The 139,685-nt window shown below is 51.7% G+C and overlaps 1 protein-coding gene and 1 long non-coding RNA gene across 2 annotated transcripts; one reads left to right on the top strand and one right to left on the bottom strand.

Moving 5' to 3' along the window:
• Nucleotides 1-44,926: 44,926 nt before the first annotated feature.
• TBX5 (T-box transcription factor 5) lies at nt 44,927-83,806 on the bottom strand. Its single transcript, XM_039561383.1, has 9 exons — nt 83,199-83,806; nt 80,639-80,814; nt 79,075-79,169; nt 76,423-76,542; nt 75,612-75,759; nt 73,460-73,612; nt 65,206-65,297; nt 54,511-54,737; nt 44,927-46,094 (listed from the first exon to the last, which is right to left on the bottom strand). The coding sequence occupies exons 1-9, from the start codon at nt 83,236-83,238 to the stop codon at nt 45,517-45,519; spliced, it is 1,629 nt and encodes a 542-aa protein (XP_039417317.1). The 5' UTR covers nt 83,239-83,806; the 3' UTR covers nt 44,927-45,516.
• Nucleotides 83,807-84,842: 1,036 nt separating this feature from the next.
• On the top strand, nt 84,843-90,213 carry LOC120410824. Its single transcript, XR_005603152.1, has 4 exons — nt 84,843-84,932; nt 86,950-87,041; nt 87,821-87,943; nt 89,918-90,213. It is a non-coding gene; the product is annotated as an uncharacterized LOC120410824 (long non-coding RNA).
• Nucleotides 90,214-139,685: the final 49,472 nt, after the last annotated feature.

The following is a 139,685-nucleotide window of genomic DNA, read 5'->3' as shown; positions in this document are numbered from 1 at the left end:
AACAGCTTCAAACAAGCGCGGGCAGCAGATAAAGGCTCAGAGAGGTCACTCTCACTGCCTCCTACCTGCGAGCAGCACCATCACACCCCGCCTGAATTTCGTCCTTTGGATGTCTGAGAATGAGTCTTTAATAAACCCCATCCTTCCCCTGCTTTTTCCCTCCTCCTTTTATCTCATTCTGAGTCACCACCGTGTCTCAGGGCAGAGGTCCCTGTGCTCCCCTCTCCCTCGATAACCCAGCCCTGCTCTGCTCCGTGGCTAAGCAGTAACTTGCTCCTAGAAGAGTGTTTACATTTGAAAATAAGTCCAATTACACCAGCCCATCTAATAGTCCTCTCTGTATATGTTACTGAGTACTTAGGGCCATTTTTCTCAAAGCCATTATGCTCATGTGATTTTCCTCAAAGCCTTTCGAGGGGATTTTGTTTTGACAGCAGGGCATTAAGGGGGTGAAACTGATAGCATAAGTACCACTTACAGACTTTGATCAGCTTGCCTCATAATTCTCTTGGAGAAAGTCTTGTATATATTAGAGAAGGAAATTAATTTTATTGCCGCCGTGGCTTTTTTTTCCCTGCCAGTTACATCCAAGCACTTGTGCTCAGATTTTTTTTTTTCTTTCTTTTTTTTTTTTTGTTCTTTTTTTGGCAAGCCCCTCGTGTTCATAGCTGGAGCACAGATTGGGCTGTCCTCCTCCCAGGAGAGAGCCAGCATGGCTTGGGCCCTCATCCCCCTTCCCAGGAGGATGTTCCCTCTGATATGATCCCAACCAGGTAATGAGAGACTTTCAGACCTCCTCCATCCCATGCACTGGGTCTCAATGTTGTACAGATAAATTGCAGCAAGAATATACAAATTTTGGTCTGTAAATACAAAAAAATAAGCAGATGACTGGGCTCCTCTCTTCATTCAATATCATGAAATCATAGGATAATTTGGGTTGGAAGGGACCTCACAAATCATCCCATTCCACCCCTGCCATGGTCAGGGGCACTTTCCACTATCCCAGGCTGCTCCAGCCCCCATCCAACCTGGGATATCGGCTTTTCCCCAATTCAGAAAAGGAAAAAAACCAACCTTTCATTTGTTTCTCTTGAGTCAAAGATCCATTCTTCCTCCCAGCCAGGCCCCTGCCATCCTCACACCCAAATTTCTCTTCTTGCTCATCCTGGAGTGACTGTTCCCTGCATTTTCAGCTCTAGCACTAGCTTTATTCTGGGTTTTCTTCTCCCTTGGACACTTCCAGAGATCCAGGGGTAGCCGCAGCTTCTCTGCGCCAGGGCCTCCCCACCCTCACAGGGAACAATTCCTTCCCCATATCCAACCTAAACCAACTCTCTGCCAGTTTGAAGCCATTCCCCCTCGTCCTGTCACTCCAGGCCCCTGGAAATGAGTCTCTGTCCAAACAGGGATCCAGGAACTGCATCAGAAATAAGAAAAAGCCCACAGAAATCGGTGAGGAAGACCTGTAACTCAGCAGAGGCCTAACCAGGCCCTGTCTCTGGATCAGCTGCCCAGCCCAAACCCAGCTCCCAGGTGAGCCTTTCATAGCAATGTTTAATGTTTAATCCCTGCCCAGGTCGGCCAGGCCAGCAAAGAGAGGGAGCCTTGGAATGTCCCTGGAATCAGGACGCTTCCAGCCATCCTGGGCCCTGTGACAGGGTGACACATCTCTGACAGGGCCTGAAAGGAATCCCCCTCTCCATCCTTGCCCTGCTCCCTGCCAAATCCCCGTTGGAATCGAGAGCGGAAATGTTTGTGTGGAGCGAGCAGAGCTGGTTGGAAAATTTTTTGTCAAAACAGATTTCCATCACAAAGTGACACCCTGGTGGCTTTGGCAAATTTCTGTTCAGGAGCAAAGTGGAGAGAGAAAAAAATGTAAATGTCAGCGTGGCCTTTTGACATTTTCCCCAACGCAAAGGATGGGCTTTCTTGCTTGGGAGTGACTTTTCCTTGACATTCATTTTCTACATTCAGCTCAAAACAAATCAGCCTCGCTACCAAAATGGAATTTGTTGACTACTCTAAGAGGCTTTTTCCTTTTGGAATTGAATATGCAGAATTTCACGGAATGGTTTGGGTTGGAAGGAACCTCAGAGATCATCTCGTTCCCACTCCCTGTCGTGGGCAGGGACACCTTCCACTATGCCGGGCTGCTCCAGCCCCCATCCAACCTGGGATATCAGCTTTTCCCCAGTTCAGAAAAGGAAGAAAAACCAACCTTTCATTTGTTTCTCTTGAGTCAAAGATCCATTCTTCCTCCCAGCCAAGCTCCCGCCATCCTCACACCCAAATTTCTCTTCTTGCTCATCCTGGAGTGACTGTTCCCTGCATTTTCAGCTCTAGCACTAGCTTTATTCTGGGTTTTCTTCTCCCAGTCCTGAGTTAGCATCAGACCCCTCAGAAAAAACCCCAAACAAACCAAAAGCAACTTGGGCACCACACGTACACCTGGAATCCAGCAGGTGTGAAGTGTGTACCTTGAGATCACTGCTGATCTCTGTATTCCCAGGATTTCTCCCAGGGCACTCAGCAGCAGGAATTCTCTGTGCCGGCCATAAGTGACCATCTCCTGCCATCCTGCCTCCACCCACACTCCCTTTCTCCAGCAAGGATTCATCTACCAGGATTTCTCTCTCCCTCTCCTGCAAAAAAAAAAAAAAAAAAAAAAAAAAAGTCTGGAGAAAAATCAACTGTGCCTTCTATAAAACCAGCTCCAGTTGTTCAGCACGGGCATTGTCTGGTGAAACATGATCCACTTTTTCCTCTCTGAAATAGGTTCCCAAAGCAATTGGGAATTTCATTCAGGAGACTGTAATGTAGCTGCATTTTGCTTAAGCTTAACCAGCTGCAGGGAAGTGTCTCCTCCACGCCAGCTGTGTGGCCGTGTCCTGCTGCCAACAGGCCGTGGATCCGCAGGGATTGATCCCCACCACATAGCTCCAGGGGCTAGAAAGGGCACTTGGATGTCTGTCCTGGAGAGCTGCAGCTTGCTGAGGCACATGGCACATCATTTCTTTCCTTGGAGTGCAGAGCTGGACTCACCCCAGCTCTGGAAAACGGGGAGCTGGGACGCGGCTCTGTCACCGCAATATTTCCCGGCCTCTTTGCTGTAATGGAAAAGGCTCAAATCCACTCCTGTGTGAGCTCAGCAATACAGCTCCAACACTGAGTGTTGGCACTGCAAGTCAATTCTGGAATGAGCCTGGAAAACGAGCCGCTCTCAACAAAACCTCCCCAGCCTCAGCTTTTTTAGACACCAAGTGCCAGCAGACACAGAGCATCATGGCACAGGCAGAGCTGTGGCCTTCACTGTGCCACCCTGCACAGCCAAGTTCTCAGCCCACAATGATCAAATGCTCCCAGAGCTGTGGAGGATCCATGAGAGATAACCAGGGAAGGCAAGTCTGGAATCAGGAGCTTCAAATCCCTGTGCAGGTCTCACGAGGAATTCCAGGGGGACTCAGCGGCTCAGACAAAGATTGCGAACAGCCAGGCAAAACCTTGATTCTTTACCCAGCCAAAGCTGATGAAACCTCTGCCTCCTCATCCCCACATCTCGCCCACGTGCACTAAATTCATCTTGCTAGAAACTACCTAAATGTTCCCACAGGGACTTTCCGGGCAGCTCTGCTCTCCAGCACACAAAGCCAAGCCGTGCTCAGGTCCTGCCTTGCCCAGGAGCACCGGAGGTTTGAAGCTGGTGCCAAGGATTTCCCTTGGCTTTGCAGCTGATTCCAGGTTAGGGCCAAACTCCAGCTGTGTTTCACCACAGGCAAGACCCAGGATCATTGCCTTCCATCTTGGGGGAATTACACCACGAAATAACATCTCAACACCAAGGTTTGGGGAAGAGAACTCAGTGCTTAGACCCAAAAAGTGACATTTTGTGGCCCTCTGGGTGTATCCTGGGAGCAGTGGGATTTACCAGGGGGTTACAGGCTGCTGGCCCTCCCTGGTGTGATGAAAATCAGCTGCTGAGGGCAGCAGAAAGCACTTTAGATAAGAGGTCAGCAGAGGGGAAAGAGGAGCAAGGCTGGGGGATATTTGATGCTGTCAATCGCGGATCTCACAGGGCCCTGTGGAAAAGGCTGGAATTCAGCGAGCTGGGAGCATCCCAGCGCTGTCCCTGCAGGCAGGACAGCCGTGCTCTCAGCTCAGGTGGCCCTGCTGCACTTCAGGAGCCTCCCAGGGGAAGGTGCCCGAAGCCCACAGCCAGTGACCCTCACAGAGAAATCCAGGCTGCCAATTTATTGATAACATCAACCAACACCTGAGCACTGCCTGACACGGGTGGGGGCAGCAGGGGATGCTTCCCAAAGTCCCACCTGGCCTCACACTTCCCTCGCTGCCACTTCCAGGTGCTTTCAGCAAGGACAATCGATGTGTCCCAGCTCTCCCTCCCTTTGCTGACAAATGAGAACTTCAGAGCTTCGCCTGGGGTCAAGAGCAGGGGCTGTGCTGACAGGGCAGGGAGGAGGAGAGGGCCCAGGCTTCCTGCTCATAGGAGCCTTTCAGCAGTGACTTTCTTGGGTAAAAAAGCAAAAAGAGGGGGGACGGAGCTGAAGAGGTAATTAAACAAACACACTCAGTAGAGCAAATTGTTGGAGCCCAGCAGAGCAGCATTGGAGCTAACAGAGAATCCAGCACTAAACACCAGTCAGGATATCTAATGGGATCATTTGTTCCCCAGAAAAGCATCACTGTCAGGACGTTCAGAGTGCAGAATCCCAGTCCTTGGGAAGGGAAAGCTGATGCCAGGAATTTGTGCGGCCCATACTGAACACCTCCAAGGAAAGGCACACAACTGTGGAGCAGGAAACCCCTGCACAGGTTTGATGACAGGGCAAGCACAGGGAAAGGAGGGAAAGGAGCAATTCTATCCCTCCAGGACACCAGAAAAGTTACTCACAGGGCTGAGGTTCATGCAGGAGGGAGGCTGGAGACAAACTGCCCACAGCACACAATGCAGGGCACAAATTCCCTGCAGCACATCCAGAGTCCATCCAGGAGAGCAGGGACATCCCAAACACAGCCCAGGCCAGGGGCAAAGGCTCAGAGCTGCCTTTCAACAGAGCTCCAGGGCTGGGGGAAGAGGACAGATGGGTGGAGGCCACAGGTGAGCCTCATCAGGTTAATTAAGGGCAATTAATGCCTCAGGATGACAACTTGCACCTGCTCCTGCTGTGGTGTCTGTGACAGAGCAGAGCCTCTGGGGGGAAATCCATCTGAGGAAACACCTCCCAAGGGCAACAGGGAGCTGGGCTCACCCCACTGCCAGGGCTGCTCAGGCTGGTGGGGCCAGCAGAGGGACCTGCTGGGGTGGCACAGGGGACAGGCGGGGAACGCCACAGTGAAAGTCACTTCTCGCTGTCCCACACGGACCTGGGAGTGTGGAGGATGCTGCACCTGCACTTTTCCCAGATGAAAGCCTTCCCTTGGAGCTCTCCTTCCCAACCCACACTCTCCCAAAGCTGGGTGACTCTCCTGGGCACCAAGCCAGCTCCATTCCCAAGCTCACAAGGCTCAGCTCTGGGCACCTATGCAACAGAAAGGAGAAAAATTTAGGAGAAGCCAAAATTTAGGATAACTCCCAAACACAAGTTTTGGAGCACGACCGGACTTTGAAGGGGCACAGATTTGTGCAGCCTTAGATTTAAATCAGTGCTCTGTGTCATGTTCAGGGAACTGCAAATCAGACGTGGTTTGGGGCCTCAAAGATAATTTCAGCTCCACCAGGATAGCAAACAGGCAGGGGAGGAGGGAGCTCCGAGCACTATCTGCTGATTCCTGCACTTTCCAAGAGCACCTCGAGGTATTGTACAGCAGAGGGAGGCCTTCGGAGCCGCCTTTGACTGCGCGCCAGGCCTGGGCCGTGGGCTGCTTTGTATTAATTTGTGTAACTTCAGGAATAAACTGTGCTTGGCTTGTCTATGAATTTTAAACGAATTGTTAACACGTTTTTATGAATGGAGGAGGAGGTGCTGGCCGGGGAGGGTGCCTGCTTGTTGTTTCAAGCAGAGGAAATCAATCATGGTTTTTCGCAAAATAAAACTTTATTGAGCTGTAATAAACAGATACTTCCAAAAAACACTTCAAACCACAGAACCCAGGGGAAGGTGCTTCAGTGCTTCAGCACAAAGTGCAGGTCAGTGAAGGAATCTCTAGATTAAAGCTCCTTTTAATCCCTCCTAACATCAGGAAAGAAGATGTGTAAGTGTGCTGGGGGGTGGCTGGATGGCGGGTGGGAGATGAGCCCACAGCCGATGTCTGGGCTTAGCAAGAGACCCCACAGAGCTGCTGCCTGGCGCCAGCTCGGAGATGCTTCCATGCAAAAAGGACTTGATGATCTTCGTAGTCTTTTCCAACTTAGCAATTCTGAGATGCTCTGCAGGGCCAAAGGCTGCCTGGGACTGTGACACAGGAGTAGCACTGCCTGTGCTCTCTGCTCCCACCCACCCTCTCCCGGCCTTTCCAGAGGTTTTCACTCATGGGGGGGTTGGGAAACACAACCTCCCACATCTATTTCTCCATCCCCTTTTAGCAAAGGGGCTTCTCCCTGAGGTTGTTGCTGGGGAATAGGGAAAACGGGAGGTTTTTCCTGTGCAAATCTGAATTAAGTCAGCTTTAATTGAGAGCAGAGGAGCAGCTCTCACTTTGGTGAGTCCCTCTCCCTTCTGTTACCCACTGCCAGCTGCTTTTGGGAAAATGGGGACACAGAGCTGCAGATAAGACCCCTGTGCTAAGGGGAGGCCATTTCAGGCCTTTCAGCAATTTCAGATTGCTCCTCTCCCTCTGTTCCACAGCCTCAAGGATGAAAAGCTTCCGATGGCTGTGATGAGAGAGAAAAGAAAGGTGAGAGACAGAGACCTGCAGGTGTCCAGGGTCTCCAAGGCTTTGGCTTCTCCTGGTGTGGAATGAAGGCAACTTCCTGTCCATGTAACAGAAGTTGAAATAATAGGGAACAAAAAGGAGATCCAGGCCAAGAGAAACCCCGAGGTGAGGAAGTTCACAGCGCTGCCTGTTCCCGCAGGCTGAGCTCTTCAAAGCCAAACTCTCCCAGCCAGGAGACAAACCAGTCCTGCTCCTTTCCCTCCCAAAAACCCCGGCCGTTCATCTTGGAATGGGAAACTGGGACTGGAAAACCAAGGGGCTGGCTCTTGGTGCTTCCATTAGGTTTGTGTTATGGAGTTGTTCATCAGAGGTCCTGCAGGCTGAATGACCAGTCCCTGGATTGCTTCCAAGGATTATTTCAGCTTTTCCATATTTTCTAGGCCTCGGTTTGAACGTGTGACTTGGGCCAGCGCGCTGATGGATGTTGCTAAAAATGCACGCTGCCCCCCCCGACTCCTCTGGAAAAAATGTGTTTTGGAATGTCTCTGGATTACTTTTCATCAGGAGCTTCTGGAGATCGACGGGGTTTGTTGCTAAAATCAACCTCCAAGGCAATTCCCTGCCCCCCGTCCGCGCGTGTTGGCTGCGTTTTTGTGCTGCTTGAGGGCAGGAGATGAATTTTCAGAGCTCATGAACAGAACAAGGCAAACACAACCTTGTTCCTTCGCCTGGTTTTCTGTGCCTTTGTGTCTCCAGGCCCTGATGGGGAGTGGCCTGGGGTGGGATCGTTTTTGTGGCATCTCCGTCCTGATGCTGCTGGGTGGGATCCTCATCCCCAGGTAACACCATTTCCCCAGGGTTATCCCAGCAGAAAATGAGCTTTTCCATCTCACCTGGTGCTGAACACCGAAGCGGGGGGGACACAGCAAACCTGTCCTGAGCTGCTCAGAATAAAGGAGGGATGGCCACTCTTGTCCCATGTGGTTCATCCGTCCCACCCGAGGCAGGGATGGACTGAATTCCCCAAGGAATCACAAAATCCAGAGCCAAATTTGTGCTGTCCAGGGCTGCACAGAGCCCAAGACACCTTAAAGCCAAAAAGCACAAGGTTTATTTGTGAATTTTACAGTCAGAACCAGGTGCTCGAAGCCAATGGACCTGAGACGTCAGCAGCACCAAGGCACCAAGCCTCAGATCATTTCAACATTGCAAGACTCGAGGCAGAGAAAGACAATTTCCAACAACCCCAGTCTGCAAGAAAATTCATTAAAAAATATGACAGGAAAGAAAAAAAATCTAAAAAAGAAGGAATAAAGGTGGGGTTTTCACTCTGTGGCTCCTGAGCTTGTAGGAGGTCACATTTTCCGGTGATTCTCTGCGAGTGTCAGAAATTGGCTTTATTTAAAGAAAATGAAAGTTCAAGTAATTACAGGGCTGCAGGAGCCAAGACTCTAAGAAAAACACGGAGTATTTTGAGAGCTGGCAGCGCTGCCTGTGGAAAAGGAGTGAGTCACAGCGTCCTTTTGGACTCGTGCGTGGGGGAAGGAGACCAGCAGGGCTCGTGTGGCTGGAGCCCACTGGCCACCTCCCCAGCACGGCTCCGACACAATCCATGGGTGCTGGAGTGGCCGGGAGCAGGGATGCAGAGCCCAGGGTGCCCTCAGCCACCTGCCTGAGGGGCAGGAGGGACAGAAATGTGGCAATCTGGGGGAGAAGGAGATGGGGAGGGGGAGTCCCTGGAGGGATTCGCTGTGAACCAGAAGCTCTGAGCCCTGCAGGGAGGAAAAATCCCTCTTTTTCTGGGCAAAGACTTGGAAATAGCTGGTCCTGCTTGTTCCTTTTCCTGCCTGGTGCCAGCAGAAAAGGGTAGAGGGAGGATCAAGCCCTCAGGCCCAGGTGGCCCAGTGGGAGCGAGGACATGTTCAGCGTTGCTGGAAGAATCCGGAGGGTATTTCAGCAGTCACAAAGCTGGTTTGTTGTTTCCCTTGTAGCCAATGTCCTTCCAGGCTGCCACCTCGTCCCTGGCAGCTTTGTCCTGCCTGTGTCCCTGGGCTCAGAGCATTTGAGTTAAACTGATTTTCCAAAGGGAGTCCCTGAGAGTCAGAGAAACTCCTCTGCTGTTCCGTGTTGGAACAGGGAAGGGCATCTCAGGAGCTGGGTTGTGTCTGGAGGAAGAACCAGCCCCTGTCTCACTGCAACATCTGTCCAGGTGTCCCAGGGCACGCACAGCTGGATCAGGAGGCCTCAGGAGCTCTTGCTGAGGTGGCAGAGGAGTCAGGGAAAAGCCCCTGGCTGGTGGTGCAGTGTGTGGGAAGAGGACAAACAGAGCCAGGCAGGGAGCCGGGGGGTGGGATGGCCTGGGAGAGCAGCTGAGCACTCCCTGAGCATCCAGCTCCCCAAATCCGTGCTGCAATCCATCCCAGGGGAATGGGGCAGCCCATGCCGGGGGGTGTTCCAGCTGCACAGGCAGTCAGCTCCCCGCTGATACCCCTCTGCCCTCCTTCCCAGCAGAGGGAGTTTGGGATTGATCCTGCCTTGATCCAACCTGTTGTGTCCAGACCGGGGTTGTTGCCTGATGAAACTCACATTAAATACGGATTTAAAAATTCAGATGCTGCTTTCAGATGTGCTGCAGCTCCCAAGGAGCTGTCACCGGCATCATGGCAAAGGAAGGATTCCCTTTTATTTCCTTTCCCGTGCCAGCCCAGGGAGCAGGGGGACAGCTCTGCCTCAGCTCTGCTTCACACCGCTGGTGCTGATCAGGGCAGCCGTGAGTGCACAGTTAATTACCTGCAGAGAACAGTGCGGCCAAGGTCCCTGCACCGGGGCAGGACGAGCCTGGAGAATCCCAACGCTCTCTTTGTGCTGGGTTTGTGCTGGGTTTGTGGCTGTAGTGGAGGGTGTTGGGCTCAGGAGCTCAGGGCTGGGGACATGGTGACAGCAGCCGTGACGGGGCTGAGGCTCCCCTGGGACACCAGAGAGGAGCCCAGGGAGTCCTGGAGATTCCAGCAGCTCCCTGTGGCTGGGGAAGGTCTGAGGAACGAGCTGTCCTGCCAGAGGCTGGGTGATTTCACTGCAGTCCTATGAAGGCCACCCTCAAAGTCACGTAACTCAGTCGCTTTTGTACCCAGACTGAGCTCGTTTTCCCCCTCACTGCTGTTTAATTGGCTCCACAGGACCGAGAGCTCCCGTTCTGTCTTGCAGCACTGAAGACACCAATGATTCCATCTAATTACAGCCATCCTGGCTCTGGGACTGGCGGATCCTCTGGCATTATTTATGTCACCTGCTTTGCTCCACACGGGGCTCCAGCCAGCTCCACTTGCTTTTTTTAGCAAGGCACATTTCATTTTTCACTCCCCACTGTCATCCCCTTCCCTCTCTCATTCAGAAACTTCACCCACTCCTGTCCCAGCCTGTCTCTCCCTGCTGCCCTGCACCATAAATCAGCATTAATTATGCTGCTAAAATCCTCTCCATCACTCATTGTCCTCATCATTATTATTTATCCCACCTGGAGGTGGCACAGGCAAACTCAAGCTCCTCCTCAATCCTAGGAAGGATTTTAATGGGTTTATGGGCTTGGCAACCCAACTGCAACACCTGAGGCAGAGTTTCCTAATGGGGCTGCAGCTGCCGGGTTCTGCATCATGGAATTGCGGAAGGGTTTGGGTGGGAAGGGACTCTAGAGCTCATCTTGTTCCACCCCCCTGCTTGTGGGCAAGGACATCTTTCAGTACACCAGGTTGCTCCAAGTCCTGTCCAGCCTGGCCTTGGACACTTCCAGGGATGGGACATCCCTCAGGCTGGGTCTGTTGGTCCCTTCAGGATGATTCCCAGCCTGCTCCAACTGTCCCTTCATGGGTGGGGTCAGGATGAGACACTCAGACTCACATTTCCCTTGCCTTGGGATCACTGTTCCCAAGGCTGTGTGTTGGAGTCACCTAATTCAAACCTGCATCCTCACCTGTGTCTGCAAAAACACCTCACAGACAAATCCAGTCTGGGATTTTCAGGCTGGTTAAGGTGCCAAGCGTTCATCATTGTTGCCCTCTCAGTTATCCCATAAACGGAAGGGGTTGAAGCTCAGTGATTCTGGACAGTGCAGCAAAAGCAGTGCGTGTAAATAAACAAACCATGCAGCTTTCCCTCCTCTGCCTCCCCCGGGCAGGACAAACAAATGTAAGAACTGAACTGAAGCTGAAGGTGTTGGAAGCCCTCTCTCCTTCCTGGAACAAACCCAGCTCCAGCAAGGTGGCAGCTCCTGCTTTGGAGAAGGTCCCCAAATTGCCACTGTGCTGAAATTCCAGCTCCCCCTTCCCTGGTGTCACACCTCTCCCCTCACACCTTCTGGATTTTCCACTCCACCTCTCCTGTGCAGCAGAGATGGAACAAGCTGAGCCCAGCCCCCAGGAGTGACAATGCCCGGGAATATCGATCCTCACACTTCTCACTCCGCATGGACACGGCACCACTGGATCCCCGACCTTCAGCTGTGCCTGGAGCCTGTGAGCTCCCACCCTGGAGCCTGAGAGCTCCCACCCTGTCCTGCAGGCCGGGAACACCGTGTCCAACAGCCTGGGAGCAGGAGAACAGCCCGGCCCTAGAAAAGCCACGGGAATGCTGCTGGCAGCGCCCTGGCGTGCCTGCCTGCTTCCTTCCCTGTTCCCTGCTTCCTTCCCTGTTCCCTGCTTCCTTCCCTGTTCCCTGCCTGCTCCACCCCCAAAGCTGCCAGCAGCTCCAGCTGAACACCAAAAGGACCCCGCATCCAGCAACAAGAGCAGGGAAAGCAGCCATTGCCCACTTGCTGGATTCAAGGCCCACTTCCCCTAAAAAACAAAGAGGATGAAGCTCTTTGGGGTGGGATGCATGGGAAGAGAAGGATTCTCGGCTCATTTCCAAGCGTGCAGAGAGCAAGGGCCTGATTGTCGCCTTTCTGCACTGGAGAATTATTTGTGAGCATGAATATTTTGATATGAGATCAGGAATGAATTTATGGTTTCTTTGTTTCAGGGAAAATCATGCGGAGGAAGGTAGGTAACAAACTCCAAGTGGTTTAGGAAATTCCCCAAAATGTTCTGACAACATCATATAATCCTAGAATGCTTTGGGTTGGAAGGGAACCACGGGCAGGGACCCCTCCCACTGTCCCAGGCTGCTCCAAGCCCCAATGTCCAGCCTGGCCCTGGGCACTGCCAGGGATCCAGGGGCAGCCCCAGCTGCTCTGGGCACCCTGTGCCAGGGCCTGCCCACCCTCCCAGGGAACAATTCCTGCCCAATATCCCATCCATCCCTGCCCTCCAACAGTGTGACCCCATCCTCCCTTGCCCTGTCACTCCACATGTTGCAGGAAGTCCCTCTCCATCCCAAACCGGTCCTGAATTATTTCAACAAAGACACGACCCCGCCCCAGCTGGGTCCTGCCTGGAACTCGTTTCTTCAGTCCTTCCCAAGGAATTGCACCATCTGTGGAGGTCACCTGGCTCCCTCCAGGAGTGACTTTGGAAACCCGTGGGTCCAGCTCAGCCAACTCAAATGCAAAAAGCCCCAGAAGCATCAGGAGTAGGCTCAGCTTGATGGCTGGAGAGAGGGGGAACCCTGAATTCCTGGGAGCAGGAGCCCAGCAAGGCTGTAGATGCTGGAAAAGGCACATGGGAGAGAGCTCTTCCAAAGGCACCGGGATCAGGAAATGCTTCAAGCAGAGCTCCCACTTTATTTGGCACCTGCTGATCCAGCCCAGGGACATGGGGCCACGGGAAACCAAGCTCCATAAGCCCTGAGCCTCATGGATCAACTTCAACTTAAAAAAACTTTAAAATACGAGGAAAAACCTTTCATAAGGCAGGGAATTCTGGAGTCTTCGTGACATAAAGAGGATTGGGATTGGGATTGGGGGGAAATGCCAACACTGTTGCTAAAACAGGGACACTGAAAGACAACAAAGAGTATTTCCATCCAGCCCTAGGGAGGGTTGTAGGTGCCAAAATACTCTCCAACGACACTGAAGAGCTAAAAATTTTTTAATAACTCTACCTCCTCGAAGACAGCCTGGTTTTAATATCTGTTCTTGCCCAGATTTGGTTTCATTCTGGTTTTATCCTATTCCTATGAAAGTTGTTACAAGAGCAATAAAAAGACCTCGTTACAAGACCTTGAGTTCACATCAAACCCCATTTCTCTGACTGGAGAAGATTCCCTTTGCTCGTGTGCAAGCTCCAAACCAGTAGCAAACGAGGTTTGATTAACTGGATCTTGATTAGAGCTAAAGGACTTTTTATTGGCCACAGTTGTATTTTGAAGCCAAATAAGTAGAAATCCAGTCAGAGCAAACAGCTCTGGAATAGATTTTTTAAACACAAATAATTTGGCAAAGCTCAGCGAGGAGGGAAACTCCAACACTTTGTTTGATTATTTTAAAGCAAATCGTTTAATTACAGACCACTTCAAGCTAAAAATGTCTGTTTACATCAAAAGTAACTCTCAAGTTTTCTTGAGTACAAAATGATGTTCTTTTCAAATTGACTAGAAGAGGGGTTTTTGGCAGAAGAATATTGCTGCTTGTTATCTAATTCATCAACATAAAATGTGGCTGTGCTGCTGTTCATTGTCCTACGAACTGAACTGACACCATTTCTTTCTGAGCATTAAAGAACTCAAAGCCACAGGCTAAAATCCAGTCTTTTTCTCTGGGGGGTTTGACATTCAGCCTTAAATGCTATTTTTCCTCTAGATTTCAGGCATGTGTGGGAATATTTTTTAATGAGGTTGGGGAATCCAGCCCAGCCCAGCATTTCCATTGAACACATCACTAATCTGAGGAGGCTTCAGAGTCCTGAGCTGTCCCCTCCTCTTTCACTGCAAGTCCCAGCCTTCCCCAGCCAGGAATTCCCTCTGATTTCCTCCTCAAACCACTTGATTCCTCCTGCTTCCTTTACTATTCCCTTTAACCATCCCTGACATGCTTTTGGCAGCCTCCTGCGAGATAATCAGGTTGTAGCGCTTGAGAGCAGCCCCGCTGCGATAAAGCAAAACTGAGTGATAAAAACCAGTGATGTATTTGCAGATCAGAGGCAGAGCAGGCTGGGCTGGGGACTTTTGATCAGCACAGCACACACGTTCCTCATTGGTGCTGTAATCCAGCAGCCACTGGATTTGTCTGGCTCAGTTGTCAGGCTGGGGTTGGGGCTGGAGCCTGGAGTTCTGTCTGCAGAACTCAGCTCCTTCCCCAGGGGACTGGACACGGCTCCTATTTTCTACCCTCCCAGATATTTCTCAGCACAAACTCTGCCAAATGCTCCGTGTGTCCTAATGGACCTCAGCTCTCTGGCAGCCGCCCTTCAAATCTTGGTCTGGTCGAGGCTTAAACCTGAAAAACTTACAAGGGAACTGAAAACTTCGATGGAAGTGAGGGGGGGAAAAAACCCAGCAGCAACAATGACCCACAAAAAACGAACCCGAAACAAGCCCAAAGCACGCAGCTGTTGGCCCTGCAAAGATCTGCACCCCAGCACTATTGATTCTGTGACACCCCTGCTGCCTGACCCTTTAGACACGGCTCACTGGCAAGGTGTCAGACATTCCAGTGGCACCTTGTTACACCCTCGGGCATCTCCGGTGTCCGGAGGTGTTGGACACCCCCTCAGCTTTTAAATTCCCTTGGTTTAGCAGCAAATTCCCGTCAAGCTCCAGGTGAGAGGAGTTTGTTCATAACCCAGTTCGTAGGAGCTCCTCCCAGGCTGTGCCGTGACTCCCCTGGGGTGATGCTGGTTGGCGTCATTGACCCAGCTCAGCCACCAAAGGTCACTTCTGCAATATGGGAAGGGACTGACACCTCAAAGCTCTTTCCTTCCCCCTACAAACAGCAGCTGGTTTGAAAAATGATGCCCATCACCTTCCACGGACTGTGGCTGGAGTCTGGACAACTGGAAATCTGCTTTGGAGATGTGGAGAGTTCCCTGAGGAGGATCCCTCTCCTCCACCTCACGTCCCTCAGTGCTGGGTTCCAGACACGCTCCCAAAATTTATTGGGGCACACCGTGGGGTCACGACACAGCCTTTCCTCACAGAGCAAAGCCTCACAGGAAGGTCCTTTCCAGGGAAACCAGGGATCGATTTTTCTCAGAGCTGTTTTCCCTTTCCTTACCCAGGTGCTCTGGGTTGTCCCTTTTCCCAGGATACTGGGCAAGAAGGTGGCTGGCCAAACATGGGAGAGACAAAAGGAAGGACACAGGGAAAAGCCCAGTGATCGCTGAAGCCACTGACGTTCCCAGGTGTCCGGCTTCCTCCACTCCCTGCAGCAGGAGCAGCAAGGAATGCTCCTGGATCAGGGCAAAAATACCAAAAGTTCTGCAGATCAGCAGCGAGAGACTGAGGCAGCAGCAAAGCCTGACTGGCACAGGTCTGGCCTAAGTTAAGCCCTGCCTTTTTATGCAGCGTTGACACAAAACCAAACACAATTCCGGTGTCCTGGATGCTCCAAGGGCGCACTTGGTGCTGTGGGGAAAATTTCACCAGGGAAAACTCTTCCACATGGGAAAGCCCTTCAGAAAGAGCTGACCCAGCCCTTCCAGTGGGAGAAATGCTCTGACTTTCCCAGTTCTCTTCCCAAGCCTCTCTGCATTTCCAGCGTGCTGTGCCTTTTCCTGGAAGAGGACCCAGTGCTTTTCCATGTAGGGGACAATTCATCCTCGTGGGTCAACGCACAGGATTTGATCTCAGTTCTGAGCTCCCATCAGCTCTGTCTGTCTGCAGAGGATGTGCCTGTGCTGGGGTTTCAGCTTGATCCCACGTTTTACCCAAAGTCAGCTGTAGCCACCACTGAAAAACAGAGGGGATTGATCCTGTGGGAATGACTCTGTCCTCTCTGGTGCTGGAAAACCGCAGGATCTGGCTTGTTGATTTTGGTTGAAAAATAACCACCGACAAAACCTAAATTTCTATTAATTTCAAAGAAAAATTTCAATTGAGGACACTTTAAGAACTGAAATACTCCAGGAATCCATGTGCATCTCCCAGGCAATCCCTGCAGAGGAGCAACAAGGGTGTTTGATTTGATTCCTTGGGCAGCAGAGGATAAAAAACACATTACAGAAACTGCTTAGCAGCCCCTTGGCAGGAGCAGCTTTTTCCAGGCAGATCTTGGATATTTCCTTGTTGTCCCCTCTCCTTGGAAAGTCTTGTGTGGAGCTTCCATTGCGAGTCTTCCCCAAACCCGAGGAACAGCAAAACTTTTGGCTGCAAAGCTGTGCTGAGATTTTGGGTGCAGCTGAGCACGGCTCAGCACTTGACCCGCTCGACGTGGGCAGTTCCACGACACCTGCTGGAGTGCACCCCGGCGCGCTGCCGAAGAGACGCGGGAGGAATTCTTCGGATGCGTTTCCCTCAGACCACAATATATTCCATATGCTCCCGCTGTGGAGGAGAAGGGAGCCGGGTACGTGGAGTTACCTCTGGAAAATCCATCATTCCCAGCTGGGGGGACAGCAAGGGCTTATCAGCGTTTTCCTGGACTTTCCAGCTGGAAGGAATTTCCAGCCCAAGGCACGCTGGTGGTGCAAAGGAGGGATAAGCCCTCCCCAGCCGTGCTTACAAGCCACAGTTGTTATCAGAGGATCAGGGGGCTTTGGAGCCCCTTTACTGCTGCCCACCAAGGGCTCCTCGGGACCCCGCTCCCTGCAGATTCCATCGGAGGAGCTGTCCCAGCGAGGGGCTGCGATGCTGCTGTTCCAGCAGCCATCCCCTTGGAAAGCACCTCCACGAGATCTGCATCAGCTGGGAGTCTGCCTCCTCCCGGAGGTGCTGACACAACAGGTTTTGTCCCCTCTCTTCAAGCTCCGTCCTGGGGAATCCCATCCCACACCTCTCTTGCCTGCACTCCAGATCCACTTTGTCCTGGAGAATTTTCCAGAGTCTCCTCCTGCTGCAGGAGGTTGGGTGGGTTCTTCTTTGCACATCCTGAAAACAAAAGGTGGCTGGAACCCGAATGTCCGCTTGGTTCGTGACTTCTCTGGGTTCTCAGCTGGGCAGGGAGAATTTTATGTCCGAAATCCATCTGCTTGTGGCAAACTGGCAGCAGTTGGGTACCCAGCTACGATTTTAGGATTTGAAGAGTTGATAAGCATTTCATGGGTTTTTTTAACATGCAATTTTATAGGCTTTTAAATTACTTATCTTTCAGCAGCTGGCCTTGATCTCCAGGTTTTAAAACCACTGCTGAGCTCTTCCAGTCTCACATCCTCCCATGGAAAGGGTGAACTTGGCAGAGGGAGCCCTGCTCAGGTCACTGAGGATGAATGTGTTGGGAAATGGGGCCTCAGGGAGATAATTAATTGTTATCTAAACAATCGACTTGTTTACAATCACTTTTTATAATGAACTTAATTGTCCTAATTAACATTGATTGTTTCTATTTAAGTGGTCATTATCTAAATTGTCATCTGAACTACAGGCAGGTTAGGCTGGGCTTAAAACGTCTGTGTCTTTGCAACTGATTTCTGCTTTTAAATATAGGAGTATTTATTAAAACTTCCATAAATCAGAGAAAAAAAAAAGTTCAGTATTTCAAACATGCTGGTTTGCCTTCAGAAGTAATTTTTCTGCCTTTGATTTTTTTCCAGCTCCATAAAAATACCTTGTTGCTGGCTTCCCTCTGGAATAACGAATCAGTGCACGTGGCCCACGATTCCCAAAAAAACCCTGTTTATCATTAACCCAGGCTTTGCAAAGTGAAAGCCAAGCATGAAAACAAAGTGTGTTCATCACAGAAGGCAAGAAAATTCATGAGGAAGCAGATGGAAAATCAGGCTTTCTATACACTCCAGCAAATAATCAATGAAGGAATAATAACTTGAAAAATGCTGGGGCCAAGCTCCACCCTGGCACAGCTCCCCCAAAGCCAGTGGGGATGGGCCAGCAGCGGATGTTCCCTGGATCTGAGGAGTTTATTTTCCAAGCCACCCCTCCTCTCCCTCCAATCCCCTGTCAAGGATCCATGGGCGTCCCAAAGACGCTGAGCGGGGGAATCTGGCGCTCGCAGAGCCGGGGCTTCGCTGGGTGAAAGCAGAAGGGCTGGAAATGGCCAAGGGACTGCTGCAAGGGCTGCCAAAAGGAGGGAAAAAAGAGATAAAAGAAAAAAATATAAGCTGGAGGCTGTGCTTTCTGAGGCCACTGCCAATTTTTCCGAAGGATAATCCCAGCAGATAGAGCATTAGATGACAAAAGTCCCGTTGTGGAAACACTGCCAAGTTTTGGAACATTGGCATTCAATCTCTTGGTGATAATGCTGGTCCAGCTATGATTTATCTTTGGTTTTTTATATGCACCAACCACATATTTGCATAAATTTTATCATCTTCAGGTCTGAAGAGGGTTCATTTGCTCTGCAATTCACGGTGGCATGAAAACTTGCACACGGACTGAACCAAGAGCCAGAAATCCACTGATGTTGGAGCTGGAATATGGAGAGGAAAGGAATATTTGCCAAGCACCTCACTCTGTTTCAGCCTGATTTTCTTCCCAGAGCAGCACGAAGGCAGCAACAGGTTAAATCCAGCTCTGTCCAGGCAAAACTCCTCCTGGTCGTTTCACAGATGAAATTTTCTAGGCTTTGTGAAGAGGATTTAAGGAGCCGGCACCCAAAAAGGGCTTAGGGGGCAGGGCTTTCCAGGGAGCAGAGCACGAAGCCAAGATCCTCATGGCACCCAGCAGTGGGAGCAAGGATGAGCTGTAAAGAGGCTGAATGGGAAGAAGCCAAAGTGGAATGGCAGTGGAACCACTGAGCTCTGAGCAAGGAAAGAAACCCCTTGGAATTATTATTTACATGCAAAACATCCAAATTTTGGCAATATAGAGAGAGATACAGCATTATTGCAGCACCGTGACAGCACAGAGTGACTGTGTGTAGCTGTGGATGTTTTTATCTGCATTATATCTACAAAGGACATAAAACCAAGCCTAGGTTTAGCTCAGCTCAGCTGGCACTGCTGTCCCTCTCTTCCCAAGACAGGAATCCCGGCTGCTCATCCCTGAATCCCAGGCCCAGGCAGGAGCTGTTGCGTGACACTGTTCTCCTGTCACTTGATTTTGCTGCAAGTCCTTTTCGGAGCAGGCGGGGATGGGTTCAGAGAGCCGGGCCCCCTGTGGAGGGAGGGAGGGAGGGATCAAGTCCTTCCCCTCCGCACATCAAAAAGCAGCAGAAGCCGGGGAGGAAACGAGCAGAAGGTCACTGAGTTTTGGAGAGGAAGATTCTGCTCTCAGAGGGAGGAGGAACATCTCTGCCCTGCCCAGCTGCAGCATCTCCTGGCTCTTTCAGAATCACGTGGTCAACCAGAATTATTCATCATTAACGAATCAGTTCATGTCTGGCTCACTGCTCATCTTGGAAAGCTGTGGAGCTGCCCCTGCCTCGCTGCCCTTGCTCTGGGGATGGGTCTTTTCCACCTTGGCTAAAGGGAAATGAGTTAGGTTGGGTTTGTACTGCCAGCCACTCTCCAGGTGAGGCAAGGGGGCCCCAAGGATGTCCATAAAGGCAAAGCTCAATAGAATTTTGAAGAAAATTCTCCTTCAGAGCCAGGCAGACCCTGGGAAAAAAAAAACCAACCCTGTGCCTTTCCTGAACCTGGTGACAGCAAATTTGTTTGCATTTCCTCAAGCCCCACCTCCTGGAGTTGCGTAATTACAGCACAACTCAACTTTAAATAGAAAAGAAATAGAAGAAAGGGGAAATGGTTCCCACAGCACTGTTTGGGGAGGCTGGAACAACGGGAATCTACAAAAATCAGCAAAAAGAACCCCAAACCTCCCACACTTTCTGATGCTTTCCTGATGCATCCCAAGCTGTAAATTTTGAACACTCAAATTCATGCTCTAGCACCGGCTGCCCAGTTTGGCTGCAGGGGAAGGACAGGCTGCTCCAGAGGGTTGGGAGCCCTGGGAATGACCTTCCAGAGTCCCTTCCACCCTAACTGTGCTGAGATTCCCTAATTCCCATGGGCTGGTGATGGCAGCAAAGCTCTGGATGGGAGCTCGGAGCTTGGCCAGGAACCCAGAGCTGAGCCTTACCTGAGCTGAGCCTTTCCAGGAGGGAACCAAAGCAGGATGATTCCCCCAAATGCAGCTTCCATCACTTTAAAGGATTCCCTGTGTGGATTCTCCTCAGCTTTGGAAGGGCCAGGGGGGATGGACAGCAGGAGCAGCACAATCTGCTGCCTTCTAGGGAGGGGAGCAGATCCCACAGGGAGCACATCCGCCGCGAACAGGAGTGTCCGTGGAGATGGCTCCTCTTCCATGCTCCTGTGTCTCTCTGAGGTGAAGGGGATGAGCAGCTCCCCTTCAGTCAGGCTGAATTCCGAGCACAGCGATTTGCTGGACGTTTGACACGAGGCAGAAGATGTGATATCTGATGAGAATTGCTTCGTTTCATATCCTGGCCTGACAAGCACCGAGCTGTGCATCTCCTGGAGAATTCACCGGAGCAGCTGATTTCACTCAGCTGGAAGATTCAGATCCCCCCTTCCTCCTCCCCCCCCCCCCCCCAAAAAAAAAAACCCCTCACAGCAGAAATCACAGGAATCTGTGGGACTCTCCTCAGAGACATTCTGAGGAGCTGGTGGTGCCAAGGTGACCAGCACTGAGGAAAAACAGAAGGTTGGGGTTTTCCCAACCAGAAAACATTGCAGAATTATGTGGGGTTTGCCACTGTCAACCTCCCAAAAAATCAGTCTTGGGAAAAAGAGTAAAGATGTCAGGAGGAAGAACAGATCTAGCTCTCAGAGCTGGTTTTGGGCCATATTCCACTTCTGAATGAAAGTCAAACTTTGCTCTGATAGATGGGAAAACCTTCTGGGAGCCATCTACAGGATGGGAAAGCAGAGGAACATCTCAGTCTCCATGCCTCAGCTGAATAAATCTGGGATCATCCCAGCTTCCCCAGAATTTCCTCTTCCAGCAGCCCTTGTTAGTCCAGGTCTGCACAGCCACAAACGGACGGGGACTGAGCTTGTTCCTCCCAGCAGGTGCAAGCTCCCCCTTCCCTTGCAGGCAGGGCCTATCCAGGAATTAATTTCCCAGCAGAGCCAGGCTTTCCTGCATGGCCACGAGGAATAAGCCCGAAGTTTTCCCAAGGAAACTCTTCCAGGCTGAGCAGACCCTGGCAAGGCACAGGCCAGGAGGCAGCTGGGAGCTGAAGGCTCCTGAGTTACCAGGATCTCCAAGATCTTGCCATAAACTCATTTTATGTATTGGCCCTGCTGCAGGATGAGGCTCCCACTGCTGTGGATAAAACCCAGGGATGTGATTAAGGAACTTTACCCCTGCTGGCAATCTGATCCAAACCCAAGGCTTTGATTAGAACTGAGGGCTATTCTGATTTATGGTGCTGGGTTTAGTTCAGTGGTAGAAGTCGCTGTCAGAGGAGGCTGTGGGAGCCAAGAGCATAAATGGCTTCAAATAACAATTAAAAACATGGAGAGATCCATCCTGGGCCACGAATTCCACACAAGGATGTGGCTACGACCCCTGGCTCAGGAAGTCCTTCAGCTGCAAGCTGCCAGCAGTTGGAAGGCCCACAGGAAGCGTCACGAGGGACTTGCTGTGGGTTTGCCCTGAACATTTGCTGCTGGCACCGTCAGAGCCAGGATCTGGGGAGATGTGTGTCTTTGATCTGAGCCATCCCAAAGTCTCCAAAACATGGCCTTTAACAGGTTTGCTCTTTCCAAAAGAGTGTGGTTTAGGGCTGCAAGATACAGACCTGTCTCAAAAGCTGTGTCTTCTCCATCTGGAAGGTTGAGCCAGAGTCTCAGGTCAGGAGTTTGGGATATCTTCCAAGCTTCAGCCTCAGCAGGTCCTTCACGAGTGAGTGTTCATTAAAGGAATTTTCTATGGTAGAAAACCTTGATAAACAAATGTTGCAATGTTTGGTAGGGATTTCTGATTGCTTAAGTTGGCAGTGCTTTAAAAAAAAATAAATATCTGGGGACAGCATGAACATTATCCCATATGGATGAATTTTCTTGCTGCCTCCTTGGCATGGCACAAACCCAGTGCTGAACACTGAACTGCAGAACACACCTGGAATTTCCCAGACCTCAGCTCAGGGACTTCTTCAGCTGCTCCAGGTCCTCTCTTAGTAATAAAAACAGGCTGAAGGGAAGCAAACCGTGTTTATGTTTATGCATCCAACTTCAAAATCTTTGACAGAATCTGCTCGTCCACCCAGAGGCTCTGTGGGAAAACTGAGCATATTTACAGGAATTTTTCCGAGCTGTAAATGATGGCAAAAAATAAAACACAAAGGAGAATCTGGCCCTATAATTCATGCTCAGACCTTTCAGTGGGAGGGTGTTTTGCAAGGACAGAGATGTCATAACCAGAGCTCGCTCTTTAACTTGTTTTTAAGTGGAAATCAAAGGGACCATCATCTGAGAAGTCTCAGCATTTCATCCCTGAAGTTCTCCCACCCACTGAATTTTTGGCCAGCCCAGGCCTAGAGAGGACATCCCTACAATGTCTTGGGCTGGCTCAAGAAATCCTCAGCAAATAATAAATGCCAGGCTTGAGGGCATGGAGGGGTGGGATTGCACAGCACCTCCCTGCCATGAGCCTGGGACAGTGAACAGCACACTGGGCAACACGAAGGGGAGGGAGGGGACAGTGCTGGAAAAGCCACAGCGGGGTCACAGGGGAGACTGGGCTGGAGGGTGGGCAACAGCCAAAGTGAAGCTTCTTGCCAGAGCTCAGGTGCCTCCTTCTGTCTGAGCCTTCTCCAGCAGATAAATCCCCCTTATTCATAAATCCAGGGGTAACCTGGGTGTCCCCAGGCACCACCACAATGACCCAGCTGCCCTGGAGCCACACACGAAATACAGGAAATTCTCATTTCCCTTTTGCCAGGGAAATTCCGAGTGTCCAGTTTTGTCAGCAGCTGCAAGACAGAAGCACAGACCAGAGAGCAAATACTTTGGCAAGTGACTAGCATGGCACACAGCTGGAAAATAAAGTATTCTAGGAAAAGCAGTATTTTAGGCAAAGAAGTATTTTAGGTTCCCAAGAAGGCAGGAATCCTTTCAACTTTCCAGACAGATTATAGTGGCCAGTTCACGTAGCATTTATCTCCTTGCCCAGCAATTTACAACCTGCAGGGTTTGCTCTTTTTGTTGCTCTTTTTAGCCCAACAAAACACTCTTGGCCTGGGAGAAGTCAGCGAGCTGGTACAGGTGACCCTGCTGAAGTCCTGGTGTAACAGAAAAACCTCATCACAACTAATTTGCTTAGGCAAACGAGCCAGCTAAGACTTCCTATGGCAGGGAACCTCAGTGCTTCTACAGTCCCAGCTTGAAAGCAGCTCCTGGATTTAAAACATCCCTGTTTGGAGAAGAAATGGGAGGGGATTTTGTTTGTATGGTTGATTTCCTCCTCTATTTCTGATTTAACACGGGAGTGTGCTCGGCTGGAGGAGGTGACTCTCTTAACAATCTTTTCTTGGGCTTTTCCAAAGGCACAGCCTTCCCTCCAGGCAGCCAAGCTGCGGATTTGCCCACTCCTCTCCAGAAATCCATGGCACAGCCAGATCCCTTCAGCCAGGAATGCAGCCCTGGCAAATCTCAGGCCCCGAGCAGGAGACGCCCGAGCTGCCCTGACCCTCTGCTCCCTCCCAGCTCGGCCGGGCTCTCCCTGATCCCTGACCCCGGTGCCAGACGGTGCCACTGCAGCTGGCCTGAGCACCCATTCCTGGTGCTGGGGGTGGTCGCAGTCCTGGGGAGCAGTTGGGAATCTGCAGCCGCTGCTGGAGGGTGCCCAGGTGCTTCTCTGTCCCTCGAGCTTTTCCCTCCTTGCTGCCTGACCAAGCACAGCACTGCCTTCCATGTCAATGCTGGAGAAATCCGAGAGCGCTCTGCCTTTGAGCGCTTCCATCCTGGCCTGCACAGAGTATCCCAGAAGAATGCAGCTGTCTCAGGCCAGGATCATTTCTGTAAAGCAGGAGATAGACTCTTTTCTGATTTATTTATTCATTGCCTATGACAGCTTGTCCACAAACATCCCAGCTTGGTTAAATCTTTGACATGTAAAACATTTCCAGAAATTCTTGCTGCCATCCCACAAGACAAATGGGGAAGACTTGGCTTTATTTTTTTTTTAAAGACTCCTCACTTTTCTTCTGTTTTCTCCTTTCTAGTGTGACTTTGTCTCTGGCTTTCCCAAAGCAAGGCACTCATTTATCAGGCTTGCAAGTTCTTAGGGATTGGCAGACTCGGCGGCTTTTCCGCTTGGCTCGGGCCTTGCAGCCACCATATGGAACGAGTTGCACATTTTCATTCCTTATCGGAGTTTAAGATGGAAATATCTCCTTGGTTCTTCTCGGGGCATTTCTGCAATTGCAGACATGCTGGGAGTGTTTAACCCTGCCATTGCTGATGAGTGGCTGTCCCGTTAAAATGCCATCCGAGACTGAACTGGGAATCTTTTACGGGGAGCTCCGCCAGCAGTTGGATTCTGGTGCTGGTTACAAATAGCTCCTTTAATAGCTCTGGAGTTCCGGGCACAGAGCAGAGGAGAAGCTGGCTCGCTGTCTATTTGTCTGGCTGCTTGTCTCTCTGAAGAGACAACTTTCTCTCCCCCTCTGCATGCTGAGCCAGCTTTGCTGTAGTGCTGCTGCAGCAGTGACGGTCTGTGAAGGTAAGGAAGCAATTCCCTCTCCATCCTGCCTTTGTTCAAGTGGATGACAGCTGCAGACAGACAATTTTTCAGGCACAGATCTTCCATGCCTGCGTCTCCCACTGCTCTGCATCTACTGAGGAATTTTCTCCCTGTTCCCTGTGAAGTCCCACATCACACTCAGGGTTTGTTCCAGCCCTTCTCTTCAGCACAGGCCACCAGCCAGCCCAGTCGTGGTGAGTGGCGGGTGAGCCCGTCCAAGCCAGGCTCTCTGGATCCATGGAGTCCTCCAGGTTCAGCACTGGCCTGGGAAGTCCAGAAGAAGGCGAGGCAGGGTTGAATTCCAGCTCCAGCTTCCCCAATCCTCTCACATCCACAAACCAGCAACAACATCAGAGGCAACTTCCTTCCACTGCCAGGATGGTGTTCCAAGACACTTCAGGAGACGCTGCAGCCAAACCCAGCCCTGGGGCAGAGTCCAGGAATGGTTGCACCAAGTCCTGGTTCACAAACCCACAGCTCTGCTGAGGAGCCCCAGGGAACAGGAGCAAGGGCTCTCCTGCTCTTGCCTGTGTCCTCTCTCCTTTTTCTGCAGCAGCTCCTTTTTCTGTTGAACTGTTGCTCCCAGCTCCACATCCAAGGCACAGATCTTTCCTCATTGCACATGCAAGCCTAGAAACCCTTGGATAATATCAGTGGTGATGGATGTGTGCACTTCCCTTCACAGGTTCAGCTGTACACCAACTTACACATTTAAAGCGAGCTGAAAGTGAAGGATAAGTTCCCTAAATCCACAGAGAAGAATCACAGCAAGAATGAAAGACCAAATACGATGCAAGATCTTAAACCTCAGCGTGTCTTCCTTCACAGAGGTGAGGAACTTCCACATCTTCCACAACAGAGGCCTGGAGCTGGATCAGTTCAGTCCTTGTTGCATTTGACAACTTGCTGCAGCTCAAATACATCACTGGGCTCTGAAAACCCCGATTTTTATGCTTGTCAGTTCTGCTTTTCCCATCCTATGTGGCTCCTGGCCACGTCCAGCCCAGTCCCCTGCTATCCCAGAACAGCCCACAGGGGTGGAATACACAGGCCTTCAGCGGGAAGGGAACTGAGCACCGCTTTTAGGCTCAGGAATGCTGCCAGGAGGCTGTAAAGCAATATTCTAAACAGCAAGCAGGCTCTGGTGCCCATAGATCTGAGACTGGTTATTCTTGGCCAAGTTTCTTCATTATTATTATTATTATTATTATTATTATTATTATTATTATTATTATTATTATTATTTTACCTGATTTGCTTGTCTGGCCTGAGTATCTCACTGTGAGCCCCATGTTTTTCCAGCAGGCTCAACATTAGTCCCACGCTGATTTCTGTGTTCGATCCAGTGGTTTCAGCACCAGCTCAGCTGCCAGAACATCACCTTCAGTGAACATACATCACCATCAGTCTCCAGAGTTGTTAAAAACCCCAGGTTTCCATGGAAATCCCTGCTGATCCTTGTCTAGATGTCTGGTTTTCCTTTTTCTGTGCCCACAGTTAATGGAGTAGAAAAAACCCGACGTGAATCCCTGGGGTTTTTTAAAAATTTCTCTCTTTGCAATGGAAAAACAACGATGTCTGAAAAACTGAGAAGAGGGATGGAGTCTGATTTCCACATCCAGGGCCCACAGCAGCTGAAGCCACACTGCTGAGGTGATCCTGCACCTCCTGTGTGAGATGGGACAGCAAGTGCAGAGTTTTCCTTTATCCATCTATATCGGCCAAGGAATTTTCCTTGCTTTTGCCCCCAGCTCCTGAACCTGGGAGAGCACTCAATCCCAGATCTCCTCGGACACTTGGGCAAAGCCATAGGGAAAAAACCACCAAAGCACAGGCAGCTTTAGGCTCCAGTAGAGGAAGGCCGAATATTTTAAAGCCTCATTCAACTTCCCACATGCTGTCTCCTCCCACTACAGCCTCTCACACAGAGGCAGCTGACCCCAGGGAGATTTTGGGTTGAGTTCCTTGCAGGCAAATGCCATTTCTCCACCTCTGGAAGCCTGGAAAGGCATTGGGAGCACTGTCCAAGACAATTTTTTCCTCAAGTTCAAAGGATTGTTTTCTAAATCACTTTCCAGCCCTTTCAGCAAGCAGGAGGCTCTGCAAACACTCTGAAAGATTCTCTTCATCTTGGTGCATCTGTTCTATTTCTCCTCCATCTGGACAGAGCACAGGTACGCAGCCCAGACCCTGGCCTTTGGCCGACGTGGTCTTTCCAAGGAATTTTTTGGACACTCAGTGAAAAATCCATCCAAAGCTCGCTCCACAAAGGGCTTTTATTTCCATTTGAGTCCACTTCAAGGGGCTGTGGCGGGCTTAGTGATGTTGTTTTTGTTCCCCTTTCCAGAAGAATAGCCGAGCGATCCAAAGCTTGGATTTAGGGAATTATTGGGCTGTTGCTGAAAAGGAAAACAGCAGGAGCTGCCTCTCTTCCCTTGTATCTCAGGAGCTGAGCCTTGACCACTGATTGTACACCAGATTCAGTTCTCTCTGTCATTCCCTAAGTCCAGATCAGACTCCTGGCCTGACTCCACACAGTTGGATGAGGCAGGAATGGGAGCTGGCAGAGCCAAGTGGTGCCGTTCTTCATCCAGCAGGAAGAGCAGAGCTCTGGGAGTGACACTGGCACGTCCTAGAAGCAAGATGGGAATGCTGGCTGGGAGCCAGGACAGAGGGCACAAACTGGCACATCTGAGATGGTTCCTGAAGCAGAGTGCCAGGTGCCGCGGGAGCGACAGGAGGAATCCTATCTACCTGCAACTTAAAAACAAAATCATCATTCCAGTGCAGGAAGGACATCTCTGCCAACTTTCCTCCAGGATCCAAGTTCACAGAGCAGGTGTTCTGGCTTCCCGCAAAGCACTTTGGAAACCCAGAGAAGGAGTGGATGAGCTGAAGTGTGGGAAATTGAAGAAGCCAAGGTTTTCCAGCAGGGAAGCTCCACAATGAGGTCGGGAAGAGGAAAGCAGCCTCCAGCTTCACCCTCCTGTGCCAGGAGCTTTGCTGCCGGCAGGGACAGAGTGACACCGTGCCCTGGGGTTGGGGACAGGGCCACCAGGAGAGCTGGCAGCACCCAGGCAGGAAAGGCACAAAGGAGGAGGACAAGGAGGTGAAGCACGTCCATGTGCTGCAGATGAGGAACCTGGAGCTCGCTTTTCCAAAATAAACGCTTGGCCCTCCGAGGCTGACATCCTGCCTCCCCAAGAGCCAGGACAGGATTCCTCCCGTGGAGCGAGCCACCCTTTCCATGCACACAAACACTCCTCTTTTTCTCCCTCTCTGGGGCCAGAGGGAAGGAAGTCTTTAGTTCTAGATTCAAAACTGCCAATGGCTTTTCCAGGCCTGGAAGATGCTCTCATCTCCCCAGGCAGAACACACAGCCTCTGCCACAACCTGGAATTAGACAAGAATTTCCTCTTTCAAGACCATTTCAACCACTTCCTTTTATTTCAATCGCCTGTCTTTGATCCTGGGAGGGGCACAAGAGGAAGAACAAGGCTTGGATTTTAGCAGAGATTCAGCAAGTTCAGCTCCAGGCTGAAGTCATTCTGATCAAACAGCAGCTGCCTCTCTGCTGCCCCATCCAACAGGGAGTTTTACCTACAGAACCCCTTCCACGTCCCACAGTTTTATGTTTTGCAGAGGAGCTGATCGTGCCTGACTCTTGGTGACATCCAGGTTGTGAACCAGCAGCTCATCCAAGCACAGCAGGATTGGAGCCAGGTCCTAGAAAGCTTTTTTGTGGTTTCTACAGCAGCCATTCCCTTTTCCCTCATGAATTGCCTTTCCTGTTCATCTTTGAACACAAGAAAAACCAAAACCATTTCAGTTTTAACTCTGGAGCAATGTTTTTCTTTCTCTCAACTCACTTGGGCCAGCGAGAAAGTTTCCACAGATTTTCCCAGGTCTCTTCTTCGAAAACAGAGCAAAACAATTCATGGAAAGCAGTGCTCGTGTTGCCTGCTGCTGTTTGCTTTGGAGGGCAGGAGCACATGTGGGAGCAGGATGGAAAAAGGGGATTAGATATCCTCGTGCAGCTACTGAGCTCCTGGATCCACCTTTGGAAAACAGCTGAGCAGGTGCAGAACTAAATTCACTGCTGAAAAATGGAAAAGCACGGGGAGCACGAGCTACGGCCAGCACGGGAGCAGCTCTGGGGAAGGCATCTCTCAGAACACCAAGCTAAATGTGATGCTCAGCACATGGCCAGCAGCAGAGATGGTTTGAAATTTGTTGCAGACAAACACCCTGCTCTCATCCTGTCTCATGGCCAAGGTCTGGATGTTCCCGTGAGGTCAAAGCAAATGTTTGATGTTCAGTATTACGGGGTTTTGCTGGGCAAAGGTTTTGGCTTCTCAGAGGCTTTTTCCCTCTCCTGAGTACCTCACCAAGTGCAGGGAGAGCAAAGAGTCCGGAAAGCCACCTCTGCTGGAAAAGGTCCCTGCTCCAACATCCAGCTGGCTCGCCAGTCTCTCTAGGTGCTGGCTTGGAAGGGGTTTATCATCTGAAATGAACAGTAAGAAAAAGCAACAGAGCCCAAGAAGGGCCACATGTGATGACCCCAAAGCCACCCAAAGCTCCTGCTTTACAAACAGAAAGAGGAGTTTGTCTTTATCCTCATACCTGGATAATCCATGGAATGGTTCGGGTTGGGAAGGACCTTAAATCTCATCCCATTCCACCCCCTGCCATGGGCAGGGACAGCTCCCACTGTCCCAGGCTGCTCCAAGCCCCAGTGTCCAGCCTGGCCTTGGGCACTGCCAGGGATCCAGGGGCAGCCCCAGCTGCTCTGGGCACCCTGTGCCAGGGCCTGCCCACCCTCCCAGGGAACAATTCCTTCTGTATATTCCATATATAACCCACCATTTTTCTAACACTGCTAAGTCCAGCGCTTCCTTACCCCTAAAGTGAGAGGGAGGCCTGGCCCAAAGGGCTCCAAAGCCTGGCAGTGCCAAGGGTCCCTGAGCTGTTCACTCCCTGAGGCCTCACTCACAGCGAGCTGGGTGAAAGCAGAGCCGCTGCGGTTTGGAGGAGCAGATTGATCCCTGTCCCTCCAAGAGAACAGAGAATTGGCGCTCAATTTGCTCCAGGGGCTCCCGGGTGCTGAACCCCCCAGCCAGGCCTGCTGGGGTTCCTTCTGTGCAGCTCTATCTCTGGTTCTATTTCCAGTGCACTCTCAAGTGCAGGAGCTCGTGTCTCCTTATCGCTTCCCAGCAGCGCCGGGAGCCGGCAGCACACAGCCCCTGCCAGAGCAGGCTTTAGGGAACAGGCCGAGCAGACACGCTTCTTATTGTTGCTGTGATTATTATTGTCTTGTTGTTGACTTGCTCTGTGCTTTGAAGGAATGCAACCAGCCCCAAGAGCAAATATCAGAGGAGAAGCTGCATTTGTGTCGCTCCAGCCACTGTTTCCCATTGCTGTTTATCTTTCTGTCTCGGCCTGTGAGAGGCTCTGAGCAGAAATCTGAGTCTGTGCCAGCTCCCTGTCCTCACCCAGAGCCAGAGCATTGTTTTGCACTGCTGGGGCATCCCTACAGCCGCCACATGCTCCCTCGGTATTTTCTGCTGACCTGTGGAGCCTCCAGGAGCTGAAGGACGTGTGTTTGTTAAAAAAGCCTGCATGAGGAGCTTAAATTTGAGGCCTAAATTTTAAGTAGCTGAAATTAGATGCCAAGGACTCCCACAGCCCTGAGTGCAAGAACACCAGATCTCTCAGAGGCAGAGTTCTCCCCCTGGGCTCTTTTTGGCTTGGATAAAGTTAATTTTCAAGGAAAGCATCTCTGGGGACGGGGTCACACTGCAGCCATCCCGTTCTGTCCTGGGAGAACACTGCACATCCTGGGACACGCCAGGTAAAGGCTCCCAGGGGTATTTTGTGGGTTTAGAATCTTCTTTTTTCAGGTTAATTACTATGAGGCTTGTAGGAAAATACAAAAGCTGGATGCAAGCACAGGATGCAGCTCCCAGGGACATTCCCCAGAACCGCTTTTGGCTTCTGCTCCATTTGGGCCTGCTCTTCCCAGGAACTGATTCAAGGCAGCTTCATATGGACCAATCCAGGGTGGGAATTTGCTGGAAAAGCCCCTTTCAGGCTGGAATTAAGAAGGTCATGACACAGATCTCAGACAATAGCCCTAAAGACAGTTCTCAAAAAGAGCTGTGAGCTCCAAACCACATCCCTGCTCCCACTCACTGCACCTCATTCCCCTCCCCACTCACTTCCACACCTTTCCCTCAAAGTTTTCCACACAAAGTTATTTTCCTATAAAAAGGTCCAACTGGGTCTTAAAAGCACATGAGACCTTTGTGGCCCTCTTGGCAACCGCCTCCATCCTCTGACTGTGCTGCCAGGGAAGAGTTTTGTCTGGAATTCCCTTTTTTTCTGGTGGTCCCACTGGCTTTGGACCTCCCCAATATGAGTAATGGGCCACTGACCATGTGGAGTCTCTTCCTAAGTTGAAAAACCTCAGTTTAGGGGTTCAGGTACCCCCATCAGAGAGAACACTTTGGAAGTGTTACCCCAGTTGCCCCAGTTCACAGGGCAGTAAAATCCTCCCTCACAGACACAAGCCAAGGCAGGCTTTTTTGGCGTCCCAAGGTGATGCCATGACTGTATCTGGCCTAAGTTCCCAGCTGACTCCTTGCTCCAGGGAAGCAATGTCCCATATTCTTCTGCTAGCTGTGGTTTTTATCCCATTGTAGCTTTAGAGCTGAAGGCATCAAAAGATTTCTGGGATTTATGAGGCAGCTTTAGGCCTTCCTCCTTTCTCTTTTGTCCTACAGCCTGGCTTTTCAATATGACCTAAAAACCATTCTGATGTCCCACTGGATGGCTTCAGAAGAGCCCATTTTCATGCCAGAAAGAGGGATTATTGATTGGGAATGGAAGAGATCTCATTGTTTGGGCCCTGGGGAGCAGAGCAGGAGGAAGCAGCTGGGTACCTGGTGTGGAGTAGGAGCACAAGCAGAGTCCATAAAGCTGCCGGTCTCTGCCTCACTCCCTTCTGGACACATCTTTCAAACCTCCACCTCCAAAAGTGAAATTCCAAAAGATACAACCTTATGAAAGGACAGGGAACTCAGCCCAGCCATTCTGATTTCCCAGAGAATTCCAAGTGGCATGAAAACAAATAAAGCCAGAGGTTACAGAAATCTCCACTGATCCATATGAAAGGCAGTGGATACAGGGCTGTGCATTCCAGACCCTGCAAGCTCCAGGGATGCTCCAAATCTTTCATTTTGCCAACATTAATAAGGCCTACCTTGAGGCCATTGATCACTCCCAAAAGCCAAAGTTATCAACTTCTCTTATCTGCTCCCTGTCTTTATCCAGCTGGAAAACACTGTGTGCTCATTTAGCCATCCTTCAGGCACGGTCTGGTTATTCATCACATCTTAAAAAGGGGAATTCGGTGCCTTGGCCACAATGAAAGGAGCAGGGATGGATCTCTGCATCTCCAAACACCACCCCTGATCCCAGCTCCACCATCCAGCCCACAGGGGAGCGAAAAAACCTCCCAAAACTCAAGTTCAAAGGGGCATCCTGGGAGTGGATCCCTAAAAAAAAATCTCCCAGCGGAAGCAGGCAGGATTCAGCCACACTGAATTGCCCCCAGCTGCCAGGAAGGAGGAGCAGGAGTTACTGTTTTAGGTAGATAATTAGATGGACAGACAGATGGAGATATATATATATATATATATATTTATATTTTTACAGACACACTTCCATTGAGTTGCATGCACAGAGAGAATTCTCCAAGCAGGTTTCTGCCCCACAGCTGCTTTGACCTGCTGCTCTGTTTCCCCCTCTCTGAGTGAATAATCTCACTCGTGGAACCTTATCAAGTGATGTTTGACAGTCTGGGAGCTCTATTGCATCCAGGAGCTTTCTGTCCTGCACCATAGCAGCAATATCTCCCCAAAACTCCTACTAAAGCCAGGCCCACTCCTCATAAATCACAGGCACACATTGGCTGTCTCTTAATCAATCTTCCCCAGGTGTTCCCTCGCTCAGCCTCACCACGAGCATCTTGAGGCTTTTCCTGGAAATTCTTTTTTTTTTTTTTTTCCTAAAGCAACTGCCTGGCCACGCTCAGGGTTTTTGGATTTTCTCTTCTCTCCCTGGTAATGTCCTGCTATCAATTTTCTCTCTGCAGAAGTCTCTGGGGTCCACAGATACCTTCTACAAATGTCTGATGAGGCAGAAACTCCCCCCAAAAATATCATGCTGGTGTCTCTACCTCTGTGTTTTGTTGCCCACCAATCAAGCAGATTAAAAATATTTTATAGACGCCTTAAAATATTTTATATAAATGCATAAAATCAGCTCCCTTCACTTCTTTTCCCTGTCTCCACAACATCTCCAGGAGCACTTCCCTGGTACCCAGAGAAAGCTTTTCTTTTTGAAACATTTTTTTTCCCCAGGGAAAAAAAGTGATTTTTCAACAGAATGATAATTTTTTAACTTCAATTACCTGGTCTATTTGAAGACAGTTGATAAATCACTAAAGAAGTAAAACACTTCTCTGCATTGAATCATCTTGTAATGAAAAAGATTCATTTTGTCATAGCTTCAGTTTTGGACAGTTTGGGGCTTTTTTGGCTTTTAAGTCTCTCATGAAAAACGCGGTGTTTGCAAAACCCCTGCTCCATTTCGGCTTGTAAAAAAATAATTTAAAAAAATCAATGAATGCATTTTTAATTTCTATTTTTGGGAAGAGCTCAGGCTCAGCAGCAGCCTGACAAAGCCATACAGGGCTGGCTGAGCTCCAGCCAGCTGAGGGGACGGCAGTGAAGGTCATGGGTGCTTGGAAAACTTCCCAGAGACATCCCCCCAAAATTCCCTGGGCTTCTCTGCCCAAATGCACAAGGTGGTACCAAAAAGACCCCATCCCTGAGAGAGCTTTGATGGTCTCACAAAAACAAGCTGAGATCTAATCCGAGGATGCTCCTTGTCCATCCTCCCTGGCTTTTCCCTGTCTCCACAGGCTCCTGGAGGACGCTCGCAGCGCTGGGATGTGCTGGGACATCCCTGTGGCAGCACCTGAGCTGTCCCAGCCAGGGTCACAGAGCCCTGTGGGCACAGAGGCCATTTCCCAGTGGCATTTGAGGTGCTTGAACACAGCCAGGGACCTTCTCCAGGGCTGCACGTGGTCCCCAGGCAGAGCCAGGAGCTTCCCAAATTCCTGTGCCCAGCTGGGAGCAGCCACGTCCCTCCCCAGCCGTGTAGAACCCGGTGAGCGTCACAAATCAGGGGGGCAAAAAAAACCTTTTCCATGTTGTGCCTATTGAAGGCCAAATGTTTGGGTCAAAAGCCAGAAAATTGGCATTTCTCAACTTGATTATTCTGTTTTCTGGCTGATAATAAAACCCTGCTGTGCACAGAGTCACATCCCACTCCCCTTCTCTCACGTGAGACCCCTGCTCTGAGCCATCGCTGGAGCTGCCTGAAACCCCAGCGACCTGAGCCCATTTTGGATGTTTGAACAAAGTGGATTTCCCAGAGGAAAAAACCCCTATAAATCCTGTTTCTAAGCAGCTTTGATTGAGAGCCCAGCTCCTCTGCAGTCGAGCCTGTTGTGTCTGAAGTATCAGGCACTTGAGATAGCCCAGGGAAGTCGTGGTCCCTGCCCTTTTTATATCTATTGCCTGGTTCTGGAAAGCATCCTGTGAGGAGCCACTTGGACTTTAATGGGATGAATCATTGTTCAAACCAGCCTGTGCTTCTCTGTGTTTACATGAGGGGGCCTGAAACGGAGATACCGTGAGGGGAAAAAAAATAAATTCAGCTGAAAGCTGCGGTCAGAGCTTGAGAGACACTCATGTGTGGAAGGTTTAGGATCTGCTGGTTCCTTGTTTGAAGTCAAAGTGCCACCTCGGGTGGAGAATTACTAAACCCAGCATTTGGGGTGTCTCCAGAAGTTCTTTCCCCTGCTGATAAATGACCCCAGGATCAGCAGTGCCTGATGCAGAGGGAAATAGTTCAAAAGAATCAACATCCCCTGGCACTGGGAGCCACGGGATTATTCACCTGTTGGGAATGGCTCCTGGAAGGGGTTCAACCTGCAGTGTGAAGCCCCCAGAAATCACTCAAAAGCAGCAAAGAGCACAAAAAGAGCAGCCTGGCGTGCCTCTCCCCTGAAGAGCATCCAAAGCACAGCTGCGACACAAATTTCACTCCAGCGAGTGATGTGTTCCTCTGCCACCCACCTTTGGGAGAAATTCCCATCATCCCAGTCATTCATCCACGTCTTTCTTGCTTTCTCTTTCATTCAAGGTGTCACACTGGGTGTCTGAGATCAATTCTAGCCTTGGGCCGAAGTTTAGGGAACACTTTGAAGTGGAACACTTTCTTGGAGCCGCACGTGTTACTTTTGAACACCGCGTGCAGCCAGGGAACTGCCAGATAGGCTGAGGATGTTTGAGGGCATAGTAAAAAAAGCTCCTGAGGGTTGGGGGTGAGATTCCCACCAACTCCAGCAGCTTTCTGATCAAACCCTCCAGGAGATAAACCTTAGGCCCCTCGCAGGCTGCTCTGGGATCTGGGAGCTTTGCCCTTGGCTTTGAGACTTTGAGCCAGGGCCAAGCGATTGCAGCTCCTGGTTTAGGGGAAAAGGAAACAGAAAGGAACTACAGGCTTAAGGGATTAGAAGGAAGAGCTAAAAATAAAGTACCAGCAATGCCAGACCCCCAAATTTACTGCTTCCCTGTGAAGAGGATGGGTTTTCCTGTTGTTGAAGCGAGGGGAATCAGCTTTGTGCGTGCCTTGGAAGGGCAGGACACCGACGGAAAGCGGAGCGCTGTTACTCTCCAGGAGCACAGTTGTTCCTGCTGCTCTTCCTTCTTCCTGGAACTCATCCTCTGGCTAAACATGAAGAGCAAATGGTTCTTGGGGAGTGTTTCTCAGCTGCTTCAGCTGATTCCAGTGAAGGGTTGCAGCCCATGGGTGCCAAAAGATGCCACAGTTAAAGATTCGGGCACTTCGGCGTGTGCAGCCTGGGTTGGGGGGGGCCAAAACCAGGGGAATATCCCTGCCTTGACTGTTCCTGCAGTGCTGTCCATCTCCTCCCGCCTTTCCCTTCAGCTCCACATCGTCCTTCCAATCTGCTTGGTCCTGTCTTGGGCCCTGGATGACCTTTTTGGGGTCCTCCAGATCCTATCTCCCACCCAGTCCTTTTCCAGGGCACACGGCTCAAGGAGAAGGAGCAGGTGCCACCAGGACAGGCAATTGAGGCTCAACAAGGGATTTTTCTGGGAATGAAAGGAAAAGTTTGAGTGTGGCTCTCTGCTGCTCTGAGCAGCCGGTTGGCTCTTGAGAGGAAGCCCAACACTCAGCCCTACAAAACTAAACACACAGAGATATGTTACATATTTATCCGAGGCAGAAATTGGCCAGGAAATGGCTATAAAGCACACATTTTGAATAAAAGCAGGGAGATTTATGGCTCTTTTGTGAATCTGAGTCATATCTTTCTGCATCCCCCAGGCAGGAATACTCTAATCACTAACATACCCCAAACATGGACTCACAGTGGGCCGGGAATTGCTTCCTTCTGGCCACAGCTCCAGCTAAAGACGTGATAGGGATTGAGCTACTTTATCTGACAGTTGGTAAATGAATTGCCAATTCATTCTGAGCTCGGAGGGGGAGTTTTTCCCCTTGAAAAAAAAGGGTCCTTTTATATATGTCTTTGATCAGGCAGGGCCTTGACAAATTATTTTCCAAGGAATTTCTTGAGCCTTAATGCCACAAGAAGGAGAAGGGGGGGTGGAAAATAAAAAAAAAGTATTTGCTCTCAAAGAGGAGCTTTTACGTCTCCAAAAATCCCAGCGATGGAAGGGATTTTCTGCCATTTCCCCTCATGCCCTCGGCTTCGAGGAAGGGAGGCAGGTAGCCTGAGGGTTGTTGCATCCCGTGGGAAGCCGGGAGGCAGATGGGGAGGAGGCAGTGCCACGTCTCCCAGCCCGATTCCTCCCCGTGAGGGGGAGCCCGGTGAACTCCAGCACAGACGGAACATAAAGGTCAGGGCCATCAGTGACACTGAGAAAGAGCCCCTTCAGCACCAGCACGAGCCAGGGGAGCAGGGGCAGCTCAGGGTCATGGCACCAAGGAGCTGCTCCTTGCCACAAGGGCTTTGGAAAGGTTGGGATTCAAGGGAGCATCTCCTGCCGGGGTCACTCCGAGGTGTGAGGAGAGAGCAGCATTTGCTTGTCTTTTACTGGAGTCTGGCGGCTTTTGCCAGTTTGTTCCTTTTATCCTACCATTGGATCCCTCTCCTCCAGGCAGGGATCATGTCCTGGATGGACTCCCAGGTGAGGTGCACGAGCCAGCTCTGGGCAATGGCTGTGCTTTCTATGATCCCCAATGTACAGATAACTTATTCCCGTTATCCCACTCCTCTGTCCTGAAGGAGAACGGATCCCACCAGCACAGGATTCCAGTAACACATTTCTGCTACACTGAACTCCATCAGGACGGATTAAGCAAAAAAAAAAAATTAGAAAACCCCCACAAGACCTTTTTCTCCAACCTAAGCCTGCATGGGCCCATCAATAACCTGTCTAAAGGAATATTCCTGTAGGAATTCCCAGTCGCAGCCCCACTATGGACAAGAGTGATGGATAAAGCCTGCGGGTTAAGGGATGGTTGGTCCAGAGGGTTAGGAGTAGCTTAATTTGGGCCACTGCCGTTGCCTTTTGGGACCTTCATGAGCAAAATTCAACCACCTTCAACAAAAAACCCAGAAGAATTTCAGGCTGAGTGTTGCGGGTCCTCAGTTAAGTGACATTGAGCTTGGAGAGTTTCTCCAGCCAATTCGCTCTTTAAATAGTGCCTGTTCAACTTTTCCTGGCTCCCAAACCCTCCGGCTTTGGCTCCAGATGAAGCCCTGATTCAGGTTATGTTTAGCGACTGTCCCATCCCAGCCTGCGCCTCTCAGGCAGAGAGTTACCTGTCCTGAAATTCTCCTGGAATTCTGTCCTCCTGGAAAGAGCAGGATTCACCTACAGATCCAAGGGGTTCTTCCCCTGTCCATCAACATCTGATCAAGTTGTTAAAAAAACCCCAAAACTGGCATGACCAGGTGAGAAAGGACATCTGCCACACAGCTTTCCTGAGCTTTATTACCAGCTGTGTCAACAGAATTAAAATCCAAGTAAACCAACCTTAAAAACAATCCCAGATCAGGCTCAGCAATACCCTGGGGTGGTGCTAATCCTGCTCAGACCCAGAGCTCCCTTCCTGATGGGTAAGGACCTTCAAGGACTGGCATAGACTGAACCACGGTGTCTGGAAGGCAGTGGGGAAGTACTTGCGATTTCTTTTTTATTATTATTTAACGCTATAACAGAGCTAGGAATGGGCTGAGCCTTTTGCTTCCTGACTTTCCCATGTTTCATTTCTTCTTTGAATACTGTTGACAGCTGAGCACCAAGTTGGGATGCTGGGGTGGCCAGCAGCAATATTTTATGCCCAAAATTAAGCAGCTCTGATGCTTCCTCTTCTAGGAGAGGCTTTACATAAAGAACAGTTCATGGTTTCAGGTGATTGGGTTAAAGAGGGTGGGGAAAGTACAACTGCTCCTCTGTAAGGTGAGCAAATGACGTCATCCAAGCCTAAAAGCAGTGTTTGGTGCTGGTTAAACACACCCGAAAAGCACAGATACCCCCACGGGTCCAACACTGGGATTTACTCTCCTTTGCAAGTGTTTTTGAGGCTTTGAAGGTCACCCAGCAGTGCAAGGTTGCCTCAACCTGGAGCTGCGAGGTGCTGCTGCCTCCCTGCTTTGCGGCACAACCCCAGCGCAGGACCCTTGGAAATGTCCCAGACCAGAGTTTCGTGACTTGCTGCCTGCACAGGCAGGGGCTGCAGTCACTGCCAGCCTGGCTTTGTCACCATCACCTCGACCGGCACCACCCCAGCATCAATATTGGTGCTGTCACTCGCTCCAGCTCTCAGAGTGTCTGTGCAGAGCCACCCTCTGTCCTGACTCCCTGAGCAGCTCCAGACTGTCCCAGCAGCACAGACCATCCACAGGACCCCCTGCTTTCAGTTAAAAGCTCTCCAAGTCTGGAATTCCCTCTCCTTCCCTGCCCAGGCAGCAGCAAGCTCAGGCAGGGGAGCCAACACTGCTGGAACAGCCCCAAATTCATCATTCTACTCAGCTTTCCAACCAGGCTTCAGCTGGCCTTGCTTTCTCCAGGTTGTGCCCCACAGAAGCCATCCTGGGCATTTGTGGGGCACTTTTTCTCTCATTAAAAGCTCTGATGAAGAACTTGCACCCCGACATCTCAGGTTTGCAGTGATCCAGAGATGGGAAATGCTGGGGCACTGCCCACCCTGAGTTTCTGAGGAACATCAGGACCCGAAACTGCCTCTAGCAGTGATCTCCAAGTCCAGATTGATGAGTCAGGGACTGGGTAAACAGACAACAGAGTGGGTGGAAAGTTGGCTGGGCCATCAGATGCCAAGGGGGATCTTTAGCAGCCACAATCCCAGGGGACGTTTGGCAACAAGCAGCATCCCTCAAGGATCGGTGCTGGCACCAATGGTCTGGAGAAACTCCATATATTAAAGACTGGGATGATGGGACAGGACCCCCAGCTCAAGGAGCAGCACACTGGGAGGCAGAGATGCTGCTCTGATGGATCCCAAAAAACTGGAGAACTCCCCAAAATTCAAAGGCAAAGCCCTCCCTCTGGCACAGCCAATCCCATGGAACAGCTCATGGTGGGGCTGGAAAGGAGCTCTGCAGAACAGGACCTGGGGCCTGGTGAACGAGCGGAGCAGGAGCCAACCGTGGAGCAAAGATCAGCTGCACCCTGAGCTGGAGGAGCACAAACCCAGGCAGGAATGGGGTCGTAAAGGAGGCCTTAGAATTCCACACCCCAAGAGCAGGAAAAGAGGAACCAGCATTCCATCATGAGTGCCTCATTGCTTTTTCAGGGGCATGGGAAGACCCGGGAGCAGCAAACAAGTTCCTCATTCATAGCAGAGCAGGTCTGAGTAAAAGCTGAAGTGAAATATCGATGGATTTAGGGTCCCTGGAGTTGGTGACAGGGGTGTCACCGCAGCACAGAGCGCCGGGGGACACAGCCACACAGTGGTAAAGGCATTCTGCACGTGCCAGCTCCCACAAAACAGAGGAGCAGCAGCAGATGATCACAATACAGCAGTAATAATAATAATAATAATAATAATAATACTACTCTGGTTTGACCTTACACAACAAAAGCATGTTTATGGATATAGGCACCCCCAGAGCCCTCAGCCCCTCGCTGTTAAAGCGCTCGCTGCGCACTGCTGCAGGTGTTTGCTGCTTCCCCCCTCCCAGTTTAGGGCTGTACTTTCTGTTCACAATTCAGGCAACATTTCTTGCCCTGAGGCAGATTTCAGCTCAGTTCTTCAGTCTCTGGCAGAGCCAAGCTGAGTGAGAGCAGGGCACAGGTTCCATCTGCAGTGACCACTTCCCGTATTCCACCACATCCCCTGCTTTTGTTTTACTCACTTGTGCTCCCAGCAGAGTCACTGCAAGGGGTTGAAGCAAAACCTCCTCAAAGCCCAGCCCTCCTCTTTCCTCTGCCTCTAATCCCTGTGATGGGAGGGCTCGTCCAGGTGCAAATGGTGCTGGGGGAAGCATTGGGATTGCTCTAAGGCAGTGATGGGCTTTTCCCAGGTGTTCCCAGGAGAAGCTGGAGCCAGGATGTTCAAAGCAGCCCTTCTCATGGGCTGTGGAAGCTGTTGAACCTTCATTTGTCGCCTTTATTTGTGTCATGAACACTTTTAAATCCACTTTTCTGTAGCTGAGTCCTCACAGGTGCAGGGCAGAACCTCCAAACCCCACAGGCAGAACCAGGCACTGAGTCTGAGGGATTTGTTTCAGCCGAAAAAAGGAAGGAGGAGATACTGGAGCCCCTGGGTGTGGTGGGTCCCAAATGAAACACCCCCCTCTGAAAGGACTTCAGGTTGAAAAAGTTCCTTTGAAATTTTGAAGGAGGAAAATCAAAATGTGAACAAAGTATCGATCCCCTTTGGGGGTGGGAATTAATTCAAGCCACTCTCTGAACATTTGCCATCCACTTCAAACTTTGTCATTTTCATTACTCAAAAATAGTGCAGCAAAGGCTTTGACTTTAACAGAGAAAAATAAAAAAAACAAGCAAACAAATTTTAAAAATACCCAAAATTTTGTCCCATGATGAGTTGTGGTCCCACCTTCCCCAGTCGTGTTTTCTCTGCCTCACTTTCCTCTCCAGTAAAACTTCCAACTTTACAGTATGTTCTAAAATCAAACAAAAAATCAAAAACAGGGCAGTGGGGAAAAGACTCAGAATCCTTTGAGAGCCTCATATATTCACTGGTCTCCAGAAACTGGAAATTTTAAGAGAAAAAACTAAACCACACTTTTGCAAATCACATGAGACCCATCATAAAATTGTCAGAGCTGGCAGTGCTGTAAAATCTATGATATCGTGGGCTGGATTTATGGACAAGAATCCTGAGGCTTTGGGATGTTTTTCTCCCTCAGCCCTCGAGGCACAACAGCAATTTTGGGGAGGTTGGCTCTGCCCTGGGAGCAGCCTGAGCAGCACAGGGGTGACTGTGCCCCTTCCAAGCATCCGTGCCTGAAGGAAAAACTCCACCAGTGCAGGTCTGGGGGCTGCTGGTGGGGAAAAATCTCCCAAACCCACCCAGCGTCGTGGCTGGTGAAACCTGAAATGTGGAGTGGCTGATAGGGGCAGACAAAGAGCTCTCTGTGCCTCTCAGGGCATCAAAATCCTCCCTAGGTACCAGCAGGGAGTGTTCCAGCCCAGGGAGGCAGCTGGAAAAACAGCATTGTGACCACAGCCCGGGGCTTGCTGCTCGCTCTTTAAAGGTGTTCTCAGCAGAGCTTGGCTTTCCTCCTCCGAGGAATTGCTCAGCCTGCTCCTATTTACTCTGCTTCGTCCCTAAAGGCCTGTTTGCCTTCTGCCTGGTGACGTTCCACGGCTCCTTGCCTCACCAAATTCCCTGCCCGTGAGGAGGAAGGGCCTCCAGTGCCTTCTCCACCCAGCTCACCAGCCCTGCTCCTCCTCCTCCGGAGCTCCCTTTGGAGCCCAGCTCCCTCCTCGCCCCGGGATACGGCTCTGCTGGGCTCTCCTTCCATCATCCCGGGAGCAGCCCAGGCCCAGCCCATCCCCAACACCCTCAGCAGGGTTTATGGAAACCACCAGAGGATGTTTGGGATGGTCGTCCTCGAGTTTCAATGCTTCTCATTATAGAATCATGGAATGGGTTGGGTTGGGAAGGACCTTAAAACCCACCCAGTGCCACCCCCTGCCATGGGCAGGGACAGCTCCCACTGTCCCAGGCTGCTCCCAGCCTCAATGTCCAGCCTGGCCTTGGACACCGCCAGGGATCCAGGGGCAGCCCCAGCTGCTCTGGGCACCCTGTGCCAGGGCCTGCCCACCCTCCCAGGGAAGAATTGCCAGTTCAGCTCTGAATAGGCTGAATTTTGCAACTTCTTTTGTCCAATTCCTCTTCCACTGACAAATGTAATTTCCCTCCTACTTTTGCTGTTTATTGTTATCGTCAGCATTATTATTCTTGGCTAAGAAATAAATCCATAAGCAAAGAAATCAAACAAATCATATCAGGCTCCCTGGAACATAAAATCACAATCAGAGGGAGAGGAGAACCGTCTTCTTGACAGCTGCTGGTGTTGTTTTGGACCACCTGGGAAAAAGTAGAAGCTCGAGGTAGAACAGGCACATCCACATCCACGCTGGGGGCCGCCTTTTCCTTTCACATCCTATCTGACGCCTGGGTACCTGCAGTCCTGCCCACTGCAATGGAATCGCCATATGGAAATGCCAGATTGACAAACTCCTTCAAAAGAGGAGGAAAAGGCTGTGTGGGATCCTCCCCACCACCTTTCCTTCGCCTTCATCCCAGATTTTGCTTCTGTGACAAGAGGTGATTCTGCCACTGATGGCCTCCCTGCTCCCATGCCAGTATGGCTCCAGCAGGCTGTATCCTCAGGGATCTTCCTGGTTTTCCCGCACCAAAACCCATCACAGAATCTCAGCAAAACCCCAAAGAGCCGAAAACCAAACCTGAGGAGCTCCGAGGAAATGAGTGGAGTTGGAAGCTTGAGCCTTTTCTCCCGAAGCTTAAGAAGTAATTTTCCATGGGAGTTTAGTTCTCCCTAATCCTCTCTGAGAAGGCTGGCAGGCATTTCTGGGGAGACCTCTTTACTTACGGGGTAGCCACTGCCCGTGTAATTGCACGGGAATCGCCAGCTAGGGATTAGGTGATTACACGATCAGCGGTGGGATAAGGAAGCCGGGAAAGCACCGCGGGGATGACGGCTGAATGCAGCATCATTGCTGCATCCCTCAACTCCACATGCAGTTTCCTCACCAGCCTCGGAGCTGTGCATGTTCTGGAGGCGCCCTGTGTGATTTAACGCAATGTTTGGGTGATTCCCTGCCGGTGGCTCCATGCAGACAAAAAGCTTTGCAAGAACCGAGGTCCCAGCCATGCCCCACACGCGGTGCCTGCGTCTCCTTCTGCCCACAAACCTTGTGGATACCCAGAGCGAGCTCCAGCAGCACATTTTGGCTGTGTCACACCCAACAACTGTGAAATGTTCTGCAAGCACGAGGCAGTAAAAGCAGAGACATCCGAAAGAAGGAAGTTTTATTGGAGCCAGAAGACTCTGTCCCACAGGTCCTTGGGACAGCAGGGTGGGAATATCACCGTGGAGTGACCCTGCTGCTCCTGCTGCCTTTCTGTGCCTTTGCAGGGCGGCCCTCGGTGTCCCTGCCATGTGGGACAGGCTGGGGACACCTCCTCAGCTCCTTCCATGCTCTTCCTGAGGTGGTCCTGGCTCAGCAGCCCCACAGAGCCACCCTTCCCGCCGGGCTTCCCAGCTGCCATCTCCTCATTCCCCTGGAGCCCATTTCCCCACCTGGCTTCCGCTTCCCAAAGCATCTCCCATCCTTTGCCAAGGCTGGGACACAACCCCACACCTCCCCTGGGCCAAACCCTTCCCACCAACCCCACTTCCATGGGAACAGGGCGGAGTTCCACCTCACTGGGGCTTCCCAGTGCCACCCCAGCACCCACGAAGGTCACTTCTAAATCCTCCTTGATGGGAAGGTGACCCCAGGAGGGCACGGCCCTGGGAGACCCAGGCAGGTCTGGAGCAGCCAAGGCCACAGCCCCAAGCTCAGCCCAAGCTCAGCCCATCCCTTCCTTCCCCCCTGGGATGTTGCACCTCCTCTGCTACGGCAGAAAAGAGTGACAATTAAATTAAAGGCATCAAGTAGGAAAAAAATCAAGTAAAACCACCCCATACCCAAAAATGCATTAAAAAATAGGTGGGTGCTCCCTTGCCCTTGGGAGTGTGTGGTGTTTGTCAGCCATAAATTGGCACACAAAAACGGGAGAGCGTAGCTAGGTAGGGATTGTTTTGTCTCCTCAGCTCCATGGCTTTGGATGCCCGTCTCGATTCCCTCCCACATCAGCATTTCCACACATTCCCACCCCTTTCCCAGCAGCTGACACGCAGGTATACCTCTTTAGTTAATTAGAATTACTTTTAATTAAAAATATATGTAAATTATATAGAGTGTGCACAGCTTGGAGAGAAAAAAAAAAAAAGAAGAAAAGAAAGCAAACTTCCATTTCAATAAAAATTTGAACCTCTTGGAATCAGCTGCTTTTGTGACATCCTCGGAGTTATTGGAACTCCCACGTATAAATAAATAGGACCAGGAAATTTTACACCTGAAATACTCTGCAGTAGACATTTTTCCTTGCACATATTTGCTTTTCCTTCTCTTTTTGCCTCCACCACTCCCAGCCTCTCAGGATCATTTTCTGCCCCTTTTAAGCACATTTATTTAATATCTTGCTTCACATACCCACACTGATATCCCTCTTTGTTTCCTTTCCTTTTGGAGAGGAAGCAAAGGAACACGGGAGAAAATGAAAGCCCTGGATTGCAAACAAGCGTCATCATCGTCATTTTTGTGAGCAGACTTTTTCCTCTCAGTGTCTGCACCCTCTCCCCCTCTCTCCCCGTGGCAGCTGGCTCACAGCCTGGCTGTCCACACGACACTAAAAATCCAGCAGGAGTCGAGCTGTGGATGTTTGCAAGCTTGGAAATAACCCCACGCTTCCGTCAGAGACAGCTGAGGGACCAGGAAAGACCAGGAGAGGGGAAAGGAAGAGGAGTGAGAGAATTACAAGTGGGAAAGGAGATGGGGGGATGGTTTATGGGATGGATCCTGGAGAGAATTTTGCAGGAATTTGTAAGGACACAGCTCCCTGTGGGAGCAATTTCTCTCTTGGCACAATGCCTGGGCAAGGCAGGTACTGGATTTCTTTATTTGGGGGTTCTCAGTACCTCTTTCTGTTGAAAAGGAACAAAGATAACACTAATGAAAAAAAAAAAGAGAAACACCACTCTAAAATCCACCCTTGGTAAAAAGGGCTGGTGTCTTTTTCTTTTTTTTTTCTGAGAAAATGGAAAGAAAAAATATATATATTATTATTTATTATATAACATTGTCAACATCAACACCACAAAAAAAAAAAAAAGTAACATCCTAATTGTTCTCGTTCAAGCATTCTGACCGTGGTGAGGAAGGCAGCAGGACTTTGGTGTCCCTTGGAGAACAAAAAGAGCAGAAGGGCAGGGGGGGACGAGGGTGGTGGCAGCAACACAAACTGGGTGGGACCGAGGAGGGGAAGAAGTGTGCTGGGCTGTTGGCTTTTCTTTTGAAACAAAAGAAAACAAAAGGGGGGTGGGGGCAAGTCACACGGAGGCCGATGGCTTCCAGCCGCGGTTTCAGTCAATGTCCGTCCCCCTCGAGTGCTAGCGGTGAACATTCCCCTCAAGGAGTCTTGCAGAATGCTTTGTTATCAACAGGGGGATCCTTTTCCTCTTCCCTCTCCCGTTTTCTCGGATTCTCCCGTGGCTCCGGCGCTTCCCTGCCCCCCTGGTTAGCTGTTCTCGCTCCACTCTGGCACCATCCCCACGCCGTGCACCGAGTGGTACTGGTGGGGCGACAGGGTTCGAGGCACGCCGTGGGAATACAGGAATTCCGCCGGCTGGAGGCTGCTGGGAGGGGACTGGATGCCCGTTTGAGGTCCACACTGCCTCACGATGGGCTGGTGAGAGCTTTGGTGCTGGAACATGCTGTGGGTGTCGGCGATTTGGGGCGACGTGTGGTTGGCCACGCTGCCCAGGCGGGGCATGAGCGGCCCCGAGGTGAAGTGGGCAGAGAAATGCTGGTAGGGTAACCTGTCCATGGGCTGCATGGCAGACACTGTGCAACTGCTGTACGAGGGCACGCTGGGCCACGTGTTACAGCTGATGTCCTCCAGGCTGGGCACGGGCTCCGTGGGCGGCGCCGAGCTGGCGTACATGCAGGCCTGGCGCTGCGCCGACTCAGTCCTGTACGACGTGTTCAGTCCCTGCTGCTGCGGGTAGCTGGACCTGTAGAAAGGGTCCTCATCTGCTGGAGAGGTTTCCATGTAGGGCTTCTTGTAGGGATGCTCGGTGGTGGAACATTCCTCATCTGCTGGGAGAGAAAAGTCCTGGTAGCCACCAAGGATAACGTGCCCGCAGCTGAACTGTCCTGGTTTTACCAAGGACAGCCCGACACAGCCCTCAGTGTAAATCCCCACCAATTCCTCGGAACAGATCTCAACCTATCCTGTGGAAAACAAGCCTTGCACTTGGCCCTCTCTGCTGGAGTGGGGAAGGGATTAGCCAGGAGCTCTGGGAGGAAAATCGAGATGCTGGAGGGATCCTGAGGTTTATCTTGCCTGGTGATCCCACCACACACTCCCCATCTCCTTCCCGCTGCCACTTTGACCCGAGGAATAACATCTGCCTGTGATCTCGGCACCTTCCAGGGTCCCCACTCCCAGCCAGGAGGCTCAGAGCTGGTGCTGGCAACTCAAATCCTTTACAACAAAACACTTCCACAAGAAAAAGAGACAAAAAAGGAGATCACAATAAAAATCCTCCCAGGAGAGCACCAGCGATGGCACGGTTGGGACAATCAGATTTGGAGTTTGACAGTCCCAGCCTTCAGCTGTGCCAAGGCAGCTGGGCACACAAATCCGCACGGGGCTGTGGGCACATAAATCCACACAGGGCCGTGTGCTGGAGCCAAGGGGAACAAAGGAGAAAAGTAAATTTCACAGCTAGAAACAACAAGGCCCATCTTGCAGAGCCCTTTGTTTCCTGCAGCATCCCCAGGCCAGCAGAGGGAAGAAGATAAATAATTTAGGTGAAATCTCCAGGGTGAAGCCAAATGACTAAATGAATGTGCACTTATTTATTCATTCGCAGGGTCATCAAATGAAATCCAGCTCCGCTGGAATGGATGGCAACATTCCCAGGGACGAGCACTTCGCTAAGAGATTTTAAGGACAACGTGGCAAGGGAAGGGGAGCTTGTTCTGACACGGATTAACTTTGCTGCTGCTTCAAAAGCAAGATTTCTGGTGCAGGCAGGAAAACATCCCACTTGGTTAGAGCCCTCCTGGCTGCACCCTTTTAGCAGGGTCAGATTTGAAAGAAATTTGGAACAAGTTACCCTTTACAATTTTTTGAGCTGTAATTTTTTTCACCCCCGAAATACAAAGGAGATAAAAAACCCCAGTTTCACAGAGAGGAGGATTGAGTGCAGCTGCCCCACAAGATGTTGCTGCCAGGCTGCTCGGGGGGGAATGTTCATGTCACACCTTCAGGAGGGGCAGGTGGGCAGCGCGGGCACCTTTTGTTTCTTCTGAACACACGCCTGCACATAACCCTTATTGCTGTGACCAGCCCCGAGGGCACCCCTGGAAGCTGCACCCTCTCTGCATGCAAAACAACCCATTATTCCCACCCAGGGCTCTTCCAAGTCCATCTGGACCAGCTGCTGCTGTTCATCTTGGTCCGACAGTCCCCCAAAGAGCAGGTACTGAGGGACAGCGTGGGGACATTCCCCCCAGTGGCCTTTGGCTTGGTAATACCATAAACTCAGCTGCAAAGGCACAGTCCCATTCCTTTCCTCCTGACAACGTCAAAGCCTGGCTCCTTCACCTCAGCAACACAGACCCTGATAATCGATTTCCTCCTCTGCCTTCCCTGTAAAAGCAGGATGGGATAAATGAGCAATTCCATCCCGTTTTTAAAACCAGCTGGGACAGTAAGCAGGGGGATACAGGAACGTGTCACCCTCCTTAGCCCTGCTCAGGTCCATGGTGTGTAGGAGCAGGGGAGAGGATGGAGCCCCCCGAAAGCCAAAAGCTGGAGACACAGGTCCAACCTTCCCCCGATCTCAGCTCCATGACAGGAGGGACATCTGGAAGAACAGCCTGAGCCGGAGCTTTTATGGACAGTGTAAAAAGTTTGGATTCCTAACCCACCGCTGAGTAATAAGAGCACTGGGGTGGAAAAACAATGTCTTGTAAAATGCAGCATTGTTCTGCTAATAAAGTTTTCAGCATTAAACCGCATCACTCTGCTGGCACCAGAAATCATTGGCTTGGGGTTTGACTGTTTATTTTATTTTGATTTTTTTAAATATACAACACAAACCAGTCAAACTCTGTTTTTCCGTTGTGTAAAACTGCCTGACTTACAACCTGAGCTTGCTGATTTTTCCATTTAGCCCAGACATTTCTCTGCCTGCCGCAGCCCAGCCGGGCAGAGCCGCAGCGTCACGGAACCACTTCCAGAATCCAGCACAGGTGAAGAGGGAAAAACAAAGCCAGGCAGGATTTCAGTGCAAACCCCATGGGTGCCCTCTGTCCTTCTGTAAGCTCTCAGGACCGCTCTGCTGGCCCCTCTAGAGCCAAGCTCACCGATGTTTTGCGTGGAAAGGGATTTTAAGGTGTGTAAGGACCTTGTTCCCATCTCCAAACAGGACCTAGGCACTAACAAAAGATCACAGCCTGCCCTAACAGCTTCTGCCTGTCCTCCTGCCCCCCTTCCCAGTGATTTTCCCGTATATGGAGCCTCAAAGTGCTGGAGAGGGGAGAGAATGGTCCACGTGCATCCTGAGGTGGGATGGTGCAGACCAGAGAGCCTCAGCTGGTGCTGGCTGAGGGATTCACACCGGGCCAGGCCCTCTGGTCCTGTCCCACCGCTCCTCATGGAGGAGACCAGAGCCAGCACAGAGCAGCTGAAGAGCTTCCCCAGGGGGTGTGGAGCAGGTCAAGGGGTGGAAAAGGGACATCGTCAGCGACAAAAGGAGCACAAGACAAACAAATCTCTCATGCAATGCCAAATGTTGCAGTTTCAACTCATCCCACGGGCTCTGGAGCCTGGACAGTGCAGCTCAAGGCCATAATCCTGTCCCTCAAGGTCCTCTTGCCTCCTCCTATCAACACAAGCAGGACACAGGAGACACTGAACTGCCTGCTCAGGGTTTGATTCCCTGATGCTCCTTGTCCTTTTCCAGGTGCTCCTGAGCCCTCAGGGGAGTTTTGGCCATCCTGGGAGCTGTCCTGACCATCCCCCACTGTTGTGGCTATTCTTGGAAGCCAAGCGTGGTGATCAGCTTGGGGAGCAGCCCCTCGATCCTGCACAAGCCTCAGGAAGCAGGAGGTGCTGCCAAGCAGGGGAAGCTGCCAGTGCCGGGGAGAAGCTGCTCCGAAGTGAATCCAAGGAAAACGGAGCCTGAAGAATGGGGTGGAAACTGGCTCCCTCACAAGGAATTTGATGATCTATCGAATGAAGGAGCCTGAGCGAGAGCGCTTCCAAGATTTCCGGTATTTACTGCTTCCAGCTGGGCTGTAAATACCACACAAATGGCTTTTTAAATGGAATTTTCCCAATTCCGAGATCGGGGCCGTGTAGAATGAAATGCAAACATGGAAAGTCTGTGGACTTCAGGGTGCGCTGGGCCCTCCTGTCCCCCTGGTGTAAATCAGGAGAGCTCCTTTTCACCCACGGCATTCAGCTCCCCAGGATGGAAAACAATGAAGAACGGGACACGACTGCTTTGGTTTTCAGAGCTCCCCCACACTTCCAGGGCATTACGGGAGGGAGGCTCATCCCAACTTTGTGAGGGAGACACGATGGGTGATTGTCACTAACTCTGTTGTTTTACCCAGTCTGGATTCCAGCATGGATCTGGCACGAGCCTGAAGAGCCAATACCAGGGTGCAAGAGCGACAAAGGTTGTCCAAGAAGGAAAGAACAAGTAAAATTCAGTCAAAATGAACATCTCTAAAGGGCAAACAAGTCCTAAATCCTAGGGCACGGAACCTAAGGCACGCCAGTCATTCCAGCTATTGCGCTGTTTGTGATGTGGCCGTGTTGTACTGGAACACGACAGGGTTGTGGGGCAGGGACCATCCAACCCCCAAAAGCTGGAATCTTTTCCACAGGCAGCACGGTGCCAGCACTGCCTGCAGAGGCACCTCTGGCAGCAGAGTGGATCACAGGATGGGGCAGGCTGAAGGGAGCACAGTGGGTTATCTGGCCCAAGCTCCCTGCTCCAGCAGGGCCATCCCAGAGCACCGGGCACCGGACTGTGTCCAGAAAATTCTGGAATATCTCCAGTGAGGGGACTCCACACCCTCCTGGGCAGCCTGACTGGTGCTTGGTGACAGGAAAGTTCTTCCTCATGGTCAGGTGGAAGCTCCCAGGCAGCAGTTCCTGCCCGTTGTCCTGTGGCTGGACACCACAGAGCCTGCTCCATCCGCTGCACCTCCCTGCAGGCACTGACACACACTGATGGGGTCCCCTCTCTGTCACGGCTGGCCCAGCTCCCTCAGCCTTTCCTCCTCAGGGATATGAAGCAGCTGAAACCACAGTGCCACAGGAGTGTGGCTGCCCAGCAAATCCTGGGTGCATCCCAGCCCCCTGAACATCTCCTCCCCGCACAGGGCATCCCTTCCTCACCCTCGGTGTCCCGCAGCCACCCTGCTCTGGGCTCCACTGCATCTCTCCAGCTGCAGAGCAGCTCGAGCCTTGGCCAACTCATTGCGTGGCCAACCGTCGGCAGGATGAGCAGCGTGTCCTCCAAGGAGACACCCCACGCCTGAATTTTGTCCTGCAGACTCTTTGAGTGAAAATCAAAGCTGGGTGGGATGTGGGAGAAGTCAGTTCAACAAAGAGGTGCCTGTTCTTGAGGAGGAGGTGGAAAGGCATCCCTGTAGCTGCACCGAGCTCATCAGAGCAGGAAGGAGATGGAAGATAAATCCTTCCCCAGGGTTATGTCCAAGTTAGGGGCCTGAAGGACACGGTCCTCGCTGGTTGGAGCCAGTGGATTCTGCCACGTCCTTCTTCTCCCTCAGAGTGCCAACTTGACAACTTTTATGACCTCCCCAGGGAGAGGCTGTTCCAGTTGCCTCCTGTTCAGCATCGCAAGCATCCCAGAAATCTGCCAAGTGGTTGGGATTGTGTAAGGCTGGGAGGGAGCAGAGGTTTAGAGGGATGGCTGTGTAGTCCACAGGATGTCTGAGAGACAGGATAATACAAGGGAAAACAAGCCCCAGTATCCTAACTGGGATGTGGGGCTAAATGAAAGACACAAGGCAAGCTGCCTGCTGCTGAGGCCTTCTGGGCTTCTCCAAGCACAACAATGGGACAGGGAGAGGTGGAGAACAACCAGAAAAAAGACAAAGCTCCAGCTGCTCTTTGTGTCAGCCTAAAAGTCCACATCAAGAACTGCAGCCACTCCTCGGTGAGATACAGGGTGGGAGGGTCCTCTCAGGACCAGTGACTGTCACATGCCATCAGCAATCCCAGTGTGGGGCTGGGATACAAGGCAGGACAATCCCTGCCATTCCCCACGCCTGGAGCAGCGATCCCATTGCAGCACACTGGGGTCATTCCCAATGCTGTGACCCTGTCCTCCCACCTGCACACTGGGAATTACCAGATTGGGAGCTCTGGGATGTGTCCTTCCTTCCCTCCTCAGCCAGGAGAGCATCACCTCCCTGAAGCCTTCAGAGATAACAACCCCTGGCAGCCCTGCTGCTCTCCCCTAATGTGATTCCATATCAGATCTCCACGCTGAATCCATCTTGCCTTGACAGCTAAGAACAACACTGCCAACCACAGAGAATAATCCTTGTCTTAGGTCACCAGGGAAGCAGAAGTTGAACAAGGTTCCTTTGAGTTGGGTGAACACAGAGCTGCTCCTAGCTGAGCCTAACCCAAGGCTTGGCCCTGATTGAAAAGGATGCAGAGAAACATCAGGAGATGTCAAAGCTCCTGAAGGAGACTGGCTTGGAAAACAGTGGTGGAATTCATCCCAGAAGATGCAGACAGCAGCTGGTCTGGAACCCAGCTGAAGTGCCCTCTGCCCCCGAGGGCACTTATCCATAACCACAGCCTTGGGAAAGGAAATAATCTGCTTGAGATAAATCCTGAACTGCCTGAGGAGGAGTCAATGCTTGGGGAGTGGATAATCCAACACAATCAATGAGATTTCCAGTGCAGAAAATGGACAGAGGGGCAATAGGAGCAAACACACTCCTGCTTTAGGGTTTTCTGAGGTGGTGAGGCTTGGTAACTGTTCAGCAGAAATGTAGGAAAGCAGGAGAACTGTGAGGGAAAACGCAGAAATGAGAGGCTGGAACAGCAAAAAAAGAGGAATACTATACAGAGGATTCTTTTCCTGTGTCCAACAAAGATCCTTGCTGGTGCTGGAAGGAGGTTCCGTGCTCAGTGACATGAAACCTTGGATCACGCTCTGATTTATCCCAACCAAATTGCTCGTCTCTAGCAAATTGATTTTTTTTCCTTTTAATTAATTTCACTTTGCAAAGGGCTGCTCAGCAGCTCGGGCTGGCTCTCTGGATCCCATTAACTTTGTGCTTCTTTCCTGTAAGCCCTGCTGGCTGTTTTCGATTTACCCAAGGCACGGGGAGGGGAGAGCAAAAGGCGCAGGGAGGGAAGCAGAGGCTCGGGGACACCCAACCCGCGGAAGAAGCCGGTGCTATCGGGCAGGACACTGCTCCTCTTTGATTAAAGCATTTGGCGGCTTTGATAAAAGGCCCTTAACTGCTTGTGCCACTGCAGCCATGGCTGAGATAATGAGGGGCCATCGGTCCTGCAGACAAGGCTCCCTCGGCCGTCCCTGCGCTGTCGCGAGGGCCGCGCAGGCCAAAGGGGCCGGGGAGCTTTAGTCCAGGGCAGATAGTCGTGCCTTTTGTGACAATAAGAGGAAGTGAGATAATTGGGGGATTGAGGGAAACCACCCATGGAGACACCACTTAGCGGGAATCCCAAAACTGGAAGGAAAGCTCTGCTGATTCCTTATCGCGGTACAATGCGGAGGCGAATGATGAATTGCCCCGCGGGGCAGGGACACGCAGCAGTCAAGGATCGTCCCAAGGGCTGGCTGCCATTTGGACCAGCTTGGTTTGGTTAGTTTCGGCAAAAGGGGGAAGAGGAGAGGGGAAGGCTCAGCTCCCAGGACAGAGGAGCTGAGGAAGGACTCCCAGGAGCTGCAGCTCCCAGCACCAAGCAGGGATCACAGGCTGGGACCTTCCGTCACCAGTAATGGGACTTTGCGGCACCCCAGCACCTCACACCCACAGCAGCCCAGGGGTAAAAGAGGCCACACACCCCACCCCTGACCTGGGGGACACTTTGGGACGCCACAATCTCCTTATTCCCTGCCATACAGCCAGCTCGAGGCCAGCATCCCCATTTCCAGTCCCAGCTCTGGCACATTCTATGTGAGCACAGTCACCTGGTCAGCTGCAGGGGACAGAAGATGCCACCTGTTTTCCAGTGATCACCTCAGTCTCAGGAAAATATTGGGATTCCTCAGCTTTTTTCACTTTGCATACCTGTACACGACACACGTGCTCCTACAACGTCCAGGGATTCGCCAAGGAGTGGGAGAGAATTCCAGTGCCCTCCCGCCTCCTCTGCCAGCACTTCCCAGTGTTCCCCACCTTCGACTGTCTGTACATCCCAGTGCTCCAGGGGTTATGTTGCTAAAAATAATGACGTATCTGACTGACAGGGCCGTGCAGGGAAGCGGGAAGGGATCTGCTGTGGGGACAAATTCCTGGTGCACTCAACGCCACCCTGTTTGCTGCCTTCTGGTAGCTTTTCCACGGAGTAAATCCTGACAAAGGGAACGGGGTCGGCACAAACCAGCTCCTGCCCACCCCTTGTTGCATCCAGCCCTGGAAATCCCCTATTTTTTTCCAAGTAGAACTGACCTAAAGCTTTTGCTATCTCAGTCCTACAAGTGGTGCTGCATCTAAGCGTTCCCACTGCTTTGGGAGAGGAAGGAAGAGAGCAGGAGCCACTTGCTCCTGCCCAGAACAATTATCCCATCACTATCAGGGGCTCTTCACGCCAGGACGAGCTGAGCAGTCAGTGGAAAGCCCTCCCAGTTTGATCCCTGCAGCTCTGTCAGAGCAGGTCAGTCGCAGCAGAAGGGAAGGAAAGTGGATATCCTGGTTTCCAACCCCAGGCCCCCTTCATCAGCCCGAGCATTTCTGCAGACAGAAAACTGCCTCCCAGCTGTGAGACAGCCCTGAGCCAAAAACTGGGCAAAATGCAAACTGTCAGGGTATCTCCAGCTGGAGATTAACCCTGTCTGAGGGTGCAGATAAGTCATCTTTATCTCCAGCACCAGCTATCTTTCCAAATGTGGATTCACCCTGGGTGAAAGGCACTGCCCGCTCCCAAGCAGCTCATTCCCAGCCTGCCAGAAATGGGATTGTAGGTGAGAGGAGTCTCACTCAGCCTGGGGGAGCTGCCCACAAGCCTCATCCCTCTCTCATCCTCCAGCAGCACTTTTTGAGTGCTGTTTTTGCCAAAAAAATCAACTATTGGAGGCGGGAGATGAAGGAAAGTATTTTCTCACTAAATACCTAAAATATTCCCTTTCTTTCACGTTGATGTTTTTCCATCCACAAAGACAGTTGTCCCTGGGGCTGTCCGAGGGGAAACATCGGGAAACAAGGCTGACAGTCACGTTAGGAGGGGGCAAACAGGGAGCAGCCAAGCTCTGACCTTTTCTCTTGGTGCAGTGGTAGATCTGGCCGTGCTCCTGGGAGATGGGGTAGGGGTTGGCAGGCGGCAGCAGGTCCTGGGAGGTGCTGGACACCCCGTTCTCACACTGGTACTGGGAGCCCAGGTTGGAGGAGGCAGAAAGGACCCTGGTCTCGCCGCTGAAGGGGCTGTGATTCGAGGACACCTTTTGTCTCACTGTGCTCCTGGGAACAACTGGGTACTCTTTACTACAGGCAAAGAAACAACAAAAAACAAAATGAAAAACAAGTCAGCAAAGCAATCAATTAATAAATAGATCAGAGGATTCATAAATGAGGGCAGCACATTAGTGTCACGGAGTTTGTTTAGGCTTTCAGGGAAACGCAGACATCCCTCCCAGGAGGCTGCAGCCCCGTCACACTTCATCCATGCACTTGTTACTCCCTTTCCTTTAGTCCCCTTAAAGTCATGCCTTTTCCACCACTGCTGTTTTTTACCCACACATGAAATAGATAAATGCAGTTTTAGCAAAATAAAGAAGATTTATATTTCCACATTGTAGCAGTTATAAGCTATATACTATTTATAATGGATCTGCAATATGCACACACATGTAAATAAAAACCTCATTTCTGCCAAGCTCACTTGGAAGTGAATTAAATATTTAGGTCTACTTTTTTTCCCTTATGGTGGTTGTTCCCATTCCTTTTCCCTGGAGTCTGTCAGCCTGGTTGTCGTGGATGGGGGATCCCTGCACTACAGAGCAAGCCCAGAAAAGAGAAACAAATAAATCACCGAGATTTGATACACACCAGAGCCTCAGCAGAGCCAGGATGGGAGGGAAGGCCTGGACTGTTCCCTTGCTCCCAGATCTGGTTGGAAGTTGGGATGCTTTCCCAACACAGGCTGGAAATCCTCTCTCCTCAAAGACCCTACAATGTTTTTTGGAGGCGTTTCTCCAAACACATCGGCAGTGTGGCAACCCCGAAGATGATTCCTGCTCTGCAGGGAGAACTGAAGCTGAATAGGGGAGCTCAGACACTTCAGGTGAGGCACAGGTCTCCTCCTGAACCCAAAGACTTGCTAAAATGCACAAAGATCAGGTAGTACAGCACCCCAAAGTGTCACCCGGCTCAGAGCAGCCACAAAGTGCTGATTCCAGCACAGGTTTTCTCCTCTGAGGCTGCAACCATTGGACCAAGCTGGCTTTGAGGTGCCCCCCTCAAGTGTCCAAAATCATCGTGCTGGAGCAAGGACAGCTCCTTAAATCCCATCCACAGGCTCACCTGGCCACTTCCATGCAGAGGAGGAGCCTGAAGCTCCAGTTACACCCCTCAGACAGGACCCATTGCCGTAGAACTCAGAACTTATTTACGAAATTTAACAATAACAATTACATAAACCTGCCCCAGCAGGGAGCTTTCATCCAAACCACTGCAGTGGTGGCTGCCAGAAACACCAGCAACCGAGCTGGAATGGATGGGAAATTCACCCAGGAGCTCAAACCCAAAGAAATGTGACTCTGGCTGGGCCCTGAAAGCTTTCCAAACCCCGGGCACTGGGGGCTTGCCAAGGAGAGCCTGTTCCAAAGGTGGGGTTTCAGCCCCTGAAGCAGCATTTTCTCAGAACTAAAATCCAGGCTGTGCACGAGGAACAAGAGAGAGATGGACCAGAGGAAGCAGAGGTTTATCCCCTGGATGTTGAAGGCAGCAGCGGCTGTCAGGATGCGTGGTGGGATTCAGAGCACCTGCCTGACATCCAGCGCTTCATCCCATCGGGGTCTCTTGCTGGAGGGCAGCTTGGGTGCCTTCTGGGGAAGGTCAGGAGCTGGGGCCATCAAACCTCAGGGATGACCCTCAGATCTCCTGGGTTCTAAGGGATCTCCCAGCCCTCCCAGGCCATGGTTTTGAGCTGCCTGCTCCACCTTCCCCCCGTGGTCCTCGAGGAAATGGTACCAACACCACAGCCCTAAGCTGCAGCCCCACCTTGCTTCCCTTCCAGGGAGACATCCACGAGGGGGCCACGCCTGGATGCGCCCTCAGCTCTCCTTCCTGGGGAGAGGCTGCCTGGATGGGCTGGGTTCATCTCTCTCAGCCCCACACAGCCAACATCCAATTCCCAAAAAACCACAGAGCCTCATTTTGTTTCCAGTGGGTACCCAGAGCTGGGGTGGAGGAGAAGGAGGGACGTGCCATGGCATGGTGCCAGGCCGTGTGACACTTAAGGACAGTTGTTACTGGTAGATTTGGCCACGGTGGAGAAACCTTGCGATTCTATGACCATTTTCAGGGGATGTCTCTGGAGCATGGGATGAGATCTCTGTGGGGGTTTCTGACCATAAATTCTCAGAGGGACCCCATAAAGGTCAAACCCTTGCTGTGCCAAGCCCCACACAAACGCTGAGGAGCCATCCCCACCCCAGGTACTTCTCACCCAAACCAGCATTTTCTCTCTTTCAATGGAGAGCTGAGAGCAGGAAAAAATTAACAACCCAATTAGGGATTTTTTTCCTTGATTAAAGAATATTTTCAATGGTGAAGGTGAAAAGAGACCTCCAAGGTTTTTGACCAACACATTGTCAAGTGAACCAGAGCACTGAGTGCCATGTCCAGTCATTCCTTGGACAGCTCCAGGGTGGGGATTCCACCACCTCCATGGGCAGCCCCTTCCAATGCCTGGCCACCCTTTCAGTGAAGGAGCTCCTGCTGATGTCCGAGGTGAAGCTCAGCTCCTCTCTCGCCACGAAGGAGCTCTTTGTCTGTATTTTTACCCCAAGTGCTGGATCATGGGGGGGTGTCGGGTGCCCAGTTCCTTCCAGGCTGCATTTCCCAGGGAATAGGACAATCTCCCTGGAGGTAAGAGAGGGCTGTGGTGCTCTGTGGGACACAGCAGGAGCTGGGAGTTCTGCAGGAGAGGGAACAGGTTGGAGTCACCAGGTTTGCAAACAGCAATTCCCAGGAGCTATCGCAGTAACAGCTCTCCAGACTGAAGCGTTTCCATTTCAGTCAAAACACGTTGGGTGCTATTTTTTTCCAAAAAATCAGCTGTTGGAGGAGGGAGACGAAGGCAAGTATTTTCTCACTAAATATCTCAAATATTCCCTTTCTTTCACTTTGATGTTTTTCAACTCACAAAGGCCGTTACCTCCATAATTTGACATATTCCTCCTTAGAGGAGCTGAGCTGAAATCAATCTTTGGTATCTTCTAAAGCAACAATCACCTCAAATTATTTATATTTTTTCCTCAGCCCACTCAATATGTAGAGCGCACAACTATCATTTTTAAAGCCTGAAGGACAAACTAAAAGGGATCAAATTCTTTTTTTTTCTCCTAAAAATCACTATTCCCAGAAGAGTGGTTGTAATCCTGAGCTACAGTTTAACAGAATGAAAGGTTTCTGTCATGTCCAGAAATTTTGGTGTCCAAAAAAAACCTGTAGCAAAGTAAAAAGGGGGGGAAAAAAAGCATTAAAGCTCGACTTAAGCAATGTAGGAAATTGTCCACACAGCAAGGAGGAGGTCATTGCTCCTGGGCCACAACATGAGTTAGCCTATTAACACCCCCATGTAAAACTTCCTTTTTTTGCATTGAAATTTGCAAAATTAGAAGAAGTTTTTAAAAAAAGTTGTTTCGGAAAAGAGTTTACAAGGAGAAACCTGTCATTGGTCTATTTAAAATCTGTTGGAGGCTAATAATGAATATTTAGTTGCTGTATTAAAATAGCAGAAGGGAGCAGGGAGGAGTCACACACGGGGCTCTGCAATATTTTGATTTTTTTTGTTTTGTTAAACAAAAAGGTTTGGTTTAAAGTTTTGTTGAAACTTTGGGAGAGAAATCAGGGATGAGGCCCAAGACCATCGGAGCTGAAGTCGGGACTCTGTTCTTATCTCCCACCTGGCCAGGGGGTTTCCCAAACCCACAGGGTCAGACACCAGCTCTGCAGAGCCTTCCCAATAGCACCCCCATTCCACTTAAAATTCATCATAAAACCCCAATCCTACAGATGGGCCCTGACAAGTGAATCCCTCCTGCAGTTCCAAATCCCAAATCCCACCTCTGCCAGGTGGAATTAGGAGCTCAGTCTCATTTTCTCTCCTGACAACTTCCCCTTTCCCTGGCCAAGCGACGCTCTCACCACGACAGCCTCCAGAGTTTTGTAAGGTCACTTTTGCCACAAACTCGTGGCCAGCAAAGAGCCCAAAGGAGCAAATTCAAGGTGATTTTGCAATCTCAGAACCGGAAACCTTGTTGCCTACTGCGGACTAATAATAGCTGAAAAAATGATGAATACAGACCTTCCCAGAGCAACACCCAGTTCACTTTCTTGCTTACTACTACACTCTAATCATTTTCCGTGTCTTTTCATGTGCAGACCTGAAGTTTCCTGATGTACCAGCCAAGGCAGAGCAAATGCAGCTGCCAGACAAAAGCCTGGTTAAAAACCTCTGCAAAAATCCACAGTTTAGAGCCAGGAAGCTCCTGCATTGAGCATGCAACCCCTACCGGCCCTAAACAAATTATTTTAGAAGATGTTCTTGATATTTCTGCAACAAAACCCTGCATACCTCGAGGCTTTCCAGGGCTGCTCTAGCTCACCATAACAAGACTTCAAAAGGCTTATTAAGTATCAGATCCCAAGGATCTGTTGGAGGTCAAGGTGAAGCATGGCATGGAAAAGGATTTCCTTCCCATGTTTTTACAGCACCCTTGGAAGCCCCTGAGCTGCCTAAATCCTGTTCACAATATCAAATCTTAGTCTAAAACCTGACCCAAGGTTGAACACAGGGATTCCCCTCCACTCTTCCCAAATTTCCAGGAAGTTTTAACTCCTCCTCCTCGGGCAGTCACAACAAAAGCACAAATGTTTGTCACCCTATCCGTGCTGTCCCCTCTATCCAGCACAGAATCAACCCCCAAGTCCAGATGTGCAAACACAACTCAATGGCTTTGGGGTTTATATTTCCCACACCACCAATTATTGTCCTTCCTGCTGAGGCTCAGGAGGAGGGAAGAAGTGGAAGTCAGCCATAACAGGCACAGCAAAAGGAAGAAGGGGGGGAAAAAAAGTGGCTGGAATAAACAGCCCATCTCCCAGGAAAAAAACCAAACCAAAACCAATTGTCAGCGTGCATTCATTTCAGCTGATTTCCAGCACACTGAAATAAAATCGAGCCACTCTCAAGAGGCTGTCTGGAAGTGGATAAACTACAGCAGGAAAGGACGTGGTAGGAGAGGAATTGCTGAGTGCTTCCTGCAGTCTCAGCCTCTGATGAAACATGGCCCCTGTCTGCGTGGGGAGCGCGGAGCAGCCACGCAGAGAAGGATATCCCAGTAACACAAGTCCAAGTGGCCACCGAGGAATAGGGGGCTCTGTTCTCTGCCCCACCCTCCTCCAACGCAGCAAATACCCTGAGCTTCCTGCCAGGACCCGAGGGGTCCCACAGCCCCGCACGGGAATCTCGGGCAGTTTAACAAGGCCAGGTGCTGGTGCTGCACCGAGGTTGGGGCAATCTTGGGATCAACCCAGGCTGGGGGTGAACAGATGGAGCAGCCCTGGGGAGAAGGGCTTGGGGCTGCTGTGGGGGAGAGCTGGACATGCCCCAGCACCCAGAAAACCTCCCACGTCCTGGGCTGCATCCCCAGCACCGTGGGCAGCAGGAAGGGGGGGATTCTGCCCCTGTGCCCCCTCAGGTGAGACCCCACCTGCAGAGCTGCCCCAGCCCTGAGCCCAGCACAGGAAGGACCTGGAGCTGCTGGAGTGAGGCCAGAGGAGGCACCAGGATGGTCAGAGGGATGGAGCAGCTCTGCTGGGAGGAAAGGCTGCGAGAGCTCGGATTGGAATTTCTCTCTGGAAAAGAGAAGGTTTCAGGGTGACCCACAAGAAAGTTGGAGGAAGAATGTTTACAAGGGCCTGGAGTGACGGGCGAAGGGGAAATGGCTTCACACAGACAGAGAATAGGTTTAGATTGGATATTAGAAAAAAAATCCATCCCTGGGAGGGTGGGCAGGCCCTGGCACAGGGTGCCCAGAGCAGCTGGGGCTGCCCCTGGATCCCTGGCAGTGCCCAAGGCCAGGTTGGATGGGGCTGGGAGCAGCCTGGGACAGTGGGAGCTGTCCCTGCCCATGGCAGGGGTGGGATGGGATGAGCTTTAAGGCGCCTTCAGCACAACCCATTCCACGATGATCCTGTGGTCTGTTACCAACTCCTCTGAGCAGCACAGCCCAAAATCACTGCAACAAACCCAAGAACCAGCAAGGAAAAGAACCAGGCAGAGATCAAGAGCTCTCATCAGCAGGCAAATAAAAAGGTAAAATTCTCCAGAAAAATATGCTGGAGTAAGAGGAACGCAAGAGGAGCTGGAGGATGGATGTGGGCTGGAGGCAGCACCTGCATCCCTTCGTGCTGGGCTGAGCTTCTGCTGATCAAATCCTGCTGGGCAGATCCCCCAAAGGAGGGGCAGTGACAGAAACTGCAGCTACCCTGTGTTTCCTGAGTGGCTTTCTCACTTCAAAAGAGGTGTGAACAAGTGAGGTCTGCACAGCTTCCTTTTGGATTTCATCTGAATTCCATCAAGTTCTACTGAAGACATCTCAAGCCTGCAGGTTCCACTGGGGCTTTGAGCAGGAAGATTTCCTGGGGGTGTGTGCTGGAGGAAAGCATCCGCTCCCCAGCAGATGTAACAGCTCCAAGCCTCACACTGAAAATGCTTCAGACAGAGGGAGACTCTTGGGAGGTCTCAGTGACAGAACCTGGGAAATGGAAGTGGATTAAAGATGCAATGAGAAGACACGAGAAGGACGAGGCCGTTTGCAGCAGTCTGAGATCGAGGCGCACAGGTCAGCCTGGTGCCTGAGTGCAGCGTTTGAACTGAATTCCCTGGCATTCCCAGGCTGGAATGCTGGGGAACACAATCCCTTTGGAGCCCAGAGGCTCACCCATTTCTCATTTGGCACCCCAAAACATGCTGTCACCTCTGTCACGCCAGCTCTGACTCATGGCACTGATTTTGTGTCCTCTGTGCTGGCCCTGTTTCTGTTCCCAATGACACATGGGAATCTTTGGAATAATTCCTTTGGAGCCAGGAAGATTGCTGTGGATTAGTGCCAAAGGCAGAAAACTGTGGCTCGTGATCTTTGACGGAGAAAACGCAGCCCCAGCGTCAGACTCTGCTGTCACTCCTCCCTGTCACGTGGATCGTTCTGGACTTTTTTATCACTTTTCAAGTGGCTCAGAGAGCCCATCGAGGGAGCCAAGAGCATCATTCCATGGCATCAGCATCCCCCTCAAAAGCCTTCCCAATAAGAAGCTTCAAGGGCTAAACTGCATTAATTTGAGCACAAAATAACCAGGCCCTGACACTCCAGAAGCACCTCAGTCCCCATAAGAACCACCACAGACAATGGGAGCTGCAGATGGGCAGCAAGAATTGGTTTCAGGGTTGACCAGAATTGCTCTCTCCATGCTCCAGACCCACAAACTCTTCTCCCCCGCTATTCTCTGGCAGTCGCAGATGACAGAAATTGATGTAATGGAAGCTGTGAGTTGCATGCAAGCCCCAATCACCCCATGATTTATCAGCACAGCTCTATTTGGACTCTCACGGGTGGAGAATTTGGAGGGCAGAGCCCTACACTGCAGATCTTGTCTCTGCACGAGCATCACCCTCTGTGGGTTCGCACCACGTGTTTTGCTCCTGCACTCCACATCAAATTCCCCTCAGCACAGGCAGAAGCCCCAAGTGAAGACAAAAGATTTTTTACAGCACAGAAGGGCAAGAGATCCAAAAGGAACACCTCACCCAAAATTCCCAGCACTACAAACACCCCAGATTTACCTGATTTCTCCTTTTCCACTGCAGCGTGACCACAGGGCCATGCAGTAAAGCTCGTATCCCTCTATGCCTCTTCCTTTCTTTTCAATGTTTTTGGGGTTTTTTCCCTAATCAAGAAAATCCCAAACTCAATCTCATGCTCAGGAACTTGAAAACTTTGACAAAGCTCTTCTTGCCAGAGGGCCCATCCTACCAAAGAAGCTGCTGAAGGCACTTTGTGCTTCAGGAGAGAAAGGCAGCAGGAGGAAAGGTGAAAATGAACATTCACTGGAACCTGAATCTCTCTGGAGCTCGTGGCTCCTCTTTTCCAGTGGAATCATCTGCTGCTGAAAGGCTGAACACCACTCCTGAGTGAATTTCTACCTGGACAGCCTTATTATTTTTTTTTCTGGGAAATAAGAGGGGAAAAACCAATAAGGGAGGCCTGGGAAAGGAGAAAGCCGTGGAGAGGGAGGGACTCGAAGCCGTGGTGAATGTCAGGTCAGCAGTTTTGGGTACAAAAGGCTCTGCACGGTTATGAAAATGGGGGGTTTTTCCAGCTACTTTTTCCATCGTGAGCCAACAGCACTAAAAATCCATCCCACCATGTTTTCCAAGGGCATAAATGGACATCATTCCCCTAAAACTGGGATGGACTGACGGGTCCATCGCTGGGAAACAACGTCATAAACGTACATTTATATATTAAAATATATAATATGTCAATTTAGTGACGTTTTAATATGTATTTATATGTTAAATCTATAGAAACCCACAAAAGGCAGGGCATAGTTCTGCAACATTCTCAATCCTGAATGGTTCTTTATCTCATAGACACAACCTATTTTTTATAGCTACAATTTATTTATACATATAACTGATTTTATACACGGGTTTATATATTTTCATATATAATTTTGGATATATTCATACATCTACATAAAAAACCCACAAAGGTGGGTCCATATTTGCAACCTTGAATGGGTCTTTATTTTACTATAATCATCTTATCCTGCCCTCCCTTAAAAAATGCCATCTTTGTAAAGTCACACAGCCATTCCTCTGCTGAGTTATTAACATGAACATCACAAATTATCCTGTAAAGGCAACGATTTTTAACCCTTCCAGCCCTGCCAGGCCTGAGTGGGTGCATTTATATATTCCAAGTGTTTCTGCTCCCCGGATCATCGACCGCAGCCCCTGCATTAAAAATGCCAAGCGGTTTTTAGCGCGGGCTCAGCGTGGCTCGATGCCGTGCTCTTCGCGTGGCACTGAGCCCTTCCTAGGGGTCCTCCCTGTTCCACCTCCTCCCTCCTGCTCCAAAAAATGAATCCAAACCGTCAAATCTTTCCAGGGACTGGAATGAAAGAGTGGTTTGGCAGCAAAAAGAATGGGGGGGGGGGGGGCGGGACGGGGACATCATCACTCAAGTTCCAGCAGAAGTCGGGAGACTGGCACGGGGTGGGGGGAGCTATTTCAAGTGGTAGCGCTGCCATAAATAAATAAATATTGGCAGATCGTGCCAGGATCTGTTGGAAAGGGCAGGCGGGGAACACAGGGCACATTCAGGAGCCCACGGAGATGATTTAGGCAGAGCAGATGAAGCGTCACATGTACCTTTTTTACATGTATCTCTTGGCTTTCCTGGGGCTGAGCCTCAACATGTTTGTACACAGGAGGACATCTGCCCAGCTTGAGGAGGGTTCTGGGCTTGTTTGCAGGGTTGCAGGAGTTATTTGATGCCTGACAGCACCATTTTCCTGGCTACGGAGAGCCACGCTCAGGTCTGCAGCTACAGCCACCAGAAGTGACCACCTACATCTGGCTCCTGGGTGGGCAGTGGGAAAAACCCTCCCATCAGAAGGTCCCAAAGCAGGTCCCTCCAGCAGGAGCCAGAGAAAAAAGGATCCCAGTGGCTCCTCCCCTTCTGGAAAATGCTGTGTTGAGAATTTCCATCTGTCCTAGTGAGAATCGTGGGTATGGCACCATTCCTGCAAAACATTTGCACCAGGAAGCCTCTTGACACACAGACAAAGTTCCAAGGGAAGGGAAAAGCATGAATTAATTCCAGCAGGACCTGACATTTAGAAGAGGACGTTAAACAGGATCTCCAAACAAGATTTAGGCTTGGTTTTCAGCTTAAGTACTTGCAGCCAAACCTGAGATTCGAAAAGGTCTCCTCAGCCACCTGGCGCTGGAGATCCCAACAGTTTCTAACGTTTCCTTCTTCAACCTGAAACCACCACACCTCTGCTCCTGCTCTGCACATCCAGAACCAAGCAGGCAAACAATCCCCTCCTGCCAAAGCCCCTCCAGAGCCAGCAACAACACATCACAGGAGACTCCACCACCATCTCCAGAGGCAGCTGGAGCATCCTTAAAAAACCTACTCCCAAAACAAGGCTGGGAGCTTTGTCATTAAAGCACCTGGGAGAAAGGAACACTCAGGGATTCTTCCACAGTAGCCCGGTGGCCAGAGCTGCTCCCAGCTAATCCAAGTTTTTAACATGGCCAAAGCTTCTCCCAGCTAATCCAAGTTTTTAACGGGTCTAAGTCCACGTGCAGCCTCAGAGACGAGAGTTTAGCACAACGCTAAAGGTTGTTCTGGATAGGGACGTGTCTAAAAGAAACGCAAAGTCCCTGTGGCCAGGACAGCATCCCACAGGTGAGGTCCTACCTCTGCCACCCAGCAATTAAGGAATTCCCCTGGGAGCAGAAGGTGCAGGATTTTGGCCCCCTGTGCTGGGATGTGAACACCAAGCTGATGTAAAACCCCCACGCAGACACCAAGGCAGGGAGTGGCACCATGTCCTGGCTCAGGCCAAGGCACGAGGGACACGCCAAGCAAAGGCCAGGTGGCTCTGGGGGCCCTGGGAGGGTCCCCACGAGGGTGACAGGCGTTACCTCTGCATCCTGGACATCCTGTGCAGCTCCATGTCGTCGCTGCCGCGGAAGCCTTTGGCAAAGGGGTTGTTCTCGATCTTCAGCTGCGTGATCTGAAAGGGAGGAAACACAACGGGGTCACCACGAGCCCAAGGCATGGCCTGGGAGAGAGGGGATAGTGGTTATTAAACCCAAGGCAGGCGGGAAGGGGGGGGAATCCAGCTTGCAGGAACTCCAGTCGTCCCTCAGTTCACTGACCACTCCAGATGGGCCTTTCCCTAGAACGCTCCACGAGAAAAATATCTCCTGTCAACAACCTCTCGCTTCTCCCAGAACCAACACGTGGGACTGCACACACACATTTTTCTCTGGAGAAAATCTGCTTTCTGAGAGTTCCTACTTTCATTTTGCTGTTGGAACAGAGAGGGCTCCACTTCTCAGAGGACCAGGGATGGAAGTCTGAACAAATCCCAACAAGTATTTTCTCATCAATGCACAGGCAAAACCAAAACCTCACCTCTCAGAGCCTGCACCCTCTCTCCCAGACCAGAGAACTTCACCCTTTGGGTGTTTCAGACCAGCTAAATGTGCTCCAGGTGCTCTACATCTGCCACCCTTCCCCACACCTGCCAGCACTGCAGGGACTAATTACCTGAGTTACCTGGAGGGTGACTGACTTCACCTGTAACCTTCAATCCCAGGAGAATTCTTTGTCTCCCCGTTTATTCCAGTTTGCTCACTAAGTGAGCTACCTTGAGAATCTAAAGTTTAGTGGGATTAATCCACTGAGACTCAACTCCTCTTAAAACATCAGCATTGAACACTTAAAGCAGCTGCTGGACAGAACAGGGACTCTGCTGCTCCAAGAGCTCCCATCCCCTCCTGCTCTACTTCTCCTGAGGGTTTTGGTGAGCAGGGGTCGTCATTTAAGCCAGTATTAACTGGGGACCAGCAACACCCTCAGCTGCCCCGTGGGTCTTGTGAAAATTCACTCTGCCGTGCCAAATCTGATGCAAATGCTTTGGTGCCTTGGCAGAACAGGACAGAGCCTGGATCGGGTGTGATATTGCTGCAAAGCCCTAAAAGTTGGGCAGAAGAGAGAAAAGTTCCCTTTTTTTCTCTTTTCTCCATCACTGCCTGGCAGTCTGAGCCCTCAGCAAGGAATCGGGAGAGACACTTGCCCAGGAGTGAGAGACAGGCCCATGTTTGCCACTGGAGGAACTTGATGCTCTCACCACGTTTTGTGGAAACCCCGTCCTTCCTTCCTATTGAAAGTTGGCCAGGGGGAAGGAAGGAGCTCGGGATTCATGGAGGGAGAACAGAGAGAGGTTCATGTTCACCTAGTCAAGCACAAACAACCGGGCCTACCTCCCTGCCAAAATCCAGAGAGCAAAATCTGGCTCGCCCAGAGTCAGTAGCAAACCTCGCCAGGTGTATGCACAACCAGATTCTTTTGCTCTTTTCTTGTCTTTTTGCATATTTTTTTCCAAGGGCCATTTGTTTATTTGCCATTTTTGCCTCATTCAGCCCCGAATCTCTCCCAGAGCCCCCCACCACCCTTATACTTATCCCAGGGGCATTCCCATTAAATCAGGACCATACTCAGCACATAAACAAGCCCTTTGCACGGTTTTTTTTGTCCCTCATTTCAGATTTCAAAGAGAAGGGTAAACAAACAATCTTTTGGGGTCAATCTGCCAGCTGAGCCATTCTCCAGCAATAAAACAGAGGCACATTCTGTAATTAAAAGCCCCGAACTCTGACACAACCAGCTGTGTATTTTGCAAAGCCTATCGGTTTGGAGGTGGTGACTCTTCTAGAATGAATAATAGGCATTATTCAACATTTTGAATGTTCCTGAAGCCCTGTAAATGTAGGAGTTGTCCTCCCTCGCCGACCCCAATGGCAATATTTGCTCACATAAGTGAAGTCCTTCAGTGAGCGAGGATTTACAGGATTGGCACCGGCGCACAAAGGCACAAAGGGCCGGATTCATCCCAACCCGACCGAAGGCATTTTAACCAAGGCGCCTGCCCTGGGAGCCTCAGCTCGCTGCTGGAATCCAGGAGGGAGATGGGGACTGCCAGAGGGCACTGGGGCTCTGGGCTGGCTGGCAGTGCCCCCACAGCTCCCCAGTGCTCTCTGGTCACTGCAGGAGGAGCCAGCAATGCTCCAGCCCCTCGTGTAAGCGCCGCAGTTGAATGCCCTGTTTGACTCTTCAGCCTTTTAATCACCCACAAAACATCAGCCAGAATATCAAAATGGGACCTCAGTATTGCAGATCTGTTGATTTAGGAACAGAGAAGTCCCCTAAGCCACGTGAGGAACAAGCAAAGGTGTTGATGCTGGTGGCCAAAAGTCCCAAGAGAATCACGGCCAACTTCAGCCTCATTAAAATCAGGGACCTGCTGGATTGAAGGCATCTGAAAACCAGGGACTGCAGGTTTAGAATTCACTCTCAGACCTCTGGTATACTTCAGATGGATTGGAGCTTCCAGAGCAAAGTTTCCCTGGGTGACGACTCATGCCATCAGGCACCACAAAGCCAGGAGAGCCCGAGCCAGATTTAACAGAACTGCACACAACAAACTAGAAAATAGAGAAAAAGTTGGTGAATCCCTGCTTTAGCAAACAACCTGAGGAAGATATTTTGTTTGGCCACTTTCTGCCCGACTTCCAAACTATTTCAGAGGTGGAAAAGCAAACGCAGGGGTGGAAAAAACCTTCTTCTGGATCAGCTTTGCCACAGCGAAACTGAGTTTAATTGACTATAACTCATGGGGGGGGCAGGGGGAAGAAAAGCTGTCAGAAAGTCAAATGACAATTACCTCATGAAAAATAAACCAAAACACAACGTCCTGCGAGGTCATTAAGACGGAGTGCCCAGGGCTGAGTTGTACAGCACGGGTTCAATAAAACTGAAGGGCTTTGTTTGCGTGTTTGCTACCGAGGGAAACCAGTGGCAAAGCCCCCTCCTGACCACTGACTCCCTTGGGGATGAGAACTTTGCAGGGGGAAGCCTCCCAGGTCTCCACTTTGCAGGGCTTGTCTGACCTGTGGGTTCAGCTGGACTTTAACGGGAAGCGACAGCTCCCGGTGCAATCCCTGGGCTGCTCTCCTTTCTCTGGGCTAATTGGCCACAAAGCTCTTCTGCTGAGACCTTTCCAACAGTCTTTAGCTCCAGCATGAGAAAATTTAGCTTTGCATCGAGTTAGGCCGAGAAAAGATGCTTTAATTTTCTTCCCTTTTCCACAGACATGTATTTATGTGGGATTTGTGGCTGAGGGCTCATGTGTATCGTTATGGCCAAAATCAAAACTACCCTTTTGTATTCTTTTTTGTCAAGAACTTGCCGTGATAAGATTGCTCTCAGTTCTCACTTTAAAAGTTGGAACAAAGTTACAACTTTGTTGGGGATGATGTGCTCCACACCAGGTGCACTGGGCTCTGCTTTATTTACTTACTTTGCTAACTACTTCTTTGTTTTTTAAGCACTGAAGCTGAGGGAAAACACTTCACCCTGCTCTCTTTGGGCTCTTCTGAAACTGAGAAAGGCTGGGCATTCTGGAAAAGGACTGCAAGGGACAGGGGTCCTTAATTTGTGAGTTCTCTCGGGTCTGTGCCACTTTGAGAACTTAAAACTGATTGGGAGGGAAAAAACATCAGCGTTCGGTGATGAAGAGGTGCAGGTGATCACCCTCGAGCACAGCACTCCGTGGGGATCTGTGTTCTCCCCGCCCTGCAGGTGGCCATGGTCCTGCTCAGGGTGGCAGAGGGGGACCAGGAGCACCCGTGCCACCCTGGAGCTGGCAGTGCTGGGAGCCACGGGAGGCTGGAGAGCACAGAGCCCTTTTCTTTCACCCTCTCACGTAGCCCAGATGGAAACCAAGTCAGGATGGAGGAGAAGCCAAACCAGAGGAGTGGGAAGGAGAGAATGAGATGAAGACAAGGTGCCTGCTGAGCCCACGGACATCTGGGCCAAGCAGAGCAGCTGGATGGGGAGCTGGGACTCGGAGCCCGAGGCAAAGGCCAGGAGAAGGGAGGAGAGGGGGGAGCTGCTGGCAGAGGGGAGAAGATGCCGAACCTAAAGCCAGTGAAGGAAATGGGAGGGACTGGAGGCTGCTTGGAGGTACTGGGGTGAGACAGAGGGGCTCATTGAGGAGGCTGCTGGCTGGCCTGGGACACGAGGATGAAGGATGGGAAGAGACAGACCTGGCCTGGTGTTTTGGGGGAAGGAGGTGAGGCTGCAGGCGGGGATGGCACTGGACGCAGAGGGTGTCCTTGCCAGGCTTGAGGAGAGGGGCTGCTTTAGGCCCAAAAGGGTCCAGGGGCTCGGGGCTGGCCGAGCACCCCATCGCAGGGCTGGCAGGGAGCAGGGACAAGGCTGGGCACCGAGGGAGACAGGGCTGGTTCGGCCACAGGCTGTGAGGGACACGAGGCCTCTGGAAGGAAGCTCTGTCCCCCCGAGGCCTGGAGCAGCACCAAGATTTGAGAGCAGGGATGTGAGGAGCCCCAGAGAGGGTCGGAGAGAGAGGAGCGGCTCCCTGCCCTCCTCAGGTGCCCGAGGGCTGCACAGAAGCCACCAGGCCTGGTGAGGAAGAGGAGCTACATGGCCTCACTTAACCCCAGGGAGCCCTGTCTCTCTCAGCGCGTGGGGGATCAGAGTCTGCCCTGGGTAAGGAGAGGGGCTGTCCCCTCTTGCCAAAGAGATGGAGGGACACGGGGGCAGTGACCCCAGGCTGGGCAGGGAGAGCTTGGGGGCTGGACAGAGGAGCTCCGCGAGATGCCAGCCAGGCCACCACAGTGGTGGCACCTGCCAGCAAAGACGAGGAAAACGGAGCTCTCAGGAGAAAACACCCCGAGCCCAAGGACTGCCCGCGTCCAGCCCTCAAACACGGTGACAGGAAGCCCCATGCTCAGAGGGGACCTGCACAGGCAGCTCCCCAGCACCCCCAGGACGGAGCACCAGCTGGCCTGGCCAACGCACCGGCATGATTTTAGCGCTGGGTCTTTGCAGGGGAAGGAAGGATGACCCTCTCCACTCAGAAATCCCACCTGACATCATGGCAGACCATGCCCGGCCCTGCCCCTCTGCTCCACACAGCATTTTGGGGTGCCTGTAGCATCCAACCTGGGACTAACGTTTCCCTACAAGAACTTTGGCTACCAAGAATGTTAAATAACTTAGGGTGGGGGGAAAAAAGTCAGCATAAAACCGGATATCCTGAGGGGGGAACCAATATAAAGCCCGAGTCCAGCTAAGGGGGAAAGTAGGTTGTAAAAATTAATGAGAATAATTGTTGTGAATTCTTGCTTTTGAAAGAAGCCTCGTGAGGGCAGAACCTTAATTATTTCTGTCTATTAGGGTTCATTTCCTGGTCCTAAGCAGAGAGCTCATACCTAATAAATACGGGCCAGGAACACAATGATTTAAGCTACAGCAAAACGGTGCCTGACTGCAGGGGAAGTTAATATTTGGGAATCAGCCCAATTGCAAGCACCCATTGTGTAAATGGCGAGGAAATGAAATGTGCATGTGACCTTTTTTAACACCTCGATATTTCTGGGGTATTTCTAAGGGGAGGGGGGAGGTGCTCAATGGAGCTGCTGACAACCGCTCTGAAAACTTCACCAAAACTCTCTTCATAGCTTAAGCCTCTCTTTGGGGAGTCGGGCTGAGGAGAGGGAGATCCCAGGGTGCTTAAATATCTTTTCAGGCTGTCTAAAATACCAGGGGAAATAAGCACAAGCCCTACATTGGGATTGCAGCTGTGCTCTTGGAATAAATTGAGCTATCTGGAAGCAGGCAGGTATTTCTGTAAGCTGGGTAAGCATGGACTCAAATGCATTTTGGGGTGAGTCACACAATTAATTCTGTAATAGAATTCAGCTATAACAGAGCTCTTGAAACCTGAACCACGTGCAAGGATGAATTTGTGTGTGTAAAATACAGGGGTGTATAAAACTACATGTAAAACATGTCGGAGGCTGGATGGGAAAGTTGGCTTTAGGTGAGGGGTGGAGGTGAGAGAGAAAAACGGGGAAAAAATAAGCAGTGCCCTGACAGCAAGAGCTGGGGATGCTCCACGGATCAGGGGCTGGCATCCTTTGTGGCAGGGGGAATGCAGCCTGTGTTGCAAGAGGAAAATCTCATTTTCCAAGCAACCTCTCAGCTGTGAAAGCTGAGCTCAGGCTTCTGCTGGTGGCAAAGACCCCACTTGTCACCCAGCTCAGCTGGAGGCTGTTCCTCCTCAGCGTCTCCATCAACCCCAATATCGCTCCCCATCTGCACTGGGCCAGCCTACAGGCTTTCTTCCCTTCCCTGCAGGGAGATGCCATTTAGGGACGATCACCCCCTGGTTTGTATTTTTGTCTCTGTCTTTCCCAGTTGGGATTTTATCTCGGGGCTACAGCCACTCTTCCTCAGTGCCCCCCCGATTCCACCAGCCCAGGGAGGAACGTGTGTGTCAGGGGGGAGAGGGCTGCCAGAGTCTGTAAAACGTGTGTGGGGTGTGTAAAATGTGTCGTGGTGGGTGCGAGTGTCTGCTGGGCCGGGAGCGTGTGTGTCTGTGGGGATTCCCGCCTCTGCCAGCGCCTCTGCTCTCACAGAGATGTCATTTCTTATCACACAGATATTGCTGATTTACAATCAAATATTCCTGCTCCTCCTAACGTGGCACTTTTCCCAAACTACTGTACTCACATGTTCCTGCTTTGCTTTTGTTTTCTTTGCACGATCATTTCTCCTATAAACCAGCCCCATTTTCCTTCAAAGGGGAGCAGTTCCATTCTCGTCTGTTCTCTCCTCGGGAAATGCCTTTAAAGCAGGCAGTGTGTCCTATTTTATTAACTCCCACTTCTATTAATATTATATTCTTTCTCCAAATCCATCAAGCAGAAGTTAAACTTGATTTTATAGCATCCACAGCGGAGTTATAATTTAAGGCATAATTTGGCAAGGACTCAATTTGGATTCGGCTTGCTTGTCCGGGCCGTGCCAGCAGCTCCTATTTTAAAGGGCAGGGAAGTATTTTCCTTTCTCCCTAGTTATGGTGGAACACTCTTTCTTCCCCAGCCCAGCTCTGCTCTCTGCAACTTGCTGGTCAGCTGATGGAGGGAGGAGATGCAATTTTTTCACACAGGTTTAGGAACCCGCATTTCCAGGAAAGCATCCAGGATTTCTTTGGGGTGCTAAATGACTTTTCTCTGTTTGAAAAGCAATTATTATATCGGCTACAAAAGAGCCATCCTACCTGCCTGTGAGTACAAGTTTACATGTGATTAAGAGAGGAATTTGCTTATTTGCTGAAAAAAATTGAGTTTTCATGGTGCTGTGGCCTAGAGAGGGCCAGTGGGCAGTGGCGAGGGACAGTTGGCGAAAGACATCCCTAATCCATCTGTGGAGAACCACCCTGCCCTCAGCCCTCTGCCTTCCTCCTCCTCCTCCTTCCCTGCTGGGTGAGGAAGCCCAAAACCAAGCAGAGAAGGAGAGGGAGCAGCGGGCTCCTCACAGAGGGGCAGCAACAGCACGCCGAGAAAACCCTCATTCCACCCGACCCTTTTCTGTTCCAGCAGAAGACAAACCTATCCCGTGGTTTTCGTGCTTTGTTTGCCTGATCTCGGGAGCTGAGCCTCCCTTTCCTGCCCGGGCCTCTCGGCTGCCGAGCCCGCAGCCCCCCGTGGGCAGCCGGGTTATCAGCGCCCGGCCGCGGAGGGGAGCGCCCGGCTCCCTCCTCCAGATTAGGAGCCTTTGACCCACGGGGAGGGGGGAAGATAAAGCCAGCTTCCTCGGTTGGTCGTCTCCGTGCGAGCAAAGCGTCCTGGTGAGCTCATTCCCCCTCCCCGGCTCGCCCCGAGCCCTGGCTTTGGATGCTTTGTGTGGCCAGGAATAACAGAGGGGATGGGATGGGGATGGGAGGAGAGGAAAGGGGAAGGGAGAAGAGGGAGAAGGGAGGAAGGAAAAGGACAAGGGAGGGGAAAGGAGAAGAAGAAAGGACAAGGGGAAAAGGAGAAGAAAAGGAAGGTGACAAGAAGAAGAAAAAGAAGGGGGAAAGGAAGAGGAGAAGGGGAAAGGAGAAGAAAAAGAATGGGGAAAGGAGAGGAGAAGGAAGGAAAGAAAAAGAAGGAAGGAGTGGAAAGAAAAAGGGGGAAGAGAAAGAAGGGCTGAAAGAAGAAGTAGGGCGGGAAGGGGAGCTGAGGCCCTCAGGAAGAGCAGCGGGAAGAGGGAAGGAGCGGGATGCGGTTTGCCGGGGCGGGGGCCGGCCCAGCCCCTCACCTTGTGGTTTTGGTAGGAGGTGACGGCGATGAAGGCGGTCTCCGGGAAGACGTGGGTGCAGAAGGCGGTGTTCTTGGAGCCGAAGCCGTTGTTCTCGTCCGCTTTCACGATGTGAAGCCGGGGCTGGTATTTGTGCATGGAGTTCAGGATGATCTGAGCACGGGGAGAAGGAGAGGACATCCCGTGGGAATGGAGGGGGCACAGCACGGCGCGGCCCCTCCCTTCCCCGGGGAGAAGGACAGGGACCAGCAGGAACCCGCAACCCCTTTCTCCAAAATCTTCTCCCTCTTCAGACGAAGGGCACACACTGAGGTGCTGGGGCAGGGGGACGTGTGTCTCCAGAAACCCCCCCACCCAGGAGCCCAGCAGGGCCCGGAGTTGCTGTCAAAGGTGGTTCCTCACCTGCTGCCCCCAGCCCAGCCCTGCTCTTCCCTCACAAACCCCCGGGGCCGCAGCTGCTCCCTCCACACGTACTGGAGGAGCAGGGCATCTCAACCCCCCCATCCTATCCCATCCCAGGGGAGTAAAGAGGGAAGAAAGAGCGAGGGAAGAGAGCTGGAGGGATTTGGGGATTTATGGATTCAGGGACATTTCTCCCCGCCAGCCACCCGCAGAGGATGGGAAGCAGAGGAGGGTGGCGGAGCCGGGAGGGGAGGACGCGCTGTGCTCCAGATAAAAAGCGGGCCCTGCTCGGTACCGGCTTAATCTCGGGGGAGGACGGGGGGCGGCGGCGGGGGGCCCTCGGGCCCGATAATGACTGCCGGACCCTGGCGACAGCGAGACGCAGCGCGTCCCGCCGCCGCCTCCCCCGTCCCGGGGGTTTAAGCAAATTGCTTTGACATCCAGGAAAGTCGTAGACATCAACGGTGAACGATCTAATGGTTTTTAATTTCATTACAGCGACTCTAATTGAGAGGCTCCTGGCGCAGCTCCTCCTCTGAAGTCCCTTATTGTCCCCTCAGCGTCTTCGGTTTGTTTAGAGGGACTTTTTCCCCAGAGCCGCCTGTTCCCAGCGGGGGTGCCTGGCCCCGTCCCCCCGGGCCGGATCCCCCCCTTCTCCCCAAAAGCACCCCGGGGGTGGGACGGGTTCCCCTGGCTGCACTGCTGCCCTCCCTCTTCCCGCAGGAAAGGTCCTGATCCCTGGAAAGCGCCCCTCGCAAACCCCTTTGCCAGCAGGTCAGGGTAGAATTCAAATAAAATTAGAATTATAAAAAGAAAAAGGAAATCAACCCCCGCAACTGGAGGTGCAAAGGAGCGCTTGGGAAAGGATGCTCGGCATTGGGGTGGGCTGGGGACTCTGCTGGCTCCTCTCTCCTAAACCCCTCTCAGTTCTTGGCGACCACGTGGGCGAGGATTTAATAGCACAAAATTTATCATTAAAAAGCGAAAGGGGGAAAAAAAAACCAGCTTGGGAAAAAAATGAAACTGAAGTGTTGAAACGAGACTGGAGAAAAAGCCGCCCTTGGAAAGGGCTGGCGGGATCTGGATCCACATATTCGTTCAATTATATGTATATATACATTTTTATAGATTATATGTATACGTATATTATTCATACACGCACGTATATGCTCAGAGGAACTCGCATCTTTGGAGACCTTCGAAGGAGGGCTGTTCCTGGCTGCAGAATTCACACAAATTTTCACGGCCCCGCGAGTCTCGCAAAGACCTTTTTATGCTCAAGAAGTTCTAGCGGGATTTCAATTTTTCTAATTGTCTTTAATTATTGTTAGTTTTCCTTTTTTTTTTTTTCTCCTCTTTTTCCTGATCGAGGCATCCGCGTGGTTTTAGCTCCTATTGCCTCCGCTAATTATGCCTGATTGATTTTACCTGTTAGGCAAATTCCCGGAGGCAGGGGCGGATTTTAACAATCCGGGACTCGCCACGCGATTAAAATCGGGTACCAAACACTCAGGCCAGGAGAGTTTCACGCACTCGCGAACTCCAGGCCCCGGGGGTCTGTAACCAATTCCCACGAAATAAACCCGGGTTTAAGGTTTATGCTTCTGGTTTTGGGGGGGTCCTCATTGGGGTCCATCCCGCTCTCTCAGTGGAGGAAATACCACCCCAGCAACCCTGGATCTGGGGGTGGGGGACACCCCACGTGGGTGCTGGGCACGCCCGATGCCCCCGCCCCAGCCCTGGTACTCACATGTCCGAAGGGATCGAGGTGGTTGTTGGTGAGTTTGAGCTTCTGGAAGGAAACCAGCTGCCTCATCCAGTGGGCACCGGTGGCCGGGGAATCGGGGTGCACGTACAGCCTGCCGGGCATGGCCGGCTCTGCCTTGCCCGTCACCGACCTGCGTGGGGACACGGGGCTGAGCTCCGGCCACGGGGGGACGGTCCCGTGGGCTCCTGCTCCCCGTCCATCCCATCCCATCCCCTCCCGTGGGCTCCTGCTCCCCGTCCATCCCATCCCCTCCCGTGGGCTCCAGCTCCTCATCCGTCCCCTCTCGCGGGATCCCTCCCACTCAGGTACCCCGTGCCTGGGGAACAGGCATTTCCAGCCCCGCTGGCTCGGGGAATTCCTGAGCTCTTTGGCACCTTTCCCGTCGGAGATGGCTCTCGCTGCTTGCCCGTTTAACCCCATCCTTCCTCCTCTCTCTAAGTCACGGCACTCGAGCCAGGGGCAAAGAACAAATCCTTAAAGATTCTTCCTGCCCGGAGATATTCCCTTCCTTAATACCACGAAGCCATCAGCTACACAATAGCAAATAATCTCATCGTCAAACAGGATTCGTTATCCTTCACTAATTGCGACACAATTTCTCCGGTTTTTTCTTTTTTTTTTTTGGATGCATTTCTCTCCCAGGGACTGTGCTGCGCTCAGGTGAGGCTCCTGCAGCCCAGAATTTTGCATGGAAAAAGAAGGACGAGCCGCTGATTGAGGGAAACCTCCCACCCGGACAGCCCAGAGGTCTCGTCCCTCCCCTCTCTCTCTGTCTCTCCCCACGCGTGCCTACCATTTATTATCTGCGAATTTGTATCTGTGGTCATCCGCTGGTACGATATCCATCAACAGGATGTACTTGGTTTTTGGATTGAGTCCAGTGACCTTCACTTTGTAACTGGGGAACATTCGCCTGTTAAAAATAAATAAATAAATGGATAAATAAATCAATAAAAGCGGAGTAGCAGAGAACATCGAGTTTGCCGAGATGGTTCCGTGTGCGTTTGGGAGGAGGAGACGCCGGGGGGGGTCATTTAACAAAAGGGCGACGCCGCATTCCCAGATGGATCTTCCCGAAAGGCTCGGGTGCACCCTCCCCTCGGGATGCGGGACATGGTTGGGTGCTGCTGGGTCCCGCTCCGGGTCCCAGCCGAGGCGAACCGGGTGATTTCTCAAAGCAAAATGCGAATTTCGAGGCTGGCGGGTTTGTTTATTCACCTCCTCGTCTATTCGCATTTTTACTAATCATCTGTTTCACCAAAGTTTTGCATCTCCGTTCTTTGAACAAATCCAAGCGTGAGAACTTTTGGAAGCCAGTTACTTCCCTCCGTCCATAAACCGCTGGAACAGGAGAGGAAATTTGCCAAAAAAAGTTTTAAAATAAAAGTTATAATATAGATACTTCTATTAAAAATTGTATTTATATATCTTCCTACAACTGTGCATATTTATAAAAATACGTTCTCATATATCGCATATACAGAAATATAAACACTTCAAAATGCGTTTATATGAACACCTTGATGTTCTAGGGACAGATACAGAGGAAAAAACCCTCCACGCACTCAGGTGTAAGAGAAAATCCGTGAGCAGCCGTGTGACCACCCCGAGACGCAGCAAAGACACCTGACCAATCCTTGGAAACCCTCGGATACACACAGGGCAGGGGCTTTTCGAAATATTTTCCATTACTGCAAGGCAGGCACTTAAACCGCCGCTGTTATTTTAGTTCGAGCTTTCCAAATATTTAAAAATAAAGCAGATGAAAATGTAGCCCTGGACTTAAAACACGCATAAACAACAAAAAAAAAATCCGAGAAAAAAAAGGGCCCCACACCTCTAAAAATACCGCGCTCTTCTCCGAGGCTTCGGGGTCTTATCGCTGCCGTGGGGCACCTGGGCCGGGCTTTAGCGCGGCTGTAAAAAGCTGAAGGGAGGCGAAAAGCGCCCAACGAAGGAAGCGGGCGCTGGACTTTAGGCTTTAAGGGAGAGGACACCAAATCCCACCTGGAGATTCACTTGGAACTCCACCGAGAACACCTGAGCGGCAGGAGCAGGGACTTCTCCAGCAATAAACACGGGGAATGAGATAAATAAGGAAACCTATCCCGCATCTCCCCTCGAGCCCTTGCCCTGTAAATGTCTGCTTTATTGCTCTCCAGATGAGATCTCTGTCCGCGGCAATGTTTGTTTGAAATTCCTGCAAGGTGGTTTCTGTCTCCCTTCGAGAGTTGGAAATTTTTTTTTTTTTTTGGCCCTGTGGACCGGGTTTTTTTTCGAGAGATCCCAACTTCATCCCCCCCACACCATCCCACGTCCCCTTGGCCACAAAGCCCTTTCAAACCCATTTTTGCAGCAGCGAGGTTCAAGGGGAAGGCGAGATCTATTCGCTAAAACTTTATCCAACCAGCTCGATATTTATTTTTCCCCTCCCTCCTCAGGCAAATTTTCGAAGACCACAACAAATACCAGATGACAGAGCAAAATGAAAGTTTGACGCTGTGTTGTTGATCGTGTCCCTACAACCTAAAACTATTCCTACACGTGGAGGGTTCCCCCCCTTTCCTCTAAGGATTCTAATTGAAAATCCCAACGAAAAATCCTCCCTCGGGCTGCCCCCGATTTGTCGATAGGACTGGAGAGACTTTTTTACTGCGTTTCTCTGGCCGCTCTTCAATTTAACAACCCTCCACCACATTAATATCAAGGATACTGTTAAATCCCCTCAAAAATACCCACGTCCACATATAAATATCTGCGGATCAGGTTTACTGAGCCGGTCATGGAATCGATTAGAACTCCAATAAAGTTGGATTTGCGAGGCTGTGTATTTTTCCGCACACCCACGCAGATAAACACCCGCATAGAAATGCCCCCACATGATATTTATTTGCGGACGCATCTATCTCCGCATCTAAACAGCTTTGTTATCTCTCTATAAACAGTGGCTTAAGACCGCATAGACTTTTAAAAGGGGTGAAGTGGCTGTGCTGGGAATATTCGCCCCAGAGGGAGAGAAAATAATTTTAAAACTCTGTAAAATGGCATAAAACTTCGGGGGAAAAAAAAAAAAAAGCAGAAGGGCCGAGGGGCTCTTTAAATAATAATAATAATAATAACAATAATGGCCCAGCGAGTTGCTCTAAACAAAGTTGGCTTTTTGGCCAAGTGGTTGCAACTCGCGTTTGCCTGGAAACTTTCCAAAGGCCTGAAGTCGGAATTAATGATCCAACTGCTCTGGTTAAGAAAGAAGCCAGAAGAAACAGTTTCTGCCGCGTCTCTCCGGGCTCTCCACGGCCGGGCAGTGGCACACATACGGAGGGGCTCGGACAGGCGAGATGTGACCGTGCTCGTGCCAGGGAGGTGCCCAGTGCCCCCATCCAGGCGGGTGTGTCCCCGCCGTCGCCGCAAACACGAAGGGCACCGCGGAGCCCCCCGCTCTTACCTCCCGGCCTTCGTTATGATCATCTCCGTGCCCACTTCGTGGAACTTCAGCCACAGCTCGCGTTCGTGCAAAAACACCTTGATGCCCTCCATGCCCTGCGGAGCGGGGAGGCACAGAGCGTCAGCCCCGGGAGGAGAGGGGGCAGCCCCGTCGGAGCGGCCGGGCCCCGCACCGCCCCGCCGGGAAAAGGCCGGGCTCTGCGGGCCGGGGCTCGGGGCATTCCCGGGAAAACCCTGCCGCAAAGGCGGCCGGCAGAGGATTCCAGGCCGGAGCGCGGGGATGCTGCTCAGGGCGGGCCTGGAGCGGGGTCCTGCGGGCCGCGGGGCTCGTGGGGCGGGGAGGCGATAGGAGAGAGCCCCCGGAGCCGGCTCCAACTGCATCCTCCCAGAGAAATCTCCCGGCGCTCCGGCCCAGCTGCTCCCAGAGGCAGCCGGAGGAGATTTACACCCTCTCACGAGTGATTACACTCCCGGCTGCGCTCTGCAGGCTGGAGCGGAGTAGGGTGTCACCCTGCTCCCCTCGCCCCCTTCCTTGCTCCTTCCCACCAGCTGCGATCCCCACGGTTGGGGCAGATGCCACCGTGGGGACAACACCTCCCTGCCCCGGGCTGGGAGGCACAGGGGACACCCCCAGCCAAACCAAGCACTTCTTCCCGTCACTAAAAACGCAGCCGAAGCGCCCCGTCAAACTTCGGGGTCGCTTTCCAAACGCCCCCGGTGGCCCCGAGCCCGCGGTGCCGGTCCCAGTGCCCACCCCGGCCCTGCCAGAGCAGGGGGTTCATCGGGGGGTACCTGCCGGGGACAGGGGGGCTCTACCCGGGACCCCACAGTGGGGATCACGGTGGAAAATCCTCTCTCCCCGCATTTCCCCCGCTCCACTCCCAGCGCTGCCGGAGCCGGCGGGGGCCGAGGCCGGCTCCCAGCCCGGGAGCTCCCGGCACGGGAAGCAGAGGCCGAGGGATGGCTCGGAGCGCAGAGGTCCCGCACGGGAGCCCACGCGTGTCCCGGCACACGAGGGCTGAGGGAGGGGATCCCAAGACCCCCGTGGCACTATGGGGGTGCCCACGCAGGACAGCCACTGCCTGCCCTGAGTGCCCGCTGCGGGTGTGGGGCGTAGCTGCGCCCGCCTGGGTGTGCGAGGGGCGCAGATGGGTTTGTGTATATATATAAATATAAAATATATACATTTCTATCTTAGATACGCCCAGCAGGAATCTCCCCTCCTTGTGTGTTCTCCCGTGCCTTTGCACGCTCAGGCGAGGACACCCGTGGGTGCTGCTGCGGGGCGGCTTCCCCTTGCTCTTATTTCGGGTCCTATTCCCTGCCTGCCCCTCCGCACCCCCCAGATCTCACACGGGCACATCCCCGCAGGTTCAGCGCCTGAGCACGACCTTAAATAACACTAAAGCAGGATGAGGCCCATGGCCAGGTGAGGCTTCGCCCTCGCGTGGGGCCTAAAGTAACCCAGCCACCCAGCTGGGGCAGGGAAAAACGCGGAGAAAAGGGGAAAATACCAACAAAATTAAACAGTGACGGGGTTGAAGGAGAGGAGCATGGGTGCTTACCTGCTGGGTGAAGGCTGCTTGGGGTGAGGTGGGCGACTTGCTGGTGGCCCCGAGCTGCGTGTCCTGCTTGGCTTCAGCCTGGAGCTCCTTGGCCTCCGAATCCGCGGGCGTGCTGGGGAGCCCGAAGCCTTCCTCGCTATCCGCCATGTTACGAGCTTCCTTCGCCGAATCCCCCACTGCAGGCACACATCGGGAGAGAGCAGAGATAAGAGACGCACAAGTCAATGCTGACGTTTAATAAAATATAGATATTTCTACAGCGGGCTGGCTCCGAGCGAGCGCAGCGCCGGCCGGGGCTGCCCCGACAATGCCGCCACTCACTTCGGCTGCCCAGGCAGGGAGCGAGGCCCTTTAACTTCGGGAGAGGGAGAAATAAAGACTTTTATTTATTATCGCAGCCCGCAAGGGATGATAGGATTTGGGGGGGGGCTCGAGGGGGTGGGGAGGGAGGGGAAGGGGGAGGCGGTATTATTGAATGCATCTTTTGGAGAAGGTAAACAGCGCGTTTTAGGGCTGCCTGGCAGCACGCGGGGAGCGAGGCACGCGAGGGGCTGTGGGACAAGCAGCTCATCGCACAAATGGCTCTGGAGGTCGGGGGCTTCAAGGTGGGGGCTCCAGAGCCTCCCCGAGGCTTGGCCACCTCCAATTCCTTCGGGCTCGCTGCGGCCCAGGAGGGTTTAAAGTCCCCACTTTGCTCCCAGCGAAGTGGAAGCTTTCGCCCCACAGGAAAACACCACTGACACACGAGGCCACTTCTCGCACCCAATTCCCAAGGAAAACTCAACTTCTTGCACGTCTTATAAAAATTGAAACATTTAAAAAGCCTGTTCTTCCCTTACCCCGGGCAGTTACAAGAAAAGCAAAGGGTGGACGAGGAAATGAAAATATAAAAGTGCAAATAAATCAATCGGACAAACACTGTGCAAGGTAATGAGGACTCGGGCTGGTGAACGGGGAGTGGAATTGGGGCTGGAGTGAACTAAGCCACAACATTTGGGATAAAACTGCACCAGCAGAGAAAGCGAGCTTTAAAAAATACATGGTTTATATCTGATGCGAGTAACCGCAGTGAGTTTTAAAAGCTGTATTTTGAATTAGCTTTAAAGGCTCTATCAGGAATGGTAAAAGTTTCATAGCAACACAAAAAAAAAAACCCAAAAAAGATAAAAGCAATTGAATTATCTGCTAGGTTTTTATTGTTCTTAAGGAGTTCAGAGTTTTAAGAGCTTAAAAAAATATATTTCTTGCGTGTTTCAAAGAAGGGGATTCAGTTTTGAAAGGCCAACCATATGGAGGCAATATTGGGTTTAAATACATGAGAATGTTTTTTAAATGAGTTCTTCGCCCTGCAACGATATTTGAAAGCTGTTAAGAATCAAGCAGAGAGCGCGAAAAAAAGGCAATTCTCCTTTAAAAGCGAAGGAAATTTGGGAGTGGGAAGGAGGGGGGAGAAAATGCTCTTCCCCGCTAGTGGTGGGTAACCCGCACACGCACGGATCTGTGATTTAAAAGGACAAAAAGCCAAGGGACTCCAGGTCCGCACCTCTGGAGCTGCAGCTCGTGCCCGGGCACGGCCCGTGCCCAATCCCTGCCTCCTTCCCTCCCTTCCCAAAGTCTCTTTTCCCAGCGCGCACCAGCCAGAGACCCACGGGCGAAGCGAAAGCGCTGCGAGCGCGGAAAGTGCGCGGAGCGCTGCGGGAGCCGCTGCCCCGGGCCCGGGCCCAGCCCGCGGGGCAGAGCCGCAGCTCCAGGGACCTTTTAAGGCTTTTCTCTTCCCCTCCTCCTCCGCTTTTTTTTTTTTTTTTTCCCCGGGCTGTTTGGTGTCTTGTTTGTTTGGGTTTTTTTCCTCGGGAAGCGCCGCTTATGCATTTTTTAATCGATTTCCCTCCAGCTTGGAGCTGTGACTCCCCCAGAGCTGGCAAGGTTAGGGGGTAGAGCGAGGGAAAATAGTAATAACAACCCCTAAAGCGTGTTTATTAAAACAAAGAGGGACCCAGCCATGGCAGCGCAGCCCAGCCCGGCGAAGCCTCCCCGATGCTCTCCGCGCCCAGGCATAATTAAGCAGATATAAAAATAATCATAATTTTAAAAACAGAGGGTGTGATGACAAAAAAAGAACCCCACAGCTGAGAGCATTTGGCGATCCGTGGCTTCTAATTTTTTTTTTTTCCCCTTAAAAGAGCTTCTGAGAAGAAATGGAGCTTGACAGAACCAGGCCGCGGTGGCTGGATGAAAAATGCATCTCGCTTTGCTAAAGTAGCGCCAAGTGGGTTTGCGGGAGGAAGAAACACAAGGGGGGAAATGAAAAAAAATAAAAATAAAATCAGCACCCTCTGCTTTTGTTCCGGCCTCGCCCCGGGCCCCCCCAGCCCCACGGAGAGAGCAGCCCCCTCTCCTTCCCCTGCTCCCCGCGGCTCCCGAGGCCTCGCAGCTCCTCGGCAGCGGCGATTTGTGGCTCCCGATGCCCCCGGGCAGCCGCTCTCGCTCTGCCTCGCTCACGCACCCGCACACACAGAGGACAGACCCCGACGGACAGACATGGCAATGGAAGAGCCGTTACCTTGCTTGTTGAATTCCATGCACTCAATGCATCTCCACATAAATAATGTGTGGGTCTATTTCCCCCGTTTGCAATGGAAATTACAATGGGATCAGGCTTCTCGTGTGCATATTTCCTTTTATTTATTTATTTGCGGATCAGCATGTGAAAACCCAGCCTGGAAGAAAAAATTCTATCCAACGCAAGCCTGCTTCTCTCTCTCTCTCTCTCTCTCTCTCTCCCCTGCTCTCTCCAAACACTTCCAGGTTGTCAGACGCACTAGAAAGGATCCTGAGACCAAGATAAAGCCCCCACCCCCACCCTTTTCTCAGCCTGATCTGATGCAGTTCTCCCCAGCCCGCTCTTGCTGCTGCCCACCTAAAAATAATTTAAAAATTTAAAATAGTAATTAAAAAAAAATAAAAAAGAGAGCGAGAGAGCAGAAAAAAGAAAACAGCACCCTCTTGGGAAAAAAAGAAGAAGAAGGAAAAAAAGTTTCGGCCGGCTGGTAACCCCCGCTCCTCCGGGCAGGGTCGCGGCACTGCCGCTGTGGCTGCGCGGAGCCGGGCGCGGAGCGCGGAGGAGCCGAGCGGAGCGCGGAGGTGACGTGGGCTCGTCCAGCTCCGTTCGCCAAGTGCCGGGACCCGCTGCCCAACCAGCTGGGATCCTGCTCCGGAGAGACTCCCTCTCCCACAGCCCTCCCTCCCGCCCCCCTCCCCCCCAAACCTCCTTTTCCAGCCTATTTTTCTGGCCGGCAAACAAGAACAAGGCACAAAGACAATCATCAAACTCCCCAGCAACCCTCCCCCTCTCCTTTACCTCCTTCCCCGCTCCCTCCCTCCTTCCCTCCCTCCCTCCTCCATCCATCTCTCCCAACCAAAGAGAAAATTCAGCGTCTGGGAATATCCTGCCCCCCCCACCCCCAAAATAAATCGCTGGCTCCGCTAACCTCGTACCACCCCCAGTTCCCCCCTCCCGCCCTCAAAGGCAGCCCAGAGGTGTGGATTTAAACCCAGCTCTAAATTTGCTGGTGCTCACAGAGGCCTTTTATTGGGGGGTGTTCCCCCAAAATAGCTTTCCCTAACGGGTACAATCCCCCCCCAAGAAACCGCGTCGGAGTGGGACCGAGACCCAGCGAAGGTGGCCCCGGGGTGTGCGCGGGGCTGTGGCCCCTGTCCCCGCTTGTGGCCGCGTCCAGGCTCCTTCCCCTGCCCTTTCCCATCCTCTTCCTCACCCCTGGCCGCGCTGCCACGGCCGAGGGCCGCAGCCCCCCGGAGCTCAAATAATCAACCCGTCAGCGAGGAGCGGCGCTGGGGGTTTATCTGCATCTTCCTTCGCTCCCTCTCTTTTTTTTTTTTTTAATGTATTATTGGGAGGGTAAAGTTGAATAGGTCAGCGCAGGGTAAACAGCCTCCCTGTCGCATTCTGCAGCCTGAAGAGAACCAGATTGGCGAGGCGGATTTTTGATAAGACTCGGAATAAATGGCATGGTTCAGATCTGCTCTGCCCACCCTCCTCCTCCTCCTCCTGCTGCTGCTGCCCCCACCCTCTGCTCGCCGCTCTGTCCCGTCCCCCCACCCATCCAAAAAAAAAAAAAAAAGAATCCCTCACTCTTTGCTGCCTCTCCATCAATTTTTTTTTTTTTTTTTTTTTTTTTTTTTTTTTTTTTGCGTTTCGAGGAAGTTTTCAGCAAATCCACCCTCGCTCCCAGCTCTCGCAGGGCGCGATAACACCGGAGCCCTCTGAAAGTTTGAGGTGAGGAAGGGGAAAGTCTGGGGACGAGCGGCTCTTGGGGAGGGGGGTGCGTCTGTGGGTGTAGTTTGGCATCTCCCAAACCCTCTCCATGTGCGCGCCAGTCCCAACAGCTACTTGAGGAGAAACAGCCAACAGTAAACGGTTGCAAATAAGAATAATAAAATAACTGCACTTGTAGCCGCAGAGAATAAGCCAGAGAATGCTACTTAAACAAACAGAGCGAAGCTTGTCCCATATTTCATTATTTTTCGAGGGGAAAGGAGCGGTGGAGCCCTTCCAAACACAAATAAACCACGCAGCAAAGCGGGCGCTCGTTCCCCCGCGGGGAAGGCGGCGGCCGCAGCAGCGGCCCCAGCCCCGGCCTGGGGCGAGCGGGCAGCGGCGGCTCCGCAGAGCCCTTCCCCTGGCCTGGGCTGTGCTCCGAACGGTGCAAACTTGGGGGGAAAAGTGGGAAAGAGGGAATTAAGCAGGCGGGCGCGGCGGTGCGGGGAAGCCGCGGAAGCACGCGGTGAGTGCGGCCGGCCCCGCGCCGCACGTGTGCCGCGAGCATCCCCCAAATGCTCATCCTCCAAAGGAGAGGGGGTTTTTCCTTAAAAAAGAAGCAAAAGCAACGAGGAGAAAGGTTTCTCGCAGCTGCAAGCGAGAGAGAGCACGAGCTTCCCTCCCCTCGGCGGAAAGAAAGGGAAAAGTGAAAATCCCTGAAGTTCGGAAGAGCGAACCCGAGCACGGCCGCTGCCTAGAAAAGCACTCACCTCTCCAGTGCCAAACTAGCTCTCAAACACCTTGAAGACAAGTTGAAAACGATGCAAATAAATCGAATTTATTTCCGTCTGCAGGTTGGGGGGGGAGGAGTGGACAAGGAGGGAAAGAGAAAAAAAAAAAGCAGCTGGGGAAAAAAGGACGGCAAATCCAGGCTCCCCCAGGACTGGAATGGCAGGGCGAGGAGCCTTCCAGCTCGAAGCCGGTTTGTGGTCTCCGACAAATTAAATATTACTGTTTATTACCAGCCATACTCCGATAAAATAAAGAGAGTTCAAGGCGATAGCTGCTATCTCACGAGCTTTGCTCCTATAGGACACGGAGACGTCACCAGCCACGCAACTGGCCTGTTCTGTCATGGTTGACTGCAGCAGTAATGGAAGGTTAATTTGTATTATTCTCCTCTTTTTAAAGCTCTATCAGGGAGATTCCTGCCTTTATTTTTTTTTTTTTTTCCCCAAAAGAAATCCACTCAGTGAAGTGCAAAATACACCGTGGCTGGGTGTGTACCGCTTGTGTATGATGGATGTATATATAAATACATATATTCACAAGGCAGACTCACATATGCGGCTGTGAGGGGTTTATATCATAGACGAGCGTGTATCACCCAAGCGGGCTGGAAACTTCAGGAAAACCCACTGATCCTTGGAGCAGAAGCGGGGGAAAGCAGGAGCAGAGCTCCCGCTTCACCAGAGGGTTAAATTAATCCAACGGGATTGGCATTATTCAGCCTAATTTCTCTTTCTAAACAAATAATGCTGTCAGGGTGAGCAGGAAACTTGTCCAGTGACTGCTCAGGCGCCTCTGGAAGCAAGCACGCTGGGCTATATATAGCAAATGATAACCTGGTTATTTGCACGGATTCAAGTGTGCTTCAGGAGCCAATTATTTGCTCTGATTAAATTTAAAAAAACATAGGGAAAAGAAAGAGAAAGAAAAAAAAGTAGTAAATCCAGGCGATTATTTGCCAAATGAGATTGACAAGGGAAAAAAAAAATCAAAACCCTCCAGATCCCTCCAAGTGCAGCCAGTGACTGCAGAGATGCCGCTGGCGCTGCCCCGTGTCCCAGCTCTCCCTCAATCTGGAGGGATTTTGGGATGCACTCGCGGTCGCAGCAGGAAGATTTCACACCCCCTTCCCCCCCCCCCCCCCAAAAAAAAAAAAAAGTTGAATAAAGAAAAAAGTAAAGTAAGAAAAGTATACACAGAGAGAGAGGGAGAGAAAATGATACTAAAGCGTTTTTTCGTCCAACAGAAAAAGAGAGGAGGAGAAACGGGGAGCGAGGAAATAAAGAGCAACACCTGAGGAAGAGCGAGAAGATGGTGCGGGAGCTGGAGGCTGCCAAGGTGAGTGTTCCCAGCGGGCACCTCAGCCCGGCTCGGGCAGCATCCCCCGCACCCCGGCAAGCCCTGCCCGCACTTCCCCGGGCTGAGCTCTGCAGGCGCCCGGGAAAGCCAGGCCCGTAGGAAAAGCACCGGCAAGGATGGCGGAAAAAAATGAAAGGAAGGGGGTCACGGAGGAAAAGCCCCCCCTTGCCCTGATGCGCCCCATTTGCCGGATCTGGCCGCGCTCCTCAGCTCAGAGTCCTCCCAAATGTCCGGGATGGAGGGAAAAAACTCACCGAGAGGAGGGAAAAAATCCCCGAGGAGGATTCTGCAGCTGGCACCGAGCGCCCAAAGGTGCTGCTGCTGCCGCCAGAGCAGGATAGGGCCTCACCCAAAACGGGAAATAAAATCCTCTCCCCCGCAGCCGGCATCATCTCCTGGTGTCCCCTGAGGTCCCCCCGGGGCCCTTGAGGCCTCTACAGCCGAGGGACGGGAATCGCTTCCCACTGCCCGCCCGGGGACCGCTCGCTCTCGGCCTCCTGCAACAGCCTGGATCCCGCTGCTGCCGGGGAATGCGGGACCCACGCGGGAGCGGGGAGACTTGAGGGGTGAGAGAGGCAGCACACGCCAGAAGGCAGATGGGTATGTCCGTAAATAAGGATATTTAAGCACGGTTGTGCATCTGTGAGTGCGGACACCCCGCTTGCACACACGCCCCACGCACGGTGCCTCTGCGCTCAAGCCTTTAACCAAATTTCATATCCCGTGTGTCCTAAATATAATTTATTTTATATCTTTAGACTAAACGTGCGGTGGAACCGCACGGGTGCCGAGATCCGAGAGATACACGTGAATAAACGTGGCTGTTCGTACACGTAAATATCCGCAGGCACACCACAAAAACCGCGTGAGTGGATGCGCAGGTGATGAGATCTTCACAAACACTTGCACAGCAGCGTTTCTGCCAGCTTAGGCCACCCCTGCCCCACCCGCCATAGGGTTTCTATGGATATTTACGTCTTACCCGGGGTTTAAACGCAGATTTTTGGGTGCACACCAGCCTTAATCAGCCCCCACCTTCCGCACATCTCAGTGGGAGTGGGCGCAAATCTGCGCACCCGCAGAAGGCGGGCGAGTGGATCAGCGTGGATGCACCGCCTATGCACCACACTCTCTCCCTATATATATATATATTTATATATTTATATATTCTATAGAAATAGAAATCCCCCCCCCCCCCCCCACGCATTCTCCAGCAGCCACGGCCCCAAGCACCGTGCAGCACTTACCTCCGTGGGGTGGCGGGTGCGTGGCTGGGCCCCCCCGAGCTCTGTGCAGCCCTGCCAGGCTCGATCCCGGTTTTTCAGCTCCTCCCCGCCGGCTCCGGGAGCGCAGGATCCGGCCCGAGCAGCCCCGGCCCCACCGCCCGGCCCCGGCGCCTCGGGCGCGGGGAGCCCCGGCTTTAGGGCCCCGCATCCCGGAGCCCCGCACGGCCCCTCTGCCCTCCTTTGCAGGGTTGTCCCTCGCCCTGGAGGTTTCTCCTTGCGGGATTTCCCCTGGAGAGGTGGAGGGAGGGGACGGCCGGGGTGCTGGCTCGCAGTGGGGTCGAGGTGTCAGCAGTAAGAAATAGTGCCGAGCATGAACTCACTCCCCCCGCCCGCCCTCCACACCCCTTTAAAATCACTTTTTGGGTCGGCTTCACCAAATCGAAGAGGCTTTTGCATTCACTCCTCTCGCCGCTCCTCGGCAGCCACCCTGCCCAGGGACGGGGCAGCGCCGATGCCTCGGCGCTTTTGGCCTCCCAACGCTTTTTTTTTTTCTCCTTCCCATACTTTCAGAGAGAATCAGCTCCCTCCTAGCAGGGATTATTATTTTTCCTTTCCATTTTTAGATAATTTACTTCCCCTCTCCGACCAGTTCTCTCTTTGCTTTTATTTCCCTTTTGTTGGCCGCTTTTCGCTCTGGTGAAAAACGCACCTGGGAGCAAACAAGTGTTTAAAACAATCCTCCTCTCTGGAAGCATTTTTTGTCCATTCACTCGTTGGGGCTTTTTTCTGCGTGTTGGGTTTTTCCGCCCAATTATTTCCTTCTTTTTAAATTTTCTCGCAATCCTGGGGGCAGGGACAGACTGCATTGACCGGAGAGCTGATATCAACAAAATATTTGTATGGAAGTCCCGCCAATACAGTTCTCTCATGTCATTATTTCCATTACAAAATCCTGCATTTAGTGCTGCAGAGTTGCTTTAGACGAGCCTTCGGGGGTAGATACCTGGGTCGAGGGCTTTTTTAATTACAGGTGAATAACGTTTTTCTTTTAAAGATTGTGGTTTCAAGTAGTTTGGATTCTTTTTTTTCCCGCCCTTCTGGCTACTTTAAGAAAAAAAAAAAGTTTGCAATTAAAACCCTTTCCCCTCCCTGCAGCCCATTAATTTCCCAGGCGAACTGCGGGCTTTAAAATAGTGACGAAAATGAAAAATAAGGAGCCGGGCAGAGGCAGGGCTTGGCGTGGCGCGGGCACGGCGCTGCCCTTCCGCACCTCCCACGCGTGGGGTGAAGATCCCTTTTCCTCCTGGATGCCAAGCAGAGCGAGAGGATCCCAAAATTAATCTAGAAACACCCCTGGAGCAAAAGGGATCCATTCTCTTTTCCCTGTCTCCCTCCAAAAAGGCATCTCTCGGGGAGGGGACTCCAGGGAGACAGGGCGCGACCCCCTCCCCAATTTTTCCCCAAGGAAAAATCCTGCCCAGGAAAAGAGGGAATTCGGCTCATTCCTCTTTCCCCCCATTATGAGCGGGTGATGTTTTAGTGCCCATGGGATCCCCCTTCCATTCCCGATCGGTGCCCGATGCTCCCAGCGCGTTATCAATGCCGGGCTAAACTGCTCTTCCCAAACAGGGTGTCCATCAGGGCCTTATCTCGGCCCCAAGGAGAAAAGAAAAGCAGATAAGACCTTCGCTCTCTGCCTGGGAAGAAACTAATGGGGGCAAGAGAGGGGAAAAGTCCTCAGCGCCCCGCGCCTCTCCCCGAGAGCGATCTTGCCATGACCTTGAAGGGGAGGCGGAGGGGGGCAGAAGGAGCCCGATCCCGAAGGTTTGGACTCAGGCACTGATAAAAGGCCTCACAAGCAACACCTGTAAATGCCCTTCCCTTCCCTTCCCTTCCCTTCCCTTCCCTTCCCTTCCCTTCCCTTCCCTTCCCTTCCCTTCCCTTCCCTTCCCTTCCCTTCCCTTCCCTTCCCTTCCCTCCCCTTCCCTTCCCTCGCCCTCCCGCTGGAGCCCCGGGCGGGGGGACACCCCGGCCATCCCCACAGTTCCCTCATTTCTTCCTCCCTTTCTCTCCAACTCATTTTTTCCCCTCTTTCCTCCTTCCCAAGCCGTCTCGCCTCCTTTCTTCCCCTTTTTCCGTTTCTCCACCCTTTTCTCGCCCCGGCCGAGCGACAGCGCAGCCCGGCCGCTCTGTTACAACCATATTATCCTTTGTATTCCCGGCCATCCACAAATTTCGGGAGCAGGGTACGGGAGCTGTGGGCCCCCGGCACGGGAACTGCGTTAACCCGGCTTTGGACGGGTGTCACGGACGTCCTAAAACCCACTTTTATCCACGAGGGAAAAATACAGATTACACCAATAACCCAAACACTTCTTGAGATTTTTGTGTGTGTGCACGTCTTCAGAAAACGTTAAATACCAAAAAATATTCACAGGACGAATAGGAAAGGAAAAAAAAGAGCATTTTCTCTCCTGTTCCAGGGCTGGATGAGGTCCCAAACTGTAACTTCAGGGCCCTGAGCTACCCGAGTGCTGACGAGAAATCGGTTTTGAAGGGGCAGAGCCCCGCGGGTGTGTGGGGGAAGCACCAGCAGTATTTGGGAGCAGTGGGATGCCGTATGCGGCTTCCTGAAGTGTCAGGGATTTAATTCTGAGGGTAGCAGGTATCTTCCCTGGAGAGCTTTTCCACACCAACAGAGGTGGGGGTCGGGGCTGAATATCTGGGTGGTGTCGGTACTCGGGGTGCTAACCCTGATTTTTTAATGAGCCCACATGTGCCTCCACCCACACAATCCTATGGATTTGTACCTGTTCCACGGGTATCAACGTTTCACATTGGATACGTGCTTCTCTGTCCTGTGGTTGCGGGCACAAAAATTCCTGCTTTCACCCCTTGAAGAAATTTTAGGAGCTCGTTTCGTTCCTGCGCGGGATTTCTGGGGCGCAGCCAGGGGTGGTTACCTGCCCCGTGTGTGTCTGTCAGGCTGCCCCCGCAGGTGAATGCTTTTGCCAGCTCATTTTGGGTTGAAAATGGTTCATTTCTAACGAAAAACTCTTTTGAGGGGTAAAGAGCGCTCGAATCTCTGCGCAAAAAAGCTCCCTCGGAGCCCGGGTGGGACCTGCGGAGCCGAGCCCGCGTCCCCCCGCCCAGGCTGCGGGCACGGGAGCCACCAACCTCCCCACTCCGGGGGCCCGGGGAGCCGCCGTTCGAGACAATGTCTATTTTCTGTCATTAATAACTCGTTTCTTCCTTAAAAAAAAAAAAAAAAAATCTCGTTTGGATCCAAGATTGTTTTTATGATTCAGTCGGACAAGACGGAACACATGTTAGTTTAAGCAGGTTCATGAAATAGCTGTAAATCAAATAAAGTTTACGAGTTTAGCAGGAAATACTGAAAAGATGAGGGGGGGAGGAAAAAAAACTCCGCCGAGGCAGAGAGCAGCAGGCTGGAATAGTCGGTGGAGTTTTGTCCTGCTCTGTGTTTCTCTCTGTTCTCTTGTGCATCTTGCCGATTAAAGGCCTCGAGACCCCGTGTTGGCGCCAAGTGGCATGTTATTAATCAGTTATCCCGAGGTTCAGTCCGCAGAAGAGAGAAATTTAATCACCAGAAACCAGACCCGACATAAAAGAGAAATCTAAAATCAATTCCCGCCCGTCGTCCCGTCTCCCCCTCCCCTTCCCCACCTCCGAAGCGAACAGAACGAGCAGAAGCAATCAAGATTGTGCTCCCTCTCCCTCTTAATTGCGGCGGGAGAACCGCAAATTTCTCCGAGCTTTAGCCCGAACAGCATTTGGAAAAAAAAATTAAAAATTTTAAAAAACTACAGAAAAAAGCCCCAAAGCCCCGCACCAAGTCTGTCCTTGATCTCGCTATAAAAACGTGATGGGGGAGAAATATCCCGAGCGGAGCCTTTTATAGTGGAAACAGGGGGTGTGGGACGGGGGGGTGCGGGTGGAAATCCCATTTATCGCTGGGAAAATGATCTTTGAAGGCTCCCAGGCCTGGCGGGGAGGGGTCCCCTCACCCCAGATGCCCCCCAGCCTCTGCCTCCTTCCCCCAGCCCAGGTTTTGCTCCAGCACGGGAATTCTGAGGGAAGGTGCCTCTCCCAAAAGCTGCGTGTCCCCCCTCGGGAGCTGAGCGCCGGCGTTCTCCCCACAGACACCTTCCTGCCAGGGCGTCTGGGGTGGGAATCCCCAGGTTTGGGAGAGGGCAGGAAAAGAAATCCTCGTCCCTCATTGCTGCAGGGGGGACGGTGCCATCCTCGGGGAAGGGACCGCAGGTGACAGCAGGGCAGAAGGGTCCAAAAAAACCCCTTCGCTCCCCCCAAAATAACCCTGCTTGGAGTCCAGGGGAAACGGGGAGCGATGGGGATCGGCCCCGCAGCTTCCACGCGTGTTTCCCATGGGAATCACCCCGTCCCTGTTTCCTCCCGGCTGCGCTTGTCCCCCTGGGCTGCGTGAAGGGCACACGGAGGAGCTGCGAGCCGGGCGGCCGCCCCGGGGCTATATTTGGAAAAGAATTTGGAAGCCCTTCCAGCAAATCTGTGCGAGAGGTACCAGGCCCCTTCCCCGACCCGCTCCGAGGGTCGCCCCACTCCCCGTGGCAGCGCTGCTGGCAGCGTCCCGCTCCTCTCCATCCGCGTGTTTATTCCTCGAAAGAGAAACGGCTCCGGAAAAACTCCAGCGCGAAGTTTTGCCTGCCCGAGCCCCAAGAGAGGCGACTGCGCCCCGCGCCAGCCAAGGCTCGCACTTTGTGCCAGCCGGATTTGCTTGTTCTGCCCTAAAAAAATAATAGCAGGAGAGAGTCCTGTGGGCCTGGACCTGGGGGGGATGAAGGGCGAGGGGGGAGCAGCTGCCTCTCTGCCCTCTTTCCAGCCCAGAGAAGCTGCTTGGCGTGTTTTTTAACGAAAACCATATTTTCCCCGCATTTTTGTCTTCCCCAGCACCCTCTCAAAAAAACCTAGAAAGCAGCGCTGTGAGCTGGGTTGCCTGATGGGTTTCTTTCCCCCCCTCCACGCTCTATCTGCTCGTTTTCCTACAGCCCAAACAGCCTGGAAACCACAGAAAAAATAATCAAAGTGCAGCATGTTTTCCCACAGTAGGAATTCATGTTAGCACTCTCTCCACGTCTTGATCCTCTGTTTGCGTGTGGGTATCCGGGCTGAGATGCCTTCAGAGGCACACGCACGGATGCAGAAGGAGATTTTGGGGTGTCCGGAAAACACCCAGCCCCACGCACGTGTCCGCCCACGGCCTCGGGGCCGGGATGGATCCCCGTGGATCTGAGGATTTCCGTGTAAATACGGGAATATCCGTGTACAAGTGGGAGTGGAGCCAGCTCCAGCCCGCCCAGCAGCCTGGGGCTTCCTCCGTGCCCGTGGTGCCCCTTCCCCACTCGGCGTTGCCCCAATAACTCTTCGGCTTCTCTGCCACCTGGCCGAGCCCCCCCGCGGCATCACGCCGGGGGGAAAAGGGTGGAAAATAAGAGGAAAAGGGAAAATTTGGATTCCCCACCCGGGCGGACTGCGGCCAGGAGAGCTGGTGGGCTCCGGGGGGAAGAGAGGTGGGCGGAGATGGCTCGTTTTCCAGCAGAAAAAGGTTTTCCAACCCCCCCCCCCCCACCCCCCGGCTGTCAAGCCCATCCGAAACTCCTCCTCTGTCTGCGGAGCGGCTCCGCTCCCCCCTCCCGGCTCCCGCAGCTGGGCGGCGTAGGTAGCTCCAGATAAGTGAAAGTGGTATTTTTATAGGCTGATAAAAGGGACTTATCTCGGCTTTCCCGAATCTGACAAAGATTCCCTAATTGGTCATTTGCCCACAGCAGCCTTCCCCAGCCCAGGGCCCGGCTGACGCTATTTTCAGCCTCCAACGGGGGTGTCACGCCCCCGGGACCCCCTCGGCTGCTGCTTCCCGGCCTCTCCCCTTCCCAAATCCACGGCGACGATTTCTCCTCACTCCCACTCACCCGCACGCGCTGGGGGAAGCCGGGGAAGTGCTGCATCCCAAGGAAGAGCAGGGCCCATCCTTCCCCAGGGCCTGCCCGCCGGGGGTGGCTCGTCCCGCTGGCCACCCCGCGCGTCTCGGCTCAGACACCCACACTGATCATTCAGTCTTTTAGCCACACCAAATACACTTTATCAGCCGGGAAAAAAACAAACCCTATCACATCCAGAGGCACATGCAAGCAGAGCAAAGCTCTGTATGGACAGAAAACGGGTGGTGATGCTCAGTTATGCACCAAACCTTCCTCCTCCAACCTCCAGCTGCCGAGATTAGATAGAAATGTAATTCCTGGGATTAAATGCAAACGGCAAAGCAGAGAGAGCTTCCTTCTGCCGCAGCTTCCCCGGCAGCCCAGCTCCCCCTGGAACAGGCTACAACCACCTCACCACCAGACTCTGCTCCATACATGAGCTGGGAGATTTTTTTCCTTCCAATGCATTTTAGTCACCAGACTACTAAAAAAAAAAACCCAAAAAACCCCGACAAAAACTTCCCAAAAAAACCAAAATGAGGAGGAGGAAATGCATTTCTGAGCACCCAGAGCTTGCAGCCAGCTGGCACCACAAGCCTTGGAGCGAGCCGGGAAGTCGCCCACTACACTTATTTCTCATTTTCCTTTTTTTTCCTCCCCTGTGGAAGGGGGAAGGGACTCTGGGATTAACGGCCCATCTGACCTACCAGCGGTGTAGGGACATGAATCAAACACAATCAAAGGCCCCAGTGTCAGCATTAGCCTGACCCCTACAACTGGCTCGGGCTCGGGGCTCGGTGAGGCCGGTTCTGGCCAGAGCAGAGTGAACCTGGCCCAGGGTTATTGGTGCCTGCCCAGGGCTCTGCCCAGCCCAGCCCCTGGCGCTGGGGGTGCAGGGCCCGTGGGGATGGACCCAGCTCTGCCCCACCAGAGCATTGAGTGAAAACAGATCTCCCCCCCAAATCCGTCCACTCCAATCCAGGGAGAAGAGGAAGGGAGGTGTGGGCTTGGAGGGCTTTTCTGTGATTTTTTGGGGGTTTTTTGTTTCTTTGTCTTTCTTCTCACACCTTTTTCCTTTCTGTGGCTTTTTGGGTCTGATTTCCTCGAGTGGGTTTGGAAGGAGCAGCTTGGCAAGGCCCAGCCCCATGGGAAAAGGCCAAATCCCAGTCCCACCATGGGGACTTGGGACTCACAGCCCAGACAACGTCTCCAGAGCTGGCCCTGAGGCTCAGCAGGTACTGAAAAATGCAGGAACTGAGCTTTGTTAAAGTCCAAATGGCCCAAGTCATCTTCAGACACAGCATGGCACCCGAGCACGCCCTTCAACACCATTTTCCCATCACAGAAGGGAGAAAGAGGAGCACATCAGTTGTTATTCCTAAACAAGATCTCCAGCAGGAGAGTGCTTTGTCTGTAGGAGCTGATTTTGATAGGGATATTTCAGGAAAAAAATCCAGTTCTTTTTCTCTTCAGTGAACCTTCCCCACACTCAAAAGGGACACAAAAATCAGCTGGGTATCATCAGCAGGGAAATCCGTGCTACCCTGGCTCTGCAGGAGCAGGCTCCAAAGGGGATAGACGTGGTCCTGTCAAAGTTTCAAGCTCACCTTCCATTTAAATGTCATTTTTAATGGAAATGCTGCAACCTCCCCTTCTCTCCACTAAGCCCAACACGGGCTATTTTTATTTCCTCTATGCACGCTTTAACTGAACACTGACTGGTGCTTTTAACCCGCTCTTCCCAAATATATAGAAACGAAATCCTCCTGTTAGAAAGAAATAGATGCCAACACTCTGTCAACAACACTTGGCTCTTGAGCTTTACCAGGTGAGCTGGCACCAGATCTGGTTGGGGCATTTTCTGCAGCTACTGAGTGAGGGAATCTCATGTGGGAATCCCCAGAGAGAGCTGGCTCTGTGGGATCTGCTGACGCTCCTCCTGGCTCTCTCCAGGCACAAGAAGGGAGCCTGCAGCAAGGCTCCCATCAAAACCAAGATGCCAGAGGGTTCAGCATGCTCAGAAATCAGCCTGAGCTTCCTGAGAGGGAATTCAGAGTGGGGACATCCACCCAGAGCAGATTCGGGGCCAGGCAGAACTGTGAAGCTGCTTGAGCCAGCCCACCTTGGATGCCACTGCTGGACAGCCAGGGACGCTGGGAGCAGCGTGCTGGTCACAGCCCTCCCTCTGCCAAAGCTTTCCTGCCTCCAGGTTTCCGTGGAGATTGGATTCCAGAGCGCAGGTACTGCCCCGCTGCCTGTGAGACACCTCCCATGGCCAGAGAGGCTCCTCAGCTCAGCCAGAGCAGAGCCCAAGGTCCCTGGGATGGGGCGGGAGGGACAGATCTACCCGTGGCAAACACCTCGGCTGCGGGGCCCAGACCTCACCCGAAGGAAGTCTCCAGACAGGATCTTCCCACCCCAAATTTTTTTCCACAGCTTCACCTACTGGAACCATCAGCTCCTTGCACGCGTCACCAGCGTCACAACACAATCGTGAGAAAACATCACGGAGATTTGGTGTCCACTTCTGTTTCAGTGGGATAAAAATTCCCACATTTCTGACAGTGTGGGGAGTCCTGGGAGAAAGAGCTGCTGCTCATCCCGGTCAGTGGATTCCCGAATGGGTCAGGGGTGCCTGTGCAGTCCCTAGTGCACGAGGATCCTTATCACACGGGTGCTCTCAGGGCCAGCAGCACGTCCCACACTCCCAGAATTTCCCAAATCAGTATCTAGTCATGTGAGCCCCGATTCCCTTCCTAGGAAAGGCAGAATTTCAGGGCCTCTGACAGAAAATTCCATCGCCTCCGTGTGATTTTGACGCATTTTTTGAACAATTGTGAACCCATCTGTAAAATGACAGAGTAGCCTGATGTGTCTTGGGATGCCTTTTGGGTAGGACAAGCGCTATGAGATGTCATGGTGGGCTCACCCTCTATGAAAATAAGGGACTTCAGCATCACACAGCTCTGCAAGAGGATGGGAAGAGAGCAAAACCACCTCCATTCGTTCCCTCCCAGCCCCTCTTAATTCTATCCAGAGCACAGAGCTGGCTGGAAGCTCTAATTTGGATAAGTCTTTCTGGCAACTGCTCTAAACCCATCTGCTTCCACAGACACGGTTAAAGTGCAGCCTGAGCCAGCTCTGACTGCGACTGCTGCCTGAACCGAGAGCGGAGAGCGCAATCAGAGGGAACAGAGATGGGAAAGAGAGGAACGGGGTTGGGACTGCAGGGAACAGGAGCAAATTTGCCTCAAGAACAAGTCCTTCGGTCTCGTTAGTCAGGCTGAAGTGGTGCTTGGGCCTTTTACAAGCCCTGTGCATCAGAGAGAACTTCCTGGGAGGCACAGAGTGGCTGCTTGCGCTCAACCAGCTCAATGGATGCTCCAACCCTGAGCAAGGTTCCTCAGGCCAGGAAACCCTCCACAAAGCTTCGTCTCGCTTTCAGAAGCCTGACATTGGTTCTAAGCCATCGACCCAATGCACCACAGCTGCCTGAGGACTCCTGCAAGAAAAAACCAAGCAGCTCCAGGGAAGTCAAGGCTCATTTCCTGAGAAATCCGGGGTGTTACGGGGGGTTCCCTCTCTAGCACCAGCCAGGCTGTGTGGGATGGAGGCACCTCTCTCATCCCAGCGTCTCTGCGAAGCTCCGCAGCCTTCCCGTTTCTCCTTCCACGGAAAGTCCTCAGCACGCATTTGGCGCACTTTACAGGATGATGATGACAATGTGTTTCTCCTAAATAAAATCCATTTTTAAAGGGTACATATGCAATTACTTTGGGTTTTTGGCCTGTATTCAGGAAAGAATTTCCCCTCGGGTCAGATTTGGCAGGGGCTGGTGGGGTTTTCTCGCTTTTCCTCTGTAGGGTGGGCCATGGTCCACTTCCTAAGATCGTCTGGACATTTTCACCTAACAATTTCCCTGCTACTGCTGGGACCCAGGACACTGGCAATGCCCTTGATCTCTCCTGCGTGTTCAGGGTTTTGTGGCTTTTGGTCTTTTGTACTGAGGGTCTTAAATTTGTTATAGGGTGTCGGGAAGTGTTTTACGGCCTGCAGCATGCGCTGGATGTGCTGGGGACCCCTCTGGATTAAGCAGCTCTTCCATGGTCACCTGTAATTGGGAGAGCCTGTGCTCCATGAGGCAGGTGGTCCCTTCCCAGGCTCTGTCAGCCCTCCCTGGTCTTGCGGTAGCAGGGCTCTGACATCCAACGGGCAGGAATTACACCCCCAGCAGGGTCAGGTGGGACATCTCCCCTTGCTCTCATTTGAGGTGTGATGCTTATAAACCGAGGTGATGGGGCGTATTGGGATCATAAACAAGGTGGAAGTCCTGGGACTGGGAAATTACGGAACCTGGGCTCTGCTCCTGCCGTGCAGGACCCTTCCCTCTCCACTCCTCCACCACCGGACCACACTGGTTACTCCAGGCTCACCTGAAGTCAGAAGGAATGGGTTTTATCTACTTCTGTAACAGAGAATCCTGCACAGCTCAGTTCTAAATCACCGAATTTCGGCCCAGGCAAAACCAATACCTGTGGATCAGGGATACCTTACGGATGAGGCACCGTTCCAAAGCTCATATCTGCCTGATCCGAATCCTTCTGGTGGTCATGTCTCATTTACATCTCACCACCAGCAGCAATTTTGTTTAAAGCTCCTTCAGACCCCTGCAATCCCCCACCTAGAGAAGCTACAGCTTCAAGATCACCTCCAAAACCACAAAATTCCCGATGGATTTCAGACAGGATTGCTCCTGGGTCTGCTTGGGATCCAAGGGTGCGTGCTCGAGACCTTGGCCATGTCCTGAGCTCAAACAGGCTCTGCACAGCCAGGAAATCTGCTCCAAACCTGGCACCAGAAACGCCCCCCCGCTACCAGACCCAACGTGCAGCACAGATCCATCCCCCCAATCCTCCAAAGAGAAAAACAAGCAAGCACACAAATGCCAAAACATTAACTACTCCCCACGTTACTCAGCCTTCTGCTAATTAGTAGAAATTTACAGCAGCTGCACTACTGGAAGTGAGCTCAGCTTTTAGCCCTGGAAATTCCTGGGGAGGATAATTTTCTGCAGTTTTTCTGGACTTACAGAAATCTCCAGGAATGTTCCAATATACTACCTAACTTCAGCAGCATTTCTAAGCCTTCTTTATTCTGCTCCTGCTGGGGTGACCGTGAAGCTCACAGGCATGAAATCCACAACTGCCTTCCCTCTCAAAGGCTCCTGTACAAGGCAAATCCAGGGATGCGTGTCCGGAGAACCACAGAGGAGAGGGAGTGGAGCCCTCTGGCCTGGTGTCTTCCACCTCGTCCATCAGCTCTTCCTGACCAGCACAGACCAATGCTGAGAGCCCTGCGAGGGGTTCCTCACGTTTGGGTTTCGTGTCCCAGTTTCCTGGTGGAACTGGCGAGCGCTGATTTTCTGTGTGTGTGGTGAAGGCTGGGTCTTGACAGAAGCAATGTGGGTTTTTTTTTTTTTTGGCAGGATGAGGTCTAGATCTGTTTGTCACTGCTCTTTGTAAAGCTGGAAAGGTGGTCTGGATAATCCAAGCCTGGATAATCCAATAATTCACCAGGCTGAGTGTGCAGCACCCATCAGGGTTTGCTATCACCCACCTGCCCGATGGGTCTCAGCAAGACTGCAGGGCTTCTGTAAATAAAACAGAAATAAAATATATCCACCCACCTCCCACCTAAAATGGCATTGCCCAGCAGATCATTTTGCCACACTGAGTCCCCAGCTATTACATTCTAACAGACCTTCCTCCCTGAGCAATCCTCGCCCATTCAGACCCCACTTTCTGCTCCAGAGTGGGAGAGAAGGTCAGAAATAGCTCATGTGTGCTCCCAGACTGGATGCTGCAGGACCAGCAGGTAGGCAGCCAGGTAGACAGGCAGACAGACACGATGATAAGCCATACATCTGGCATGTGAGGATCATGGCAGTGGAATTACCATTCCCCAGCCAAGTTTCACGCTTTGGGGAGTTGTTTTGACATGCTGTCAATGCCGCACCAGAATAACCTGATTTATTTCCCTCCTTCTCTTTGAAAAGGTCTATTTGGTGCCATTTATTTTGCACTCACTTACTCGCCATCCTATCAGGAGGCGGGAGGTCAGCAGGGTCACTCCTGAGAGAGTATCACGTTCTGTACAGGATAGAGAAAACACTCCAAGTTAGTGGGAAGGGAAGAATTCATGCTGGGGCCTCCTTTCAGCCTCTGCTCTCCCACAGTGGGCTCGTAGACCTCTTCCCTTCCCACATCCTTGCTCTTCCTTTCAGATGGAAAAGCCAGTTCCACTGTCACTGATATCCCACCAGTATCAATCCCTCCTCTGCTTCAGTTTTGCTTCATTTTCACCTCTGCTGATCCTTGGCTGGGAATTCTCAATCCGTCCTTCGTGTATCACACAATAAAATCCTTCAGTCTTTTCTGTCTTTGCATCTGAAATGGATGTTGGGTCCCAAAGTGGCTGCGAGAGGAGCTGGAGGCACAGCAGCAGACAGAAGACCTGCATTGCTCATTTCCACAGAGATCAGGATCACTGCAACAGGCTGAGGCATTTTTAGGGAATGTGTGGTGAATACCCATACTGGTGTGTAAACACAGCACTCACACCGGTGCCCAGTTTGTGTCAGTGGCCGCACTGGTTTTGCTCTGGGATGGCAAATCCCACATCCCTCCAGGCCCACCTCAACCAGGCAGGAGCCATGGAAGCAAAAAACTGTTGTGGCAACAGATTTGGGGCTGAGACATCCTGAACCCACCAACCACCGCAGCAAAAGCGAACGCTGAGGTCACAATGCAGCAGCTTCAAAGGCAGGTGAGAGAAGAGAGAAACCACCCATGAGTTATGGGACCTTTTTCTGACGTGGATGGGCCAGGAGTGGAAATAGCCAGAGCCTGATGCATCCTTCTGCAGCAGAAGGAGCAGCTGGGGAAGCAGAGAGCACAGGCAACAGTCCAAGGCACTTGAGCTCAGCAGCAGCAGCTCAGAGCTGCTCGGTAGCAAGGCAGGATCTCCCTCCCTCTGGATAAATCCTGTTTTATCTCTGCCTCCCGCACACAACCTGCCTTTTGCACCCTTGCCATCAGTCAGGAAGGTGCCCTGCACGAGTGCAGTTAAGGCTCTCACAGGACAATTTTAACTGGAGACTTCAGCTGGCACCTTTGCTTTGTTTAGTTCATGGGCTGGGGGACATCGAAGCTGAGCGCGAGGGGGTGACCGGGCATTAGATCATGGAATAACACGAGCTCCATGCACAGCTGAGAGCCAGCACTTGTCACTTGTCTTCTTCCATCCTCACAGCCCTGCACTCGTGCTGCTCCAGCCGGGAGGCCTCCATCCAGTTAATCACCCTCACACTTGATAGCTCCTGCCTGCCCAGCTGTCCTGGTGTTTCCAAACACATGGACCTGGTCCTCCCCACCAAGGAGTGAGTGGCTCACAAATCAGTGGAGCACTGGGAGAGTTATGTGTGGTTGAGATAAGCACGGAGGCAAAGTACAGGCATTTATGCAAAGGTCTCCTTCCCCTCAGCAAAGGAGAAAATGTGACCTAATTGGCTCAATAGAAACCCCCTCTGTCACTAAAAACCAGAAGCCAATGGTGAAAAATAGAAAGAAAATACTGCTAGGAATAGAATTTTCTTTCTGTTTTTAGAAAGAATAGCACCCCAGAAGAAGCAATCCAAGAACCCAGCATCATGATCCAAGGTAACATAAAAATAGCCACGGAGTCCAAGGGAAAAGAGGGAGATATTTCCAGCCTGCACACTGCAGAATTCCCTCTGGAAACGCAGCGGGTTTGCTTCATTTCCTCTTCAGCTTTTGCTGAAATATCGAGCAGCACAAAAGCCCCCTCTTTGCACTGAGAACACAACTGCTGAGTGCATAAGCTCTCCCCACATCACATCAGGCACTTTTCCATTCAGCGACCAGCCTCTTTTGACTCCCATCCCTCTTTCCGAGAGGAGGCAAAGCTGAACTGAAGAGCTGATTTTGACAGTCCTTTATTTGCAAACCTGCTTGTCTTTCAAAGGCATTTCAGCCACGGAAATCCACTGAATGGGAGAAGAAACCCCTCACCAATTCCTGCATCTGTCCAAGCAAGGACTTCCCCAGAGGAGGAATGGAGCTCACGGAGGAGGTTTCTCCTCCTGCTCCCTGCTGACACGGCCTCTTTCCCCGTTCCCACTATTCAGTCTGAGCTCTTCCACATCCTTATGTAAAATCCAGCTGCTCTTCCAGTCTCTCCTACCCAGACCTGTCTTAGCTTCCATTCACAGAGGGCTGCTCCCAAAGCTGCCTGAGGATCATTTCCTAGTCCATGTGCTCCTCTTAAATTAATGAAGTGGCTACAAACAAACAAAAAACAAATCCCAAAAAAAAAAAAAAAAAAAAAAAAGGGAGGGAGGGAGGAAAAATGACAGCGGAGCTTTTGGATGAGTTTGCAGGGCATAAATTGAGAGCCGGGACTGATAACCAGCGCTGTAAAACCAGGAGAGGCTTGGTTTTACAGGGGAGGGTGGTGCAGGCAGCCTTCCTCCCCGTTTCACAGCCCGGGAGCAGGAGAGGCTGTCGGCCCCGCTGCGGTGAAACAGCCAGGCTGGCTGAGATCCCCAAACCGATCTCGTGAAGACGAGAGTTGAATAGACACTTCGGTACCCTCCTAATCACTCCTTTATGACGGTGTTTTAGCTACCTCGGATGGAGGCTGCGAGGAGATCAGTAAATAAGGCTTTTTCCTTTGTTAACCTCCCTGACTGCTTTGGGCTGCTTTGACACCCTCCAAAACGAACAGAAAACACGCGGGTAAATAAAGGCTTCGTCAGCTGCACGACGTGCGAAACAAGAGCGGTGGGAGAACACCCCCAGGATTCCCTTTACGGGATCTCTTCCCAGCAGGTCCACCGCTGACAGGAGAAGGGACCGCTGGATGCTTGTCCTTCCTCTGGCAGGGTGACAACAGCTCCTGAGAGGTGCAGGACGCGTCTCTGCCCTGCCGAGGAGAAGACATCCATCCTCCACCTGACCTCAGGGGAAGCTGGAGAGGCTCCTGCCATGATCCCTCACCCTCCCGGTGTGATCTCAGCCTGCTCTATCCACCCCCGTGTGCCAGGATGAGCCCCTGCTGCAGCCTGTGAGCCAGGGCAGCACCAAACCACCTCATCCAGGGCTTTTTTCTCCATTCCCCACTCTGTATCCACATCCCAGCCCTGTTTCTTGCCAGTTTGCTCTTCCCTGTAGCGAGGGAAAGAGGGAAAAGGGAGTTTCAGTGCCCAAACCTCAAGGTCCTTCTGAGAGCTCTCGCTTGCCGCAGAAAGTCCCTTCATCATCCCTGAGATTCACATAAAAGCAGCTGAGGTTAATATTGGAGAAGCCAAACTATAAACTGAGAATTACGCTTTAGCCTAAATAAATCATCACCTCCGAGGCCGGCTCTGTGGCTGGGTGGGGAGGGAAGGGGGGAAGCCCCTCGGACTTCCCGGGACTGGGAGAGATGGGATGCGGCATTTAGGGGCTGAACACTCAGAGGCCTCATCCAGTTTACTGGAATCAACCTCCTCGCTGTTTGCCGGGGGAATCTGTCCTGGTTTTAGGGGGCTCCTGGAGGGAGAGCCTCCCCCCGGCACCCCGGGGCCGCTTCCTCCCTCCCTGCGGGAAATGTCCCTCTAATGATTCCCCTGCCCCGCTGCTCTGCAGTTTGTCAGGCTGCCTGACTTCGAGCCATCCTGCATCTGTTTCGCCTAGAGAGCCACGCTCGCCTACATTTTAATAAACCCTATAATTTACACATTTCCCTCGTACCCTGTAATTTCACCACCCCGAGACGCAGCGAAGGGAGAAAGCGCAGAGCTGGGAGCAGCTCGCAGAGAGCGCTGCCAGAGAATCAAGAAATAAGTAGAAGGGCTTAAATCTGCAGCAGTAAAATAATCCAGGGGAGGGAGCCAACAATGACTGCAAAATAAACATCTCCCCCTGCGAAAGCCCGCAGCCAGCCCCGCTCCTCGCAGCCCGGCGCTGCCAAGAGATCGGCTGCGCTGGGAAACGCGCCTGAGGACTCCAGGAAAAAAAATGGATGTGGGTTATATGGACCCCTTTTATAAGGCAACTGTTAGCGGTAACTAAGTTTAAATTTATATGTTCAATAAAGTCTCTTTCCCCCCCCACCACCCCTTTCCAAGTGCCAGAACCACTCAAGGAAGCCGACACACGCTTCCCATTTGAAAATGTGTTATTTGAGCATTTTTATTCTCCGCTTTTGTTCTCGGGGCTGCAGCCCCTGCGAAGGAGAAGGGGGGCATTTCTGCGCCGAGATCAAAGCGGCTCTGTGTATACACACACTCGTGCAAATTATGTATTTGTGATCAAGTAACGCAGCATCAGGAAAAGCCAGGCGGGCATGTGGGAGAGTGAGATATTTACACAGGCCTGGCCAGAGGCAGAGGCATTATTTTAAGTGTTTTTCGCCGGTGCCAAGTCATCTGTTCACATATCCGTGTGTGCGCGTAAAGATGATGGAGAGAGCAGCTCGCCAGAGCCAGGAAATCCAGCGCTAACCCCCCCCAACTCCCAAGTGTGTCTTGCCGGGACTCCTGACACCCTCCAAATCTGGGTGTCCCCGTTCAGAGTCCCTGTCACAGCGAGCGACGGTCACGCAGGACCCGGGACGGCAGGAGGTCGCTCTCCCTTCCCCAGCGCAGCTTTACAGCCCACATAAATGGATATATATATTTCCCCTATAAAGACACGATTTAACCAAAGGATCTCGGGTTCTTCGGCATCAGGGAGAACAAAAATTAATAAAAGAAGAAAAAAACGCATTAAAAAAAAAAAAAGGCAAAAAAGGAAAATAAATTTGCCCTGTGCCGCGTTCCCCAAACGGGAAATGAAACCCTGTCACCCGAGTCCTGGGGCTGGAAGGGTAGGAAGCAGAAGGTGAGAAGGGAGCACCGCGGGATCTCACGGGCCCGGCTCTCCCTGCCTGCCAGGGATCGTTCCCTCCTGTCTTTGCCAGCTGGACAAGGAGAAAAGCTCCCCCCACCCGCCCCGGGGGCCGGGAGCGCCCGGGCCGTCCCCGGGCAGCGCCCTGGGGTGCGGCGAGTGAAGCCCGTGGCGGGGCAGCCCAGGAAAACCGGCATCGGAGAGAGGAGCAAGGGAGAAGCCAAATCCGGCAGCGTGTTTACGACGTAAAATGCCGATAAAACTTGCACTGAAATGATTTCGAACTCAAGTCCGGGCGGGAGGGGCTCGAATCGATTGGAAATGTCCTTTCCAGATGGGTGGCTGCCGGAGGAGCCGGCGGAGGCTGGGTGGGGAGAGCTCCCCCGGGGACTGTGAAGCAGAAATCTCTGCTCTGAGCCAGCACCAAGCCTGGGAGGCGCAAACACAGCGGAGCAGCTCCAAAATGGGGCGCAAAAGCGTGGAGAAACGGGGAGACCCTCTGAGGGGAGGGAGGCCCTGGGGCGGGGAAGGGGACCCCGGGGACCCCGACCCGCAGCCTGGGACAGGGACACGCAGCCCCGCGGAGCATCCCCGGCCCGGCTTCTCCCCCCGCTTCCCCCTGCTCCTTCCACTCAATCTGCATTATTATTAGCAGTATTTTATCCCAGGAAAAACAAACGTCTCCCTCCCTTCCCAGCACACGCCGGGGGGGGTAAAGGGGTGGCAGGCCCAGATAACAAAGCAGCTGGTGTGGGACGAAGTTGTAAGGAAATAATTGATATGTAATAAGGCTGAGTGAATCTATCCCAAAGAAAATATTGCGTAAGTGGTTATGATTAAACATGCCCGGGCGAAAGGCGCTCTCATAAAGGAGTAATGGAGCTAAGGAAACAAATGATCATTGGGAATGTTAAACACAGAGGGGCATTTCATCACACAAACATAAATTCAGCTTGAAAGAGACTTAAGGGGAAAAAAAACCAAAAAAGAAGAAAGGCCCATCCCCCCCGGCCCGTTACCCTCAGGTTGTGCGACGGACGCTGTTTGAAGATGCTGGAAGTGAGGGGCGGGGGGGGGAGGGAGGCTGGAGATCCCGCTGCAGAAGAAGGACCCGATCCTGCCTCGTGGGTTTAGACCCGGAGCGAGCCCAAATCTTCATCCACGCAGCCCCTCCGTTCCCCGGACGTGTGACCAACCCGTCCTTCCTTTGGGTCACCCCCCACCCCCGATGCTCTCCCGAGTCGGGGCCGGATCCTTCCTCCATCCCCCGACCACCCCGTTTTCCCCTCCCCACCAAGGGATATCCCTGACCAGGCAGCGCATCCCCTACCGAACTCCGGGTCTTTCCCCATTTTTATTAAAAAGCGAGAAATAAAAAAAAAAAAAAAAAAAAAAAAAAAAAAATTGTTACCCCAGAGAAACGAAAAGAAAAATTTAAAAACAAATAAAAGAGGAAAAAAACAAATTGCCAGAGCCTCGCTCCCTTTTCCCAGCGCTCTCCCGTCCGGCTCAGTCCCGTTTCCAAAGCCAAGGAGCGCGGCCGCACGGTGGGAAAGTCGCAGAGTTTATTCCAGGGCCAAACCTCCGCCTCTGGAGCTGGCGCCTTTACAGGCGGCAACGTGCGCTTGGCTGCGGCCCTGGGCAGGCACAGCGAGCCGGGCTCGCAAATTCGTTAGCAGAGAAATAATTCGCTGTCCCGACTGCTTTTGGGGGGTTTTGGCTCAGGGGAAAGCAAGCACAGCTCAGCTCCCACCTGGCTGCAACATCAGGCGCTGTGCCGGCTTGTTATTGAGCATTTTAACCAATTTAAATCGCCATTCTCGGCTTTTTCCCCTTTTCTAAGCCCAGCTGAGGTGGGTGTTTGCACACACGCGGGGCTGCAGGAGCGGCCCTGCCGTTGCCCCACGCCCGAGCTGGGTTTTGGGGCTGCAGGAACTTGTTTTCGTTCGAATTAAATCCGGGGAAGGAGCGGGGGGAAAGGAGAGAGGCGGGAGATATTTGTGTAACAACTTGAAATAATTTCCCCGAGAAGAAGGAAATCTGGGCAAGAGTTTATCAGGCAGTTCCCTCTGCCAGCATGTTTAAAATGTATAAGTAATTTTAAAGTGTGTCTTCACTCAATATATTTTCCCCTTTCTCCTTCAGATGACAAGGAAGACCAGTGATTGCAAGATGTCTACAGATAGCGCCCTTTAAGAGTTTCCACATTGTATGGTTGGGGGGAAAAAATGTGTTTGCGGTTCCTCCGTCCCCGCCGACAACTTTCTTAGAGCCTGGGTTTACGGCTCCTATTGTTCGGGCTGGAGGGCGGATTTAAATTACACCAAAAGCAGGAGGGGGGGAGAATTCAGGAGGGTTCTGACGGGAGAGAAAAAGATTTACTCTGAAAAGATGGGGGGGGGGGGGGTGTGGAGAAAAGGAACAAATTGCCCCAAACTGCGTCCGAAGGGACTCCCCCTAAATCCAGGTTTAACGGTGGGGCTGGGTTGGTTTTAACGAGATATTTTGGGGGGGAATTAGAGAGAATCACTGGAAGTTTGGGGGGTTTTGGGGGGGAATAGAGCGCTTTGTAGGGAATACGAGCGAGGCACCCCTGATCTCGGAAGAAGAGGGTTGCGCGGGGAAGGAGCTGCCTGGCCTCGGGCAAAGCCCGGCTCCTGTTAGGCTCGGGATTAAAAACCAGCGATCGCCACCAAATTAGAGCCGCTCGTGAGAGAAATTACAAGAGAAAAAAAAAAAAAAGACCCCAAACCCACAGCTTTTTCTTTTTCCCTCCCCTTTAGAAAAGGAGGCGAATTCCGTTTCCCGCACAGAAAACGTTTCTCTTTTCCTCTCTACCTAATCCGAGTCACGAATCTCTCTCGCACTGCACTTGCTGGGACAAACCTTTGGCCAGGGAGAGCTCCCGGGCGGGACTGAGTGTCTGGAGAGTTTTCACAGGGCTTTCTCCACCTCGGAGAGAAGATGTTTCATTTCTGATTTCCCCTTTGGCTTCCCAAAAGGGGGGTGCGGGCAGCGCCCTCCGACCACCCTGAGCTCAAATCAAAGCTTTGAAACAACCTTTAAAGCCAAAGGAGGAAACGGGCCGGCTCATTCCTTCGGCTTCGTGGTGAATATTAAGATTATCTGAGGAAATGAGCCGGGGTTTCTGCAGGACGGAGCAGCCTTGCAAAGAGAAGGACGGAGAAAATTGCCTTGCGCTCCAAGAAAATCAATTTTCTTGGAGCAGGCAGCAGCTGCAGGCAGGAATTTGCTTGGGCACAAGCACCTACAGCGGGATCAGGCAGGAGAAATCGAATTTCGGAGAGATGCATCTACCCACGGCTTTCCCCCAGCAGCAGCCCAAGCCCTGAAACTGAGAGCAAAACGGGGTTCTTGACCTGCCAAATATTTGGTTAATTTGATTGAGTTTAGGCGCGAACATCGTTTAGGTTCCTGAATTCATTTTATCCTCACACTGACGAACGTAAACCAGAAGTTACTCCCGTTTTAGGCTTATTTAAAAGCCCGTCCTAAAACCAGCCCCCCCAAAACGGCGTGGCACTTGTTCCCCTCGCTTCACAAACTCGACCTGAGTTCTCCAGTCCCCGTTTTACTTCAAATCACCCCAGTGCAAAGACTTTTTTCCCCCAGTGTAACGATTTACCTCATTCCTACCACTGCTTTTCACGTTCGGGAATCTGGGGAGACGAGCAGGGAGGACCCTTGGAGCTCTGGGGGCAACGGGAAAATCATGGAAATACATTTTTTTTTTTTCTGATGGATAATATTTAATAAAATGGAAAAAAAGAAAACAACAACCCAAATATTTCGTTCATCCCCGTGTCCCCGAGTTGTTTCTGGGGGCTGGGGATGCGCAGCCATCGGGGCCATGCAGGGACCCCACTCCCCTCTGCCACCCTCACAAGATCCAGACACATTTTGTGTCACCCGATGGACGCACGGAGCCCCCGGGCCGTGGTTTGTGCGGTTCTGTGGGGTTTTTATTATTTACGGGATAGGAGAGAAGCAGAAATAGCAAAGAAATAGTTATATATTTATATATTTATATATTTATATATTTATATATTTATATATTTATATATTTATATATTTATATTGAGCCGCTTCTCGGGCACGAGCAGCGCTGGAGTTGCGGGGCAGATCCCGGGAAGGGCCGCGGGCAGCTCTCCAAACCCACGTGTGTTCCCATCCCTGCTCCCGGAGGGAATGGTGCGGGAACGGTGCGGGAACGGTGCGGGAACGGTGCGGGAACGGTGCGGGAACGCCGCCCCCCGCACCCGGGCTGGATCTCCCTGCTCGCCCCATCCCTCGCAGCCCACGGCAGGCAAGAGCCAGCCCCTCTCATTCCGTGCCAAGTTCCCAGCTCCCAGCGCCAAACAGCGCATTAGAAAACAAAACCAACTTAAATAAATAAATTAATGAATAATAATCGGGAAAATTAAAAAAACAAAAAATCAAACGCCAAAGCTTTGTGCCATCTCCAGTCAGGGGGTGCTGGATCCCACCGACGGCTCAGGGAAGGGGAGGCAGGGAAAGGGGATGGGGTTTTCTTTGATGAATTCCGAAACAATCCCTATTATTAATTTCTTCACCAACCAAGGGTGAATAGAGGCTCCAAATGGCAAGATTTGCCTTTCAAAGAGGAACGTGAAATCAAAACACCTGTTCTACATTAGCCCTCTCTCGCTTCCACCTCCCCTGTAAATGAAATTATTTAAATAATGAAAAAAAAAATCTATATATGAGAGAGAATAGGCGTATTGTTTTTCTCTCCTGACATATGGGATCGGAGCTGGCAAACCGGGTATCGCTTCAGGTGAATAAATTAAAAACCGAGCATTTAAGAAGTGACATGGCGAGTTCTACCAGAGCATCTTCAGGCACATTCGGACCCAAAACCTGGCACCCAAACCTACCCCGAAATCTCCCCCCAGACTGCTCTGGTGGGGATGGACAGCGAGTCCAGAAGCAGCGGTCAGACACTCCCAGCCCACGCACCCCGAATTTCCCGCACCCACGGGCGGACCCCGAACCCTCCCCGCACCCACGGGCGGGCCCCGCACCCTCCCCGCTGCAGGATCCGCCCCGCCGGGCCCGCCCCACGCCCGCCAGGCCGTGCCCAGCCCCGGGTCCCCCCGGGCGCCAGCGCCGGGCAGGGCGGCCGCGGGGCGCAGGGAGCCCCGTTACCTTGGCGGGGGGCTCGGCAGAGCTCTCATGGATGCCGAGGGCCCTGGCAGAGGGCTCGGCTGGCTCCCGGCCCTATTTCCGCTTGTAACTACGAGGGGACACTGCCTGGCCCGATAAGGTATCACAGAGTCGCGGCAGTCGCGGTCAGCACCTCGCTCCGAGCTCCCCGGCCCCGGGCCGGGCCAGCGGGGAGATGTCGAGGCATTTCTGGGAATAATCACATCACACAAGTGCTTACATTCCGGCTTCCTTTCTCTTTATCCCTACCACCAAGTTTGAAGTCACACCTTCTACCGGATTGTTTAAGGTCTCGGGGTTGCAGGGGGGTGGGTGGCAGGGAAGGGGGGGAGCTGGGGGTTGTTAATCTCTAGGGTTCCTCCAGGCCAATAAAAGTAGCGTGGTCAGAAATTTCTCCTTTTCCACAGAAACCTCTCCTTCTCCCCCCCAAGTCCAACCCCGAACCCTTTCTGTTTGTTTTTTTGCCTGGACTTCAGGGTCTGCAAAGAGCACTGGGAAGTCCTGAAAGCTGCTCCAACTAAGTTGCAAAGTAACAAAAAAGACTTTGTTTGCCCCATAAAGTCGCAGAGGGGTCCTGGTATACACACAGACATTGTGCAAAGCGCACCTGGAAAGGAGAATATATGAAAATACCTCATCCACGTGCACCGGAATAGGCTTCCCAAAATGCAACGGAAGGCCTTAAACCTGCACCATCCTGGAGGGCTGATAAATGCACTGACGTGAAAGTAGTTGTCAGTAAACATCTGGGTGTGTGCACGCAAATACTTCTTTAAACATCTGATACAAACACTTTACATATCCAGGCATTGATCTTAATTAACTCGAGATCCTAAAAGCCTGAACAGCGGGACTGTGACTGGGAGATGGGGATTCCAGGGCCGTAAGCAGCTCTGGAAATTCACGTTTTCTTGCAGAAAAGCACCCACCAGAATCTCTTTCACCGGGCTCTGGTCCCCCTCTGCTCTCTGTCCAGATTGCTGTGGCTTTGTGCCGCCACCCACTGTGCTCGGGGCTCAGCTCATCATCCCCTTCTTTGGGATCTACTTGGGATTCTTAAAAATCAACCTGATCCCCTCTGCTCACGTCCCCTGCCAGGCACTCAGCGTGTCCAGCGAGCAGACACAGAATGGTTTCTGTATTTTCTTTCCTCCCGTGCCCCTTAAGCCTGGGGTTTGCTGTTTCACAGAAAGGGTAATCTGGGGCTGCTGCTGAAGCATCCAGCGCTGACACGCTTTGAAAAGGCAGAATCAAGCAGATGGAGACAAGTGATTTCTGTCAGAGGGCAAACCTTTGGCAGTGCCCTTGATCCCGCTGTCACCCTCCCCATCCTTCATTTAGGGCACTCTTTTCACACTGCCACCACCCCGGGCCTGCCTCTTCTTCGTGCAGCTCTCGGACCAAATCAGCCCCTCCATCGCAGAGCCACTCTGCTGTTTTCTCATAAATAACCAGAGCATGTGTGCACCATGCCTATGGCCACAAAAACCCGCCTTTGGCTGGGATTTCTGGTTGTCACCTCGTGCCAATAATAATAACAATAATAATAACAATAATAAGAACGTTGCTTTGTGGATTCAGACCTGCCAGGAAGGCACCAAGCCAAGTGTTACACTTGTGGGAGGTATCTTGCAGAGTACTCCAAGGATCTTTTGTTAGGTCTGGCCTTATTTAATATTTTCATTAATGACCCTGTAAATGGATTACACAGCCCATTAATAAAATTGGCAGATGCTACCCAGTTAAGGGAATTCATGAAAGGCAAGAGAAGATTAAAAAGGGAAGGGAAAATGACAGAGAAAAGCAGGAAGAAAGGACGGAGAAAGAGCTCAAAATTATTTGTGATGATGAAATTCAGGGAAAGGTGGCTGGAGGATTATTCAAAACCCAGATTCTTTAATTGTGGTTTTATCCACAATCCAGTAAAAATGAATTATGAGTCCCAGAGAGAGATGGGGCAGAAGGTGAGGCTGGAGTTTGTGGGGAGGGGTGGCAGGAGGGCAGAGACCACAGCAGGAGCCCTGCTCACACACGGAGCGGGAATATGGGGACGTGCACCCGATGGCTGAGCAGTGCCAAAAACCCCAGAGGAACACTGGAAAAAACAAAAAGAACTTTCAGCTTGTGCTGAAAAGGGTAGGAGAGACCCTTAATTTTGAGGGTAGGATTCAAGAGCCAGTGCAGGGCAGCCCCCACACGTTTTGGGGTTCCCTGTGCTTCTGGCAGGTGCCATCAAATGGATCTGGATCTGTATTATCAGATAAATCTGATAATCTTGGAGCCTGACTGCCCACATTTCTCTCTCAGCTCCTCCAGGGGCATCTGGTGGAGCTCTGAAAATAACATCAGCCATGAGGGGTCTGTGAGGGGCTGCAGGCAGAGGAAAAGCACCTCATCAAAAATCTGGGATTCCACAACTGGATCCCTTGGGTCATTCTCCAGAGCAGTGACAGCTGGTGGGGACCTGCTGGGTGAACAAGAATCTGGCTCAGGAAAGAGGAGAAGACACAATAGAACATGGGCAAATTAAAAAATAAGCACAAATTCTGCTGGCCTGAGAAGGGTGGGAGGTGCTGCAACTCCCTGCTGACCAGAGACTCAAAATTATGAAAAAAACCCCCCAAACTGATCAGGTGTAAAGTGGAAATAGGGCCAAAAGAGGATGAAGAATGTGGCCTAAATGGGTGTTTCTACCTCCCTCACATCCCATAGGAATTCCAGGAGGTACAGCTGGAGGTGCAGAGGAGCAGTGTGGGTTTTCCCAGCGGTTACCCAGAGCAGTTCGGACCCCAAACAAACGCAGAGGGTTTGGGAGCCCCTCTGCCAGAGCAGGGCTGTGGATTTCAGCTGAGCCAGGGACATGACCACAAAGCACCAGATGTTCCACTGATTGAAATCAGAGCGGATCCAAGGGCACCAGGAAAGCTCTCACGGCCGGCTGGGCTGAGGGTTTGATGCATTGAATACTCCAAGGCTGCGGATTTAAGTGTGTCCCCTTCTTAGCAGTTTTACACAGATAAAATCCTCGGGCCTTAAGCTTTTGCAGGTTATTTGGCTTATTTTTTGAGGGTCTGTTGTGCTAAGGATTGCAGCTTGACCCGAATTGTCACCCTTTTTTCCTAAATAATTATGATACCACTACTTCCAAAGGGAAAGAAGGAATTAAAACCCAACTCTGGGCCCAGTCTACCTCTGCATTACACCTGTTTGACATCACAAACCTACCTGCTTCAAAGAATCAAACCTCTGTTCTACCCCTGCCTGTTCCATTCAGACACAAATCCCTAAAACCTGAGTATTTCAGTGTTTTCTCTTTTCTTTCAGCACTTGCTGTTCACCTATTTGCTTTTTTCTCTTTACACTGGGTCACCACTACAAACATCTTGGCCAGACTCTGTGAGGCCATGAATATGATTGTGGCCTGCTAATGTAAACAGGCAGGAAGGGGTAAAATAGGTTGGTTTTGTGTGTGTGTGTGAGAGAGAGAAAGAGAGAGAGAAGGAGAAGGATCCAGATCCAGTTTATAAACATCCATCTCCAGTAATGAGTCCTCTAGGAAGAAATGAAAAATAGCCCAGGCCTGGTAAAGTCAATTAAGTTGCTTTTAAATAAGAGGTTACCCAGAGAGGCCAAGAGTTAACATGTAAAGGCTTATTGCCAGTGCTGTAAAAAATAAAAGGAGGCTTGAATATTTGAAGACATTTGGTTGCTATTATAAACAAGTGGATCTAATAGTGTGGGTACATTCATAGACTAACTGTAGAAGTTGGGCATCTTATAAGGACACATTGAAGGGGAAAAAACTCCAAGGTTCCCTGGCTAAATAATTCCAAATGGGTCATTATAAAAGCACTGATACAACACGTGTGGTTGGGACCCAGGGCATTTATAAGGCAAGCTTTTCAAGCCCCCCAGTAACGAGCAGCTAACAACAAGAGCACAGCCAAAGGTGTGTGTAATCTGCAGGGAACACATGGCAAAGCTTTACCCTGCAAATTCTTATAACGACCTGCAGAGCAGATGGCCCTGACACCACTTCCAGCCCTTCGGAAAACCCGACTGAGCTTCACCGCAGTGTGGGGACTCGGAGCTGGGGAAGCGCGCGGAGTGACAGCACCTTCCAGGGAGGGAAGGGCTGTTCTTAAAGAGATGAGAAAAGGACTTGAAGACAAAAGGAGAACAAAGATGCTCCTCTTTTCTGCTCCAAAGCCCAATTTTTTCTCCTTGGGGAAAAACCCCATTTTTGCGGGGGTTTCAGGGAGGTTACAGAGGGCTGCTAACACAATCTGGGAGCAGACCTGTAATTCCTGCGAGGACAACTAACCCGGAGGAGGCACCCAGGCACCTAAGTCACCTTCTCGCAGAGGCCGGTGCTGACCCACACAGAAGAGATTTCCAAGATAGCTCAGGCTATCAACTCTTGCCTTTGGAAGCAGTGGGAATGCTGCTCTGTACTCCAACTCCCTCAGGAACAATCCATTCCCACAGCATCCCACGGTGTGTAACACATCCCTCCGCTCCCAGGGAGCTGTGTCCACAAATCCTGCTGCTTTTCCAAGGGCAGACATCACGATTTGAGTGACAGACTTGACAAAGCCACAGCATCCCTTCCCAAAGGCAGACTCAAGACATGGAGCAGAAGTTTTGACCACCAGAGACCCTTCCTGTCACAGCTCAGAGCTGGCCACTGCCCCGAGCCCTTCATCCCCTCGCATCACACATTTCAGTATCTGAGCCTCTTCTCACGCTCCTCTTCGGATCACACCATTAGAGACTGTAGGTGGAAAAGCGAGGTCCAAGGAAACATGAAGGACCACGTTTTAGGATCCTAAAGAGGCAGAACAACCCTCAGTGAGGACGTTTTCAGAAGCATTAATATAAATTTTAGTTAAATATTAAGCTGCTCCCGACTATCCGACAGCAGCAGGCTCTGCCCCCGTCAGACCTAGAGGCGAGGCTCAACTTTGAATTCCCAGGAGACACAGCATCCCACGCAGGATCCGGGATCAGAATTCCTCATTTTGAAACGAAATTTTGAACAAAGTATCCCTCAGCACGGATCCGTGAGTGGCTGCTCAGGCTCTGGAGTGCAGCACTGATTTCCTGCAGGCTCAGCAAGCAGCAGGACAGCGGGATCAGGGAGTTCTCTGCCTTTCCCGAGCCTCCTGCCCGCCTCCCTCGCTCCCTGTCAGCTGCGAGGGAACGGGAGAGCAGCAAACACAGGGTCAGGCGAATTAACGTCACCAGAAAGGAAGTGGGGTCAGAGTTAAGAGGCGTTTCGGAGCATGGATGGGGACAGTTAACTCAGCAGCTTGATGAGGAGACTCCTCAGCCGCATTTCCCCTCAGGGGGAGGGGGATTCCAGCAGGATTCATTGCTACATCACAGCACCCACCTGAAGGACCATCCAGGGACACCAGACCTGGGCAGAGCCCTGGGAATCCTGTCCTGGCTGCTCTCTGGAGTGTGGGGTGGCAGAGGAGGAGGCAGGAGTGCAAATCTGCCTCTATTTGTTTAAGCCACCAGCAAATTAATGCTGCAAATCTGCCAGGCTGACCCTGTGGTTTCGGGGAGATTTTTCTGGCTTCCTGGTCTGGGGTATTGTACACACAGGTTTCCTTTCCAGCCCTTGATAAACACTTCTGGCCAGCTACTCAGGAGGAACAGGGTGGGGGGAATATTCTGTCTTGGGGTGACCTTATGATGTGTATCCCATATCGCTGCCTAGGCAGCGATATGGGATACACACCATAAGGTCACCCCAAGACATTTCCCAAACCCCAGTGTGGAAACCCCAAAGCCTCTCCTCTGATGTAAACAGTGCCCTTGTCACAGGAGTCCTGCTCCCAGCGTGGGGACAAGCTCTCCCAGACACGGCGCCTGTGTTCTGGGGGGGTCACCTCACCTCACCAGCCAGCAGCAGGGAGGGTGGCCTGGGTGCCAGCAAGTCTGCACCACATCAGGGAATCCCTGGAATTATTTGTTAATATTTATTTATTTATTATTTTTAAAAAATAATTCTTTATTGCTTATTTATTATAAAGGGGAGAGCAGCAAGAGCCAGGAGACGGCGGAGAGAAAGAAATGAGAGCCTGGAGACACTGGGGTGAAGAAGAGCCCAGTTTGCAGCGATGCCAATAAAGAACGTCCATAAGATCCCTAAAATCTGGGTCCAGATTTTAAAATCCAGAGCCCCACTGCCACCCTCCAGTGACCCCAGCAGCACCTCAAGGCAGCAGGAACAGCCCGGAGCTGGCGTGGCCTGGGCACTGCTCCACATCCAAAGCTGTGGTGAAGGGGTCCACGCTGGAGCAAACTCGGGGAATAAGGAACTAAACAAACCCTTCTGGAATCCATTTTGTAGGTGAAAATCACCCTCACTTAGGGATGTGCTCAGTGTCACAGTGTACAGGTCAGAAATTTGGGGTCATTCCTGAAGATGCCAGCTTGGTGTAGAGCAAGTGCTCAGCCTGCTTCCCTAAGGGAAGAGGCTGAGTCCTGCACGCCCGTACCTGCCTCCAGAAACTGATTTGTTTCCATTCTCAGTTGGGGGGGGGTCTGATTTAATTTCCATCACGTTTAGCAGCCTGCTGTCACTTCCAGAAACAGAGTTCCTGTGCCACATGGAATAGGAAAAATCAGGGTCCGCAGTGAGCCGTGGACTTCAGGGAAGCCACAGCTGGGCATCACTAGGAAAGCTGCACACGCGGCAAGAGATCTCTGGACTGGACACCAGAAAATCTCTCTCGAGAATGAGTTTGACAACCACATTTCTTCAGTTTCACCACTCGTTGGTCCTTTCCAAAGACCCTTTTGAGGCCTGCTGGGGCAGAGGGGGTCACTAAGGAGAGGGGCTCACTCTGTGGAAGGGCTGCTCCACCCCTGCCCGTGCTGAGAGCGGCCAGAGAGGGACCACAGGGCAAAGCTGTTCTGCAGGAACACGGAGTAACGACAGCTTACACAGCACAACAGGGCCACTGGGAGCTGAGGTCTCACCAGTGGGGCAGGGAATGCTCTTGGACTGATGGCAAAGAGTGGGGAAAAAACCTCAGAAACATCAGCATGGAGTCACTGCAGAGGGCTGACACAAGCCAGCAGTGCCTTGGCAGCCCCACAGCCAAGGAGCTGTCCCTCCATGCCAGCAGCAAGGCAAGCTCTGCTAGATTCCTTGCCAGCTCCTTCTCCCCTTTCCCATGGAAGCCAGCCTCTCCGGGGTGGCTGGGAATTATTTTGTCCTGGTATGGCTGTGCTGATCCCAGGGGATCTCTGTCACACCGTAAAACTCCTTCCGTGCACCTCATCCCTTCTTTGTGCGCACACAGCATCCCTCCTACATCCCCCCTGTAAAATCCCAGAGCAGGGAAGAGAAGAGAGAGATGTGTGACTGAGTTCCAGTTTGGCTGCTGGGTTGGGCTAAGTCAGGTCCCACAGCTGGAAGGAACTGGATGGGCTCCTAAAATCCTTGGATTTTTGAGGACAGCAACTCTCTGCTTGATTTCACTCCAACCTCGTGGCTGGGAAGCTCTGCATGGGTAGGAGGAAGGACCAGGAATTTATCCGTGCCTGTGGGAGCATCATCCCTGGGCTGTGCCTTGGTTTCACTCCCAGGTGCTGCACAGGGACATCGGCTGCTCGGCCTCAGGGACAGGCTGGCTCTTAAAACCCCTTTTCTGACCCTCCTTTTTCCCCTCTGTAAAAGGAACACCATACCACGACTGTTCGCAGAGGGGGAAAAAAAACTCCTCTTGTATCAGCCAGGAGACAAAATCCACTTAGTATGGCATCAGAAAAAGGAAAAGTGCCCCTAGAGGGAGATCAGTCAGCGAGGGGTTGTCCCCGTGCTCCAGCTTCGATTAGATCCTCCAGCAGGGAATAAACAACTTTCACCTTGCCGTGACCCCAGGGAGTCCTCAGCCCGCCTCGGCAACCCTGCCAGCATCCCACGTGGAGCTGCTGGAGCCTGGAGCCCCAACTGCTCGGGATAACCGGGAATCCCGGCCCTGCCCAGCCCGGCAGGGACCTGCGGCTGTGTGGCCGCTGCCTTTTGCTGAAACAACGCCCGTGCAAAAGGCAGAATTTTATTGCGCTTCACAGAGAGATAAGTAAAATAATTCTGAGTCTTGGGCATGAAATGTACATTAAATATATGGCATCCTGTGCTTCATAGCCGAGATACACGGATCCAGTCTGCCCGTATTTTACTTCCATGCTGCTCGTCAGGCATCCTCCCCCAAGCCAAGGGGGAGGGATTCATCTGAGCCTCCGATTAAAGCCCAGCTCTCCTTAAAGGCACCATTGTAGGCAAAGGGGAAAAAAAGAAAAAAAAAAGAAGAAAAAAGATAATTCTGTCAGCACAGATGTCTCCTACGCTGAGGGGTTTGCAAAGAAGTAAAACCTGAGCCTCTATTAGGCCATTTGCAAAGTTATGGACTGTAAATAAACAGAGCAGAGCTGTTCCCCCACCTAGGAGATACCACAAGTCAGTGGAGAGCACTGACAAGCCCAAGTCTTGCTGTAACTGCCTTATCTTTCTAATCCTCTGGATTATTAATAGTAGTGGGGCTGTGATAGAGTCCAGAGGCCACCCCGTGACAGACACCACCGTGTGAAGCATCCCACAGACACACAGGGAGAGGCCGGCCCTGTCTCTCCAGAGCTCCTGTGGCAGGAGGATGGGACAAGGCAGGCACAGGAAGACGAGGCGAAGTGCCCAAACCACAGGGCACATCAGTAGCAGAGGAGAAAACAAATCTGCTTCCTCCCAAACTCTTTGTCTATCCCAAGCTCAGAGCAGGATTCTTGCTGATGCTGCTGCCCATTTTCCCCTCCACAGTCCTGTGGAAACAAAGAGAGGGTTGGAAGCCACCTCCCTTGTCTTGATCATACCAAAGCCACTCCAAGACAGAGGAAGGATCAGAACCATGTGGGATCCAGCCATAAAGTGGCCAGCTTAGCACCTGATCTGACAGAAAATCCAGTTTCTTTGCCATGTTTTTATGGGGTTAATCCACCCTCAGCTCTACTGAACCTGCTCACCCCACAGCCAGACCCTGCCAGGCCCGGTGCAAGGGGTACGCGAGGAATCAGCAGCTGTGGAGACGGAGCGAGCAGAGGCAGGGATCAGCCCACCCCTCTCCACAGGGGCTGGCACCAGAGCCGAGCTGGGACATCAAAGCAGGCCCAAAGCTAAGAGAAAACAACAAACCCAGTTCCATTCGACTGCTGCTACTCAGGGTGTGGGATGGGAGCCACTGCTCCACCCCGGGGCCTTCTGACATCCTTCCTCCAAAGCACCTGAAGCTTGTGGGGATTTGCCTGGTGGGATGTAGGGGGGTGGGCAGCACCACACAGCCTCTGCCGGGACACCAGCTCTGGGGGTTCTGTGAGCAGGGCTGGGGAGCCACCAGCCCACGGCACGGCCCAGCCCGTCCCTCAGGCTGACCCTGGGGAAGGGCCGCAGCAGCTCATGGCTGAACTCGGAGACCAGAAGGAAATGGGTCAGGAAGGACAGATGCCCTCTAGGACGGGCTTTCCAGATCTTTCATTCAAGTTGGATGTCCAAACAGAAAGGCTGAAGTTCAGCAGGAGCTCCCAGCACTACCAAGCTCATTGTCTCTGCCTGTCTCGTGCCCACTGTAGTCCCACCCCCGGGTTTAGAGGGAACCCTCCTGCTCCAAGCTCTGCCCAGACCTCTGGAACCACAGGATCCTGGGGAATAGGACAGCTGTTCCCACGGACAGATCTAAGCTGCCCACAGGTGTGTCACCGCCCTGAGAGCTGATGTGACCCCACACGCTCTGGACACTCCTCTCCCATCGAGGTGATGGCTAAAATTCCACATTTCTCTCTTCCTGCGTTCTCCCACCCAAAGCCAAACCCTGCTCTGAATCTGCTGTCCCTGAGAGCGTTTCCCTTTGCCTCCTGCTCATTTCATTTGGCTCCTGCCTGGATGCCCACAAAGCCTTGACTTTCCTGCTGCCTCAGGGCTGCTCGAGCAGTTTCCTCCAGAGGCAAATGGGTGCATTCAACAGAGCCATAAAATCCCAGCGACTTTCTGGGCACGGGGCCTAATCCAACTCCCAGGGAAAAGGAGCAGGAGGAGGAGGAGGAGGAGGGTTATTCTCTCCAATCGAGGGGGGCTGAGGGAAAAGGCAGGAGGAGGGTCTGGGACAGTGACACTGCCGTGCTGGTGGACCTCTTCCGAGGTCAGCGCTGGGAAGGCAGCAAGTGGTAAATGCCTTTTCCGCTGCGTGGATGCCCCCTTGTTCCCTTTCATGTTTCCTCAGTGCTACCTTGTGCTTCCTAAGCAAGCCATAAATTCAGTCATATGGGTTTTCTCTGTCCTCCTTTTTTTTTTTTTTTTGACATCCATTTAATGACTTTTCTCTTTAATATATGGCAGGCATTTTCCTTCTAAAATATCTGAGGTTTAGGACAGGTAGTAAATGGAGACCTCTCACAGAACCACTGGCCCAGAACCCAGTCTTATTGGCACTCAGAAAAGGAGATCCATTTTTCTCTCTCTGCTCTTCAATTAGCTGCAATGTTTGCCTTTAAAACATAAAATTAGAAGCCTTTTTTGGAGGAACAAAGCAATATTATACTGCAAAGCACATTTTTATTCTCCCCTCCCTGCTACCAGTTCAGCACAGCAGATATATGAGACAGCTGGTTCCTAGGCACCGCTCTCTTCTGAAGATTTAGGGTCCAACTCGCAGTTCCTGTGAAAATAATGACCTCCCTTGCTCTTTGTAGGCCTGTGCTTGATCCTGCCCATATTAGCAGGACCTTTCAGGTCGAGTTCTACAGGATTTAGTGCTGGAGAGCAGGCAAATGTCTCAGAGTCCGTGCAGCTGAGCCCTTCAGTGAGAATACAGGTCAGGAGCTGCTGCTCGGTACTGCCAGGACTTCTCACGTATCCCAGAGCTGCTTTCCTGAGGATAAAGCTTCACACAGTCACTCCCACCCACCCAGATGTCTTTTCACTGAGGAACCAAAAAACAGGGGTGGGGGAGTCTCTGGGCATGAGTGACACAGGGACTGAGATCTCAGGGATGCAGGCTGGGTGTGATGCCAGCCCCTTCAGCCCTGACTCGTGCCCAGACCAAAGCAGGGGTAGCCTCAGCCCTCACCATGACAAATCCCTGCGTCAGGAGCCACATCCCGAGCTCGCAGCCCCCAGATCACAGGGTGGCCCCTCCTGGTTATAAAGACCAGAGCACAACTTCCTGCTCCTGCTGAACTCGAACACACATAACCCTTCCCACTCTGGTCCCCCCTTTTCCACCCCCAGCCCAAAGAGCTCTGAACCCATCCCTACTCCAGGCAGGCAGCTTCAACTCAAGCTGATGCTGTTGGCTCTGGAGATCTGTGCTTTGACTGCTGGGAGGCTGCAGAGCCCAGCCACGGCCACCCAGACTTTTGTAAATCTCCAGTCATGTGCTGTTACAGAGGTGAAGCCAGCCCAGCTCAGAGGAACAACTCGACTGGTTGTACTCATGATATCCAGCTGGTCCATGCCATTCTCCTCCTGGCATCGGCCTTGCTGTCACAAATTCATAAATAAACACGATCTAAGACAAAAAGCAGCTAACATCCATATTTTCTTAAAGTGGTTCAAATCAGCCACAGCATAGGAGAGTGAAAAATACCCCGGCATGGCAGCTATTGATCTCAAGAGGCAGTGAATTGTGCTCCATGTTGGATCAAAGGGGAGCACGGAGCAGGGAAGAGCCACTTTCTCCACCACACATCGATGATTTTCCAGATGTCTCTTGTGGGAAATAATGGCACTCAGCACTGTTAACAAAAAGCAGCCAAATCACAGGAAAGGGAGGTTTGACTCTTTTATCTCACTGGTGTTACTCATCCATCTCTAGAGCAAGCTGATAGCAGAATGACTGATTCCAAAATTACAGGAAAGAGAAAAAAAGTCAACGAAACCACTAAGACAGAGCAGCAGATGTACCTGCCCCAATAATCCTGTCCCCGCCCTGAGTGCCCATCCGCCTTCCCGATCTGCTGGGACACTGGACAGAGAGCAGCACGAACAGGGCGGCAGAGCTGCAGCTGCTGGAGCAGGACCCCAGTGCTCCTGGAGAGCCCCCACGAGAAAAGATGACCTTACTTTGATATTCACCAGCTTCAAGTAACCGAAAGAATCCCTTTCCCTTCCTAGAAGAATGTCCCAGGATACAAAAAAAAGAAGCTGGTTTTCCTTAGTTTTTCTTTATTTTTACTGCATTTCGAGTGCTGTCGCCTCTCTAGCCTGAAGTGGCAGGAGGGGACACGTCTGACAGACAACACACCAAACCAAAAGGCAGGAACACCTGGGGGTGTTTGACACGGCCGAGCCTGAGGTTTGCAGCAACGCGAACCCTTCAAGTCCCCTGCCAAGCTTGCCCTGGTCCTGGGCTCCTCCACCACTTGCTCTCTTCCACTAGCACCTGAGTATTTGTTCCCAGGTAGCGGGAGGTGTTTTGTGGTGTGGATGCTCCTGGAACCCTTCTGGAGGCCGGGAATTGGGGCTGGGTTGCCAGGGGATGCTGGGCTGGGGGGCTGAGGCGGCTCCTCTCTGCCCTTCTCCACATCCAACACAAAGCAGGTGTGGTGCCCTGCCCCTCCCGAGCCGCTTGAAGCTCCACCAAGGGCTTCGAGCCCCTGACTTTGCTGGATACATAGGAGCTTTTCCTTGATCCTCCAGCTCTTCTCTGGGAGGAAATGATAAAGGCAGCTGAGCTCAGCCCGAGTGGCTCAAGTCACATGCGGGCAGCGAGAGAAAAAGAGAGCCGGTTTTAGGGGCGATGAAGCAGAGCTGTCCTCCTCGTCTTCACCCAGATTTGTGAGGGTCCAGCACTTCTTCGTTTCTATTTAGGAGCCTCAGACTGGCTGCAGAGGCGTAAATTTAGGTTTCTCCCTCCAAAGCCTCAGTGAGGAGCTCGACATTCAAGAGCTCGTTGAAAAAACATGGGATTTCTGTGCGTGTGTGTGAACGCTGCTCACTGACATGCCTGAGGAGCTCCAAGGTTTCCACTCCCTCTGAGTTGTTTCAAAACTATGCGTTTTCCCCAAAACCATTCACCCAAACCAAAACAAAACAAGCGGGCTGTTTTCTGTCAAAGTCTCAAAAACACCAACCCCGCTGCAAGACACGTCTTAAGAATCCCTCAATTAATGAAAATGTGAAATCCGAGGGAAAAAGAAAAATCTTCAGGAAAACCGAGGAGCAGTTAAAAACAACTCCTTCAGGAAAGAGAATTTTAATTAAAAATAATATCCCGGTGGATAATTTATGTTTCTACCTAAAGATTTAAATTGCAGAAGCAGCAAAATGGATTTTTTTTTAGCGCCATCAGCATCCGAGAGTGGAAAACACCAGATTTCAAATTCATGTATTCTATATTTGAACATCTTGTTTCTATTTAACAGAATAGGCCTTTTTTTTCCTCCGGATTTTTCTCCTTTTTTTGCTGTTTTTTCCCCCTTCCTTTATTTTTTTTTTTTTAACCCAACATATAATTCATCCTAATATATTACAAATGGCACACTGAAAGAGCATGCCCGGAAAATATTAATAATTGAATTCAAATGAGTTTTCCCTAAGAGTCTCGAATCGAGGGGAGAAATTCTTAAATGTATTTGTGAGGGGAAAACGAGGAGAAAAAAAAATAATAATCGAGACAGCGATTTTTCCAGGCGCTCTGAGAAACGAAGTGGGCTGTGTGGAGTCTCCCCGAGCATGACAGAAAAGGGATTAAAGCAGGTGACACTTTGAACTTAGCTTAGATAAGTGACCCTCAAAATCAACAGTCCAAAAGTTTAGTACACAGATTCCCTGGACACGTCTAGTCGGGTCTGCGTCAAAACCTTCCCGACTTCAGTAAGCCAAATTAAAACAGAGAGGACAGGTTGCTCGGGTTATCTCCTCCTATTGTTTTAGCCACTTATTAGCGCTAATGGACAATTAGCGGCCGGCGCAGATATTTTCTGCAATACGAGGCAAAGGGGAGAGTTCTTTGTTTGCTTCTGTGTGCGGGGAAAGCTCATCTGCGGTCGAATGTATAAAAATAGCAGCCAGCAAAGAAGTGTGAAAGACACCAGTTAAACAGCCCGATTTCCAATTTCCAGAGAGGAATATAGTTGAAAACAGATCCATCGACGGAGTTTTAAGAAATCCTCCCGATGCACTTGAAGCACAAGGAAGTCTGCACTTTATAAACAACCAAATATATGCTCAGGATAAAAGGCGAGGCTTTTTGAACTCCTAGCTGGCGTGTTAGGAAGACCTTTAATGACATTAGCAGTTCTTCAAACCCAGAAAGGCCACGTTATTTCTGATCCTATATGGTCACCACATGTAGCTTTATAAAGAGGGGGAGAGAGAGAGAGAGAGAAAAAAAATCCTCTCTTCATGCCAATAAATAACTTGCCAGAAGAGAAAATATTTACCGCTGCTTTTCAAAATTCTTTACGCGTGCAGTAAAATCCTCCTCGGAGAAAATGAGCCCGTAAAGAAACCCAAGGCGTTTCCCCCGAGCACTACCGGGGCCGCCCCGCGCCCCTCCGCGCCCCGCTCCGCAGCCCTTTTGTCCCCCCCTCGTTAACACCTCGGGCTTGGGGCGCTTCCCAGCGCCAGGGAGGGATCGGGGATGCGCCGAGAGGAGCCGACACGGCGGATGCAATAAAAATAATCATCAGAGTAAGAACAATAACAATAAGGGTGATACCTGGCACTAAGCTGCGCGCTTTGCCTCCGCCGCCCGGCGCGCAGGCAGGGCCGGCTCCTGCTCCGCGGAGGCGCTGCTGGCCGTGAGCAGGAGATATTAATGAAGTTATAATTGAGGGATAACAGACCCGGCTGCACCTTCCGTGCTCGGGCGGGCTCGCTCGCTTCCTTAAGCGGCGAAATTAAGCCGGGGTTAAAGCGAGAGGAGCGTTCCTCCCCCGCCAAGCCGAGGTTCGGGCGGAAAAGCTGATATTCCCTGGCTCCGAGCAGCGGGACGAAACATCCCAGCCCATCCCCGCGCAGCATCCGCGGAGCGAGCGCCGGCTCCGCGCCGCAGGGCCGGGGCTTTGCGCCTTTCAGGGAGATCAATGGTTTGTTTCTGTTTGGGGGGGAACGCTTTCAAACAAACACACAATAAATCACCTCCAGCTCCCGGCCCGGCTGCTCTCGGCCCGCGGAACCGCGGCGGCAGCTCCGCTCCCTCTCCATTCCTGTGTCCCTACGAGGGGGTTTTAACATTCAGACAGCGGGGTTTGATGCTTTCCCCAAAGCTCTCGCCGCTCTGTTTTCCCTTCTTACTCCAAAAATGCATTTTCTAATCACGCTGCGGGTTTCTTCCTACATTTTCCCTCTCCTAAACGGGTGAGATAAGTTTTTTTTGTGTGTGTGTGTGAGCGCGTGTAGTTCAGGGGTTTTAATTATTATTATAAAGAATAAAACCCCTCGAAGGACCCCAGCCTAAACGCAGCCGTATTTTAGCCCCGGACTGCATCTTTCCCAAGCGGTAAAATCCGGTGGGGAATTCACTCGCTGCCGCCCCACGGGCAGCTCGAGAAATTGGATTCTGCGAGAAAAAAACCCCAACAAACAAACCCCTGATCCGGCAGAAAACTTTATCCTGGCACCCAGACTGTTTTCCGTCGAGTTAGTCACCAAGTCGTCTTGGAACAAACGAGGGGAAAAAAAAGTAAATATACATAACGAATTAAACAAAAAAATTAGGTAACCTGGGGAATTTTTGACCGTGCAAATAAACGGCGAGGGCGATGGTGTGGCAGAGGGGCCTGTTTTCCCTACGAGCTCACAAACAGCTGCAGTTTCCCCCTTTTCCCCCCATATCCAGCCCTAAAGTCTCTGCTCCAGGGAGGGATTTGGGAGAGGACGGCGGCTCTGGAGAGGAGAGACCCCGGCACGCTCGGTGGGTGACAGCACCCAGGCGCACACCACGAAGAACTTCTTTATTTTCCAGTTACTCTTTGGCCATTTTATTTTTATTCGCCCTGAACTCCAACCCTGTCATTTGGAGCCGCTCTCCCCACGGTTGGCTGGACACAGATTTGCTTTTGGACTCTGTGCTCTTGGCTCCTATAAAGTACTTACATTCCTATAAAATAATAATAGTTGTTATTATTATTATTCTCATTATTATTCTTTCCTCGACAGAGGAACGGCACAGTCCGTGTGTCCATCCTGCCGAGGCAGGAGCGCCCTGCTCCGTCCCCGGCAGCTTCCCATGGCGGAATCCGCTTTTCCTAAGGAATTTACAAACTCAAGCTATCCCGTACAAGGCTTTTTTGGGTTAATATCGCACAAGCCTAAAGAGGAGGATGCCCCAAAACTTGGCACTTCGAACGCTCTAAGAGTTAAGAGTCTCTAAAGTTCTTTGCAGAAGCACTAATTATCCAAATAATGAATATTCCATTTATCCTCACGGTCTCCTACGTTTAATTTTGTTTGGGGGTTGGTCCTGTTCGTTTTCCTCTTGGGTGAAAGGGATCCAGCCCCAGCCCGGAGCGCTGAGGTGATCGACCCGAGGGCTGGGAAGCCTTCACGGGCAGAGCGCCCTGTTCCTTCCCAAATCCCAGTTCAGCCTAGCAAAGTCTCCAGCTCCTCTCCAGGAACAGGAAAAAGGGAGAAAAGCTCTTTGCCAAACTATTCGCAAGCACACTTCAGAATAAATGAGTTGCCTACTAAAACTTAATGTTATACAAGATGTCTATTTGTCTATATTAGATTTTAAGCAGCTGTTCGCATGCTCAGATCCGCTCCCCCTCCCGCGAATTTCGCCGAAGAGGGGGAAAGCGAAGAGATAAAACAGAGCGTTGTTTATTTTCCCGGCTGCTCGGGGCTCCCCTCTCTGCACTGCGCTGGAGCGGAGCCTCCGCGCTCAGCCTGCGCCGAGCGGGCTCTGCGCACAGCCAGCGCTTTGCCCGGAGCCGCCTTTAAATCGGTTCTTTGTTCGCTGAAGGAAAAAAAAAAAAAAGAAAGAAAAACCGACCGAGAGCCGGGAAATGGGGGAAAACCAGACAAAAGAGGAGCGCGGGGGTCCGCGCCCCCCCGGCCCGGCCGCCTCTGTCTGGCCTTATCGAAAGGCAGCGCTAAGAGGAGATAATTTGGGCCGTGAGAGTGAGGTGGTTTGGGTTGGATTGGCTTTTTTCCCCCCCTCCCGCCCGGCAGTCGCTGCCCGCACCGCCGGGGTGGCTGCGGGGACCGCCCGCCCCACGGCCGCGCTCCCGTCACTGCTCTCCCCAGCTCAGCCGGGCGGTAAAAAAGGGAAAAACCCGAAATTTCCTCTCTGAGAAACGAGTTTTACTGCTGGAAACGGCGCGGTTTGCCGGGGAGCAGCGGGTCGTGGAAAGCGACTCCCCCCTCCAAAACCCATCCCCAAAATCTCGCCCCATTCCTCATCACAACGCTCCTTTCTCAGTCTGTCCTTTTCCTCATTCCCTTTCCATGTCTGTGGGACAAATCCGCTGGGAATCCCAGCTCCCAAACTCCAGCATCTCGCTCCCAGGATCAGCACGAGCTGCACATACCCCACACTACACCCACACCCCGTACACACACATTTCCTGCCGTGTCCAGCTATTCCACCCCGATTTTCTCCGCGCTTTCTCCATCCCTCATTAATCTCGCTTGCCAATTTAAACAGTTTCCCTTCTGCTGCACGGATTTGTTTTAATTTTTGGGTGTTTTTTTCTGAAGGACAGAGGTATTTTCCAAGCTGCTTGCAGACAGCGCCCGATCTCGGCCCTTCCCATCCCCTCCAGTTTTTCGCTTGGCAGGATGGGACCCCTAAAATTCTTCCCCCTCATTGTTCGATAATTAGAGAGCCGAGGTCTGTCGGGAGTGGTAATAGGGGATTTTTTATTAAACCAACTGACATATCAAGGCGGGGGGCTGGCGAGGGGAAGATAAACTTGCCGACACACAAGCCCTTCTTCGAGGTTTTAAATATGTTTGCTCGAAGCCAAAATCCGTTGCTTTTTACTCGGGGAAAAAAAAGAAAAAACACCAACAAACCAAACAACTACAAGCGGGAGGTTAATAGCTTAAATGAGAAGCTCGGGCAAGGAATGCAGGATCGACTCCCTCCCCCCATTAATAGCCCTAAACGACTTTACATTTTTATACCCCGAGCCGAGTACTCAAGAACTCTGAGACTGTTTGTAAGACTAGAAAGATCTATTGAGAGACTTTCTTTTTTTTTTTTTTTTTTTTTTTTTTTTTTAATAGCGCATTAATGTTTCCCAAGACTTCATATTAACTCGAGAATCACCGAAGGTCGATTTGTAAGTGTCTGGACACTATAAAAGTGTTTGTAAAGCAGAGTCAGTTGCGTGCATTAAAATAAGGAGGTTCCTTTGTGAGATTTCATGCTAGGCCAGGAGCCCTTTTAAATGCTATTCAACTGCCTCATTAGAAGGAGCTAACAGGAGTCAGGCCTCCTCTTTAACCCCCCTCCCCCCGTGTCCTCCCCTCAAATCAGCCCTTTAATACATAGGCTGGCAGATTAGGGGCTTTTAAAAGCTGGCTCTGTCCCGGATAGCCGGTTTCCTATCCCGCTATTGTGACAGCTCTTCCCTGCCATCAATTACATCCCACCCCAACTGCCCACCCCTCCCGCCCTCCGCAGAGCCCCTCCAGCGGCTCCCCGAGGGGCTGAGCCCCCGCTGCCCCGCGCCTCTCCCCGGGCATCGCTCCTGCCCTCCTCCCTCCGGCCCCGAGCAGCGAGCTGAACATCCCATCCCTTCCCTTCCCCTCTCAGGCCCGCCAAAAAAATTAAAAATAGTATGGCCGGCCCCGAAAATCCGTTTCCGAATAGATTAACAACCCCTCCTGTGTTAACACCAGCTCTGTTCTTTTTCTTATTAGATCGAGGAGATGAAGGAGGCGATGGGGGGGAAGGTTGGTCACCATTATCTGCGCTCCACATGTTCTCTGTGGGTATATATAAAATATAGGAATGGAGTCCCCTTTAAGTAGTCCTTTTATGACTTGTTTTAACAGAAAACACAGAAGAAGCCAATGTTTGATATTACAATATAAAACACATTTGTGGTATGCTAGGGGCTGGTTTGTTCCTCCCTCCTTCCCCCAGTTCTGTTCCTCACCCAAATCTGCTCCAGACCCCACCCCTCTCAGTCAAGTGGGCACAAACGTTCCACCTGAAATAGGGTCCTGCCTGGTCCGGAGCCACGCAGAGCTTCAGTCTCTTGAAAGAGAAGCCGGGCTTGCCTCTCACACAAATATGAGCCTCCAGTTCTTTATTATTATTATTGCTACTAGGCATGATGTTGGAATCATAATTCTCCATTTCTGTGAGACTCTGGATTCAAAAAACCTATTGGAGCCTCAGAGAACAGAGCTACCTATAAATCTGAAACCAAAGACAAACACGTCCTAAATAAAAACCAACCCAATGCAAAAATCTGGTGGGGAAACAGCAAACCCATTCTCGCTCCTGTGCACCAAAGCCCCGGTCCATCGTGACATAATGATTAAGGAAAACCCCAGGCTGGCCACAAATCCAGCCTGAAAATTGCGTGTGCAGCCTTGGATGTGTGGGCAGAAGTGTCAAGAGAAAGAAGCCCAGATGAGAACTCGCTTGGGGCACTCGGTTTCGCGAAGGCTCCCAGGGCTGGGACTCAAGAGTGACATTTCATGGAGGGTGAGGGTTCTTCTCTGCTCTAAACCTGACCTCAGCCTCCCTAGGAAAGGATCAGAATCCTGAGGTCTCTTCCTCTCACACCAGGACAAGGCTTTGAGGATGGAAATGAGCCAATTGCAAGCCCTGCCGTGTCATTGAAAGGAAATAGGTTTGGTGGCACTGGGGGTTAGAGCAAAGTCCCTTTTCACCCAAGGGAGGAGGATCCCTGTCCCTGAGGAAGCCCCAAGAAGTTCAGACACCACAGAGCAGCGTTTGCACTGATTCACCCTCAGAGCTGGGCTATTCCTGCAGCGGGAAGGGCTCCTGGCGCAGCTCAGGTGTTACAGGGATGACAAATAACCATCACCTGGGGTTTACGCCGGCCCTGAAGAAGAGCAGCCCCTCCTTACAGCCCCCCTGCACCCACAGAGAAACACAATTCCTGGTTTTCAGGGCCAAATATTCCTTTGTATTCCTGTGAGCCCGGCCACCGAGCCCTGCTGACAGTCGTGTCCTAGCCTGGAAGGCCCCAGCTCAGCAGTGCACCCCCTCAGCAAAGCACTTCAGCACCTGCTTCACTTTGGGGCTGGATTAAAACAGCCTCCAGAACATGCTTTCAATTTATTAATAGTTTAAAGCAGCAGGAACACATTGCAGGGGGTGGAATTTAAAAACCAGGCTGCACCGGGATCGGTATGGGGGGAAAAGTAACACAATAATCAAAAAGATAATTATTTAGGTGGGAAAAAAAAAGATGAAAAAGTAAAAAGTATTAAAAAGTCCCCTGAAATAGATTATTTTAAAAGAAATGCCTCTGCCTGCCCCCTCCCCCAGCAGCATATTTCAAGCACTTTGGATGTTTGTGTCTGTCTTCCTTTCAAGGAACCCTGAGCACATGAATGGGCAGAGCAGCAGAATGAATGGGGCACTTCAAAGAAAATGAAAACCATTACTGGGAAATCTGTTTATAGAGAGAATGAATGATTATGAGAGAAGATGCCAGGAGAGAGAGAACACAAGCGAGGGTGCTCTCTGCACAGTGCACAACATAACTCAGGGGCGTTCAGACACCCCCTTAGCAGCACACCCTTGGAGCAGTTTTGGGTTAAAGGCCCCCCCTCTCCAGTCTTCCCAGCAAGCCCAGAGCCCCCTCCAACACCACAGGGAATGGGAGCATTCCCAAGCCCCCCATGCACCTGCTCCTGAGCCCCCAGTGGGGTGATCCCCCCTCCCTCCCCACGTCAAGATAGGATATTAAAAGAAATTATTTCCATGGCCTGGTGTAGATGAGAAATGGATAAACAACACGTCACTCACGTCCCAAGTGGGTAAACTCCATTTAGCCTCGACACCACCACACCGAGACCCTGCCCCAAGAACTGCAGATTTTATCTGAACCTCACAGCGCTCTCCCAGAGTCTCATCCATCTCCTCTGCTGCCTCGTGCTCAGCTTGCAGAGCTCTCTCCATTGCACGTGCACTGCCGGCACTGGTTTGGCACTGGTTTGGCACTGGTTCCTTTGGACCCAGCTGCTGGCAGGATAACCAGCAGCTGGGCATCTTCTCTGGGGAAATTAGGAATGAAAAGGGCTGGCTTTTCCCATCTTGGCACTGATGGTACAACCAGTGCAATCTTCCCCGCAGACTTGCACGTCTCCATTCAGCATCCAAAGGCAGAACAAACATTAAAGCCCCATTTAGAACCAGAGCCTTGCCCTAGAGCGAGGAGGTGGCAGGAGAAAACAGCCCTCAACCACCCCTGTTGTTCTTGGCACGGAGAGGCAGAAAATATTTGTCCTTCTTGGAATGCTAAGAATATTTGTACCATGAGCAGCGTGGTTTTCACAGTGCTCTCAGGAGATGAGCGCCAGCATCCCTGGGGCTGGGGCAGAAGCAGGAGAGATGCAGACATCAGATCTCCAGGAGCTCCAGGAGTGATGCTAACACAGCATGATGGAGCCACCAGTTCCTTCCAGTTTCTGCAGGAGAAAAATCCTTGCTAGACATACCCAGGATAACAGAAGACCCCACGGGAGATTGGTGCCTTCACACCAGAACCACGTTCCTTAGGGTCACTTTGGCAAGGCAAGGGCAGAGCTGGGACTCCAGGACCGCCAAGCAGCACCAAGCTCAAAGAAAAGCAACAACTGGTGTGCCCCTGGTAAATGCAGCTGGGAGGCTGCCTGGAGACTTCCCTCGGAGCCTCTCCTGCCTTGGCATCCCGCTGTTCCTGCCCTCTCCATGGGATCCCCTCTTCGGCAGCGGCTCAGAGCTGCTGCCCACCCAGCGCTTTTGCCCACAGCGGTGGGCACCGTCACCGCTCTGCCACTCAATCATCCCCCATTAGAGTTTGGGCTCAGATAATCCAAAGTGAAGCCTGAAACGGGCTGAGCTCCAGCAGGGTGTGAAGGCAGCAGCAGCAGCTGTGCCAGCCAGCTTTCAGTGCCTCCTTGCAGCTGCTCCTCTCAAGGGAAGGACGGAGCACAAGGCACCGATGGATTGGCTCAGGGGTGCGTTCCCCCTTGCAGGGCTCATTTCTCACACATAGTGCCCCAGCCTCCTGCCAGAGCTGAAATAGCTTGCTCTGTGTAGGTATGTACCTACAAAGAGATTCTTGCCTATTCTTACCCATTTAAATACTTGATTTAAACTCTCTGTTTTACAGATCAAAATAAAAATGTCCTTTCTATATCTGTGCCAAATACACACGGGCACAAGGCATTAAAAAAACCCCAAACCCTTGAAACAGCACCATTGTCCCACTTCCTCTTCTGAGTTTGGGTGTTGACTGCCAAAATCCTCAATTCCCGTCCCAAGAAACATCTCCAGCTCTTTTTAAAGAGCCCCTTTGGGTGACCTGACCATCAGCTGGTGCCATAACAGCACTGGCAGTCTGATGGAAAAAAGGGAGCAGGGAACACAAACAGTTCCCTCTTTATTCCAGGACAATCTCCCACCGGAATCATCCAACAGGGATGACCACACAAGTGCGGGGAAAGCTGCCAGACAAAGCCACACAATCCCAAAGTCCTCAGCCTTCACTCCCTTGGTTTACCGTGATGTCACCAAAGCCCCCGGCCGTGTGTTTATCTAACAGGAATAAATGATTGGGAACCACAAACTGCAAAATTATAAATATGTCTGGAGAGGTGACATCCTAACAAATGAGATGAGAGCAGAGCTCTGGTGACTCCTGTCGTCATCACAATTCCTGCATGGATGCAGAACCTCCGATACAACTCCGCAGCTTTTGTTGAGGGTGATTGTGTGGCTCTTTAAAAATTTTAAGTGAAGAATAAAAGGCACCATGTCTCATTTCTCTCCATCACACTTGCCCTGGAATTGGTCAGCTCCCAATTTTATTTACTTTCTTCTCTGTGTTTCAGAAGTATCAAGTCTTACCCTAAGATTATACTCTCAAAAGAAAGGAATAACAGTTGAAGCTAATTAAGTAAACTTTTTATGCATGAAAACCATAAAAGGATATGAGCAAATTATTCTGTTTGTTCCTAAGCAGTTTCTGAAGAGCATCAAAGAATGAGGAAGAAGGAAAGAAATCAGATTTTACATTAATTCAGTATTTTAGTTTGAACCTGACTCAGAGGGAGGCTGAGCATCTCCAGGTTCCATAAATTTGGGGGAAATACTGGAGGGCTCAGGATTGCAGGCCACCCTTAAAGAAGTAAGGAACGAAGGAAAAATTTCCAGAAAGCCCAAAGCTGTAGCATAGATGCCAAAGCACAACCAAAGGAAAAAATCAGTGAAATCCAGGGTTGGAAGTCACTTTAATCCCTGTGAGTTTTACATTTGCATCCAAAGTCGCTGAGGCATGTGGCTGATGCTGAGGTCGCGTGTGCTACTGCCAGAAGGTCTCAGAACAGCACAGAAATCCACACTGCAAAGTTCAGCAGGACTTGGGATGCCAAAACTTGTTCATCTTCCTTGGAAATCCCAATCTGAAGCTGGGGAGGCAGCACTGGAAGGCAGAGCTTCTCCTGCCATAAACAGGAACATCCCCAAGTGAAAACAACTTCACCCCTCTCCCTCAAAGCTGGAGAGAGGGACTGGCGTGGGAGGCAGAACTGGGTACAGCCCAGGGCTGGAAGCCTTTGCTCCAAGTCCCAAAAACACAGCTGGGTCCACATCCATGCAGGAAAGTGAATTTACTGACAACAGCTTTCCTTTTCTTACGAGGTCTGGGTTTTTGGTTTTGGTTTTTTTTCAGTCCACAGAGCCAGTTCTGCAAGCCACATGCTGGCCTGAGTCTTGGGAGGCCAAAGCAGTATTTCCTTCCTGCCACACAGACTTCCTAGAGGAGACAGGAATGTCCTACAGCACCTCTGGCCAGGTAGGGAGCTCTGGCACAAGGAAAACAGGGATTAGAGCGACACAGGTTTGAGACCAAGCATGAAAACCTGGGAATCTACAGCTGAAATGGTGCAGGGGCTTCCTATTCCTACAGCCAGACAGCACCAAACTTCACCTCAAACCTCACAAAGGGGTTTGCTTTTTTTTTTTTTTTTGGTTTTCCAGACACCCAAGCCCATCACTGCTTTTGATACAAGCCAAAGGTTCAAACTCCTCCAAACCTGAGCAAAGCTTTGCTCCAAGATGCAAGCTCCGAGGCTGGGCTTTTAATGGTGTATTTACTGATGAGGTGAAATATGAATCTGGTTTTGACTTTAAAAAGCCAATTGTATTTTGGGGGTGGAGGGAGGGGGGAAGGGGTGCTCTGACCTGACCCGCTAATCTCTTTTTCTTCCTTTAAAGTTGTCTTCTAAATCTGAACATTAAAGGTGATTAGATACCTAAGGGACTTCCCATGTCATTAGTTAATACTTTAGAGCTTGTTTTGGTTCCAGCTCGCAGTAACGCAGAGCCCTTTTGATAATACATCACCCTGCTCAAATACGCCTGCACAGTCTCCAGATGAAATACCCCACCCGTGTCTGCCTCGGCACAGCTCGCAGATTGGAGGGGTCGGAGACGAGTTTAATTTAAAGATGAGCCGCCCCTGGGCTGCCAAAGGAAATGGCGTGTCAGCTACGTCAAAAATAGATACTGTTGTGCAGATATATGGGGGGAGAGATGGACGCTGCCAGTGCTATCAATTACCTGGATTGCCTTTAAATGTCAAAGCAAATCCTTACCCATTCCTTCTCTAAAACCTAAATCACTGGGAGAGACAAGGTCAGCCGGAGCGGGCTGGAATGCTGGGAGAGGAGAACACGGCCACAGCGCCGCGTGTGCGAGGGGATAATTTGTGTGCACGCCCGCACTGGGGGAGCACTGGAAGCAGAGCGGCTCAGGGGTTCACATCCTGGGACAGCAGGGATGGGTTTTCAGGCGTCACCGAAAACATCAGTCCCCAAAAGAAAGATCCTTTCCAAGTCAGCAAAAGTGGCCTCCTGGGCTAAAGGTACTGAAAATTCTCCTGCTGCTCCTATTTTTGCATTGCTGAAGGTTTTTTCCCTGTGGGCACCAGAGGTGCCTCTGACAGATTCAAAAGCAACCCCACAAATCTGAAGTGCTTTTGGGGAAGGCTGGAGCAGACTCTCTCTCTCTCTGTATCCTTTTCCCTCTTGCTGCTGAGCAAATAATAAGATGCAGCATATGTGCACCTACAGATCCGCATCCTTGAGGGCAGACCTCCTGGGGAACAGCCTGAAACCATCCCTTGGGAAGGGCCCCAGCCCTTTCGGGAACAGGATATGGGGAATTGAGGACCGGGGGGAAAGGGGGAAATCGTCAAATCCTACAGGTGGGTAAATAAAAGGAGACACGGTTTATTACAATAGAGAGGCAAAACATAAGGTTTCAGCTCAGTCTCTTAAGAAATGAGGTTTCTGCCGTCAGTCTGCACGTGGGATACATATATAAAATATAAATAAAACAAACATACTCATCTCCCCCGTCTCCAATAACTTCCAAATTTGTTGGCCAATTCCAGCCCAGCTCGGTGGAGGGGGCAGAGGTCTTACAGTTCCTACAAGTTTTATGAAAATAGGGCCCTCTCCCGTGCCCTGAGACCTATTAATGCCCCACACTGAAAGAAATTGTTGAGCTCACGTTGCAGCTTATTAGGAATATTATTGGACACTGGAGAATCCACAGGGGAGGGAGGAATATTAAGAACGCTCCGACGGCAGGAAAAGCTTCAGTTGGAGTTTGCACCTTCTCAGACACCAGAGGATCCAACCACAAGACACCGACTGGTTGAAACCCCCGTTTCACTGCATCCCCTGCTAAGAACCACTTCTTTTACATAAAGATATTTTGTGTATTCCCAGCCCGGCCTCCTGTACCTGAGCCAGCCAATTAAGCCAAGCTGTAATTTACAGCTCCCTGCTTCCCTCTCCTTCTTCCTAGGAGGGATTCGTGAGTGATGCCGGGACGCAGGGAGCAGGAATGCGCTCACAGGGCGCCTTTATCACCTGCATTTTCACCGGGAGCACTGATTTCTGTGCTCTTCCTCCCTCAGCAGGATCATCTCCTCTAGATAACTCTGCACACCAGACGTACATTAAGCACTGATTCCAGCATCCGAGGGCCCAGTCGCTTCCCAGGCAGGGGATGGAGGGTAAAAATGTAAAGAATTCCAGATAAACACATTTGGAAAGCCACTTAAAGCTACTGGACAGCTGAAGGCGAGGAAGGCAGGGGAATGTTTTTGCAGTGAGCAGACAAAGAGGGACATTGCTCATCTCTCGGAGCGTGTGAGCTGCTCTCCAGCTCCAGACACTGAGTGAGTTTTGGAGACCCTCAAGCACCACAGAGTAAGAAAAGGAGCCCTGAAAAGAGCAGGGAGGCCACAGGGGAGCTGGAGGACAGGGATCAGCCCTACATTAAGGTTTGCCTGACAGCTGTCACTGGTTTAATCCCCTCGGTTTGACAGATTCTGGGGAATACTCAGCATGAGTGGGAGTAAGGTTCCCAAATCTGGGACTGCACAGATGAAGGAGCACTTTTAGTACCACACGGCCAAGAATGTCCCAAGACAAAGACAATCCACCTGGAAGGTTTCCCTCCCTTCCCAAAGGGAGATAAAATAGCTCACCATAGATAAACCACAGCCCTGAGCCGCTCCCAATCCTATAAACCCATCTCCAGCATCACTGGGCATCTGCTCCGAGCATTTGAGCCTGATTGTCTCCTTTCCTACCCCTTCCCACAGCACCATGGGTGCAGCTCCCTCCTCCAGGGGCTCTTTGTCCACTTCCATCAAGCTGGGCCCCACTGGGTGGTTTCAGGGGAAAGCAGGAGATAATTTTGGGTTTCACTGTAGCTCAGCCAGCAGTCAGGATGATGGAGGCGGCCGGAGGGATAAGCCAAGGAGTCAGCAGTGGCCTGAAGCTGAGCCAAGAGAAGGCAGGAGCTGCCCAAGAGCTCTTTGACAAAAACCTCCCCTTTCCCCAAAGTGGAGGATCAAAAGGTCACTCTGGGAAGCAGCAGCTCATTACTGCACCACAGCATCAGGGTGGGTGACCCCATGGGAAGGAGATCCCGCTGATTTCTGCAGGGCTGGCATCCCATCCTTCCTTTTCTCACCAAATTCCCCTGACAAGCCTGGAAGCCACCCCAGCCCACCAGCTTTGCAAAGTGCAGCAAAAGCTGGGCAAAGCCACCTGCCCTGAGCGCCGTGGGCTCCGTTCCAGCCTCCAGAAACCATTTTTGGGGTCAGTGGGAAGTTCATCTCGGCCCTCAGGAGAGGGGAACTTACCCATCCAATTAACAGCTCAAACACTGCTGCTTCTCATACGTGCAGCTCCCAGTGGTGGGGGGGTCTCTATGAATAATTGATGGCCAGCTGGGGCTGAGGTTGTCAGGATGACTGACATATTGTGCTGGGAAGAAACGCCCAATCCATGAGGAACAGCAAATTCCTCCTTCCCTCCTCACACAGGAGCATTCTGAGCCCCTATCTCGCTCCTGCAGCTCCTTGCAGCCTGGACACAGACTCCCAGGATGGTCTACAAGCATTGCACGGGCTCAGCCCTGCAGTGGAGAAGTTGCAATTTCCCCAAGAATGCCTGGAATTTCCCCCTTTATGCAGCGCACGTTTGCAGGTTCCCGCTTTGATGAGGGAATACCTTCATTCTCCAGGGGAGTATTCCCACACCCGTGCTGCCCCTTTGAACAACCCAAGCCATCACGCTAAACCCACGGCAGATGAACTGCCCTTCCTCCTTCTCAGGGCCTATAAAACCCTGAGAGATATATATATATTTTTTTACACGTGCATGTTTTGATTTAAACCCCAAAGCTCAGAGCAGGCTCTGTCTTTTCTTCAGTTGCTTATTTGCCACTTTGTGGGAAGTGCCAACTGGAAAAAAAAACCCCAAAACTATTTTTCGTTGTTATAATTAAATTATCAAAACTTCATCTTATTTTGCAAGCAAAACTCCCATTTCTTGGTTTATTACCAGAGGTGGGCGTTGCTTTGTTACACAACTTGGTAAATGACAGTATAAGGAGGGAGACATTTCAGGCTTGGAACTGAAGATCCATGATTTGGGGGGGGGAAAAAAAAAAAAAAAAATCTCTCCAGAGGTTACTTGTGCTTTCAGTTTTAGACAAATTGAGCAGCTTGAGGAAACTTCTCCAGCCTGAGTGCTGGGTTTGTGCTGGAATACACTCAGTGCATTCAAAGATGAATAAAGGGATGGCCAGAAGTCATTTCTCTCCTGTGGCACCCGCCTAGGAAGAGTACAACATCCTGCAGCAGGGATTGCCTTCCCTGGAGCACCTACTGCTGCCCTGCTGGTTGTTGATCTCCAGGAGTTTCTCCTGGAAGATTCTGAGGATCGCACTGGTCACCAAGGGAAATCTCCAGGCCAGATGCCAGACCCATGTGCCAGGCTGCAGCCAGGGACGAACCCTCAGCTTGGGTGGAAAAATGAGGAAGGGAAGAACTTTTGAGCCCAGGGCTTGGAGCAGCCACTTCCAAAGCTCAGCCTGCCAGCACGCTGCCCACGCAGATCATTTCTCCGCTTTAAAAGGCTCCTCCTGGGCAGTATCTGAGCCCCTGAGCGCGCCGAGGTCCCTCAGCACAGCGGGATTAGGAGTCAGAGCACTGCCATCAGCAGGGGAAGGAGCAGAACTGCCGGCACCGGGACGGGATTTAGGCCCCCACGGCTCCGGGTTCTGCTCTTTAGCACCGTCTCAGCTCCGATTTTGCCTGAAGAACCGCACAGTTCAGTGCAGCTCTCAATGTACTTAATACTTGAGGGTCAGAAACGTTGTCTCGCTCTACCTGCAAATTCTCATCAGCGTCCCTGCTCCACCCCCAGCTCAAGGGGCTCTCATTCCAAGACAGAAATCTTCTGCCAGATATAATATTTCTTGAGACTTCCCATCTGCCGATCTCAAAGGGTGGATCAGTGTTCAAAAACTGCATCGAGGTTTGCCTTGGCCTCAGCACGAAATGTCAGGCAGAGGATGAAGTGAGAGACTTCCTAGGAACACATTCCAGCCCAGCCAAGCCATCATCCCAGTTCAGCACACCAGCACCATCAGAAAGCCAGTGTCAGGAAGAGATCAGAAAACAGGATTCTCTCTCCAAAAGAGATGCCACGGGGTTGATTTCATTTCCTTCTGATTTCGGGTTGAA

This window comes from Corvus cornix, chromosome 15 (assembly GCF_000738735.6).
Source record: "Corvus cornix cornix isolate S_Up_H32 chromosome 15, ASM73873v5, whole genome shotgun sequence".
Lineage (NCBI taxonomy): Eukaryota > Metazoa > Chordata > Aves > Passeriformes > Corvidae > Corvus > Corvus cornix.
Note: the sequence above shows the minus strand (reverse complement) of the source record. Positions and strands in the feature narration are given on the sequence as shown.

Bases quoted from the DNA above. Each gene is read 5' to 3' on its own strand.
- TBX5 (XM_039561383.1), bottom strand. From the start codon at position 83,238: ATGTGGAGATGCATTGAGTGCATGGAATTCAACAAGCAAG. The intron at 80,815-83,198 runs GTAACGGCTCTT...GTGTGCCTGCAG, and splicing joins CATGGAATTCAACAAGCAAG to TGGGGGATTCGGCGAAGGAA. The intron at 76,543-79,074 runs GTAAGAGCGGGG...TATTTTTAACAG, and splicing joins ATCATAACGAAGGCCGGGAG to GCGAATGTTCCCCAGTTACA.